This window comes from Ostrea edulis, chromosome 4, assembly GCF_947568905.1.
Source record: "Ostrea edulis chromosome 4, xbOstEdul1.1, whole genome shotgun sequence".
Lineage (NCBI taxonomy): Eukaryota > Metazoa > Mollusca > Bivalvia > Ostreida > Ostreidae > Ostrea > Ostrea edulis.
The window spans coordinates 91,843,117-91,977,157 of record NC_079167.1 but is presented as its reverse complement, the minus strand read 5'-3'; the positions used below and the strand labels follow the sequence as shown (position 1 = coordinate 91,977,157).

The window sequence follows — 134,041 nt, the reverse complement described above, 5'->3', positions numbered from 1 at the left end:
GTGTTTGTAAGTTTGAGTCGTGTTTTTATGTCGTTCAACACACGCAGAGCATAAAAAGTCCCCACATGTTAAGCACTGGGAGACGACTTCAGCATTCTTTCCAATAAGAATACAGAAGGAACATGACTTTTCTTTTTCTTTGCACGTTGTGTGAAGATCCACATGATTTTTCAAAAAGAAATTGGTACTCCGTTTTTCTGCACATTCAATCGTTTCGCCGCAAACTGGACATGGTATTTGTTCATGTCTATCGCTGAAGCTATCGATACATTTCCTGCAGAAAGAATGGAGACAAGGCAGCGTTATGGGGTCCTCGTATGACCGGGAACACACTGAACAAATCAAGCTGTCGCTCCATTTGGAATCCATCACGTGTAATTCTGGAACAACCAATGATAAACAGATCGTTGAACGTGTAAGTAGTATGATCTATTTTAAGAACAATGACACGTAATTCAACAGAAATATATAGCGTTCATGTCGTAAAATTATACAGAGATAGCGTTCATGTTGTAAAATTATCAAAAACCTTTATCGATAATATCCAGATAAATTGTTTCTCTTCACACTTGAGTAAGGACGGTCATTGTTTAAGAGACACATGCAACACAAAATGGCGATCTTTTAACTACGAAAGTCCGAAAGGGGCATTTAAAACCAGAAAACGAAATACAAATTGCTCAGTCCTTCAAAATCCGAAATGCGATAGCAAAAATCCATTTGGCGAAATTCATATATTCATTTATTTTCAACATTGAAATTCCTGAATTTTAAAGGCATCATCGTAGTTTAAATGTTAAGACCAGAAATCACTAACTGACGTATTTGGAACATGATGACTGCGACTGTTTTAGAGATTTTTGTTTTTTGTTTATTGTTAAACGTCCTATTCGATAATATTTCACTCACGTTGAGAGTCAGTCATCAGCTTTTATGTTAACGGTCACAAATATTGACCTATTCCTGTCGCTTAAGGCCGTAGCAGTGATGATTAATCTAAGTTGAGAACCTCGTAAGTTGTAAGAACTTGTGTTCAAACCTGTTGTATATTATATATGCAATAAAATATGTTCAAACCAGCAGTGAAACAACACCTACATGTAATGTGACACGAGACCTCCGTTTGAATGTCCTATCCGAGAGTCCCCTGACTTTCACTACTAATACCGGGCGCTTGAAGAAGGCCAAACAGTCACTACTTCTGTATTAAACGTCTTAGGTTTGCCGCAGATAGACTGGTCGCAGTAGCTCAGTGCATGGTAGAGCGTTCGCTTCGTAGCCTGGAGGTCATGAGTTTGAGCCGCCTTAAACCTAAAACGTTAAAATAGGTGGTGATTGCTCCTTTGCCGAAAACTCGGCATTTAGAAGTGAGAATCAAGGGTCTTTCGGATATGACCTTAAAAACGGAGGTCTGGTGTCGCAGCAGGCGTTGGCACGATAAAGAATCCTTACTACTACGGCTTCTTAACCCTCACTGCTATGGCAAACCGTCGCGGTGGTCTCGAGGAAGAGTGTTTGCCCGGCATGCAAAATGTCGGGGTTCGAATCCCAGCCGCGAAAGACCTAAATCGTTAAAACAGGTAGTGACAGTTCCATCGCCAAACGCTCGGCATCAGGTTTGAATGTCACAAGTCATCGGATTTGTCACTGTAGGTGTGGCACGCTAAAGAACCCTCACTGCTCAATGGCCGTAATCTTCGGTTTCCCTGCCTGATAAATGATTGCACTTTTATCGGTCCATTTCTATATGGATGAACGAAGTGGTGACAGTCTAAGCTGTGATAAAGTCAAGGACTTCATGACATTGCAATAGCATATAATACTTCCAGTCAAAGGGTTACATTGTCCAGAAGTCTGTTGTCCAAATAGTGAAGGGTATAAAATATAAAATATTAATGCGTCGAAGCCTAACCTTTGGTTAAACATTGAGTATGAATACAACTGCTACATCAATCACTGGTAATTGTGTAAATTGTAAATGGAAGACTGATATTAAGCAAATCGTTCCAGAATACAATCGTGATAACTTTATATGACTTCCTAAAGAAATTTGGGCATATTGTTGTCATCCTCGTCCATCCGTCTGTCACGCTTTCTTCTTCCTGAAACTCCTATTTATTTTAACCACTTACCAGTTAATCTTTTAGAATGTGATAGATGGTGTCCAGTGGATGTACAGTAGGTTTCAGAGTTTTCAATTTTACCCTGTGAGCAAGATGGGGGTAAAAAAAACTATAAGTTTTTTTCTAAATGAAGGGTGAAGACACGAACAGTGATCAATCTCATAAATCCCACAAGCAATACAAAATAGATAGTTGGGCAAACACGTGACCCCATGACACATCAGAGGTGGGATTATGTGCCTAGGAGGAGTGAGCATTTCCTGTCGACCGGTCACACCCACCATGAGCCCTATATCTTCATAAGATAAACGGAGTTATTCGTAGTCAAAATCAATGTGTTACGAACGGTCTAACAATCGGTATGAAATACGTTAGACAGCATTTGACCCGATTATAGGTTGTATTGGCAAACTAGATCATAAAATTTGCAAAATGCTGCCTTTAAACGAGACTGATGAAACTCATCTACCATCAACTTCTCTGTCAGTAGCTTGCCTCGATTTGGAAATGTTCTTGCGTATCGGAATCAGTTGAGAGATATAAACTCCATATACATGTGATAATGGAATATTGCTACATAAATATGGAAAGTTGATGGAGAAGCTGAAATCATCCCGTTTTTCATAAAGTTCAGTTGTTAGTTTGCCGTTAATATCTACTTTCAATAAAATATCTAAGTATGAAGCAGAAGTGGACGACTCTTAATTTCGAGCTCGCAGGGATATATCGAATCGACATATGAATGAAAGTTATTATTGTAAAATAAATAAAATGTCGATATATCTAAATGTTATAAAAACAGGTCAGCTAACAAAGGAGCACAATTCGTGTCCATGGGAATTCCGACAGACTGTTGGAAGACCTGATCACCAAAGACCACGAAGATATTGTCAATGAGGAACTCTAGCATATTTTTTATTTCAACTTCAGAATATTTGTGCGTGGAATCAGTGTGGTGTTTAGCAAAGTAATTTTTAGGATGACTGATCACTAGATATTAATATTTCCGTTTTCCATTTTTGTTGAAGAAGCAACTGTCTATGATATCAAAAAATCTAGTCTTTAAGTTAACGTGAGGAATGGTTGTGTAAAGTGTTGAAAAGTCATAGATTTTGATGTTGTTGATGTGAGAATAGTTTTGCGATTTCAGGTTTACTAAAAGTTCTTTGGAAATTTTTAAAATCCACATTTGATTCAAACCACTTCTGGTATATGTAGTCGCACAATAAGTGAAGTTTCTCCTTCACAGCTGTCAATATTTCTGTGAGGAGCAACGATAGGGGCTTGGTAGAGCACTTACTGTATCCAGCGATGCATTTTTATTTATAAGGGTTTTTATGTAGTTTAGGAATCCAGTATAGGTACGGTAACTCATATTCATTCGACCCACAAAAATTCATGCTTTTTTCGAAGTCCAAGGGCTATAATTTTGTGAAAAATCAACGGACCAAAATCTAATTTGAACTTGATTTGTAACTTGTTATGGCAAAGCAGTGTACCAAATATTAAATGAATATCTGCAAGCACATAAAAAAAAGTCCGGAAAACTGATAATTCATGCTCTTTATGTAAGTCCAAGGACCATAACTTAGTGAAAAATCAACGAACCGAGAGGAAATTCGAACTTGATCTGTAACTTGTTATGGTAAAACGATGTACCAAATATCAAATGAATATCTTCAAGCACATAAAAAAGGTCCGAAAAACTTATTTGCAGCACTGACGGACAGACGGACGGACGGAGCGCAAACCTAAAATCTCCTTCGACGGCGTCGGTAGGGAATTAATTAACCAGCGCCTAAAGTACAGCATTTAAAATAAAGATGAAAAAAGTAACCTCTGGCTATGTAGCGGTAATGTATTCCTCCTTAAAGTCACCTGAGCATTTTATGCTTTTGATCATGTATATTCAAGTCAATTATAAAATACAGTAACTATTGAGGTTTCTTTGCTGGTTACACAAGTCTGACGGAGAGTGTATTTAAAGCCATGCAAACGCGTCCGTTCAGGTACTACTGTCTTGTAACAGCATCTAGTTTGGGTCTGTCCTTATTACTTAATTACCGCATCAAATGTATCAGCTCATTTTTTCATAAATCATAATGGTTTATACATGTACTTTTCAAATTGCGGGGGGGGGGGGTCCATATCCCTGGCAACCTCCTAAATTCGCGAGGAACTTAATAAAACATTAATGCTGACGAGAGATGTACATAATGAATTTTATACAGAAATTATGTCAACAGTACTGGCTTGTAGAAAATGACTGACTAGTGAAAAATCTTTTTCAAACTCTACGATAGAGTTTTTTCTGCATCGGAGTCGGGTTTGTGTTTGTCAATTATTTATAAAAATGTGTCAAGGGTTGATGATTTTGTAAAATGATTTCCTTGAGTTCGGTGAGATTCCGGGCAGATATAATGAATTTGAATTGTTACGGATATATACACGCGAGACAGCTTAGCAAATCCAGAAGATTTTTTAAATTATACCAAATCGCAAAATGAAGAAATGCTATGAAACAATGATGCTCACGTATGTCTCTAAAAGGTGTTGGGGTTTTTAATGGTAAAAACAGGTGAGTGATATGAAAGTTTACGCTGGATATGCGGACTCGCTCACTTAAGAAAAACCAGCTGAACACACCCCTACTCTCTGGGACACACGAATAATAACCACTCAAAGAGAGGTAACTCTCCCATGATGAATGAATGAACGCGAAAAATATCTATGAATATACCACATATCCCGTGATAAATTAATATTTCTGCAACTGCATTTTAAATTCATCAGGATGAATTAAGCATTTAATGTTTTATATGTTTATGCTTTATTTACGGGCTAGTAAAATTTTCCTTAAAATATTGGGTTTAATCGAATCAGTTGAGAGATATAAACACCATATGCAGGTGATAATGGAATATTGCTACATAAATATGGGAAGTTGACAATGATGTTATGAGTAAATTAACAAGAAAGACTCAACTATATGAAGAAGAAAAACTTCTACTATTGCATCCAAACTTTTAATTACGAACTAGATCGTTATAACGACCATAGAATTTGCGAAATGCAGTCTTCAATCGAGACTATTGACTTTGACTTTGTCAGTAGCTTGCCTCCATTTAAAGTCTGACCATACGCAGAACAAGCACTTGTGTATCGAATCAGTTGAAAGATATAAACACCATATGACGATGATGTTATGAGTAAATTAACAAGAAAGACTCAACTATATGAAGAAGAAAAACTTCTACTATTGCATCCAAACTTTTAATTACAAACAAACTTTGCAGTGCCTAGATATAGACCATCTTATACTTAATCCACCTACGTGTTCTTCTTCATCTTCTTTCAACTATAGTCCAGCTGGACATGTCATTACTGGTGATGTTGATATACATTGTAGTTGAAAATGAGGACCTCAAATCACTTATTTTAATTAAGAAATATGATATCATTTTTTGATTTGATCAAGTGACCAACTTCATGTCATATCCCAATAACACGCAAAGAAGATATTTTATTTCTTATATTTATATTTATATTTGATTTGTTTTCTTACCAAGCGTCCATGCTTATGTAGCAGTTGGCTGAAATAACGATCGTACAACACAAAATAAAGTTCGTCAGAGTTTTATCGAATGAATAATTAGGAACAATATGTAAGAGAATATAAGATATAAATATTTAATTTAGAAGATTAAAAAAGATGAAACAGGAGTTAAAAGAATAAGTAATTTAAAGCCTAAATTCAAGTGAACTGAAGACAAAGAAGAGCGGAGTAAACTACATCCATGATGTGATTTGGTTGCGATCAGCGATTGAGAAACTGTGGCGTTGGCCCACTTGAAGTTGAAACCACAATCGTTGAACACATATTTCGACAGAAATTCAGAGGATCTGAGAGAATTGACGGAGGATAGATGGTTCAAGTTAACCTTAAGCTCTTGACCAGGTTTTTGGAAGGGAACGACGACATGTTTATTGTTAGGACTCGTGGATGTAGCCATGTAGGACAGATTTAGACGAAGTGCAGGTAGGTTGTTTTTTTTCCCTCCAGTAAGAGAAACTAAATACGAACTGACAGATAGTTTTCGTTCACATGAGAGATTCCTGATGTACCTGATTTAAATGAAGACTCGCCAAGGCATGGCTGTTCACGAATGCTGTTGCGTGGAAACAACAGGTCATCATCATTATCATAACGTCCTATAGATATACCTCGTCTCCATTTCTTCGCTTCCAATATCGAAGTCATCGTATGAATTCGCCATGTTGCAGAAGTTGTAGTTTTAGGCCTAGTTCTAGTAGTTGCAGACAGTATTTAAAATGAAACAACTGAACGGTTTGTGTAATGTTTCTGTTTTATTAATTGATGAAATTTTTGTCTATTTAGAAAATGAACTCTGTATAAATATTCTAATGAGGGTTTTTTGTTTCAAATTTGTTTGTTATGATGCCATTGTAATGGCGGATCCAGGATTTCCGAAAGGAGGGGGACATGTGAAAGTAGAGTAATTTGCCAAAATATTCAGCCATTTGGAGTGCTAATCTGGACTTTTACACGCACTATTTAAAAAAAAAATTGTGGTGAAGGGGGGCGGGGGGCTCTAAATCCCCCACTGCATTGCATAAACCTATATAAGGTCCTAAATTCATAGAACCGCCGTCTTTCATTTGGCGACAGAACTTCATCTCTGTTATGAATTCTGTCCAAGATTATGTCAGACGATGGGCTAAATATGAAAAGAAGAATGGATTAAAAGTATAAGAGGAATATTAAAATCCCTTATTAGACACATCAAAACAAAAGTACGTACCATCTATCCTTCTGTGTTCAGTAAACCAGAAGTGATCAAAGAATTAGATAAGTTACATGAGAATTATGTTTTGGTTCCTGCTGACAAAGCTTGTAACAACATTGCCTTTATAATGCTCATTATTACAACTGTATTTTGAACGAACTTGGCATCAATTCCACATTTGGTAATCATACTTGTACTTAACTGCCCTTTCAAAAGATGAAATTCTTCAAAATCATGTTTCATATTTAGACACATTTAATATCCCAGTCGGACGGATGAATATGAATTAGTGTATCTATGCAAGTCCAGGGATCCGATCCGTATTTGCCCAGCTCTTTATTTTGTATTCCTTACAGGAGTTATGAGATTGATCACTGCTCATTATCTTCGCCTTTCATAAGGGAATGGAAGGAAATGTATAGTACTGAAAACTTCCAGAAAGAGTAGAAACGAACTACATCTTAGCCTGTCTAATTTACCTCTCCAAACACAAATTCGTAATTCAAAAATGTATTTGTGAAAAACCTCCTACTGCTGTCTACAAAACCTTGAAACAAGACTTGGCATGGGAAAACCTACACTGAAAATCTACAGTGAAAAATATTATAAAGTAACCATATAAAAACTGAAAAATTACATGGAATTAAATAACTTAAGTGTGTAAAAAAAAAAAATTCAATGCAATGATAAGCAAATTTATCTATCAGAACTATTATTTGAGGAAACTAGTATAAAATGACTACGAATAAAAATCAGATCATCCACAATTGTTTTTCATTGAAGCTTGAAAATGCAAAGAAACGGTCTATCCAAATCACGATGCTCTTGTACATGTCAGCCCCCGATTTACAGATATTTATCTCATAAAAGCTACATCAAGTTTTAGATCCATTGACGTAATTCTTGTCCGAGAGATTATTAAACAATGGAGAAAAAAATCGTTTAATGCGCCCATTAGGATCATTACTGATAGCTCCATCAACAGCATCGTCAGATTAAGTTCATGTTTGTAAGTCAATAGTTAACAACAAAGCTCCCAGGAAGTACCGACCAGGGGATGACGTTATTGAACAATATATTGAAACGGTCATTTATCAAAATATTTCTATATTATCTTCGTCAATGATGCATCAAATCCAGATATTTGTAAAGACAGTAGTTTGACCATACACGTTTCCGTACGATTCATGATATACAAAAAGGATCAATTTAGTGACTTGTTAAGTCTTTACAAAAAGTTCACCCATAGTTGTTCTAGATTATCACCGAAGGCTAAGTAAATGTGATTGATTGTTTGTCAATGCCTTTTTAAATATGTAGACATACATGTAGGCATGTTTGTGCTATTCAGAGACACAAGAATTGTGGAATTTCCATTTTAATGACCGTTTATAGCTGAGTAAATGTAATTCATTGTTTTTCGATGCCTTTGATATGTGAATATGGATATACAAATGCTATTCAGATACACAGGAATTGTAAAATTTCCAAAGTGACCATTTATAGTGTGTCCGTCCGTCTGTAAACTTTTCATAATTTCACCTTCTTCTCCAGAACCACAGGGCTAATTCAATAAAACTTGGCAAAACTTATCCTTGGGTCAAGGGAATTCACAATTGAACGGCCATGCCACTTTCAAAGGGGAGATCATCAAGAAAATACAAAAATAAAATGGAGTCAATTAAAAATCTGATCACTGGGCTATAGAAGTTGAAATTTTCATGATAGATTCCTAATATACATGTAGTGTAGATTCAAGTTTCTTCAAATCATTGCCCTGAGAATAAGATGGGGCAACAATAGGAGATAAAAGTTTTACCTGCGAATACATCGGGTCAAATCTTTAAAATCTTCTTCCCAAGAATCATATGGCCAGAAAGGTTAAAATATACATCAAAGCTTCTTGACATAGAGTAGATTTAAGTTTGTTCTGACCATGGCCCTAGGGTATAAGGTGGGGCCACAATAGGGGATAAAAGGTTTACATGCTGATATATAGGAAAAATCTTTTAAAATCTTCTCAAGAGTCACTGGGCCAAAAAAGTTGAAATTTGCATGAAAGTTCCTGACGTAGAGTAGATTCATGTTTGTTCAACTCATGGTCCCCGGGGATAGAGCAGGGCTATAATAAAGGTTCAAAGTTTTATATGGGAATACAAGGAAATAAATTAAAACATTTTCAAAGTAACAGGGCCACACTGTATCAAATTTAAATGCAAATGTTCCCAAGATGTTTGAATTCAAGTTTCTAAGCTATAATCGAGGACATATTTTGTCCTGTCTCTTACACTGCCTGGTTACCATTAACACTACCGTGTAGATATGCGTTAGTATCAAGTACAGACAAATTACCATGGCAAAACATTTATGGTAGTAGTTGAAAAAGCCTTTACTAACCACTAAAAGGTTTGGAACAATGAGAAATACACTTTCATTTTTGGTTTCTGACACGTTATCTACATGTAAACCGTGGTAATTGATTGATTGATTGAATATTGTTTAACGTCCCTCTCGAGAATATTTCACTCATATGGAGATGTCACCACTGCTGGTGAAGGGTGGCAAAATGTAGGCCTATGCTCGGCGCTTATGGCCATTAAGCAGGGAGGGATCTTTATCATGCCACACGTGCTATGACACGGGACCTCGGGATTTTGCGGTTTCATCCAAAGGATCGCCCCATCTAGTCGCCTCTTACAACAAGCAAGGGGTAGTGAGGACCTATTCATACCCGGATCGCCACGGGATTTAACCATAATAATAAATCTAGGGAGAGTGCATAACCTAATGTACATATCGTTCTATTTCTCAAATATGAATGCTGTCTACACTCTAACAAGAAACGTTTGGTACTTTCTACTGACCCACATGTATTAAATGGTGAGTTATTTATAAATTTGTGCAAAATACTAGTACAACTGTATATGTAGGTTCGGACTGCTATCTCACCAATATGAAAATTAGTTTGGTACGTCGGGGAGGTCATTATTTAAAAGAAAAGTTTTGAAAAACTAAGGATGAGTTGTCTTGTTTTGATTGTGGTTATTTATTCCAAAGTCGTATTGTGCTCGAGAAATAGAGCTATGGTTTGTGTTCTTTTAGCGAACTGGTTTGCCGAGTTATGTAACTGTGTTACGTGTTTTCGTGAATAATATTTGTTTCCTAACTGGGAGACTTGTGATAATTTTGCGTACTATATTAGTCGGTGCTTTTCTCAACACTCAACCACAGGGGCTAAGCCCGTTTTGGGCCCGAACTCTGTGATACCATAAATATAGAAAGGGGTCTAACTCTGACAGTTAAAAAACTAACCACTCGCTTCAAATGCCTAAAAGATCTTAAACTAGGTAAGCTATGCGTAGTTTGTCGTTTTCCTTGCATAGATTAATGTTTTAACTACTTGCATGCCAAATTTCAAGTCACTGGTTCTTAAAATAACAAAGATATACGTCATCGTTCTCCCGATTTCGCTTGTTTATTTTTACTAGGACATTTACCGGTCCAGGTCACGGAGTCGTTTCTCGCCTATGACAGCAGTGAAATTCAGACTAGTATGGAAGATTTCGGACCTGTCAATTAAAATTTCACATCAATTATACGCTACTTACTTCCTCATATTTTAATAATGTTCTTCGTGTAGACGTTACACGACTTATTATTCCTCAGCAGCATCAACTGTTGACAAGATCTACCATTTTAATGAATACACTAAATACCCGAAATGTCTAAAACTTTAAAGAAGGGGAAATGGGTAATAATAATCTAAATGAAATAGAATAAACAAAAACAAAAAATTAAAAAAGCCAAGAAATAATGTTCAATTTCCTTCTCTAAGTGCAATATCACAATAATAATGTTTTGATCAGTTTTAAGGTATTTGAGATATTAAGTCTATCGGGTATTTAGTGCGTTCATTAAAACGGCAGCTCTTGTCAACAGTTAAAAGCTGATGAGGAATAATAAGTCGTGTAACGTCAACATGAAGAACATTATTAAAATATGAGTAAGTAAGTAGCGTATAATTGATGTGAAATTTTAATTGACAGGTCCGAAATCTTCCACACTAGTCTGAATTTCACTGCTGTCATAGGCGAGAAACGACTCCGTGACCTGGACCGGTAAATGTCATAGTAAAATAAACAAGCGAAATCGAGAGAACGGTGACGTATATCTTTGTTATTTTAAGAACCAGTGACTTGAAATTTGGCATGCAAGTAGTTAAAACATTAATCTATGCAAGGAAAACGACAAACTACGCATAGCTTACCTAGTTTAAGATTTTTTAGGCATTTGAAGCGAGTGGTTAGTTTTTTAACTGTGTCAGAGTCAGACCCCTTTCTATATTTATGGTATCACAGAGTTCGGGCCCAAAACGGGCTTAGCCCCTGTGCACTCAGCAAGTGTCTTCTATCCTGTTAATAAGGATTTGGGGACCATTTTGTTGCCTATGGTAACTATCCTCACTGCTTCCAAATTTCCTCAGACATGTTATTAGATAAATTATCCCATTCAATATTAGCATTCTTATAGCGTGTCAAACGTTACAATATTTGATATGTTCCTTTTGTATACAAATGTAGTATGGTTTTTTCGTTTGTATTGTATATTTTCTCATTTGTATTATATAATTTTCCATTTATATAGTATAAAGTTTTATTTGTATTGTATGATTTTTCCATTTACTAAATCGTACAAACAATTTTTTAATCGTTAAACGATTATTTTAAAATTGTTTCTGCGATATACTAAATCGTAAATAGTACAAACGATTTACTAAATCGTACAAAAGACTTTTTTCAAATCGTACAATCGCCAAATCGTACAAACGACTTTTTAAATCGTTACTACAATTTAATTAATCGTATACAAACGATATCTTTTTATTTTGTCTGCAAGGTTAAAATGGCACGAATACGCCGTCATATTAAAATGCTTTTTGAAATGGTTTTAATATAATACAGAAATATATTCTAAATCAAAAGGTAGATGTCAAAAAACTCTGAGAGAGAAATATGCGTGTTTCTATTTTTCCACCTTTTCCGACTTTGGGGTTTGTTTTTGTTTTTTGTTTTTTTATTATTATTATTATTTTCTACCGCCTATAAAGACAAACAATTGGATTGCTGATAATGTAAAGAACAGAGAAGTAAGCACTGTGTTGATTTCCGTACAGACGCATGTATTAATGTTAAAGTTGTGCAAATAACTTGTCTATTACGCAAATTCAGGTATACTGGAGTCGAAATGTCAATCGAAGCGTAAACCCTCACCGATTCCGGTATTTATACATTTTCCAGAATGAAAATACGAAGGTTTGTGAAGAGAAGTGGATGTAGGCTATGTCTCTCCACCTCTCTATAGAGAATACTCACAAATGTAGCGCATTCATGAGAAAATGGCTATCATTACAATAGGTTTGTTTGTTATAAGGCCCCGTTAAGAATTTTTCCCTCTTATGGAGACGTCACCAACAGTAGGTAAAGTACCACGAATTTAGACCTATGCTTATCGCTCAGGGCTGTAGCAGTGAGCTTTCTTTTCACGAACAAAGGACTAAAACTTTCTTTCTGTCTGTCAGAAAATCTGCAAGAAATGACAGATAAAGAAATTACAGTGTTTCTAAATTTTCATTTTTATTCACAAAGGGAGGTAGGTCTAGATGAGTTTTTCACTTAAGCATACCAACCTACCATCTTCCGTTCTTGCTGTACAAGTAGACTATTCCACTCGTTTTCAAGAGTCCTTTACAACATGAAGAATGCAATTGTATTGTACATGTTATTTTAGATGCTTTCAATAAAAAACGAATCCTGGGGATGAGATTCGTGGATTACATGCATATACTTAAAAGTAGAATTTTCACCGGGATTCTAATTGAATTCGCGATGATTGATATCCTCAGCATAAGCCATCACTAAACATTTCTGTGATACATCGTACTTAGTTTTGAGTCTGCATTAATCACACCTTGCATTGTAAAGAATAGCATTTTTGATCAGTAAAACGTTATCGCCAAATAAACAAAAAGTACACAGCAGTGTCACTAACCAGGACGAGGAGACTAATCACAAACAAAGACTTGTCAACGGCACGACCAACGTCTTTCCATCCTAGGTGTTCGTAGGGAGGTGCGGGAGAGTCCTCAGTGACGTCACCATCGTGTTCGAATGGAAACACTTCATTAATTTTGGGAACGTCCGAAATCTCGATTTCCTTAACAGTTTTGAACTTTAAACGCAGCATCTTTCCGGCATAATATGCAAATACCTTCCAATGCAGTGGAACTGGTTTTGCCTTATCGTCATTATCATAAAGACTTAAGCTTACAATGGTACAGAAAACTATGAATGAGCTCATTGTCATTTGTATTGTTATGTATATATTCAAAAGACAAACCGGATCACCTATTGGAGGAAGTTCATCCGCCATGGCATTCATAAACACTACAAAAGTCAACAGAAGTGTAATGGCGTAGGAAATTCTCTCCCCAGACTGATATGGTAGAACAAAAACCAAGACGTTCAACACACTCAAGAATATAATCGGAAGAAGAACGTTTATCAGAAGAAATTCTGGTTTCCGAGAAAAGTGAATGATGAAAGAAATTTCAGTGATTTTCCCGTGCACAAACTTGGTGGTTACATTCGTTCCCGTGATTCTCCACTCCGGATGTTCCATGTAGTGATCGAGCTTAATGCTGTCCCGCAACGACTTCAAAACAATGTTTTCCTGATAGTGTGAATTAATGATCTGTATATCACATGAATGCTCGTCCATTGGGTAATGAAATATATTAGGTTTGCATACTGTTAGAATGCTCCCCGTAATAACGTAGTTCACCGTGCCATTAAAGAAATGTTGCGTCTTCTCGACCGAACTCGATTCCGTTGTTAGTTCAAATCCCTCCGCCGGATTATGAAGAATCATAGTCGGAGTCCAGACCTCACTTTTTGGTAGTTGAAACACAGTCATATCTTTGTCCAATGCGTCCCATTGAATGAATTCGTCTTTCCACATTAAATTGAGTGCGATGGACGTCTTTAATGTTCTCGTTTTAACGTTGAAGTTTTGGATTGAGTTCAGCATGAGGTCAGTATAAATGACCATGGTTTCATTTTGATGTTTAAGTGGCCTGAGATATTTGGTATAGTTTTTCAAGACTGAATCTTGAATTTCTCTCAAAACATTGTAGGAGTGACCATGACACGCCAAAAAGAAGCAACTCGAAGTAAGAAACCACCAGACCAACATCCTAAAAAAAATCTGAAACAGTTCTAAAGACGTAAAAAGTATCATCAATGCTGGAAATACCTGAATACGTTAACTCACCGAGAATTTATCAGGGTATCATGGGGAATTTCAAAAGACGACAATTATAACCCATTTTTGCAGAAAATTAAGTGCTGTTATTAATTAAGTCAACAGGATCCTTAACTAACGGAAATCCTAGTTACGCCATCGTGCAGTTCTTTAGAAAAGATATTTTAGTCACGTAGAAAATACATCAAAGGGATGGCACCACAGTTCCATTTTTGTTGTGTCTGTATGGTGATTTTATTGATAATGGATAACCATTAAATCTATTGTTCCTTTTCTCCATAAAAATATCTTAATAAATTGCTGACCTAACCATCTAAAGTATCATTATTTTGCTATAGTCTAGATTAAGATTTAATCAGTTTTTCATGTCATTCTAACATTACAGCTTTATGTACGCTAGATTAATACTCATCAACATAAATTACATTCTGAAAATCCAATATTGTTCATATTCATAGTTTTGAAAATGATTTAGAAAGAGGAATGCAGAAATATATCGGATTTGATCCCTGGTGACCCTGTCAAACGCAAGTTGTTAGAATTCGTAGAGACTGTGCTCGACATTGCATGCCTTTCAGATTGAAAGTCACCGGTGTAACGTGTCGCAGCAGGTATTGAAACTGTAAACAGCCTACAGGGCTGTGACCCCGAGTGTTTAAATTTGCGATATTTCACCAGCAGTTGCAATACGCAATATCTGAGTTGTCCGTTAGTTCTTTCCCTTTGTGGAACTCTTACACACAATGAGACACAAAACATACTTTCGTCTACACGCGGTGGGTACAAATGCTTATCGCTGCCTTCATATATTACCTAAAAGATGATTATCAAACATCATGCAACCACCCAAACTGCTAGGACACACTATTTCAGTAAGTTTATGGGTATTTCTAAAAAGAATAGCTCAAACAAAAATCGATTATCACCATCTCTCTTTGATTAAAGTATCACTCGTGCAGAAGAGGAGGTAAACAATAATTTCATGTTTTATTTAATGGTCTAGTGCAAACAAATTTTCGATATGGTCAGTTTAATATATACCAACGGCTGATATGAATACAATTTACTAGGGCTGTGCGGTGCACCGAAAATTTCGGTGCACCGCGATTCATACCATTCGATTCGATGCACCGATTACAAATTCCGGATTTCGGTTCGGTTTAGATTTTACTTACACCAAAACAACAAATATGGCGTCCGAGTGATGTTGAAAACAAGTGGTTTTTTATGCAACGGAGATTTAAATTACTACTGTGTTAAGAGTTAGCATTTTCACCACTCAGATACCAACAGAATATGGTCCGTAAGATCATTGCAGTTTATCTTTACATGACATATAGCATTTCTGTCAGTGGTGGAGTGAAATCAACATCGTAGGTAATGACACAGATTTGACAGTTAACATTACATGAGAGAAGTAAATCAATAAAGGAGAGTTTTTCAAAGACTCTCAATTGATAGAATTGTTGAATTTTTGCATATCAATGAAAACGATATCATATAGATTTTAGATTCACTATAGATTTGTTTAATAATCCAAAACTTATGCAGCACATTAATATAACAAATTTTGATAGACTGTCAGTGTTTTCTTTTTTCTATCAAAGTTATAAAATGCCATTATGAATAGATATGATGTTTACAAATGACAACATATAGTTATATAACTTGAATTAAATCAAATCAAATATGCTACTCACTAAAATTGTTAATTTTTGTGGTGTCATTAGATAAATTGGACCTAACATGAACCGAATCGAAAATAACCGAACCGTGGTGTTCTGAATCGAAACCGAACCGAATCGAGCTAACCCTGAATCGTCCCAGCCCTACAATTTACGCTTTCATAACTTTTAACTAGTCTATAATATATGTGTATATCTTGTACCCATCCAAGCGTTCGACAGAATACTGAACGTACCTCCATCACAGAAGAGCTGATATCTCGGAAGTTGCGTATTGTTGATGTCTCAAAATGAGTGAAAAGTTTTTCGAAGGGACACAAGGACATAAGACCAAAAACACATTTTGATTGGTTTACTTGGGGTTTTATTGCCATTTGAAATTGGGTGCTGGATTTGACACTGAAAACTGAAATCTATCTGGAGAAGAAACTTGTTGAGGTCTTTGTGTATATTTGCCTGTGGTTTATGAACCGCTGGACAGTGTATCGTGGTTCGCTGCCCATTACAGCGCAAGCATGTGTTCATAAGAAGAAGGAAATTTGCGACAAGATCCTTTAAAATTGAAATCATAACATTTCCCTGATGAGACTTGTTTCAGACTTTCAGGTAATTGCAAAGGAGATGGGCTCGTGTACAAAAAGCCAAAGTTCCGAGTCCACTTTCCTCAAGAGTTATTTGAGAAGGCGGTACTGAATGAAATCCTCATACCACCAACAACCCTACCCCCCCCCTTCTTACTGTTTGAACGTACTTAATCAATTCAAAGGTTTTAGCAGGATGTGCCTGGAAATAGTCAGCATGGCATCAGTCCAGTTCTCTAATTGATTCAATACATATAGATGTTGAGTCTTCCCTTCGTTGTTCATGATGGTTATTTTTCTCATTACTTCCAGGCTTTGGTGAACACACAGAAACTAGGTCAACATATCGGTCCTCAATGGATTGAACAGCGTGTGTGTACCAATATTTATCAATGGAGGTTGTTAGTGATGGAAAATTCACGGTCATTTAATTGGTTTATTTGGAGACTATAGGTGACAGTTGCCATGGTTGCATTAGCCGGGCTCAGGACTGACCTCTGCGGCGCTCTGCCGGGGGGGGGGGGGGGGGTGATACCGTCGCCGTTGAAATTGCAGGCCGATTAAGGCTGCGACCTCGATGTTATTTTTACATTCCAAATAGGTGACATACTCAAATGCAAGACTATTTATCCAATGTTTGTTTTGGACTAAATATTAAGTCATATTATGAAATGCGTTTGGTACAATTAAATTGATGGTTACTGTAAATTCTTTGAAATAACTGTTTTCTTATCCTAAATTTGGAACTACTTCGTATTATGCTTTTAGATTAGGACATTCACGTGGTGGAGATGTAATGTAAACATGGAATCAAAAGTAAGAAAGCTGTAAAAAATACGATAAAACTTGTAAAATAAGAGAAAACTGCTAAATGGTAAAAATGTACTTTAAAAAGTGCCAGTAGGCCACGAAAAGAGCCTGACGTATCGACTGATGCCAGAACTTTTAAAGGAAAAGGAAACGAGAATGACTGTTTATATCATGTGATTATATTGTCACGTGATTCCAAGCAAGTGATGCTTGCGTAACGCGCCCTCTGGTGAGAGAATGATTTTTTTTTCATGCTTTATTTTTAGACATTTACAATTACATCTACATAGATGATCTCACACACAAAATCACACACATGCATACAATATCTTCCATACAAAAACTTTCTACATGAACTAGTATTTGACAGCTAGGCATAATTTAAAGGTATTGAAAATATACATATCAACAAAATGATACTAAAAGTAATGATAACAAATATAACCTATAAAGCTTTGGTTTTTCATCACTTGTTATAAACAATATCATATATTGACCATTTAGTAAATATTTTGGATTTGCATCCAAACACATTTTCACAGTATTTTTCCATTTTTCTGTAGTACTTAAATAAATTCACTGCCTCAGAAAATTTTGGCCTGATTCCTTGTGATCTGGAATAATATATGAACTTTTTTGATACTAATAAAAGAAAATTTTCTAAACAGCTTCCTTCTGTATTACCAAGTAAGACTATTCTTCTTGAAATTTTATAACCATTTTCAATTGCATCGAACCATTGCTCAAAATCATTCCAAAATAAGTTGACATATACACAATCATAGAATATGTGAACTATTGTTTCTGCTTCACAATTACAAAATGTACACAAATTATTGTCTGGAATTTTAATTTTGTAAAGAAAGGAGTTGGTAGCAATGTAATTCATTAGTATTCGGTATTGAAAGTAAATTATTTTTGTCTCTTTTGTACATAAAGATGCATTTACAAAATAAAATTTCCAGTCTTTTCCTGAAATGGGTTCATCTAGTAAAGTTTCCCACTTATCCTGTTTAGAGATTGGGGCTATAAACTCCTTTCCTTTCAATATTTGATATAAAAATTTATCATTCCATGTTGACAAAAATTTTGTACAATACATATTTCAATATGTTCATTATCTTCATGAATTCTACCTTCTTTCAATGCAATGATATCTCTTTTGACTTTTGATGGTATTTTTTATATTACATGAAAATAGTCTAAAAAGTTATTAGTACAAAGCACTCCTTTTATTTCATTAAAACATCTAATGTTTCCATGTTCAGACACCAAGTCCTCTAGGTTTTTAATACCATTATCAACCCATTTTGTATAGAATGCCCACTTTTGTGCACAGCAAAAGTTTCTAATATCTAAGCACAAGTAGGTTGATACATGTTCAGGACTTTTCTTAACCTTTACTAATGCTTTAATAACATCTCTCCAAAAATCATTATCAATAAAAAACACAAACTCTTGGAGTTTTTCTTTTGTTAAATAAAAAATGAAATCTATATTCTTAAGGTTAAAAATGCAACGTAACAAATGCTGCCAAGCACCTTCATATTTTGTCAGGTACCTTTTAACCCATTTTAATTTGATATATGAAATGAAAGAGGGTAGGTGAACCATGTTTAACCCTCCATCATCATAACTACCAATGAGTGTATTTCTTTTTACCTTTTCTGTCTTATATCCCCAAATAAATTTGAAAAATATTTTATTTATTTCATCCAAAATATTCTTTGGAGGGTCTGGCAAGGCAGAAAATAAGTGTATCAGCTTAGGCAGTGCTAATGTTTTAATGATTGTAAAGGAAACGAGAATGACTGTTTATATCATGTGATTATATTGTCACGTGATTCCAAGCAAGTGATGCTTGCGTAACGCGCCCTCTGGTGAGAGAATGATAGAAACGTTCCAGTATTCGATTGGTCCCCTTAATGTAAAGACAATCAATTTCACAATATTGGTCGAGTCCTCCATGCTTGTTTGATGTCCAAGAGTCAATATTTTTAAAAAGAAATGGTGCATTTTCGTCATACGATCGGCAGACCTCCCCAAGTACCAGAAACTGACCCGGAGGATATCAATTTCATAATTTTGGAAGAGGCCTTTTGCTCATCATTAGAATACACAGTCTGTTCACTAGATGATAACGAAGTTTTAAAGATATCGATTTTCCTTACTTTATGAATACTGACTCTAAATTTTGTACAGAAAAATTAGTGCAATAACAACTGAAAAGGGGTTGAAAATGTTTTAATGTTAACGCACAGATAAAAAAAAAAAAAAAACACCAATGGCAACATATTACCTGAGGAAGGTAAAATTCAATACCTACATTGCACTTTAAATTAACCGAATTTACAAATGACGTTAGTTTTACACCATGGAACGAAACAAAGAAACATTTCATCGACAAAAAAGTCTGCGTATTCTAGATATTACATTGTACCATTTATGACTACCACCATCATACAAAAGTATAAAACCCAGTTCACTACAATCAAAAGTAAAAACACCCTCCAACAGGCCTTATTTGTTAGATTTCCCAACTCCTGCCAAGTGAACAAATCATGATTGTTTATTTGATCCTCCTGAGTATTTTCCTCTGGTTCTCCATTGGTGACTTCCTTATTTTTTTGTTCGAAGTTTCCCTCGAGTTGACGTTTTAACCTGTCACCTTTCAAATTATTTGAAACTTTGTTCTTACCCCTTTTGTTTGCAAAATATTTTAGAGTCAGTATTAGTTTCCGCCCTGTTTTTGGAATTGGTGTATTTTTTCCTGCTTTGTCAAAAATAATCATGGTCAAGATTGTAAAAATAAGAATCAAAAGACTGAATACGATCTGTGTCATTATAGAGATGTTCAGCATGCTTATTGGGTCACTGATTGGAGGCAAACGATCGGCAACCACATTGAGAAAGAAGACGACGGTCAGTAATATTGTGACAGCAAGTGATACCCTCTCACCAGACGATTCTGGTAGAACAAATACCACAGGGTTAATTAATCCGAGTCCTATGATTGGAGTCAAAATATTCAAAATCAGAAAAGTCGGTTTCCTTTTGAATTTTATTGTGAAAATAACACGGTCGTATTTGAGAGTATTTGCAATTCTTGTTGTTGCATTCTTCTTAGAAATCTCTACAATAATCCACTCTTTGTTAGAGTCTAATGGAAATTCATAACTGAAATCTCTAGCTCCCAACGTCATATATTCAACAATTAATTCACTGAAAACGTCCAGGTCACAGCTATGCTGATCAAAGGGATAGTAGAATATATCGGCATCACATCTCGTCGTTGCGAGTCCACTTTCTACATACAGAACATTTCCATTGGCAAAATGTAATGTTTTTCGCTCTGTCGGATCTCCCATTTTTATTGCAACATCTTCTGTGGCAGAATTTTGTAGATAAAGTTTGGGTATCCATACAGAATCCACCGCGAAATACAGATAAGGAAACGGAATTTCAGTAGTATTCCATCGCAAAATTTCATCTATCCACATTAATCCTAAAGCGACATTTATTTTCAAAACACCTTCTCTTTCATTAAAAGACAGAATGTTTCTCACTCTTAGATCAGCGTACAAATGAATGGGTTTGCTTTGGTTAAGTACGGGACGTATTGTCTTTTTGTATTCTTTCAGTAATTCCATTTTCACGTCATACATATCTTTGTATGAAAAACTCGCGGATTGATGGATGGAATGTATCAGCCAAAAAACTACTAAAACTTTCATCGTGATTTTAGACCCAAATGCGAGATTGTTCTTACAAATGAGTCGTTTAAACTGCTTCTGGTAATCAATTCGTACACACCAGGCATTTGTCTGTGTTTATACCTGTGTTCAAATTTCGCGATCGATGTGCGGAAAGTATTTTTGACATAATCGGCATGCCATAAGTATCATTCATATATCCGAAAAGTTGTCAACTGAAGCAATGTCTATTAATTTTCGTCATACCGAACTTTGTTGATTAAAGAATGAATGGATGGGGTCTTATATCATTCTTATTAGCTAGCATAATTTTGAAATGTCGTGCTATTTATATAAAAAAAATATATTGACTTATACAAAGAGATTCTTTTATTGCACTGTAATCAAATCAATGAAGCAGAAATGCAAATACAACATTTCAAAGAGAATCATAATGATGAACGATATTGTCCCGGTAAAGGCTTTACATAGGAGATAGTCCGTTTAGTTTGCCAACAACAAAAATCAGAATTATATCATGGGTCTTTTTCAATACCGGTTCTCCTAATTAACATAGAATTACATAGGGAATGTATAAAGTTGTCCATTTCATCACGAACTGAATTTTTTTCAAACATACAACTTTTCTAATCATAGCATTGGTTTTATTACTCTTTAATTAGTATCAATCATATGTCATACAAATGACAAGGACTGATTTTGGTGTCCCGATATGCCATCAATTTTCATACATCACTCTTACTATAAAACAAATTCAGTTTTTATGTACTTTGACGGAAAATACCCATAAATTTCAAATTTATCTGGAACACCTGAGTGTTTGCATTAAATACGATATGATTAGTTCGGGGTAACACACACGGCAAGGGGTGATTTTGATATCTCAATGTCATCCATCTTCAGATATCGCGCTCAAGGAAAATCGGCTACTTGTATATATCAAGGAAATAGTCTTTATATTTGATGCTTCCCTTCAAAATTTTAAGTTTGCCGAACAGATATAAAACTTTGATTGATGCATAAAAAATTGATATGAAGTGCCGCTTGTCTTACTTATTACTTACCAATGCTTTTTATGACAGTCATGAATGACGTGTACTCGCAATTAAACTGCATATGCATGAGTAACCTTTCGATTTTTTGCATCTCATGTCTATAAACGAAACTACTGGTGTTTAAAGGGGAATCATGCTTCCGTGAATTTAATTTTTAAAATCCTTCATGAATGACCATTTCTTTCTGACAGGAGTGCTTTTGAAGAGTGCATGCAGAATACCGTAAATTTATTCTATTTACATGTAGTTCCTATTCAGTCAAGGAAAGAATATTTATTTCCAGTTAATTTCAAAACTCCTCTCACAATGTTTAAATACCTTATCGACAAAGCACTTGTTGTTCGCCATGCTACTGTCTACTACTCGGTTTTTTCTCCCTATTATAAAGTTATGAGACCTAATGGAATAGCAAGGAGTTTGGGGTACTATGTCTACATATAAGTTCTGGCAGGTCCAGAGCAGCTTTAGTGTGGTCCTGAGATGGGGAGCAATCTCTTGAGGAAAAATAAGACCTATTGTAAATACCACATCACCTAGCGGGCACATCGACAGATTCAACATAAATTTTCAACACTCAAATTTGTGTTGAATATGAAAATCCAAATAAATAAGTATTCTGGCCTCATTTTACATCATAAATCTACGGTGGTTTTTTTTTTGTTGTTTTTTTTTTTTTTTTTTTTTTTACAATTAATGAAAAATGTACTCCCTAACCATTTATTAAGCTGTGATTTAACTTATCTCGTAATAAGTATAATATCCTTTACTCATGGGTGCCAGTTTTTGTTCCTTATGGTCTATAAAAAGAAATTAAAATGTTCATATATAGTTCTTATGTAAATTATGACAATAATGGATATACAGGTACTACTTTTAGACACAAGTCGGCTCTAACGGAATGTCAAGGTCATTTGATTTGAAAAACAATGTGTGTGTTTGTGTGTGAAACAAAATGGAATGACAAAATGGAACTGTAAGACATTGTATTTTTTTTTTTCATTTTTTTGGTGGAAAATTTACAAACTAGGTCAATGGTAAAAAAATCTGGTATCGTTGGAAAGATCTCACAAAAATACACATCCTTAATATAAGACTAGTATCTCTTACGATTTGAAACTTCAAAGATATAGCTTATATTCGAATTTTTTAAAAGTAGGTCAGAGGTGAATGTATATGTAAAGGTCACCAGGTCAACGATTTTGGTGTCAATGGAAATATCTTGCCATAAGGAATACACATACCAAATATGGAAGATCTACCTCTTATGGAATAAACGACATGACCAAGGTTAAAGTTTTTTATGTCCAAAAACTTGGTCAAGGTAAACAAATCGGGTATCGTTAGAAATGTCTTCTCACAAAAATGCACGTACTGGATACAACAAGAATATCAGTCAAACTGATGGATGCTCCCCGAAATGCATCTAACCAATGAAACACTTGATATGAGGAATGACTCGCATGATTGATAGCTGTTGAAATATTGTTGAAATGAAGGTTTCTTTTTCATATATTAGGTATATGTTGAGACACGTTGACCTTTACGAAATGACCTTGAGTGATCTTTGTCTAAAAGACATTTCCCTATTATTTATTTGTGTGATAAATGATCAACACCTGTTCAAAAACTGTTAAATAAGGCACTTTTTTCCTTATATATGATATATGTTGAGTGATCTTGACCTTTCCAAAATGACCTTCAGGAGATCGTGGTTCAATAAAAGATCAATAACTGTTGAAATATTGTTGAAATGAAATATTTTTTCATAGATAAAGTACATATATGTTCTAAGTGACCTTTACCTTTACAAAATGATCTTAGTGATCTTTGTCTGAAGGTCATTTGCCTATTACTTATTTGTGTGATATATGATCAATACCTGTTCTAAAACTGTCGAAATAAAGAACTTTTTACTTCTATATGGTATGTTTTGGATGACCTTTCCAAAATGACCTTGTTCCAAAATTCCCTGTCTCAAGGAATATTTATGATCAATTTCTGATGAAAAATATTTAGGAGATGGGAATCTTTTGAAATTAGAACTTTTGTGTTCTTGGTGACCTTGACCTTTCCAAAATGATCTTGAAAGACCTTGGTCCAAAATTCCTTGTCTCAAGGAACATTTTTGATCAATAATATCCATTTCTGTATGAAAGGCTTGGGAGATGTGAGCTCAGACGGACAGACAGACATGACAGTGACTATATGCTCCCCTGAAAATTTTCGGGGAGCATAAAAGCAATACCTCATACGATTTGGAAGATGTAGCTTATATTCGAACTTTCTAAAATTAAATCAAAATATGACCAAATTTAAAGTTTTTGTCACAGACAAACAGACGGACGGGCCAATATACTATATGCCCCCGAATCTTCGATTCCGGAGACATAAAAAGTTACCTTAAAGAACCATGGCACGAAATCTTGAACCGTAACGGCCACAAGTTAGATGTTTAAGTTTTGTTATATGTAAATCATCTCAAAATCATCTCATTTTATCTCGTCCAATATTAGAAAACGTCATCTTTAATGTGATTCTCTATAATATAGCTGTATTCTATCTATGGTGTTAAGAGATAAAATTGAAATAACCATTTTCTTAGGTTAAATATTTTTTATTTGTCATCCAATGATTTTCCCTGAATCTTTGCATGGAGTGGCACTATGGCATACAAAAATCCTAGAAATATGATGGATCCACCGGCGGCGAAAAAAGTGTTGTCATAGGAACCGGAGACATCATATAACCAACCTAGAAGAAATTAAGCTAAATTATCTACAAAGAATGACAATGAGAGAGAGAGAGAGAGAGAGAGAGAGAGAGAGAGAGAGAGAGAGAGAAGTGAATGTGTTTAACCTGCAAATGGTGGTCCTACTAAATTAGCTATTCCCTGAAGAAACATCAGTATCCCGTAGCCGTCCGATACTTTCGATATGCCTAATATATCAGCAACTAAAACGCAAGATAAGGCTTCGGAAGCTGCAACAAAGAAACCGTAGATTGCGTCAAATGCCGCAAATGATAAATAATCCCTGGACAATGGCACCATTGCTAAACCAAGGCCGGTAACCCACATTGAGGCGCTGTACAGACTGGAACGATTAACCCTTTTCAAATCACCGAGAAATCCAAACACTATATTGCCAATCGTATGAATAATGCCGACAATAGACACGATAAGAGTACCCCGAGATTCCGACTCGCCGATTTCCAAGGCACGGTCCACGGTGAACACGTAGGGAACATCATACCAAAAATAAAGGATGAAATTTGAAATGAGAAATATTACAAAACGCCATTCAAGGAGTACTTTGATGTCAACAATTCTCCATTTTCGATGCTTTGTTTTATTCTCAGGTCGTTTTGGGTCTTTTTCTGGGGAATGTTCATTAGGTTTGGTTGATTTTGATAAAAAGTTCGAACTCTTGCCCAAATTTGGGTGAGCCTCATCCTGAATTCCGATATGTAGGTTTCCTGTTTTGTTATATTCAACTCTAGTTAAGTTTTTTACTATAACACAATCACATATTTCTTCATCTTTCGTATCAATTTGTAATGCAGGTGTTGTTTCGAGATCTGAGATTTCCATGCCATCCTGTTGGGATTCTGTCATGTATTTTCCTTTCGCACTACATTTTGGAAGTGGTCTGAATAAAGCACCACAGAGTACAATATTTGACACAATAGCACTTAAAATCAACAAGGCTCCTCTCCAGCCATATTCTGATATCAGAAGCTGTAGAAGAGGTGCGAATATCAGTGTTCCAACTCCAGCTCCACATTCAGCCAAGCCCGTCGCTAAAGATCGTCTTCTCTTGAAGTACATCATTACCACGACGGTGGATGCTAAGTATGGAAGAGAAATTCCAAATCCTGAGATGCAACCGTAAGTAACACACAAAATGCTCAAGGAATCCACAAAACTACTTAAAAACATTCCAAATGCCGCTATCAAACCTCCAACGACGGTAGCTTTCCGGAATCCAAAACGTTTGGCAAAGATGCTGGCAATAGGACCAAACAGAAGTGGAGATGCATTAAATACGGAACCTACCCATGCAGTGGAGCTACGATTCGCATGGAAATAGTCGACCAAATGTGTAAACAAAACCCCGAACGAGTAAGAACACCCGTCCGTGATGACGTTAATAACAAAAGCGCCAAACACTACCATCCATCCCCAGCCGCCATCTAAAGCTATGTCGTCTGCATCTGAAGAATCACTGTCAGAATCATTGGTTTCTTCATTTTCCATTAAAACGTTTGTCTACAAATCAACAGTATATATAGCATCACTCTATATGATATCAAAAATACAATAATTCGTTTGACTTAATGCATTTTGTTTGACATTTAAGCTTCTGTAGTGATTTTCTGTTGGCTACATAGGGGTCCACCAATCGGAACACCTCGCCCTTTCCTCCGTTCCTATTATGACGTAAAGGGCGAAGGGTACCGATTGAGGGATCCACTACACTTTGGATCCAAGATAGCAGTTACTTTTTTCAAATTCGCAAAAAATTCAAAGAGTTAGCCCTACATGTCGAGCGTATTATATTAAAGTAAAGTAAAATAACGAACAAGGGTAAAAGAAAACGGGTAACTAAATAGTTATGGTTGCGGTAGCTTTCTCTCCCTTTAAGCCGATTTTCTAATTCAGACCGTTACTGCAGGGTTGAAGGTCACAGTAAAAGAACACAGCGACATGTGCGATAACATGAAAATCACTGTAAAAGTGGTTATTTACGCGGTGGGAAAAGTCACACTAAATAAAGCAGTCACGAAATATAAGGGATATTGCTCTTACATTTAGCATGTGCTTTTATATGAGAAGACCTTTCCAACAATACCATGATTTGTTGATCTTGTGACCCTGATCTAGTTTTTGAACCCCCTCCCCCAATACAATGTCTTCCATTTTCACTTTTTTTGTAATCCGGGGGTATCAGTGTTTCACAAATACATCTTGTCCGAACTTCGTTTCTTTAGAATTCATGCGATAATTCACTGAAAAAATGGTGTAGAAAATTTACAGCTAGCTTATATTTTTGTTTACATGTTTTGCTTCAAACAACAAATAATACAGATCAAGGAAAATTGGCATATGCCGAGTACAAAGTTCCGGCAGTCGACATGTGGTCCATCTGGACATCGGTCCAAGTAACTCGAAACTCTACAAAAGAGTTAATAAAGTGGCCTATTGAATGTAGGGGTAGGAAAGAGTTGTCTTTCAACCCTAACCAATCCGAATTTACAAAAGGCGATTCAGCTAACATTATTGTACCTATCAGACGAAATTGTCCGAGCCCTAGATGCAGGAAAAGAAATTAGAACCGTCTTTTTCGATCTTAGCAAGGCCTTTGATAAAGTTGGCACCAGGGTCTACTTTACAAAATTTACAATTTTTGATATTCAAGGAAATATCTTTTCCACTAATCTAAGACTACCTTTCGGGCAGTAAACAAAAAATACGTATTGAATGGAAAATCTCGAAATGTCGTGCATATATATTTCGGAGTTCCTCAATTATCTATATATATAATTGGGATCTTTATTTCTCCTAATCTTCATTAGTAACATTGTCATTGAAGTATATTGTTCTGTTAAACTTTTTGCAGGCGACACTCCTACATATAAAACAACAACAGAAAATCCCATCACAGTTGCTGACACCCTATTTAAATCTAATTTTACAAAAATTCATGAATGGTCCCAAAAATGGATGATCAAGTTTAATCCCAACAAAACCGAAAGTCTGCTTACATCTAGAAAACAAAATCCCATCAACCACCCACCATTAGTAATGAACTCTACACTCATCCTTGAAGTACAAAAATATAAACATTTAGGTCTAATTCTATCTTCCAACGGAAATTTCAATAAATATACCGACACGATCATTAAAAAAGTCGCTAAGAAATTAAATTCATTAAGACATCTTAAAAGATTAAAAACCACACGCTTCAAATAATGTACTTGTCTTTCGTCCGACCACTCATTAAATATGCAGATATTATATGGGACAACTGCCTAATCTCGTATTCAAAGAATAACCAAGAAGCCTAGGCCCATGAGCCACATCGCTCACCAGAATCACCTTGGTCCTTCCGTTGTTCAGCTGTTGTGATTTTTAAGATTATTTATCAATCTTTATTCTCATGAAACATTTTTACCCCATATTGTGATCCCAACCTAGCCTCAGAGGATCACATCATAACTGAAAATGAATTCACAAAAAGATCTGCCTAAACACCAATATACCCATGATATTGCTGTTCTGTATAAAACCAAGGTTATAGATGGAAGACCTCGCCACAAAAAAAATCTATATACAAAACATGAAAGCACTAAAATAGATCGGGAGGTATTGAATAGGTCAGATTTTTATTACAAGTAGGTCAAACTTCCAGGTCATGGTCAAAAGGTCGAATACCAAAGCATAACAAGGTCTTGCCATAAAGAATTTATAAACAAAATGTCAAAGCCCTGCCTCAACTAGTTCAATAAATATTTAATTGGTCATTTTTTTTTAAAAAGTACGTCAAACTCCAAGGTCAAACACCATTGTGTCACAAGGTCTTGTCATAAAGAATCTCTATACAAAATATGAAAGCCCTACCTTAAATAGTTCTGGATATGCATGTACTTAATAGCTAATAATTTCTTAGAAGTAGGTCACAGTTCAAGGTCACAAGATCAAAGGACATGATAGGAAATGAAAGCTCTTGCCATAGCAAATTCATACACAAAATATGAAAGATCTGCCTTAGATATATACGTACATATTGTATAGGTAGGACTTTTATCAAAAGTAGTTTAAACTTCCAGGTCAAGGTCACAAGAGCATACACCATTGCATCACACTAAATGTCTTACCGTAAAAAATGTGTAAACAAAATATGAAAGCCCTACCTTAAATATTTTTAAAGATTTTCCCTATATATAATTATATGTAAAACTTTGATCCCCTATTGTGGCCCCACCCAACCCTCGGGAACAATGATTTTTACAAACTTGAATCTGCACTATGTCAGAAAACTGTCCTGTAAATTTGAACTTTTCTGACCCAGTGGTTCTAGAGAAGAAAATTTTTAAAGACTTTCCTATATATTCGCACGTAAACTTTGATCCATTATTTTAACCCCCGGGGGCAATGATTTAAACAAACGTCAATCTGCACTATATCAGGAAACTTCCCCGTAAATTTCAATTTTTCTGGCTCAGTGGTTGTTGTGAAGAGTTCCAAAGATTTTCCTATATATTTGCATGTAAAACTTTGATCCCTTATTGCGACCCTATCCTACCTCCGGGGGAAATAACCCCTATGTTTGCATTTCCGTGATTATCTCCCCTTTGAACGGGGCATGACCCTTCATTTGAACAAACTTTAATCCCCTTCACCCAAAGATGCTTTATAACAAGATTGATTGAAATTAACCCATCGGTTATGGAGAAAAATATGAAATTGTGAAAAGTTTATGGACGGACAGACAGACGGACGACGAACAAAATGTGATCATAAAAGCTCACTTGAGCCTTCGACTTAATCTTGAAGCAGACCGCATAATAATAGGCGCAACAAGATATTGCTGTTCACATTAATTAAATTTACAATGAAACAAAATTAAAAACTTTAGAAAAACGACGACAAATACGTAAGTTAATACAGATGTATAAAATGATAAATGGATTTACGCCGAGATACTTAACAATCTATTATTCCCCCACAAAATCAAGACCTGCATACGTACAATGCTAGAAATCCACTCATTATTAAAAAAAAAACCAAAATGTAATAATTAGATATTATTGCATATGATCCAGACGAGCCCAAGTCCACACATGTTTGGGAAAGAATTGCAGGTCTTTAAAATAACATTTAGTCCTTTGTAATCTAGAACCCGATCCTTATTGTTAATGCGGAGCAGTAGAATCTAATAGTATTACCTACTTCGTTATAAAAACAGAATATAAACGCGTATCACAAATCAAATATATGTAAATAGATGTCACCAATCCAGTCAATTGCTGTCGAACCTTCCTATTGCGAAGCGAAAACCCTAACAACAATCGTCGGAACCCACGGGTTTTCTCTCCGTTACACACAACAGGGTTGAATGTAGTGTAATGAATAGAAAACCTGTGGGTTCCGACGATGCCTAACAACCACTACTGCGACCGGTCACTAGCTCGTCTGATGATCATAAAGAACAAAACTGTAAATCTGGTCTTTATTACCGGTATTACAGTCTGAGAGAAGATAACAAACATTGAGCAATTCTCATAACTCCTATAAGGAATATAAAATAGAGAGTCGAGCAAACACGGACCCCTGGATATACCAGAGGTGGGATCAGGTGCCTAGGAGGAGTAAGCATCCTCTGTCGACCAGTCACACCCGTGTTGAGCCCTACATCTTGATCAGGTAAACGGGGCTCGAACTCGTTACCTCCCAGTTACGAAGCGAACTCTCTACCACTGCGCTACCGCGACAATTATAATTATTCAAGCATCCTCATGTCGTGTAAAATTCAGGGTTGTTGATTTACACCATAACCCTGGGGCTAGGGTGCGAACACAATGAGCGTTTGCATAAGTACGGTACACACAGTCATTCAAAACTTCTTCAAAGGTACAGAACAAATATTTGTATTTCCAGTGTTCCTGCCTTTCATTTCTTCACCATTTGTAATGATAGACATTTCCTCATAAATGCGATGCAGTTTTGATCTATGCGCGTATGAATCTTGATAAATATAGTACGTCTATTTTAACGACTGCAACTTTTAACAGAAATGAAAGTAAAATATAAATATATGAAATAAATTTCATTTTTGAAAATACATGAGGGTAAACTGCGATGTTCACACGCTTCATGACGTGTCTCGGTTCATACCTTCATGTATTTTTAAATCTTTGAAAATCCTCTAGTTTTTATACCATGACATCTCGCGGACCAGGTTTGAACAATAATTGGTTTTTGATATTTTAAAAGCAAATTCGCGATTTTCATGTGAGTGTTATGGCACATAAGCATTTTGTTTGATACATTCGTCCGCACTCATACCGGATGTTTTTATCTCGTGCCGGAATTGTTATAAAAGAAGCCGATGATTATGTACGTTGAGTCCTTTCTGTATCGCGCAACCGCGTACAAATGCGTTTACAAGCGAAACAATTCGAGAATGAATAAAACAAGAGGCCCAAGGGCCACATCGCTCATCTGAGTCAACTTGGCTCATATTTAAAGATTTTCCCTATATATTTGTATGCAAAACTTTGACCCCCTCCCCCCTCCCTTGTGACCATCCTACCCGTGGGGGCCATGATTTTAACAAACTGAAATATGTCAGAAAGCTTTCATGTAATATCAGCTTTTCTGGCTCAGTGGTTCTTGAGAAAAAGATTTTCCCTATATATTTGCATGTAAAACTTTGATCCCCTATTGTGGTCCCATCCAACCCCCGGGGGCCATGATTTGAACAAACTTGAATCTGCACTATGTCAGGAAGCTTTCGTGTAAATTTCAGCTTTTCTGGCCCAGTGGTTATTGAGAAGAAATTTTTTAAAATTACAACACCCTATTTTTGCATTTTTGTGATTATCTCCCCTTTGAAAGGGACATGACCCTTCATATGAACAAACTTGAAAGCCCTTCACCCAAGGATGCTTTGTGGCAAGTTTGGTTGAAATTGGCCCAGCGGTTCTTGAGAAGAAGTCGAAAATGTGAAAAGTTTACGACGCCGACAACGACAGACAACGGACAAATTTTGATCAGAAAAGCTCACTTGAGAAAAGTACATAAATGATTCAAAAGAAATGTCACTTATGTCTGAATAAAAATAAAACCATTCAATGTCGCCCCGCTCGGTTGCACTACACACTCATCTTTTTTAAAAATCCGAAAAACATTATCAAATAGGAGTTATATATTCAGAAAATCAATGATTAAAAGCATTTAAGATGAGGATCTCAGTGCTTATGAAAATACGAAGACAACAAACACATTTTAAACCGGAAAAGACGGCGTTACCAGTACCGGTACACTTGTGTACATGCACAGTTGTGCATGTGCGCTCGCGCTGTTGGTTGACACAGTGTGTATCCTGAACTATAAATACACAGCTGTGTATGTAAATGAAATGTACGACAATCTCCGTGTCTGTGTAGCTGCGTTATACCGGCAAGTCGATTTGTATTTCAAACATCGATATCTTTTTTTTCCTGTTTCCTACTAGAAAATCTATTTCCCTGTTAACAGATAGTGTAAACCGTTTCCAAGCCGTATATCGAGGTATTGTGTGAAAGGCTTCGCTGTAATCGTATGCACATTTCACAAGTTAACGACAAAGTGTTCCACGTCTCACTGATTTCACACAAAAACAACTAAGGATGCTTCCTGCAAATATTGTAGCCTACATTGAAATTTCAACCAATCAAATAAAAAAAATTACTTACCTAAAAACGATGTGATGCAGTACACAATTTCAATTTAGTAATGTCGATATATTGAGTAAACGTCTGAAACAGGACCTAATAAATTACAGAGGCCACAATTGGGGCATGGCGAGAGAGAAATATAAACTATCGGTAATCCGAAATTCCCCTGACTCTTAGGTGTATACCTTGCTTTTATACCCGCAGAGTTGCACTTTGTACTTTCATTTTTGCTTAAGTCAGACAGCCATGTTTTAGTCACGACCACTGGTCTGACCTAAGCACGAGTGGGATGAGAGTCGGGGATATTACGAATTTAGTCTGCTAATTTCCATAACAAGAGACCCAAAGGCCATATGAATATTAGTTAAAATAGCATCACTAGTCGGAAGGGCTATGAAATATGTATCTGCATATCTAAGCTAAATTCCAACATTCACCAGCGGTTTAAAACAAGATAAGTTCTTTAAAAAAAAACCACACAAATGTCCCCGAAAGTGTTCATATTGATGAAAGATGCGCTACCACGGTAATTGTAAAGATATAAGAAATTCCTCGTCCAATATTCTCCAATAAATACCGCTAAATCAACAGATTATCAGAACAGTGATATTTAATAAACTTCCACAAGAACAATAAACATATGAGTTTAAAATGTAATACTTGTTGAGATCAAATACCCGGCGGGTTTCACGTTTTCGACACGATTAGATATTGTGTAAAACAGCGGTTATCTTATAGCTACGACTGTTTTTACAAAATCGATAACTGATAATTTTATTTCACTATCCTAAAAAGTTTATTAAAAAATTAAGCAAAATAGCAATTTCGTGATCTGCGTTCCGAGATCGATACACGAACATAGCGATACACGGACAAGTTGGACCTCTTCCCAAAATTCAGATCTTCTCTAACCGTTATATTGGAGAAGGATCTGACAGCATTATAGTTGAGGTCATGTTACTGACCCCAGTTTCATGAATAAGTCAATAATTATTCGACCAATAACAATGACGTGACAACGAATCAATGACAAATCAGGAATCGTTTTACTGAAGCGTATTCTGATTGTAAGTTCACAAAAATGGCGTCGATCCATGAAAAGTTTAAACGAATTTCAAATATTAGCGATAAAGGAAAGGCAACGGAAGATCTTAGATATTATACATCCATTATCGTTAAAATATATTTTCTATGGCATCCAACATCGCTCATGGCCGCTTCAATCTTCTTTGATTATTCTACCGTGCTTTTCGATCGGTAACCATTGACACGAGTATGATAAATAGCAAGTATATGTTCCGATATAACAGCAAAACTTCCATGTTAGCGAAAGCCGTCATTTAATTGGTTAAGTGTGAAAGGTGATGTAACATTACCTCAAACACAATGCTGTCAGATCCCTCTCTAGTCTTATTTTTTCAAATCTCCTATATATTCTCATGTAAAACTTACATTCTCTATTGAAGCCAACTCTAAGCAAATATGAGTCTGCCCTACATTGGAATTCTTGTATATCAATATATCTAATCAGTTGTCATTGAATAGACAATCTTCAAAGATTACATGAAAGGTGGAGACAACGAACAGTGATCAATCTCATAGCTCTTATAAGCAATACAAAATAGATAGTTGGGCAAACACGGACCCCTAGACACACCACAAGTGGGATCAGGTGCCTAAGAGGAGTGTGCATCCCCTGTCGACCGGTCACATCCGCCATGAGCCCTATATCCTGATCGTGTAAACGGAGTTATCCGTAATCAAAATCAGTGTGCCAAGAACGGCTTAACAATCGGTATGAAACACGTCATACAGCATTTGACCCAATGATCAGTTGTATTGACGAACTAGATCGTTATAACGACCATAGAATTTGCGAAATGCTGACATTCAATCGAGACTGTTGAAACCCCTGTACCATCAACTTGTTTGTCAGTAGCTTGCCTCGATTTAATAATGGACTATACACAGAACAAGCTCTTGTGTATCGAATCAGTTGAGAGCTATAAACACTATAATTATGCAGGTGATAATGGAATATTGCAACACAAATATGGGAAGTTGACGATGGAGTAGCTGAAATCATCCCGTCTGTCATGCAGCTGAGTTGTCAGTTTACCGTTAATGTCTACTTCCAATAAAATATCTAAGTATGAAGCAGAAGTGAACGACTCTGTGGTGTTATTTAGAACTCACAGGGATATATTGAATCGAAATATGAATGAAAGTTATTATCATTAATAGACAAAACGTCGTCGATATATATCTAAATGTCGAACTGAAGGCCACAGCAAGAGATTTTTCTTCTCACGTAGAAGTTTTTGAATAAATTCTGCTTCATATATATATCTATCATATACATACATTTCAATGTAAAACTTTTGAGTAAATTGAATCTCCAGTACCCGAGGATGCTTGCTGGGATTTTTTAAATCAACAAAAACAAGGTAGACTATGACGTAGTTACATTCATTCCTCCTTCTCCATCAATATCGTGTAGTCTAGAACTCTATGTTTTATGTATTTGACAATATGTGATCACTTGAGAAATGCATCTTACTTTGTCTTATAATTAGGAATTTCTACACTATCAATTGGAATAGGTTCGCTTATCTATAATTGAGAAGGGTCCTTTTATCGGACTCAATTTGTTATAGTTACATGATGTCACGAGATGATGTATACAAAATATTGTTGAGTTATTGCACACGAGAAGGCGAAGCCTCCCGAATTAATCAAGTTAGAATTTCAAGGATTTTTTCACAAGACAAATAAAATAAAATCACAATTTCCATACCTCTTCTGTGAAACGGTGGGATATTAGTAGTTGGACATCGCGCATACGTGATATTAGGATTATCGCCACACTTTTGATAAGATGTAATATATACACCTTTCTAAAGATCAAAGAAATAATGGCCGCCTTCCCCCAGGAGGGTATTATTTGAATAAACTGAAATTTGCACTGAGAATGGTTGCATATTGATGTCACTAATCATGGCCCTGTAATAGTCTTGAGAAGATTTTCCTCTATAGATTCCCACACAAACTTTGTTTCCCTATAGTGTCCCCCCGCGGTCATGATTTGAACGAACTTGAATCTGCGTTGCCTTTGGATGATTTCTTATCAATAGGACTAATCACGACCCTATATGCGTCCTTATATATACCCGGGCCATCATTAAAAATATTTTTGTTTGATGTACTCCGACCCACATTTTTCAAGTCGGGTAGGTAGGTCGGTATTTTTTTCGGATGATGACCTCTACAGATGTTAATAAATATATAAATTATTAAACGCCCATTTTTATTACCACTGGTCGATTCCGACATTCATAATAGCAATCAACTTGAACACTTTAATGTGATCCATGAATATCCAAGTGAATTGCATGATGAGAGCAATTTACAATAAGTTTTAATATTACCCAATATAATTTTACTGCCGATTTCCCCGCATCGTTCAAATTGTTGTGACGATCGTGTTCCATTCGTGTGTTTCAGTTTAAGAGCAAAGTAAAAGTGCTGTTCACCTATTAAATCACCATAACATTTAAATAATCCCATATCAAAATAATATGCGTGCCTTTTCAGAAATATAGACCAACATAAACGCCGACTCGTGGTCCGCCATAATTTTGGTGCGCTATCCCACGTGATTTTTTATTTAAATAACATGACTTTCAAACTTATGTACATAAATACGATCAGGCCTCGACGGGGGAGTTCGTAGCTCCTTGTTCTATCTTGTTGGTAGATAATGTGGTAATTTGGAGCTGTGATGCGGTATATTTGATCGTTCACATACAAAAGTGTTTGAAAAGTTCCCGGATTAACAAATGGTCATTATCAAAGTGAAAGTAGAACCGAAAGACGCCCTAAGGACATTTTGATACAAGAATTCTGTAAAGTTTAATACTAATTCGAAGAATGTTTATTTTCCAGGGAGCAAAAAAAACAAAACTAAAATTTCCAAGTGCGGAAAAAATGATCGGGTCGGGGCAAATTTCACGGGTCGGTCGGAGTACATCAAACAAATCAATTTTTATTTTAAGCCCCATGTAAAACTTTAATACCCGATATCTTGTGGCTCCATCGTACTCACGGGTCATTGATTCCAACATCTGATTCTGCACTATCTGAGGACGATTGCCTATCAAAATTATTATTCATGGCCTATCTGTTCACAAGAAGAACTTTTAAGGGATCTTTACTACATATTACCATGTAAATATTTGATTCTCTTTTGTGGTCCCACCCTGCACCGGGGACCACAAATTTAATAAACTCAAATCTGCACTTTCTGAGGATGCTTGCAAATCAATAGGACTAATCGAGGCATTGCTGTCCCTGAGGAGATTTTGAAATATTTTTTCTTATATCCCCATGTAAAAATTTGATCCCCTACCTTATACTCAGGGACCATGATTTGAACAATTTTGAACGTGAAACCTTCACATAAGTTTCGTGTTTTCTGGTCCAGTGGTTCTTGAGAAGAATTTTTTTAAATGATGCAACCATATCTCCCCTTGAAAAGAGTGTGACCCTTCATTTGAATAGATTCGAATCCCCTTTAACCAAGGATGTTTCATGGCAAGTTTGGTTGAAATTGGCGCTGTGGTTCTGGAGAAGTCGAAATGCGTTATGTACAAAAAAAAAAAACACAAAAAAAAACGGAAAGACGGACGGATAACTCTCAGGTGAGCTACAAAGTTAAAATTGTTAAAATGTTAGCGCACGACGATGAATGCAACCAGTAGTTCACCTGTGTAAATCAGGGGACCTAAAAAGGCTTTATAAATAGCTCACCTGTGCCGGAAGATCAATTAGTGAGCTCTTTTTATTGTTTTATTATTATTTACCCTGTTAATATATTGTGGTACATGTTTTCAACTTTCTATTCAAAACCAGAGAGGCAGTTTCAACCAACTTGTCACAAAACATCCAATAATGGCAATTAGGTTAAATAGTTCAAGTTTATCCTAACAAAGGGGGAATAATCAAGAAATAGTGAAAGTGGGTTTAAAACTACTGAACTATAAAAAGCAAGGTTCCTTATATCATGAAAATCCAAGTTTGTTTAAACCAGAAACCCCAAGGCCACAGGATGGGGCTGCAGTAAGAGTCCCTGAAACGTTCCATTTTCTCACTTTCAAGTTTGTGATAGGAATATACAGTCCCTGAAACGTTCCATTTTCTCACTTTCAAGTTTGTGATAGGAATATACAGTCCCTGAAACGTTCCATTTTCTCACTTTCAAGTTTGTGATAGGAATATACAGTCCCTGAAACGTTCCATTTTCTCACTTTCAAGTTTGTGATAGGAATATACAGTCCCTGAAACGTTCCATTTTCTCACTTTCAAGTTTGTGATAGGAATATACAGTCCCTGAAACGTTCCATTTTCTCACTTTCAAGTTTGTGATAGGAATATACAGTCCCTGAAACGTTCCATTTTCTCACTTTCAAGTTTGTGATAGGAATATACAGTCCCTGAAACGTTCCATTTTCTCACTTTCAAGTTTGTGATAGGAATATACAGTCCCTGAAACGTTCCATTTTCTCACTTTCAAGTTTGTGATAGGAATATACAGTCCCTGAAACGTTCCATTTTCTCACTTTCAAGTTTGTGATAGGAATATACAGTCCCTGAAACGTTCCATTTTCTCACTTTCAAGTTTGTGATAGGAATATACAGTCCCTGAAACGTTCCATTTTCTCACTTTCAAGTTTGTGATAGGAATATACAGTCCCTGAAACGTTCCATTTTCTCACTTTCAAGTTTGTGATAGGAATATACAGTCCCTGAAACGTTCCATTTTCTCACTTTCAAGTTTGTGATAGGAATATACAGTCCCTGAAACGTTCCATTTTCTCACTTTCAAGTTTGTGATAGGAATATACAGTCCCTGAAACGTTCCATTTTCTCACTTTCAAGTTTGTGATAGGAATATACAGTCCCTGAAACGTTCCATTTTCTCACTTTCAAGTTTGTGATAGGAATATACAGTCCCTGAAACGTTCCATTTTCTCACTTTCAAGTTTGTGATAGGAATATACAGTCCCTGAAACGTTCCATTTTCTCACTTTCAAGTTTGTGATAGGAATATACAGTCCCTGAAACGTTCCATTTTCTCACTTTCAAGTTTGTGATAGGAATATACAGTCCCTGAAACGTTCCATTTTCTCACTTTCAAGTTTGTGATAGGAATATACAGTCCCTGAAACGTTCCATTTTCTCACTTTCAAGTTTGTGATAAGTGAACGCTGAACGTAACTTGGTGAGTGGAAAGCGACCATAGACCGCATGGTGAATGATCGATGAGCGCAAGATGAACGAAAGAGGAATTATTTATTCGAAATGTTTCAGGTGTTTTCCTCGCATTATACTTAATCCATAACCGAGTAAGAATTAAGATACATAAACTTAATCGAATAAATGTTACAGCGTACACCACCAGACAAGAACCAGTATAGCTTTTTATTGTCAACACTTCTTGAGAAGGTAAGAGCCCATGCAACAAATGTGCAATATCATGAGAAAAGATTATGCCGGTATAAGTATTCATATACACTATGTTTATTTAATTAAACGCTGCTGTGAACAAGATATTCAAGAATATTTCCTGCATGAACAAAAAATAGCTTACATGAATGATTACTCATTCATTATGAAAATAAGAGGCCTATGGGCCACATCGCTCACCTTGACCCATATTTAAAGATTTTCCCTATATATTCGCATGTAAAACTTTGATCTCTATTGTGGCCCTAACTTACCCCCCGGCGCCATGATTTCTACATACTTGAATCTCCACTATGCCAGGAAGATTTCATGCAACTGTAAATTTTTCTGGCCAAATGTTCTTCAGAAGAATATTTTCAAAGATTTTCTCTATATATTTGCATGTAAAACTTTGATCCCCTATCGTGGCCCCATCCTACCCCTAGGGTCAAGATTTAAAAAGGATGTCAGTAAGCATTCATGTAAACGTTAACTTTATTCTGGCCCGGTGGTTCTTGAGAAGATTTTCCCTATATATTTGTATGTAAAAGTTTGATGCCCTATTGTGGCCCCATCCTACCCCCGGCGGCCATGATTTTAACAAACTTGAACCTGCATCATATCAGGAAGCTGTCATGTAAACTTGTACTTTCCTTGCCCAGTGGTTCTTGAAAAGATTTTTAAAGATTTTCGTATATTTTTGTATGTAAAACTTTGACACCCCTATTGTCGCCCCATCCTACCCTTGGGGGTCATGATTTTAACAAACTTGAATCTACACTATGTCAGAAAGCTTTCATGTAAATTTGTACTTTCCTGGCCCAGTGGTTCTTGAGAATAAGATTTTTAAAGATGTTCCCTATATATTTGCATGTAAAACTTTTGATTCCCTATTGTGGCCCCATTCAACCTCCGGGGACATGATTTTAACAAACTTGAATCTGCATTACGTCAAGAAGCTCTTCTGGCCCGGTGGTTCTTGAGAAGAATTTTAAATAACCCCATCCTATTTTTACATTTTTGGTGATTATCTCCCCTTTGAAGAGGGCATGGCCCTTTATTTGAATAAACTTGAAAACCCTTCACCCAGGGATGTTTTTTGCCAAGTTTGGTTGAAATTGGCCCAGTGGTTCTGGTGAAGAAGTCGAAAATTAAAAAAAAAATTACAGACAGGACACAAGCAATCAGAAAAGTTCACATGAGCTTTCAGCTCAGGTGAGCTAAAAAAAAAAAATTAAGAATTCAAGAAGTTGGTTAACATGTTCATAAACACTTTAATTTCATTTGTAAAACGCAATTTGATTGTTTCATTTGACTCAACAACATTCCTTATATCGAAACGAATTAGCTGTAAAGTCGCATCATTTGAGGATTAGAACATCACAATTGCATTTGGCTCCTCATTTCTCCGCGTCATAAAAAAAATCTTATTTTCTTCATGATTGTTTATCAAATTACTTAAAATCCGTTTTTCTAAATTAAATTATATGGGGGGAAAGTACTTTTATTCATTTCATACGATAGAAATTGGGACATCTTGGTTTATAATGTATACACTGTCCAAATTTACTTTGTATCGAATAAAAGGAGTAGAAATTACTTTTGTGACGCGTAGTCACACCCTGTTGACTTATTATAAAATCTATACATACAGATATTAAACTGTATCAGTTAAAATTATTTCAAAACGTATTCCTAACCATTAAAATGATACATTTACACTCGTGTAGTTTAGATTTACATCATGACATAAGGACAAGGCGGGGTAACAGTTTACACAGGGATGTCTTTGAAATGTCTTTAAAACTATTCTTTTAAAGAAAATAATCCAAAAGATGCTACTTGTCATATCAATATACAAGCATCCTCATACAGCGTACATTCAATACAGTCCAAACCCCTGCCTGGGCGGGGCTGCGATAGAAGTTCTGTTTTACATAGAAATACACGTGTTGGGAGATGCTGTAAAAATCGATGTCTTGTGGTATAGTGAAAAGTACGCGTGTCCTAATCAACACAGGTGATATTAAGCTGGAGTACCCGGTGTCTAGAATCTTCTTTAGCCAAGGCTTCCGGTTCATTACGCTCATCTTCACCCTTGACGAATTTTTGTAATTGCCACGCAACGCAACGTTCATTCTCGGAAAATCGATTCGCGTTCATTGACAAGGCATCGCCATTAACTAATAAGAACACGGTGCATATACTGGAAACTGTGTAATGGTTGTACACTGACTGCGATTACACTTAAACAATAAAATCTTTTCTTTGGTGTGTTAAACAAGATATGAGGGTCGTAAACATTGCAGAAAAATTCATAACCCGCGCGCGTCAACAACCTTCATCCCAAAGACATAGTTATCTAAAAATATAATACTTTCAAATACGCAAAATAATTAGATATTGGCCTATAAATTGTTTTACGTAACAGCTGAAAATCACCTGACCTGGACTTGTCTCCATATTTGGCAATGATGTCCATATTTGGACGATGGTAAAGGGGAAATAGTTCAAGGACAAACTATAAGCCCATAAAATGAACCATCGTATAATATAGGTACATGCGTTCTTTATTACTCTAAATTCAAATAAAATGCAAAATACAGGCCTACACCAGAAAACATTTCCTACGATTTCAACCATGCCGCAAAATAGGTCGCGAAGTTCGACGAATGTACTTGTTCACACGCGGATAGACAGCGCAAAAAACCAAATCAAACTACATTGAAACAGAATGTGCCTTCATAGTTGCAAATAGAAATTAAGCAGAATACACACACACTGGAAAACTGTCTTTGGGAATTGGGAGTTTTAATCATTTTCCTACTGATCCTGTGGAGAATGAGAGTATTTCCTTTTAAAACACTATACACGTGCCGGGGTCCCTTACGTTGGTCGTTTGTGTCTCCTACTCGAGAGATTTCTTGTTCAAAATGGAAATCCTTCCTCCTCGTTTTGATGTGTTTAAATGTGTGATTATTAAAAGACCGATGTGAAGTGGAGCTGAAGAAGTACAATCTAAATCCGAGGAGGCTTACGAAAATATTGTGTTTGCATCATTGCAAATAGAGGAAATCTTTGGCAGTATAATCTTGTTCGTCATATAATTCAGTGAATCATTTTAATAGATAGAAATTCTGGAGATTGTATATTTTACACACCATTTGTGCCCCATCGTTATAACAACAAGTACATGTACACAACTTCTTGAGGTTGAGCAATAAAATAAGCATTTCACGAATTCTCTCCACTTTTCGCCTGACCAACACTGATCCCATCCCAGTAGGGATAAAGCAGCAGTTACAGATTTGTAACCTACATGTAACTCGTTAGTTCTTTACAGTAAAATGAAAAATCCGCTATCCGAGGTTCAAATACTTGCAAGAGATCAGACAATATCTTTTCCTTGAACCCAATCAAAATATAGTCCCGAGTATACTGTAGCATGTTTTGTTTGTACTATTGTGTCGACAAGATGCTGCTCATTTTGATCATTTCAGAAAATCCTTTCTTCATGAACTTTTTGCGGATAATCTTCACGTTGTCAAGTTTAACACTTCTACATGTATCTTTTAATGAGGAAATTTGCCGTCTTGTTCGCTGAACTGCAAATCTTACAGGGTAATCTATCGGTAGTTGAGGTCACCCTGGGAACCATAGTTGACTCATACTGAATGGGGCTATTACGGTGATTATGTAGCTTTTGGAAGGATCTTTGGAACACGAATCATGGTTGGATAACCTATTATTCCCGCCAACTGAACTGAGACTCTGAGCATCTGTTAACAATGCTAATTCGTCTGGGAACGGAGACACACAAGTCTGAATTTGACGATTCCATCTAGTGGCTAGACCATATTGCTCTGTGCTGAGCAATTAAACATATCCTTTACAGACCACTGGGTCATGTTCCAGCTAAAACGTATTTTAATACACATTGTAATTTAACAAGATGTGTTTGTGAAACACTATGCCTCTGGTAGCAACAAAGAGAAAACAAGTTATGATTATAATCTACCAATTATAAAGTCTTCAAAACGAAGTACTGCCTGTATAAAAGTAGGGGTTTTTTTTCTGAGTACTACTATTTTCCTCCCTTGCACAAAATTCATACTAATTTTAACTTCATTTAAAACATCTAAATTACAAAGACCTTGATTTTGAATTTTTTTAAATCCCTTTTTCCTTCAGTAAAACTGGTGTCACTAGACCTTGATCCTAGTTTGTAGATCCCAACATCCTCTTATCATTTTTGATGTTCTCATATCTCTATCAATCCTCATTCTAAAGTTGTACATGTTTTTATAATCAAGGTCAAAATCACTGGAGATACTAGTTTGTAGGTCACATTCTTTTATCACATCTAAAGATTTCATATCTCTATCAGGCCCTGTTCTAAAGTATACAGCTTTCTTTGATCAAGGTTAAAGGTCAATGTTACTGGAGACACTAGTGTGTATGTCACAACATCATTTTTGTCATTTCTAAAGATTCCATGTCTCTATCAGTCCCAGTTCTAAAGTTATATCAGTTCATATGTTCAAGACCAGAGGTCAAGGTCAATGGACTTTGATACCAATAGGTCCCATCATCCCTTTATCATTTCTGAAGATCCCATCTCCATCAGACCTAGTTCTTAAGTAACACCAATTTTATGATCCAAGGTAAAAAGCCAAGGTCACTGAAGTCACTTGCCCTCATATGATATTTTGAAGATCTTATCATTCTCTTATAATTTTTGAAGATCCAATGTCTCGATCAATTCCAGTTCTAAAATTACATGAGTTTGTATGTTCAAGGTCAATGGAGTCACTTGCCCTTAAAACTAATTTGTAGGTCTCATCATTCTTTCATTATTTCTGAAGTCCCATCTCTCTATCAGACCTGTTTTATTTTTAAGTAATACCAATTTTAAGGTCAAGGTCACTGGAGTCATTTGACCTTTATATTAGGTTGTAGATCTTATCATCCTCTTATCATTTCAGAAGATTCCATGACGATCAATTCCAGTTTTAAACTTCTACTAGTTTTCAATTCACTGGAGTCACTTGACCTTGATACCAAGTTGTAGATTCCATCATCCTTTTCATCATTTCTGAAGATCTCATCTCTCTATCAGACCTATTTTTTATGTAATACCAAGTTTATGATCTAAGGTTAGAGGCCAAGGTCACTGGAGTCACTTGACCTTGATACTAGTTTGTAGATCTTGTCATCCTCAGACCATTTCTGAAGATCCTATGTGGCTATTAGTCCAAATTTTAAAGCAATACCAGTTTTAATGTTCATGTTCATGGTCAGAGGTCAAGGTCACTGAAGCACTCGACTTTGTTACTAAATTGTAGGCCTTGTCCTTCTCTTCTCATTTACGAAGACCCCAAGATTCTATCATACTTGTCAAGTTATATCTGTTGAATTTTGGAATTAATTTCCCCCCCCATAGAGTTCTATGTTAAACCCCACCATCTCATCCCCTAAAATGTAAAGTGAATTATCAATTCTACATATATGTATATATCGAATATTTCATCAATATACAGAAAATTTTAACCACACATTTATTCACTATACATGTATTTTATTAGGAAATAGAATGTGTGTAATATGACAGAACAGATTGTGAAGTTGGAATGATATGACTCTTTCAAATTATGTCCATTGAAATATTGTTGTATTTTCAAGTCTGCATGAGTCCATGAAGCTAGATGATTGTAGAGCATATGTAGTCTGGTCACCGTCTTCTATACATCATGTTCTGATGGTGAGCTGCCTACAAAAAATATGCCCATCATAAATTTTGTTTGTGAATATAAAATATGTGTACCACATGCATGTATATTAACGAGCTACATACGAAATAATATGTGTACTGGTTAAATGATGAAAGTGTATGATAACACTGTTTTAGGGCCCTGAATAACTAAACATTTGAAAACTGTAAAAGAAGAGTAAATCTTTTTTTCTTTCATAAAAGAGATAATGTTCGATACAATTTCACACAATATGTCTCAAATATTTACAGTCATTCAGATTATATATAGCAGCTAAAGTGATGCAATTTCTTAATTTTAATCAAATTCAGTTAAAACGCAAAATTTTGTAAACACTTTTCTTTCAGAAAACAGAGCAAAACTTAGGACATACAAAAGTTGCCCATCATATATGTGCATGCACTGGAAAGATAAAACTCAGTAACATTGTGAATGTAAAGTTCATCCCAGACTGTGCATGCTCAATCTATATTTTAGAAGAAAAATAGCTCAAAAATAGTCATGTCAAAATAGCAGCAAAATGTCATGTTTGTGATTGATCAAATTCAGAACAACTGAATTACATCATTATTTTTTAACAAAATACACTCAATTTTGAATCTAAAGCACACATAGATCTTGGTGGGCAAATAGAGCCCTTATCAATTATAGAATTTCACAGCAAAATTTCTTCCAGATTTGGCATAGAAAGATTTTGTTTTCTCCCGTTATCTTTTGTGGTAAAACAGCCGCTATAGATATTAACATTTACCTCAAATTTGGTGATGAAATCTGCAAAAATTCCGAATATTTCTGTTGTAGTAGTTTTCTTAGGGTCTTCTCCAAAATATTGCACCATGCTTTGAAATTCATCCATTGTGTTGGCTTGAAGACGAAACAAACCCTGAATTTCATCAGATGCTTGCGAGATAAAATGCTTCAACTATTAAGGAAAAGAATTTCTACTTCCATAGCCAAATGCACTCTAAAAAGACCATATTCGGTGTGCCCCTATAATATGGCCACACATTAAGGGTGTATACATGTGTGCTTGATGTTCAAAAATGTTTAAAATTTACAAAAGGTTCTGCTATTTAAATATGAAAAAAATTTGTTTATAATGGAGAATTCGGAGAGGCAAAAATTTGAAACATTATTTATTCTATGATGGTTAACATTAAAGTTCTACAACTAACTTTAATGTTTCCTCAGCTCTGATGCAGGCATTAGTGGGTCATTAGTGTGGGATCAGGAAACCCCTATGTCTGAGCACCACACCCCTCTCACTGCTAATCACAAGGACTGAACTGGAGTTTCAGAGCAGGTGTTGTTAACCACTACCTTTGATCAAGACACCCAAAGGTCTACGTGCAACAAGAGCCATTTCTGGAATTTAAACATTCTCTTATCTTTCTTCACTTCAGTAATCTCCACATTAAAGAAAGATTAGAAATGTAAGATTTTATTTCCTTCAAACTAATTCTTAATTCATCACACATCACAAAGTCTTTTTTAAACACTTTCTTGGAATATTGCAAAATAAATCAACTTCTCAGGCAGCTTTTCGAACAGAAATCATAAGCCACATGTATGATGCATCAATGTATTTGCATTAAAGTTGCAAGTAAGAACATATTCTAATTTAATGGTTAATATGTGACCAATACTTTCTGAAATCAAATGCCCAACATAAATTATGATTATGGAAGAAAATGTTGGGAAAAGGATGTTTTAAGATGTCATACACAGTAAATTCATGATTCATTACTTCAAGCATAATTGGATTTAATTTTTTCCCTATATACAACTACCACAATGAAAACCCAACATTATGACAGTTAAATTTAGATTATTAAGTCTCAAATGTTTTCACTCCTGATCTGTTGACCAGGCCCTGGTCAACAATTTATGACCTACTGACCGTGATTGAGTTTTCGCTAATGCTCCTTTTTATTGCTACATGACACTTGACCCTCAAGTCTTCTGCTTGGGTTTGTTTACAAAATAATTATGAAAAGGTTTGACAATTTGACATGAAGAAATTCAAAATCGATCGGAGCAAACAGAGTTACATATAGAAACACTAAAATGTAATTGATTCGTTGCGAATAAAATCTTCGAACAGCATATCAACAAAATCCTTCAGACTAATAGCGATGAATTAAAGGATATTTCTGCAGAAGAATTCAGCCAGACAAAGAAATTTTTACGCAGTTACAATTTTTAAAGTCAAAATAGTGAGCATTATGCAAAGAAAATTAAGATTTTTATCCAATGAGGTTTACAGAAAACGAAATTGAAAACAAGAAATATTTTAGAAACATATATATGCCCCATATACATGTATGGGTTATCTACTACTCAGGAGCAACCACAATAAAATGTTGGATCTCCATCAGGAAAAGGGTTCTAAAACTCGATCACATGCTTAGTTACGGTTTTACACCATTTTGGCAATATTTCAGCCATTTTACGGCAGTTAAAGGGGCATGGACACGATTTCAGCTGAAAATTTTCAAATTTTATTTTTCCATTTTTATTGTTTACAATGCTTAACTAAAGTATTTCTAATGATCAATCAAAATTTGAATATCAGTTGTTGAGTTCTAAGTGAGATACAGCACTTGCAATTCTTTGTTATGTAAACAAGGCTCGTGCCATGTTTTTGTTTACATTAGACTGTTTAATAAAAAAAATAGCATGTTTAAAACAAAATGAGATGTGCTAAACACTACAAAATATTCAATTGTGTTAAGAATTCACTTATAAATTGAAAAAATCTGCTTTAAACGAAACTTTTACTAGCTTATTTAACCTGTGTAAACAAAAAACATGGCACGAGCCTTGTTTACATAACAAGGACTTGTGACCTCAGTATCTCCCATGTACCTTGACTACTGACATTCAAATTTTGGCTGATCATTAGTAATATCTTAGTTAAGCATTCTAAACATCAAAAATCAAAAAGTAAAATTTGAAAATTTTCAGCTCAAATCGTGTCCATGCCCCTTTAACTAACTAAAACATATTTCTGGTTTTGAGTGTTGGCGTTCCCCGGTGAGTATACTCTTTTTCAAAATTCGGGGAAACGGGATTTTTAGATCCTTTATATGGGGCACCCTTTAAAGTCCCATTCGATGGACATAAAAATAAAAAAATACATAAACAGGTAAAAATATAGATCATTTTGTGTTTATATAAACAGTTTTATTATAAAAGTATTCATCCATAAAAATCGCATTCTTGTAAATATTCTACAATAATATGATTGTCAATATCTGTAAAAAGTTCTTGCATTGATTGCACATTATTAAAAAGTCTATTTCATATGGGTGTACCACTGCATTCTAAAACAAGAGGCCCATGGGCCTAGAATCACTCTTCTGATACAGGCAAAAATTCTCACTAACCAAGATTCATCAATTAAAAAAGTTTGATGATGTTAAGTCAAATAGTACCTGAAAATTTAAATGTAACTGTCCAAAAGTAGCTCACGGTGACCTACTTTTGGTCGACACACTGAAGACTCAAGATGCATCAACTGACAAGTCAAATAGTATTCAAATATAGCCGTCAAATTCCACAAGAAGGCCACAGTGACCTACTTTTTGGTCGACACGCTCCAAAGACTCAAGATGCATCAGCCGACAAAGTTTGATAATTGAAGTCAAATAGTATCTGAAATATTCAGATATAAACGTCAAATTCCAAAAGTAGGTCACAGTGACCTACTTTTAGTCGACATACTCTGAAGACTCAAGACCCATCAACTGACAAAGTTTGATGATTGTAAGTCAAATAGTATCTGAAATATTCAAATATGGCCGTCAAAATCCAAAAATAGGTCACAGTGACTTACTTTTTAGTCAACACACTCTGAAGACTCAACATGCATCAACTGACAAAGTTTGATAATAGTAGGTCACAGTGACCTACTTTTTAGTCAACAAACTATGAAGACTCAAGATGCATCAACTGACTAAGTTTGATGATTCTAGCTTTCATAGTGTCCAAAATATGCATCTAATATTGAAAATGTGAAATTTGAATGTCTGCAAAATTCAAAAAGTAGGTCACTGTGACTACTTTTTTTTTATATAAATATGTTTTCAGGCCTCTAGACGCATCAACTTACAAAGTTTGATGATTCTAAACCTTTCGGTATCTGAAATAACAACCTAAAATATATTCATAAATGATTAGCCATAAAATTCAGAAAGTAGGTCATGGTGACATACTTTTTACATGACGCATTTCAAGGTCCCATGATCCATCAACTGACAACTTTTGATGATCATAGGCTCAAAAGTGTCCAAGATATGCATCAAAATCCATTTAATAATAATTACCTGCGAAATTCAAAAAGTAGGTCACCATGACCTACTTTTGAAACAACATGATATTAGGTCCTAAGATGCATCAATCCTAGTCCTTATACTAAGCAAAATATCAAAGTTTTAACAAAACAAAATTTAAGGTCAACTTTGAAGTGACCTTGAGACCACACCCTTTGCCCCAGGATAATGCCTTTAACAATTTTTTATCTACAACCTATCCTCATCCTTATGCATAAGTTTGGTGATAATTTGCCCAGTGGTTCTTGAGAAAAAGATTTTTAGCAACCACTACTTTTGTTTGCATTTTCCTAATTATCTCCCCTTGTTAAAGGGTCACAGCCCTAGGTTTAGTACAAATGAAAGCCCTTGGGCCAAGGATACCCTGTGACAAATTTGACAAAAATTGGCCAAGGGGTTCTTGAGATATAGCCCTTTTTCCAAAAAGTTGACGCACACTGCACACCAGACATATGGCCATATGATTAGCTCTTTGAGCCTTCGGCTCAGAAGAGCTAAAAATGTGACAGTCACAAGATATACATTCAGGCCGAAGTTCTCTGTTTAGTAGCAAGTTTGATGTATGTTATGCAAAGGGTATACAAGATATTGAGCAGACATTATTTTTTAAGATTCAGAGTAGTTTGAACCTTGACCTCAAAATCAATAGGAGTCATCTACTACTTAGGATTTATTAATGTACCAGTCTGATGTCTGTCAAGCAAAGGATTCTCCAGATATTAAGGACAATAACTCTGTATGTCCAGACCCTTGACCTTTGATCTCAAAATCAACAGGAGTCATCTACTATTTAGGTAGAACCAGTGTACTATGTTTGAATGAAGGGTGCTCAGGATATTGAGCAGACAATATCTTACTATGTCCAGTTTGACCCTCGCCCTTTGGATCAACACTCTGGGAACATCCACTTCTTGGGGGGAGCCAATTTACCAATTCTGATGTCTATCAAACAAAGGGTTCTCAGATACTGATCGAGAGTGGACGAATATATCTTTCTTTGTCCAAAGTAGATTGACCCCTAACCTTTGACTTTGTGTCCTCAAATTCGATAGGGTTCATATAACTCCATTAGAAATTAAGAATCAATCTACCAAGTTTGATGTCGGATTGTCCGTCAAGCAAAGGGTTAGAAATTGTGCAGACAATATCTTACTAATATCTTACTATGACCAGTAAGATAGCACAAACCAATAAAACAAGTTACCGTATAACATTTTTGTTCGCGATAATCCAATTTTCGCTTTCTTTGTGAGTATTTTTGAATCACAAACAATTAAATTCGCAAAATTTACACCGTATATGTACCAAATCTTACAAGATAAGAATAGCTCAGTGAGTAGAAACTTAAACAGTGGTCAGGCATTATCACTCAGATGTACACGTACCTGTTTAACTTGTTGAGTGACAACAAGCATAACAGTAATGTCTGTTCTGTACAAAATTGAAACCTGTCAAGTGTCAATTAATTTGTGACTTGGAGAATCACAAAGGACTATGTAAATAAAAAATAACATTGTTTTGGGGTATTTTCACAAAATTTGCGATACGAAAAAATAACTCGTTGTATGGTATATGTCTGTCAAGCAAACGGTCCTCAAAATATCAAGCAGACAACATTTGGTCTACCAACTGACTGAGATACTGACAGACAAGTGAAAACCAATAGGTACTCTTTTTGTCAAACAGCTGTTGTCCTCGAACTCTGTCAATAACTCTGTGTTGACATTTCACATACTTAAGAACATAGAAGTAGGCAGCAGAGTAGCATTATCTGGCCCCATAAATCTTCAGTATATCCTTCCCATCAGCCACTAGTTTCTTATTATGGCTAAGAGTACTCCTATAAACTTTATATTTTGACCTCATTTTGAAGGGGGAAAAATCATATGTACATGTTTCTTGGTTACAAGATCATTCATGAGCAATTTATATTCAATGAAAATTTATTGGATCATCGTTGTGGGCAATATAAATATTGGATGTTAAATATTTGTAAATACGCTTGTTTTGGGGTTTTTTAAACAAAAGGCCCATGGGCCACATCACTCACCTGAGTCACATGTAAAACTTTTATTCTTATTGTGGCCCCAACCTACCCCTGGGGGGGAGGGGGCATGATTTTTACAAAATTGAATCTGCACTATATCATGAAGCTTCCATGTAAATGTAAACTTCCCTGGACAGTGATTTTTAAGAAGATTTTTAATGATTTTCCCTATATATTTGTATGTAAAATTTTGATCCCCTACTGTGGCCCCATCTTACCTCCTGGAACCATGATTTTTACTAACTTCAATCTGCACTGTCAGGAAGCTTTTGTGCAAACGTAAATTTCTTTAGCCTAATGGTTCTTAAGGAGAAAATCTTTTAAAGAATTTTTCTATTCATTAGTCATGTAAAATTTTGATCCCATATTCTGGCCCCATCCTAACCCCAGGGGTCATGAGTTTCACAAACTTGAATCAGTACTAGTCAGGAAGCTTTCATGTAAATCTCAGCTTTTCTTGCTCAGTGGTTCTTGAGAAGAAGATTTTTCAAGATTTTCCCTATATATTTTTATGTAAAACTTTGATCCCCGATTATTGCCTCATCTTACTCCCATGGGTCATGATTTTAACAAAAATGAATCTGCACTATGTCAGAAAGCTTTCATGTCATGTAATTTCCACTTTCCTGGCCCAGTGGTTCTTGAGAAGAAGATTTTTAAAGATTTTCCCTATATATTTGTAGGTAAAACTTTGATCTCCTATTGTCGCCTCATCTTACCCCGGGGGCCATGATTTTAACAAACTTGAATTTGCACTATGTCAAAAAGCTTTCATGTCATGTAATTTCCACTTTCCTGGCCCAGTAGTTTTTGAAAAGAAAATTTTTAAATATTTTCTCTATATATTTGTATCTAAAACTTTGATCCCCTATTGTGGCCCCATCCAACCCCTTGGGGCCATGATTTGAACAAACTTGAATCTGCACTATGTCAGGAAGCTTTCATGTAAATTTTATCTCTTCTGGCCCATTGGTTCTTGAGAAGATTTTTAAATGACCCCACCCTATTTTTGCATTTTTGTGATTATCTCCCCTTTGAAGGGGGCATGGTCCTTCATTTGAAGAAACTTGAAAGCCCTTCACCCAAGGATGCTTTTGGCCAAGTTTGGTTATAATTGGCCTAGTAATTCTGGAAAAGAAGTCGAAAATGTAAAAAGTTTACAGACAGACGGACGGACAACAGACGATCAGAAAAGCTCACTTGAGCTTTCAGCTCAGGTGAGCTAAAACAAAATCACAAACTTTACACAGTTTAGATGCCTTTTACATCTAGAAATTAACTTGGAATGCATGGATAGATTAAGGTCACATTTATATAATTACGTAGAAAATTCCAAACAACAAAAATGTTCCTAAAATTTCAAATCAGCAGGGCAAACTTTTTCAATTCGTGAACCAACACTTTTGTTATGTGGTGTTAAATTTTAATCAGTATATTGGAGTACTTATGACCCTTATAGTTCTTTAATGATTATATCTATAATATTAAGGAAAACGAATCCTTGGTTATAAGGAACTTAAATTCACTCCTTACAATTAATTATCTTGAAAACAAAGATTGAGGTGTGTTATTGTTTTCAAAATAAATGGATGTCTATCATATATATCACATCTCAAGTAACTTGTATATATACTTTAGGTAAAATGTGTCATTTAAAAGTTGAAATTATTGATTGTACAAAATGAAGATGCTTTAAATTACAAAATTAAAGTTTCACTGGTTTGTTTGTTCACATAAAAAGACTCAAGTCTTTGTTCACATAACACAGAATGAAAGCTAAAATAATGCTCTTATCCTTGCATTCAGATGGTCCAAATTTTGGTTGTCAACATTATTAAAATGACTTATATTTTAAATTTTTAACATCAAAAATGAAAAATATTTCTTTCAAAAAAAGTGAACCAGACCCTTTAAAGCTAAGTTTCTTTTTTAAAACATTATGATAACCCGTTATTAATCTTGTTATTGTTCAATAATCTCGTTATTGTTCAATAATCCCATTATTGTTCATGTCTGACATTAGGATACGCCCATCACGTCTTGGAATCGGTCGTTCACACTCCTGGTTTTCTGAGAACCGAATTTGTCCAGTGTGTTGGAGATTTCCTGTGAAAATGATTACCTCTCGTTAAGTAAAAAAAATTAACATGATTAATAAAGTTGCTGTTCTCAAAGAATCCACCAAAAAATATCTACTTGTCATGAACAGTATATCATTTTGGTTTTGTATGACATGTAGTTTATTTTGATGTATCCCATAAGGAAATTGTACAATTTTGATCAAATTGCGATACCGGTAAATGTTTATTGTTAAACAAGAGATGTTTGTAAAACACATATGCCCCCCATGGTGCAAAATTGAAAAGGGTTATACACACACACATCATTTGATTGAGAGTAGTATCATCAATTCAAAATATTGAGCAGACAATATCTTCCTATGTCAAGAGTATATTGACCATGTGACCTAAAAATCAATAGGGGTCATCAACTCCTGAAAATGTACCAGTGTACCAAGTTTGATGTCTGTCAAGCAAAGGGTTCTCAAGATATTGAACGGACAGTATATTCCTATGTCCAATTTGACCCTTGACTTTTGACCATGTGACCTTAAAATAATTAGTAGTCATCTTCTCCTGAAGATGTACCAGTGTACCAAGTTTGATGTCTGTCAAGCGAAGGGTTCTCAAGATATTGAGCGGACAGTATATTCCTATGTACAGTTTAACCCTTGACCTTTGACCACGCAACCTCAAAATCAATAGGTGTCATCTTCTCCTGAAGATGTACCAGTGTACCAAGTTTAATGTCTCCAATGTCCAGTTTGACCCTTGACCTTTGACCATGTGATCTGAAAATCAATAGGGGTCGTCTTCTCCTGAAGACGTACCAGTGTACCACGTTTGATGTCTGTCAAGCAAAGGGTTCTCATGATATTGAACGGACAGTATATTCCTATGTCCAGTTTGACCCTTGACCTTTGACCATGTGATCTGAAAATCAATAGGGGTCGTCTTCTCCTGAAGACGTACCAGTGTACCACGTTTGATGTCTGTCAAGAAAAGGGTTCTCAAGATACTGAGCAGACAGTATATTCCCATGTCAAGTTTGACCCTTGACCTTTGACCATGTGACCTCAAAATCAATAGGGGTCATCTTCTCTTGAAGATGTACCAGTGTATCAAGTTTGATGTCTGTCAAGCAAAGGGTTCTCGAGATATTTAACGGACAGTATATTCCTATGTCCAGTTTGACCCTTGACCATGTGACCTCAAAATCAATGGGGGTCATCTTCTTCTGAAGATGTACTAGCGTACCAAGTTTGATGTCTGTCAAGCAAAGGGTTCTCTAGACATTGAATAGTCAGTATATTCCTATGCCCAGTTTGACCCTTGATCTTTGACCATATGACCTCAAAATCAATAGGGGTCATTTACTCCTTAGGATGTACCAGTGTGCCAAGTTTGATGTCTTTCAAGCAAAAGGTTCTCAAGATATTGAGCGGACATTATATTCCTATGTCCAGAGTAGATTGACCCTTGACCTTTTGACCTGAAAAACAATAGGGATCCTCTTCTACTCATAACTAACCCACATATGAAATATCATTATCATCAAGTGAATGGTTCTCAAGATATTGAGCGGACAACACATGGTCTACAGACCGACCGACAGATCGACAGGTGCAAAACAATATGCCCCCTCTTTTTCAAAGGGGGGCATAATAATGAAGAAAATGAAATAGATCAAATTCACATGACTGGTAAATGACTATATGTTTGAAACTTTTAATGGAAGAGTTATCTGCTGTAGATATAATTTGAAAAAATCTTATTTTTAAAAATACATGCAGTAAATGATTAATCTTATTTCCTATTTCTATAGAAAGTGTATGCAACTTTTCCCAAAGAGATTTGTTTGAAAATACAATTCCTTTTAAAAAATATTTTTAATAAAACCGGCTCCTTCTATAGACTTCAAACATAAAATTCAAGGTAGAATAAATCAAGCAATAATCAAAATTTTGTAAATTGCTACGGTGGGTTATTTTTATTTGATAAACCCTTCAAAATGATACAATGAAAGCGTTCATGTAAGAGGTGAATGATACAATGAATTATATCGAATACCTTAAGACATACCTGTAATACTTTTCTGAGTTCTTGAAGTTCCTGATTTAACATTATATTGGACACTGAAAAGGTACATTCAAAGTATACACATTTTTATGTGTGTGGGGGGTGCTTCATTTTTTAAAACAATTTAATATGATTTACATCAATTTAATTAAAATCACTGTATATTTCCTTGTGTTTGATCTTAACTAGAAATTATGGGTATTTATCTCCATACAAAACAATTCATACACTCACATAGAAAACTCGATCTCTGGGACATTAAAAAATCTTTTGCTTTAAAATTTATTACACATTTCTTTTAATTCATTCTACGTACAGGACTGTAATAAATTGTGCATTTACTACAATCAAACCATTATTTAAGACACTGGATGCACTTTCATCTATAAATTGTAAATTTTACTTCTCTTAAATTCAATTAATATCTAATGTGATAATGACAGTTAACTAGTACGACAATGAATAAGACAGGATTTTTATAAGACATAAATAAGCAGTGTTTTAGTTTTTTTCTCTGTACTCACTACAAGCCAGCTTTCCTTTCCCTACTGCCATCACCGTGCTGAGATCCTCCCCCACAGTCAGGACATCAGGGAACCTAGTGACCACGGCATCGGCCAGGACATGGATAAAGGTGGACTTGTTGTCCTTGGTCTTCGTGATATCAAGCTACAACAGGTCAATAATCCTCATATCAAGCTACAACAGGTCAATTATCCTCATATCAAGCTACAACAGGTCAATAATCCTGATATCAAGCTACAACAGATTAATGATCGTGATGTCAAGCTACAACAGGTCAATAATGATGATGTCCAGATACAACAGGTCAAAAATTGTGACATTAAGCTACAATAGGTCAATGATTGTGACATCAAGCTACAACAGGTTAATGATCATGATATCAAGCTACAACAGGTCAATAATCCTGATATCAACCTACAACAGATCAATTATCATGATATCAAGCTACAACAGGTCAATTATTGTGATATCATGCTACAACAGCTCAATAATCCTAATATCAAGCTACAACAGGTCAGTGATTGTGACATCAAGCTACAACAGGTCAATAATCCTGATATCAAGCTACAACAGATCAATGAACATGATAACAAGCTACAACAGGTTAATGATCATGATATCAAGCTACAACAGGTCAATGATTGTGATATCAAGCTAAAACAGGTCAATAATGATGATACCAGTTTTACCTTGTGTACATTAAAAACTATACCAATCTGAACAATGTAAACTATCCCATCAGAGATGTATAACCATCAAAATCACAATTTTTTAAACAAGAGGCCCATGGTCCTCACCAGTCACCTGAGTATCATACAATGAAAAACTTTCAATTAGAAATATATATTTTTATTTCCCATGTATTTGCCTTTAATATCTTTACCAATTGAAATGATAGCCATTTCCTCGTGAATGTGAACTATGAGTGTATGAATCATGATAAATATAATATGACTTATTCTAATGGCTGGGAATTCTCTGACAGAAATGAAAACAGAATATAGATACGAAATCAATTTCAGTTTTCCAAATACATACAAGGGCATGAACAGCAGCACTTCATGCCGGTATACGTTTCATTCATGGAGCATGTTAGCACTTCATGCCGGTATACGTTTCATTCATGGAGCGTGTTAGCATTTCATGCCGGTATACGTTTCATTTATGAAGTGTATTAGCGCTTCATGAAGTAAGCAGACGTAAAGTGTCGCAGTTCATACCCTACTGTATTTTATTCACTTTTATATTTAACAAATAAAATCTATTTCTTAAGCGTTGCATGTTGATGGTGCAACAAGTACAGCTATCAATCTCTAAACCAATCCATGTACAGGCTCGGACTAACATTTCTAACTTTTAATGAATGACCATTATTTTAAGGATCACAACAAACTTTGTGCCAAGGATGAGCTCTAAATAAAAATTCTCTTCATTGCGAAGTTATGGCCTGGCCCAATCATTTCTTAACTTTTTCCACCAGTGACCATGATCTTTATCAAATACATTGGTCCATGGTCATGACAATTTTTTTGTTGGTATGTATGAGTCTCATTTACAAATTTAAAGCTGGGGAAATGTTTTTCATACATTTTTTTTTACCAGTGACCCTGACCTTTGTTCAGGGTGTGACCCTGACCTTCATCACTGACCTTTTTTAAAATTGTGACCATGACTTTGGACAAATGACCTAGGTTCATGGTCAGTTGCCTGAGTTTCTAATTTCTCTTCATTATGAGGTTATCACCTAGGATTAAATATTTCTATGGCCATGACTTATGGCAAATGATCTTTATTCACAGTTGCAACAAATCGCCAGGTCATAGTCAACCTTTTCCCCAGTTAAATGTGAGGTCCCCATGTTAAACATTTTTAAATACCACCCACAATTTGTTTGCAGTGTATGTAAGTAAATATATTCAATATATTATCTATTAGCCCTATCCTGAAGCCTTAAATCCCTGGCCCAGGGCCCATGAATTTCAACAAATTTAGAAGATGGCTTCATACTCATTCTAACTAACAATCCAGTTTCTTTGCTAGATGTTCATAAAAAATTCAAAATGTTCAAAAGTTCATGATAGACAGGAACAGATAAGACTCAGGTGACCAAAACACTTCTAACATAAAGAAAACAATTCATTCACCAGTATATATGATATTCTTTTCAAATAAGTTGGTATTCTCTTTTCATTTGTACATATCAAAAGTTGTTAGCACATAAGTACCTGTGATAAAAATGATATTTTAAATCCAAATGCCTCTCCGACTCTTTGATTCCCCTTGTTCATGTAATTTCCCATGGCAAGTATCAGCTGAAGGTAAAATGTGAACATGTATTTCGTATCATTTCCATGTACAAGGTCTATAAACGTCTACAATGTACATGTTACAACATTCCTACCTCCAGTAACTTGGCTAATTTTCTGCTGTGCCTCAGTTCCTTGGATGCTTTTCTAATGTATTGAAGGTTCTGTGACAATAGGAAGAATGACCAGTTCAATTTTTCAAATTTCTGACCCCAAATTTAAACTTAAATCGTTATGCCATGCTCGAAATTTATAAAACTTAACATATCTCAATTTGATTGTGGCTAAAACATGGTGCTTAATAATACCTTCTGAAGACAATAGGAAAATAGTGATATTTTACCTGCAAACAGGAAATGGCAGGAAATTCAAATTTAAATCGTGACATCATTCTAAATAGTACTTTTGAATTTGCTATTGTCATTAGAATTCTATATTTCATTCCACAATAAATTCATCTGTTATCAATGTAGTTTGAAATTTTCATGAAAATCAGGTCAAATTAAAGTATTTGTGAATCTATAAGTTCTTTCTTTCTCACGAGCAAGTTGAGTGGTATAAGTACCTCCTTCATTTCAGTGATTTTCTCATTGAAATTCCCTTTGAAGAGTAATGCCTTTAGTCTCTGTTCATATCCTGGCACTCTGCTCATCTTCAAGTACAAAGTGCATGTCATTAACAGTGAAACATTCTATATACTCTCTCTCTCTCTCTCTCTCTCTCTCTCTCTCTCTCTCTCTCTCTCTCTCTCTGTCTGTCAAATACAATAACTATAAAAAGCACTAAAATGACCAAGAATTGACTGTCAAATTTTTCAGAGGACCTGTCCCTTTCTCGGGACATGAATAAGTTTTTAAAAAGATGGCTACAGATAGTAAAAGATGTACAAAAAGCTAGCATAAAACTGGGATAATATTGTCATCATGAAGAAAAGGCAAAGATTCTACTGTTGTTGATATGAACAAAGACAAGTACTTAAGGTAACTCCATACTCGCATCATTATCTGATAAAAGTTTAAAATGTGTATTTATTTCAATTTATTTGAGTTAAAACGAATAAATTATCAAATAAAATATATAGGTCATCCATCACACTTTTTAAGATGTGAGACATACATATACAAAATCATATATCAACGTCAGAAAATTACAATTTTTCTTCAACAGTATCATCAAAATTTCACAAAAACTAGTTAAAACGATATATTAGTATTCATGATTATTTATCGAAACTGTTCCTTTAGAAAACTATTTAAAATTTTAGTAAAAAATAAAGAAAATATATCACATAATGAACTTGATTAAGGATTCAATGAAAACAGAGTTATTGCCCTTGGATTCAATATCTAGAAAATTTATATATAACTTATACTTTTGATTTATGCATGTTTAGCAAGATTTTTTTTTTTACAATAACCACTGGTAAAGACTCCAACAAAACTTTTGGTAATATCATGCATAAATCTAAATAAAGCATTGATTTTGCAAAATCTTATGACATCACAGGAGGGTGGAACCACAGGCACCTGAAGTATGGATATTACTACCCCCCTCCCCCCTTTTCATAATTTTTTTTTTGGTGGCTATAATTTCTCTGAAATGTTTGAATTCCCAGTCTATTTCATCCCTCTTTCGATTCATGTAATCATTTCATGCTTTTTGTAAGCTTTAGAGATTGGCCTTCTACCGGTATAATAAAATACACATTTGTTGTATGCGCCGTGTGATTGGTTCGCAAAGACATTGCTTAGTCTCGGGATCATCTGAAGGGTCTCGGGATTATTCGCGGACCAATCACATGACACATCATATATTCGTACTCTGTGACCTCCTTTTTGGCTGCCAGTGGAAGAGATGAAGCCATGTCCAATCAATGCACGCAAGATTGTGTCAAATAAAAGAGATGAGATGGGTTTTGAGTTGAAGAGACTTGTAGTATGACATCTCCCTGACTTGCCGCTCGCCAAAATTCCTTAGGTAACGCTGTAATTACTTGGAAAATGTGCCCCGAAACGGGGACTCCCTGTTTGTTTACAAATTTTTGTTTCTTACCTTGTGTATTTTATTATACCGGTAGAAGGCCAATCTCTAAAGCTTACAAAAAGCGCGAAATGATTACATGAATCGAAAGAGGGATGAGATAGACTGGGAATTCATACATTTCTGAGAAATTATTGCCACCAAAAAAAAAATTATGAAAAGGGGGGGGTGGGGGGTTAGTAATATCCATACTTCAGGTGCCTGTGGGTGGAACTACTTTAACAGACGCTCATCAACATGCACCTCTTACATGAACGCTTTTTGTAAAAAGTTACGGTCTGACTCCACCAAGGAGTTCTCTGCCAAGAAAATATGCCAAGCCCTCCAATAGACATTCCCATCAGGTATTGTGAAAAGGTCTGAATTTATTGATTTACATCTCCATCAGCATGTAGAGGATTTACCGTCATACCTGAAGGACACGTCTGATTACCTAAATAAAATCCCTTCATCGGGCTAGCCAGATTACATCCTCCTTACGACCATGGATGTTACTTCAATCTACACTAACATTTCACATGATGAGGGCATTGAGGCGTGTAGAGAGGGTTGGAATCATTCAATGTCCTTCAACTGAATTACTCATTCAGCTTCTTGAAGCTTATGTTCATTCAATGGTGAACACTACCTGCAAATCAGTGGCATGTCCATGGAAACTAAAATGTAGCTTCCAAAAGAATTCACCAATAAAATCTTAGTTGGCTGCGTTTCAAAGATGGCATCGAGATGAACTGAGTTGGGCTGATGGTGGTGAAAGCGCAAAGGACTTTATCACATTTGCAAACTCTTTCCACTATTCCATTAAGGTAACTGTGGAAATTTCCACCTCCAAGAATACTTTCTTGGATACCACAGCCACATCGATAAATAGGAAAATTGAGTTCTATCTCCACACTAAGTTCACTGACTCGTATTCCATACTTTCAAATGTGTGCCTAAGAGTTTAGCCACTTGAATCTGCTCTACTCTGACTACTTTCCATCCTCCAGACACATCTGACAAACAGAGGATATGATGCTTGCAAGGTACAGTCTGAAATTGATGAGATTTCATGACAAGATCAACAGTGCCTACTCCAGTACAAAATGACAGGGCTCCACTATAGTCACTACCTACCATTCCATCCTCAAGAACCTCAAAGGTATTCTGAGAAAACATCTGCTTAATCTGTATACCAAGAAACGAATGGCTGATGTTTTCAAAGAACCTCCTATAGCAACCTTTGGATGCCCCAGAAATCTGAAGGGCATGGTAGTAAGGGCTAGACTAGATACTCTTTCCTTAATGGAGGGTTCAAAACATGCTCAGACCTCAGGTATCAATTATACAAATATAGTTCAGACACTTGAAAGTTTTAGCAGTTCTGTTACGTGTCAGTTATGAAACATCGGGAAAAATATTTCTGCAATGCTAATATCTGCATTTATCTTATCAGTAGCGATGTCTGCCAGAAACAATACAGAGGAAACAACAGACTTCCGCTAACAAGTCAACAAACGCCATTCCTCTGTAAAAACCAAGAAAAATTTGCCAGTAATGCATTCCAGGAGACTAATGACAGTAATCACTGATTGGAGGACATGACAATACATGACCCAAGTTGGTTAGATAAGGGAGAAATTGCAATGGACCAGACCGGGATTCCAACCTGGACCCCCTGAATCACTAGTCAGGTGCTCTACCAACTGAGCTAACTGGCCACCAGCGATCGAATCCGGCTGACCACTACATTCCTTTCTCCTTAAATGTCTTCACACTTGAAGACATCAACCCAGGATCTTTATCCCCCGGGCAGGCATTTTCACCTGTCAGTTCCAGGGGTGGTATACGGCACCAAATAAAGCAGGAAGTGAGAAAATGCAACAGACCAGACCGGGATTCAAACCCGGGTCCCCTGAATCACTAGTCAGGTGCTCTACCAAATGAGCTAACTGTCCAGCGGCGATCGAATCTGAATGACTGCTACATACCAAAAGAAAGCAAAAAGGAAATATTGTCGTTGAACAGACTGAGGATTCTGTGTTCCATCTACCCGGTTGATCATGTTCACAATACTACAGCCATATTTTCCATTTCATTTTTAGCTTATAACCCTCTTGACTAGTTTTACATGCTAGTTTACTAGATTACGTACTGGTTTACAGGACTGCGAGCTAGTCTAGTTTTTCAATGCTTTGCATGCGCGTCTTTCATGACAGAATAATCCATTGGTTGACTTGAGCAATTATCAGACAAAACCAAACTCTTCATCAGGTTTTTTTGCAATTCAATAATAGTCTATTTTATCATAATCTCTACGGGGATGTCCGATGACTATTTGACTTTCTAGGCTGTTTCATGAGTTGCTCTACTTTGATGACTTTCTTTCGTCTTTTTGAATTGATGTGAATTTTTTAAACTTATTCACAGTGTATAATAAGGAATCTCACTGGGTATAAGTTAATTTTTGCACTGATTATCATCATTAATTAACTTGTCCTACTTGAGAATTAAGTCCCCCCATATCACTGTGCATTGTGGATCAGTCCTAATGCGCTTCCTAGAAAACATGGATTAGTATATTGCCAAATCAAAATAAACAAATATGTTTGTAGATTTAGTGCTTGCTTATTTGTACAGTTTTACTATTTTTAGCCATCTTATGTAAAACTTTTTTCATTTGTCCTGAAAATTTGAGAATCTCTCTCTCTCTCTTTCTCTCTGATCTAGAATTTAACAGCATTTGCAAGAAAAATGATAACGAGAGGCCCATGAGCCACATCACTCACCTGAGGAGCAGTTCCTAGCAATAAACAAACTTGAGCAAAACTATCAATATACAAGTAGCTTCAAAACTTTTCAAAGGTAATGACTAAAATTTCATTAATTATCAAACTTAATTATTAAACTTGACTACAAATTCATTAATTATCATATGCCTTATAGACGGGTATGACATTTCATATTAACAAATTTCATTTAAGGATGCTTTATGCCAAGTTTGGTTTCCTATACATTCGCATGTAAAACTTTGATCCCCTATTGTGGCCCCACCCTAGCCCCAGGGGTCATGATTCTTACAAACTTGAATCTTCACTTTGTCAGGAAGCTTTCATGTAAATTTAAGCTCTTCTGGCCCAGTGGTTCTTGAGAAGATTTTTAAATGACCCCACCCCATATTTGCATTTTTAAGATTATCTCCCCTTTGAAGGGACACGACTCTTCATTTGAACAAACTTGAATCACCTTCACCTAAGGATGATTTGTATCAAGTTTGACTGAAATTGGCCCAGTGCTTCTTGAGAAGAATAGTTTCCTATATATCAGCATGTAAAACTTAGATCCCCTATTGTGGTCCCATCCTACCCTCAGGGGCCATGATCTGAACAAATTTGAATCTACTCTATATCAGCTTTCAGGTAAATCTCCACTCTTCTGGCCCAGTGGTTCTTAAGAAGATTTTTTAAGATTTTCTTTATATATTCGCATTTAAAACATTGATCCCCTATTGTTACCCCGGCATACCTCCAGGGTATTTGAACACACTTGAATCTGCACTATGTCAGGAAGCTTTCAAGTAAATTTAAGCTTTTCTGGCCCAGTGGTTCTTGAGAAGATTTTTAAATAACCCCACCCTATTTTTGCGATTATCTCCCCTTTGAAAGGGGCATCCCCTTCATCCAAGGATGCTTTGTGTCAAGTTTGGTTGAAATTGGCCCAATGGTTCTAGAGGAGAAGAAGATGAAAATGTGGAAAGTTTCCGAAGCCGACAACAGACAAATTTCAATCAGAAAAGTTCAGGTGAGCTAAATAAAGGGCGAGATAAAACACAAGCAAAAACTAAAATTTATCAGGGAAATCAGCATGACATTTGGAGAAACATGCAAGAAACTTGAGCTAGGAGAAACATACACAGGACTAGTGAATCATCACATTTACACTAAATATTCATATCTGTACCTCGTATGCAAATATGTCTGGTTTACTAAGTTCATCCATCTCACCATCAAAAGCATTAAAGTGCTCCATCTGTCAAATCAACCAAATAACTCCTTGTTTAATGTAATCAGTAAAAGCATCCAACAAGATGTGTATATGGAACACTGATGCCCCCATATGGCAGCAAAGTATTTATGTTACCAAAAGATAGGTCTTGTCACAAGAAACATGAAAGCCCCATCACTAAACATTCGAATGTTATGACAAAGGTTAAACTTTTTCAAAAGTAGGTCAACCTTCCAGGTCATGAGGTAAAATAAATTTGCTAAACACACATGTGAAATATGAAAGCCCTATCACTATAAACATTCAAAACTCATGGCCATGCAAGGTTAAAGTTTTTCAAATTGAAAAGCAGGTAAAATGAAGGTCACAATGTCAAAATTTTTTGGTACCATAAGAAAGGTCTTGTCACAAGGAATGTGAAATAAGAATTTAGCCCCATCATCGCCCATTCAAAAGTTATGGCTAAGATAAAAGTTTTCGCAGACAAACAGACAGACAGACCACAAACTATATGCCCCTCAATCTCCAATCATGGGGGCATAAAAACTTACACAATTAAAATTGCATAATGCCTAGACTGATTGAGAACTCTTACCTCTGTTTTGCTGGGAGCAAATGCCACAAGCTGTCTAAGAAGTTCTGGGGTAAGGATTTCTTCATCCATTTCATACAGGGCTAGTTTCATGTCCTCCACAGACAGTCTAAGGTGTCCTAGTAATATGGCTGCAAACAAGAGTGTCACCAACCATACATATACTCCCCAACAGGTGTATAAAATCTTAAGTACACAGACTTTACCAACAAAAACTATGTAAATAGGATACAACTTCATACTGCATGCACTGAAAATGATACCAAAGCACCTAGAAAACAAACATTGGAGTAATTGTTTAAGTACATTAAAGGCAACAAGGACAATAGCAAAAGATGAGCAAATACATTGTTATAACCTTAATTTGGTATCAGATCTTCTGATAAATATTAAACACTGATATGTATTTATTTCTGAAAATATTTACTGTCTCAAAGATGCAATCACTTTCCATATAATACTCAGAAAGATCAAGTGACGGCGAGTGGTAGTCTTAAAAAATTAATGTCCATTGCCAAAATTGTTGGTTTAGGGTTGCTAACCTGAAACTGCTGGGACAGGCATAAATGCCAACTTTCCCGATTTGTGCGGGATTCTCCCGATTTGAAGCAGTTGAAAAGGCAAATCCCGATATCCCGATTTGGATTGCAAAACTACCCTGAAATCCCGATTTTCTAAAAATATCTCCCATTTTACGACAACAAACCCCCATTTCCAACCGGAATTTGAAATCCCGCGTCATTTCTGAACTGGCCAATCAGAAATCGGGACAATAGACAGACATTGCTGTTTACCTGTGTCGCATGGTATAAGGGGTGGTGTAATTTACCTCGTCTGCCTGTGTCGGGGTGCTTATTTCTATGAAATTTCTATGATCGCAAAGTGTCGAGTTTGATCTGATGATCCGCGCCTGTCAACGAGACGTGATCCAACTCTTCCGATCAAGTTACTGTAGTAATGATAAATTTATTATATACCCCCTTTGCGTTGATGCATTGTGACAACATCAGTTTCAGAGGATACTGATACGGAATCAGAAAACCAGAGTTGTGATCCGGAAAACCGGATCACACGCTGTGAAATCCACAGTATCAAAGAACGATACATTGATGGGTATATAATAATGTCATATACATGTCTAAAAATGTAAAAGTTTCAGTGGAAAATATTCTAGAAGAAACTGTAAAATTATAATTTTTTTCTCATACTGATTTGGCATTTCTAACATGTATTTAAATGTGAAATACTAAACACATTTGGTTTCATTTCATTAAAACACAACTCAGAAAATCCTATTTTGTTATATTTAAATGTGGATTGACAACATCAAATCAAGAATTATTTACGTGTAATTGTAATCTTAGCCATCTGGATGGAATATGTCAATTCAATTTTACACCAAAATTTATCAACTTTTTCATTTGCAACCTGTTTTGTCTAGTGAGTCCACGAGAACATCGTACTAAGTAAGGCCTATATCAAACTGGTATATTCTGTTTGACACGATACTTTTCCATTATTTGAGCAGAGTTAAACCATTGAACTATGCTTTAAATATGGCATGTCTGCCATGTTGTTTCATAATGTGAATGCTCGAAAAGGCATAGAAAATGCTTTGAATGAAGATTGCATGAATCTTAAAATGCACAGATGATTTGAACTAATGTTGCATAATATTCAAATGAAAATGTTTCAGAATTCCAGATTGATACATCGAAGAAAAAAATTATTGGGATAAAATGTCAATAAAATTTTCTCAGACATCACTTTTTGTGGATTGGACGCAAATGCCAAACAAATAAAATTTATTTTGGCCTTATGGCATAATACATTTGTTAGGTAACAAAATACTAAACTCTATAAAACAAGAAATGTTTGTGAAACATATATGTCCCCATGGTGCAAAATTGAAAAGGGTTAAACACATGAATCACTTAATTGATACATATGTAGTAGTGCCAAAAACAATTCAAGATATTAAGCAGACATTATCTTCCTATGTCCAGAGCGTATTGACTCTTAGCTTTTGACCATGTGACCTAAAAATCAAAAGGGGTCATCTAATCCTTAGGATATACCAGAATACCAAGTTTGGTGTTAATCAAGCAAATGATTCTTAAAATACAGGAGACAATATATTACTATGTCCAGTTTGACCTTGACCTTTGACCATGAGAACCCAAAATCAATAGGTGTCATCTACTCCTTATGATGTATGAGTGTACCAAGTTTGATGTCATTCAAGCAAAAGGTTCGCAAAATATTGAACGGACATTATTTTCCTATGTTCAGTTTGACCTTTGATCACATGACCTCAAAATCAATAGGGATCATCAACTCCTGAGGCTGTAAAAGTGTACCAAGTTTTATGTCTGTCAAGCACAGGGTTCTCAAGATATTGAGTGAACAGCATCTTCCTTTGTCCAGTTTGACCCTTGACCTTTGACCATGTGACCTCAGAATCAATAGGGGCTATGTACTCCTTAAGGTGTGCCAAGTTTAATGTCTGTCAAGCAAAGGGTTCTCAAAATATTGAGCAGACAGTATATTCCCATGTCCAATTTGACCCTTGACCTTTTACCGTGTGTCCTCAAAATCAATAGGGGTTATTTTCTCCTAAGAATGTACCAGTGTACCAAGTTTGATGTCTGTTATGCAAAGGATTTTCAAGATATTGAACTGACAGTATATTCTTATGTCCAGTTTGACCCTTGACCTTTGAGCATGTGACCTCAAAATCAATAGGGGTCATTTACTCCTTAGGATATACCAGTGTACCAAGTTTGGTGTCTGTCAAGGAAAGGGTTCTCGTGATAATGGGTGGACAATATCTTCCTGTTTAGAGTTAATTGACCCTTGACTTTTGACCTCAAAATCAATAGGGGTCCTCTTCCACACCTAAACAACCCACATATGAAATATCATTATGATCAAGTGAATGGTTCTTAAGATATTGAGGGTACAACATGTGGTCTACCGACCGACATACATAACAACAGACCAACCAACCGATAGGTGCAAAGCAACATAAATAAAAGTCAACAATAAATGAAAGGTTTCAAAAATCTACCATACATGGGATGAGCTACCAGTTCATATATCTGACTTTTTAGTATAAATACTACTCACAAATATTATAAGCCTTTTTGGGATTTAGTATATAAATTTCATTTCTTTTCTCAGGTACCCCTACAACACACAAAACAAAAACTTTGATGTACATTACATCTGCCAACATATGCATTTAGACACAAATGACAGCCATCACTATCACAATTGAATGATTCACATTATTTTAAAATCAATAAGCCATAGGTACTTGTAAGCATTTACATGTATAAATGTAGAGCACAAGTATTCTCCCTTGAAATTTCTGCATCTAACATTGCAAAAGCACACAAAAAAATCAAAAGCCACTCACTGGTTCTTTTGTTTTGGGTGCTGAAGTGATTTTCTAATTCCAGGTACTTAATGACATCATCCAAGTCATCATTTCCCAGCTGTATAGATAAATTGTAATATTGTGTATAGGAGATTAAACTCAAGAAAATACATCAGGTAACAGGCTATTCAATTCTTCAGAGCTAATTTAAACTCCTTTTTCCTCTCTAGGTTTCCAGTTTGGTTCATTTAGATTTCATAGACTCTGAAAATATTTTGTTCATTTATGTACTTGCAATGTTATCAGAAGCAGATCTTGAGATCTTTTTCATATTGTTTGTTACTATGTGTCATAGTGGATCTAAAGATCTGATTTTAAACCAATCTATGTACCTGTTCCCAGACAGTATTTTCCACTTTATCTGGGTCAATCTTTTCCCAGTTGATCCGTTTAACATTGACCTGATGAGCCGACACGCCCACATCTGTGACGAGAGAAGGGGGAGGGGGAGGAGGTGGAGGAGGAGGAGCTATAAGATAGAGGTCATCTAACATCAGCATTCAATGCCAACAAATAGTCCATAGCAGATACAGAATTCATACACACTACATGTAGTGTTACATTTGTGCAGAACAGTAAGTTTGATGCTCAATTTATGACTGCTTTCATATTGGATTTCTTTTCAATTTCAAATATCAACATGTTAAAGTATTTTTAAATATAAGATAGACATTCAAAACAATATTACACTATAAAATGGTGTGAAAATGAACAAGATCTACAACAAGCATGTAATATCAAAACTACTGATCTGAAAGCATTGTGTATAGAATCATGAGCTCTTGTACTGAACTTTTTACAGACCTGGGGGTGGTGGTATGGCCACTAGATCTGTATCGGGGTCAGTATCTTCATTTGTGGAGGATTGTGACTGAGATGATGTTGGCAATGCATTCCCTCCCATCCTCTTCATTCCGAGGGGACCTAACTCTAGATCAGATGCTTCTGCTGCCATGGCTGCATCCAGTTCCTTTAAGGCAGTCAGTGCCCTGGTGTTAAACGAATCCTTGGAATTCAGAGAAAACAGGGATTTGGTCATGCTTGGGTGAATGTCTACTTCGCTGTCTGACTCACTGGTGAAAATGATTTCAGGGGGTTCATTCAATCCATTTGGAAGGCTGTTGGAGTGGGTGTGTCCATTCAGTAAGGGGCTATCATGATGACTGAGAGGGGTGTGTTCAAACTGAGGAATAGGGATTACTGTCACATATTTAGTGGCTGAATGGATATCTTCTTCTGATTCTGTGAAGAATAAAACACAGATAGAAATATTGGAACTTAAGTCTTGATTATTATAACTGACTGAAAAAAAAATTTGCACGATAATATATTTATGGTCTTAGAGATTGAAATCATATCTCATAATGACATTAAATTTGTTCATTCATCTTTACTAGAGTATCTTTGAATGACATTAAAGTAAACATATTCAATCTTTACTACGATATCAATGAATGAAATTAAAGTTAACAGATTTTATCTTAACTACAAATTAGAAGTCTATTTTCTATGTCCCAGTATTGTAACTGTACCTGATCCTCTGTTACTTTGGAATGCTTTCTTCGCTTCTTGGACAGCCTTTCTAGTTTCTTCTAATTCCTTCATCAAAGCAACATCATAACCCTTCCCAGAACCACCTCTGCTTCTCTCAAAATCTAGAAAAGAAAGAAATTTCTGCATACTTTATTCTGGATGGAAATTAAAAAACTAAAATCCAAAGCACAACTTAATTCTGATGATGATCTGGATCTAATCCTTGGCTGAATAAATTTTATTTATACAGACAAAAACATGAATACATAATTTTTAGCATTGCTATAACTAACCATATCCATGTTTGCCAATAAGATCAATGTCATCTGACGAGTAGGTGTACCCAGGATGCATCTTCTTCCACAAACGACCTCTAGCCTTTCTCACCCCTGACCTTATACTTCTATCCCGGATATCCTCATCTGATGAGTAGGTGGACTGAAGGGGAAAAAAACAATAGACTATCTTAGAAAATTTCGAAATGATCCAAGTATGCAAACTGCAGAATTTCATGGCTTTTCATGTCAGAAAGGACTAAAATAAAAATGATCTTACCCAATGGGATCTGCCTTTACACCTGACTAAAATAAAAATGATCTTACCCAGTGGGATCTGCCTTTACCCCTGACTAAAATAAAAATAATCTTACCCAGTGGGATCTGCCTTTACCCTTGACTAAAATAAAAATAATCTTACCCAGTGGGATCTGCCTTTACCCTTGACTAAAATAAAAATAATCTTACCCTGTGGGATCTGCCTTTACTCCTTTTTAGAGCACTTGCAGCTGCTCCTACTACAGAAAAAGATCAATTAGTATTAAACAATTCTACGACCCCAAAAGCTTGATTAAATCTTCGTTTTGTGAAACAATATACACCTAGTTCAAATCAAAGCCCTCTCCCAGTTCAAAAGTTATATGCAAAGTTTAAGTGTTTTGTCACACACATATGAACATACAAAACTTATATGCCCCTGAATCAGGGAATAAAAATAACCAGTAAATGTGTACCATATTTGAAATCCTCATCATTGTTTCCATATGTAGTGCTCTTTGTTGATCCAAAATGACTTCTAGAGATTCCCGACTTGAAAGAATCTGAAATTATAGAACATGTACATGAAATATAATTCCAACAGACCAAAAAAAAGTAAAGATCTACACAAATTTCCCATAAAAGCCGCTTGATTATAAACTTCTATCATCGTAATCTCTTGCTGAAGTCCTAGTACTTGTTTACTGGGATTGTCCTTGATATATTACAGTACTACACCGGGAGACCAGGAGGTCCCAGAATAGGAATACCTTCCAACATAAACAGATTACATGTAATTAACGGATGAATTTTGATAATTTTATCTTCAGAAACAGGAAATTTGTGCTATATATACGTACTTCTGTTTGTGGTTGGAATGTTGAGCCTCTCTCTGGTGTATTTCTGGTGTTCTGTGATCAGTAGAGGTATTATATACATCCAGAGGGTGTGTTTGGAGGGGGTGTCTAGAATCAGCTCTAGGGACTGAATTAAACTCTCCACATTCCTGTGCAAAAATGACACAAAGACTACAGTTTGCACCGTTTCCATGGTATTGCTACACGTACTTACAAATTCCAATCACCCCCACACACATAAGGTCATCTAACATAAGGATAGTATCCGGAGACACTCTGAGTTTTCTGACACAATATTTTACTTCGCGACAATAAAAGATAAAAACAAAAAACAAAAACAAGGCGTAAATCTTTCCTCTCACCACAAAAATTTGACCCCATGAAAATGGGTAATTTTACAGTGTATGAAAAAGAAACAAGAAGTTGGGTTACAACTTTCATGTTTCAAAGTCTTATTAAATGGATGAATTATGTTGGAATCTGTTTATAATTTATAAATACCCTTCAGCATGTCTTGCACAGTTATACTGTTCAATAGTGCAGGTACCTGTTATGTGCATACGTTCTCAGAGATCTCTTTAGAAGTGTTCTCTCTCTGGAAGTTAACAAATAATCACACTGCTGCTGGAATGATGCCAACTGTGGTTTTGATTTAGGTGTCAAGGTTCTAGAATTTTCTGAAAATCCACAAAATATCTTTAATAAATTACCTACAATGAATTAATCAATTGACTTCATCCTATAAAAAATAGTTCAGTCAGTGTTTGCATGTGTTATGTATAGTATTTAGAAATTAAGATTTTGATACATGGTGCAACAGTCATTATGTTCCATGTTTCATATCCCTGACAATTCTTTCGGCCATAGGATCCTGGGATCAATCCCATATAGAGACACTAGCAGGAAGCATTATAATCACTAAATGATTGTTTGTTTGTTTTACATCCCATCAAGAATTTTCCACTCATATTGAGACATTGCCAGCTGTAGATGAAGAAACACAAATTCAGACCTATGCTTAGCGCTCAGGGCCGTAGCAGTGAGGGTTCTTTAACAAGCCAACGCCTGTCGGAACACGGGACCTCCGTTTTTAAGGTCACATCTGAAAGACCCATGATTCTTACTTCTATATGCCGAGCGTTTGGCAATGGAGCAATCACTACCTATGTTAAAATGTCTTAGGTTTGACATGGTCATGGCACGAGTGGGGCCCGCACTCACGATCTCCTGGTTATGAAGGAAATATAATAAGTAATAGGTGTGCTAAATTTGGGAAGACTAATCAAATTGCTAACATTCACCATTAAATTCATTAACAGAAAGCTAATTTATCTCAGATTTCTATCAGTATTCAAGTCTATACCAAGTGTAGGGCTGAAACCATTCACCGAAATATCGATACTGTTCAATATAAATGTTTGATTCAATGTTCGATTCATTGCTTTGATTTTTGGTTTGATACATTAATTACAAATGCATTCAGTAAAATACATTAGGCTCAGCCAGTACTTATTTTTACCTGCATGAGGGACAAAATAGCATCAAAAAACGTTCAGACTATTGTTTACCTTGAGTCTGATGTATCGTGAAGTATCATATCATTTCAGTCCTAACCAAGTGTGATCATTATTATTCCAGAAGACTACTTTTTGTGCATCTTTTCACAAAATAACCCTCAAAATATTACCTAGGATACTAGCATTCATGGGATAAATTCAATGGGCCAAAGGCGAGATCTTGCTCATTTAAGGGTGAGGTTTGGGTGTCTTGGGTGAGATTTTCATTGGCATTACAACAACCCATATTTTGACACATTTCCCATACAATACTCATGTATGTACAAGTATCATGGTTTTGAAACATGAACAGACTGTGTAAATTCCGCCCAAACTAATTACTTTGAAAACATTTATGAATCAATTTCATAATTAAAAATTTATCACTATGTGTCAAGTCCACTGAAAATAACGAATAAGCATTATTTTTGTTTAATTTTCAACTGATAGTTCATTGCATCAATTCACGTTCATGTCATCATTTGCAACCACAATTTTATTTCGTACACTGAAGAAAGGTACCTAGGTATAATGATTTATTCTTTCATGTTTCCTCAATTCACTAACCCTATAAACCTATTGGGCTCATGATTATATCACTTGGAGGCATGGTGAAGAATAGTAATGTGTTTTGTTGAGCACTATCACCAAAGAAACAAATATATATGAAATAAGCCGTGAATCATCATTGAATTAGACTCGGGTAATAACAATAATTGAAGATATTGGCAATAATATTCGTGTAGAAGATTACCTAGGGATGACAGGTAAGTGTTTATGTTTTTTTACTAATATGAGACACAACAATTTTAAACACTCGGTGACAGTCTAATTATGACTTATTTTTTTAATGAAATTTGGGAAAGTGTGAGAATTTGTTGCCCACAAGTGAAAGTGTGAAAATTTGTTACCCACGCGTGAAAGCGCGACTTAAAAAGTGTGAAATCAGATTATGTGACCTACTCTTCCCGTCTGCTTTTTCGATGTGTCTCGGAAGTGCTGCTACCTCTGAAAGAGAGAGAGAGAGAGCACTTCATCAGCTTTGCAATAGATTTGAAAAAGATTTTTTTTTTTAAATATTACCTATATTCAATGAAAAAATGTATTGAAATGTCTCGACAGTAATACCTAGTAAGACTTCCTCAGAGAGGTTGATTTTGTTCAGACAGTACTCCTGGTGAGGAGGGGTCAGCTTGAGGAGGATAAATTTCCACAGAGTCTTCTTGGACTGTGTGTCCAGTATCAAGGATATCTTGTTATAAAAATCCACAATGTTTCTAAAATGTGAAAAGTTCAACATTTAGTGGTTGGTCCTCTTTGTGATCTAAAGAAGGTCTGGTTTTGACAGAATATTTCTATCTCCAAGTAACTTTCATTGTAAGAGATTATCCGCAATGGTCCATATCAATCATGATTCAGTTAAAACCAATCAAACTTCCATACATATTAATGAAGTTTATGATAATACAATATATCTGTACTGTTTGGAATACTTCACCATCATTTTAAAGAAGCATTGCTCTACTTCACCTTCATTTTAAAGAAGCATTGCTTTACTTCACCTTCATCTTAAAGAAGCATTGCTCTACTTCACCTTCATCTTAAAGAAGCATTGCTCTACTTCACCTTCATTTTAAAGAAGCATTGCTCTACTTCACCTTCATTTTAAAGAAGCATTGCTCTACTTCACCTTCATTTTAAAGAAGCATTGCTCTACTTCACCTTCATCTTATAGAAACATTGCTCTACTTCACCTTCATCTTAAAGAAGCATTGCTCTACTTCACCTTCATTTTAAAGAAGCATTGCTCTACTTCACCTTCATTTTAAAGAAGCATTGCTCTACTTCACCTTCATCTTAAAGAAGCATTGCTCTACTTCACTTTCATCTTATAGAAACATTGCTCTACTTCACCTTCATTTTAAAGAAGCATTGCTCTACTTCACCTTCATCTTAAAGAAGCATTGCTCTACTTCACCATCATTTTAAAGAAGCATTGCTCTACTTCACCTTCATCTTAAAGAAGCATTGCTCTACTTCACCATCATTTTAAAGAAGCATTGCTCTACTTCACCTTCATTTTTAAAGAAGCATTGCTCTGGATACTGACTATATATTGCATCACCACAAAATATTGATGCCAAACAATGAAATTCATACATTAGGTAACCTAAACATACATGTAATATATAATCATACATGGGTTGACTTTGTACAGTGTGTATCTTCTAAGGAATTTAGATATACATGTATAAGTAATTGTAGTTAATATACAAAGTATATATACACTCTACTCTGGATATATTGAAATCTAGGGGACCAACCTGCATTGTTCATTATATCCAAAGTTCAAGATAACTGATGTAGAACTATACTCAATTTAATGTCATTGGGGATTTATTCAATATAACAGATAGTTCAATGTAAGCAATTTCAATATAAGTGGAGTACACTGTACATTGTACAGTGTGTAGTACACCGGTATCTTAGTAATTCTACAAACCTGGATGTATCGTACTGTATCATGGCTTTCCTCATGTGAGATCTCTCTTTTGATGTCAACAAATACTCAGCCTACATGTAGACATTTTCAATAATTAGTCAAGAAAAAAGAAATCAAATATGGCTGTGCAAAATATGGCATCCCCTTTCAACATGACATTTTTCAATGTACACTAAAATGGCATACTCTAAGACCTTGTCTTTGATCTTTTAAGATAAAAGAATCCCCAGGTCTCTGTGTAAGAGAACATCCCTAGATTTGTAAATGAAATTAAGCAGCAAATACACTCAGATTCATGCATCAGAGGAATGCAAGGGACCTTGACCTTTCACATGATGTTTGTGTAAGGTACAGTTACCATTCCACAGTTTTTGAAATTGGTCCTAAAGTTTTGACTGTTTTTTATACCAGACAGTTAACAGTTTGTTTGTTGGAATTGGTAAAATTATCAACATGATAGGTATGCCAAAAATGGATTTCAAAATGTAGCACAAAGTTTTTTATTTCCCTCTAAATGATCTTGATCTTTAACATTTGACCTTGAAACATATTATGCAAGCTACTGCTAAAACTTCAAAAAGAAAGAAATAACAAAATAAAATTTTAAAATAAACAAGAATTGTTTCCTTCTGGTGACCTTGATGTTTCACACTGACTAAGAAAACCAATAATCACCAAGACCTTTATGCAAAAATGTTATAAAACTCAGACTGGAAATACAGTTTTACATCTTATACACAATGAATTCCATAATTTCCCTTCAATGACCTTGACCTTTTCCACTTCACTTTAATATGAATATCTTTAAGCAAGGAGCAATTTCTAGAAATCTCATGGACACTAAAAGAGAGATGTGGATTACATGCTGTACAAAAGGAATTCTGGAAATTATCTACCCATCATCTTTGCTTTTTACATTGAACTTGAAAAGCAGTAGGAACCAAGATCTATTCCTAAATGTGTGATAAAATCCATTTAATGTAGCTTATATTTTGTATACAAGGAGTTCCTAGAGTTGTTCCCTCAATGACATCAACAAGACGTAAGCTCTTTCTTTCTGAAAGTTTTAATTTAATGAAAATTAGATTAAAAACAGGTTGCTTAATTTTTGTTCTTACTGAATTTCAAAATTTCACTTACTGCTGTAACTTTGACAACCCAAAAGAACTTCAAACTTCAGACAAAAATCAGATTTAATCTAGCTTCAAACATACAAAGAAATAATTAAGTTGCTACATTTATTTACATTTCAGTTGAAAGAAAATTTCAAATAAAGTATATATATAGAGACACACAAAAGAAATGCAACCCGAATCCAGCATCAATAACTGTTGATATTAATAATTCATTGCTATCAAATTTGAATTGCAGGATAACATACACATTTCCAAGCAATTCATGGTTGATTCCATCATACTATGCTATGTGTTCTCATGTCAATACTTTCCCCTATCAGCATAACCACAGATGCACGGCAAAGCATTTTTAGAATATGTTGTTATCCATCAGGTATCTGGCAAGAACGTACCTACAGTCTGATAATGAAATTCCTGTCTCATATTGCGGAAAGGATGCCTAGGATAAGAATGCACACAACATGACAATGCAATTACTGTTGGCTGGAAACACTCAAATCACTGAGGCAAGAGCTCTGAATCTCAAACAAAAGCAATTTCTGTCAATATCTTGTCTCTACAAATTCCTTTTAGACTGACTCAAACAACTGCCAGCCACCTTCAAATTGGTTGACTAAAGGTCACTTCTTATCAGGATTTTCATGAGGTTGCAGCACTTTCACTACTGGTTTAAAACTGGAAAAAAAACTGCAAACAAAACATTAGGGACACATAATCCAAGAATATAAGCTGAGGCATATATTCCCTACAGCATCCGCTGTGTCACATTGCAGTGGGCATGCCTCTTAATCGTCAACAATGTAACATCAGACTCCAATGGTTTTGATGACAACATCTAAATGTGTTTCCTATCCAAAGTTGGTGCCGAGTACTTTTCTCTGACAAGTCAAGACTCATTCTTTACCAGATAGGGATCTGTGTGTTTTTTAACGTTGCAATGAATGTTATATCAGTAACTGCATGCTGGAATGTACAGGTTTGGTGGTGGTAGCGTTATGGTGTTGGAGGGGATCTGTAGTGGCCGCAAACCCACTTATGGTCATCAATGAAAGTAATTCGACAGTGCAACGGCACATTTACACTGTTCAGCAACCTGCCATTGTGCCGTTGTCCCCAGCACAACTTTATCTTTTAACAAGACAATTCCTGGTTTTATGTGGCATTATGTGCAGTGGACTGCCTTCACCAAAACAAAGTTGACACGTTACTTTGGCCCCCATGCAGCACCAATCTCTTGCCAGTAGAGCATGTGTGGGACGTTAGATTGACACACTCAAATGCAACCAAATCCATTAGAGGTTCTACACACATCACATACACTTCTGAAGAGTGGCAGATCATCCCTTGCTACGGCACAAATAAACCGTGAAACATCTGCATCACAGAATTTGAGCAACTACAAATGCTAGTGGGTTGCATTTTCGTTATTTCAAAAGTAGGAAAATTTCAATGACTACCACTTTAATTTTTTGGCAAAATTATGATAGCTAATTGTAAGGCCAATTAAAATTAATTGATAGATTATCATCCCCGCCCGCCCCTCAAAAAAGGACCAACCCCGGTTTTTTTTTATTTTCGCAAAAATTACGATTTCAAACAAACTTGCTTCCCAGTGATATATGAGTGAATGATTTAAGTCACAGAATGTTAGTTTTATATCTTCTACCAAGGATTCTTTGAGTGTTAATTTGATTAACACTTTGTGTGATGCCTTTTGTCATGAATTTATTTTTCGCGGGAAATAAAAATTAAAATCCTCCCACCCGTCCCATATTTTTTTGTGACCCCGAATGATAATCTACTAATTAAGTTCAATTTTAACTGTGTTATCCAATAGATGTATCATTGATTAGTTGTAAAAATTAAACGATATTGAACAAAATAATAAAAATATTACCGAATATTGAGGTTGTATACCCAATAAATGGAATTTTTAGCGATATTTCCATTACCCCGGTAAAATGGGTATCAATATATATTTAGCAAGAGCAATTTTAGCAACTTTATAATTCCCACAAAAATAGCTATAGCCTTCGATATGGAATAAATATTAGTGATATTTAATTTCAGCGATCTCATCACTAGCTCTCACTAATGATACCAAAATTAAATCCTTGCTAAAAACTCTGCTCATACGGTAGTTCTTACACATGTCAGTAAATATAAAATTCCAATTTAAAATGGAAGATCAGAGACTTTCAACTTACATGGCTTTTAAAGGAATTTCCACTGCTGTCAATCATTTCTTTGCCATCAGCCTTCATCCACTCTGAGGAGGCATGGCTTGATATTGAGGAAAGAGACATTGTGGACATGCTAAAAGAACTCATTCCCCCTGTCAAAAACAAAAGCTGATATATAATTATACAATAGGTCCACAGGCCTTATCGGTCACCTGAGTATTAGTTAAAAGTATCACTAGCCCAAAGGGATATATGAATGAAATTGATACTAATTTTCCTGTTCTGAATATCTAAGCTAAATTCTAATATTCAGCAGGAGTATAAAACAAGATGCGTTCTAAAACAAAAATGCCCATATTGATGAAAAACTTGATTTATGTTATATTAAGACTTATATGACTATTTCGGACCCACCCTCAGGTCAGATGGTACACTCCTAAATATGCATTTCGTTTTTATACAGTATCAGCAAAATTAAAGATGATTTTCAAATAATAAACACAATAATCACTATAATACTTTTGGCCCACCCTGGACCAAAACCCCTACCCCTGAGATCAAGAAATTTACAACTTTGGTTATAACTAAAGGGCTACCTGCTCCTTCTAAATATCCATTTAGTTCAATTTAGTATCAATAGCAATAAAGGAATCGTTATTTAAATGTTTTACACATAAACACTATGTATCAAGTTTGGCCCCACCCTGGGGGTCAGAACCCCTACCCCTGATACCATGAGATTTATGATTTTGGTAGAGACCTTCCTGCTATACATCACTATGCATTTAGTTTTTCTTACAGATGTGTGGTTGTAGAGAAGTAATTTTTAAAAATTGGTCAATTTTTGACAGTTTATGGATGTGTGGTTGTAGGGTAGATTTTTGAAAATCTGTCAATTTTGGACCCCTAAGACCCCTGAATTGCAAGAAACCTGAAATTTACAATTTATGTCCCCTTTATCCCAAAGATTGCTTCATGCCAAATTTGAAAAGAATTGGAATGGTAGTTATTAAGAAGTTAAAAATGTCCAATTGTTTACACATTTAATCAAACACTATGAGCATTATGACCCCCACCTGATACCAAAACCCCTACTCCTGGTATCATGAAATTTACAATTTTGGTAAAGGACTATTTACTCCTTCTCAATATCTATCTATTTTTCAATCGTGTATCAATAGCATTAAAGAAGACGTTATCTAAATATTTTATACATATACACAATATATACTAAGTTTCTCCCTACCCCAGAGATCATGAAATTTACAATTTTGGTAGAAGCCTTCCTTCTTTACATAACTACGCATTTAGTTTTTCTTGCTGTTGTAGTAGAGAAGATTTATGAAAATTGGCCAATATTTGGCAGTTTTTGTCCTGTCCCTAAAGCCCCTGGGGTGCAGAAGTCCTGAAATTAACAATTTATATCCCCCTTGACTCAAAGACGCTTCATACCAAATTGAGAAGTTAAAAAAAAAAAGTTCAATAAATGTTAACACACAACGCTCCATGACAGACGCTGATCATATTGTAATTAGTGACCTAATAAGAGAAATTCTGGGGGTGATATGATCCATTCTGTTATTCAACACTTTTCATATTATTCAAAATAAGATCTAAAATTATGAAATATAAAAACCTTTATTAAAGGTATCAATCAAACTGTATGCTTTAATTTAAATGATTTTATGCAAGTTCCTGATGATTGAACTGCACTTCCATAATCCAAGTACATTACCATCTCGATGAGTTCTCAGAACCTCAATCTCTGGGGATGACCCACTGTCCTGAAGTAACTGAACCAAGTGTGCATGTGTACACCTCCTACAAAATCAATACTTAATCATCCGATGGAAACAACTGGGGTATTCAATATTCAATAAAACAAATGAAAATCATAATCTGAAAAAAGTTCATAAATCAAGATCTGGAAATAATATTGGCATACCAACTAGCCCTCTATCACTGCCCTCTAGTGAGAATCAATGTCACTGCTTGACGATACCAGTCGAAAGTGCATTTGTAGACATAATATGTGTTCAAATACTATTTTACCTGACAACCAAGTTGTCCAAGTTCAAATGATCACAGGGGTTTATCACAATTTCTTTCTTATTAAAATTTGACAACATTTGTTCTGTTTACACATAAGGAGAATCCAGAATTCCAAAAATCACTACCTCAAATTTCCATTTGTCTCCATTTCATATTTTACAAATGTTGAATTTTACAATCCAGGTCTCAATCGATCAGGGAGAAATCATTTGTTTAATGTCTGTAAAATATAAAACGGAGACGAATGGAAATTTCAGGTAGCAATTTTGGGATTCAAGATTCCCCCTATTGTAAATATTAGAATACAGAGGGTCATTTCGTAATGAGCCCTGTGGTTAATGAATATAGAATAGACAACTGCTAAAGATACTTGTTACAAACTGGATATATTGATTGATACACAATTCATGTTACATTTCAGTTGTAAGCAATGTGAATATACATGCATCTTTTTTAGTGATCTCGGGAAAGTTTTCTTGATAAAATTCATATACCAGAGAACAATTTATAACCCTTTATTTTCATTCAGCATAAGATATTTTGAGCATATATTTACCCTTTATCTCATTTTTGAACTCAAGTTTTCTACAATTTTTAGGCATCAAAATCAAAACTCCAGCAAATCATAAATTCTCCCCCATTTAGGAAATCCCAAGTAGAGACAAACCTTGTTATTTCAAAGTTGATGGCACCGACAAAAAAAACCTCGAGATATCAGAGGATTCGAGATAACGAGGGTCAAATACTTAAAGAAGTGGTGGGACTTCCCAATCACTTCGACATATCCATGGTATTCAAGATATCGGTGTTCGAGATATTGAGGTTTAACTGTATTTGCACTCCCTTGAAAAATCTTGGTTATGGGTGTTGAGTTTTTTTGCAGTGTTCTTGAAACTTGCGTTTTTGCCTTTACCTGACATCGATGTTATTCAGCTTCAGTATGACATCCCCAGCCTGAAGTCCTCCTTTATCAGCTGCTCCCATAGGGTCAACAGACTCAATACACACAGGGTTGTTGCCCTTGATCACAAAACCAAAACTACCACCTTCCCGAAATACTTGGATCACTCTGTGAAAATCAAGAAAATCAGTAAAACTGTTCACTGCAACTTTCTCCAAGTTAAAAGGCTGCAACCCTTCTAAGAGAAAAAAATCAATATATGCACCCAGGGGTGCATGAGCTGAGTTGCATGGGATACATTGTAAAGTCAGGAATGATGTGGCATATTTATAATTGTCAATATTCGGATTTAAACTTTTAGAGTTATGCAGATCCAGATATTTCTAAAATGTTCAATCTTTTTTCAGGACTGTGACCTTGACCTTTTTTCTCCAAAATCAATAGGGGTCTTCCTAACCTGCTATCCAACAATATAACCAAGTTTCATTTGATTCAGTTTTAAACTTTTCGAGTTACTGTCCAGAAACCATATTTGTCTGAAGTTTTCAATCTATTTTCGGTCACTGTGACCTTGACCTTTGACCTTTTCTCTCCAAAATCAATAGGGGCCTTGCTTTGCTAGTATCCAACAATATATCCAAATTTCATTTGATTCAAATTAAAAAATTTCAAGTTATCCTCCTGAAACCAAATTTTTTTGGAATTTTGAATCTATTTTCGGTCACTGTGACCTTGACCTTTGACCTATTTTCTCCAAAAATCAAAAGGGGTCTTCCTTACCTGGTACATAACAATATCTTAAAGTATCATTTGCTTCGGATTTAAACTTTCTGAGTTGTCATCTGGAAACAAAAATTTTCTGAAATTTTCATTCTATTTTTGGTCACTGTGACCTTGACCTTTGACCTATTTTCTCCAAAATCAATAGGGGTCTTCCTTACCTGGTAAATAACAATATCTTTAAGTATCATTTGATTCGGATTTAAACTTTTAAATTATTATCCGGAAACCAAATGTTTCTGAAATTTTCATTCTATTTTCGGTCACTGTGACCTTGACCTTTGACTTATTTTCTCCAAAATCAATAGGGGTCTTCCTTATCTGGTACATAACAATATCTTTAAGTATCATTTGATTCGAATTTAAAATTTCTGAGTTATCATCCGGAAACCAATTTTTTTTTTAATTTTCATTCTGTTTTCGGTCACTGTGACCTTGACCTTTGACCATTTTTCTCCAAAATTAATAGGGGTCTTTCTTACCTTGTACCCAATAATATATCAAAGTTTCATTTGATTAGATTGTAAACTTTTTGAGTTATCATCTGGAAACCAATTGTTGACACCCACCCGCATCACCAAACCAATAGCCGAGTTCAACTTCGTTGCAATTCGGCTAATAATTTGGCACACATTATCATAACCTGAGTTAAAGATCACCTCAGACATACTGAATGACTGTTTTATTTGGTGTCTCTGGAACTCTGCGTTAAAATGTCTGCTAAATCACAGGAAGAGGATTGAAGGGCAAAGACATTTAAGGAGGGAAGAATGTAGATTCAGGGTCACAGGTTCAAATCCCGGTCCATCCTATGACATTACCTCCTCTCCCATTACAGAGTGGTCAATCTAAAATATTGTAGCGGTCAGACGGGTTTGATCACCGATAGCTCAGCTGGTAGAGCACCTGACTGGAGATTCATAACTTAAGTTAAGGATTGCCGGTTACCCCTGTAGATATTTAAAGATTTGCTCAAATACCATTAAGTCAAGGGTTGAACAAATTTGAATCTATATTACACAAGTTTGTATGCATATTATTCTTAACACTGCAGAAGAATTTTAAAGATACTGAAAGATTTTTTTCCTTTGCAAGATATAGAACCCCTATTGTGGCTTCATCCCAACCCTGAGATCTGTAAGTGAACAAATAGACTTTATACGTCATAACAATGCTTGCATATTGTTCTTACAAATATTTTAGGTATTTTTCCATTTCCTATGTAAAAATTGAAGTAATATAGTTTTTCTTGCTGCTGAGGTGATTTAAGGTACAAAACTCTGGTCCATGGAAATCTTAAGGTCCAGAACTTAACAAGAGGCCCATGGGCCACATCGCTCACCTGAGTCACTTTGGTCCATATCAGAAGACTTTCCATATATATTTGCATGTAAAACCGTAGTCCCTATTATGGCCCCAACCTACCCCTGGAGGCCATGATTTTTGCAAACTTGAATCTACACTATGTCAGGAAGCTTTCATGTAAATCTCAGCTTTTCTGGCTCAGTGGTTCTTGAGAAGAAGATTTTAAAAGATTTTTCATATATATTTCTATGTAAAACTTTGATCCCCCCTTGTGGCCCCATCCTACCCCCAGGGGCCATGATTTGAACAAACTTGAATCTGCACTATGTCAAAAAGCTTTCATGTAAATATCAGCTTTTCTGGCTCAGTGGTTCTTAAGAATAAGATTTTTAAAGATTTTCCCTATATATTTGTATGTAAAACTTTGATTCCCCCTTGTGGCCCCATCCTACCCCCAGGGGCCATAATTTGAACAAACTTGAATCTGTACTATGTCAGAAAGCTTTCATGTAAATATCAGCTTTTCTGGCTCAGTGGTTCTTAAGAATAAGATTTTAAAAGATTTTCCCTATATATTTGTATGTAAAACTTTGATCCCCTATTGTGGCCCCATCCAACCCCCGGGGGCCATGATTTGAACAAACTTGAATTTGCACTATGTCAGAAAACTTTCATGTAAATATCAGCTTTTCTGGCTCATTGATTCTTGAGAAGATTTTTAAAGATTTGCCCTATATATTTGTATGTAAAACTTTGATCCCCTATTGTGGCCCCATCCAACCCCGGGGGACCATGATTTTAACAAACTTGAATCTGCACTATTATCAGGAGGCTTTCATAAAAATCTCAGCTTTTCTGGCTCAGTGGTTCTTGAGAAGAAGATTTTTAAAGATTTTTCCTATATATTCACATGTAAAACTTTGACCCCCCCCCCCCTATTTGTGGCCCCATCCAACCCCCGGGGGCCATGATTTGAACAAACATGAATCTGCACTATATCGGAAGCTTTCATATAAATCTCAGCTTCTTTGGCTAAGTGGTTTTTGAGAAGAAGTTTTATAGATTTTCCCTATATATTTGTATGTAAAACTTTGATCCCCTATTGTGGCCCCATCCAACCCCCGGGGGCCATGATTTGAACAAACTTGAATCTGCACTATGTCAGGAAGCTTTCATGTAAATTTCAGCTCTTCTGGCCCAGTGGTTCTTGAGAAGATTTTGAAATGACCCCACCCTATTTTTGCATTTTTGCGATTATCTCCCCTTTGAAAGGGACATGGCCCTTCATTTGTACAAACTTGAAAGCCCTTTACCCAAGGATGTTTTTGGCCAAGTTTGGTTATAATTGGCCCAGTGGTTCTTGAGAAGAAGATAAAAATGTGAAAAGCTTACGACGTTCCCCGCCGCCAACAACAACGACGCCGACAGACAATTAACGGACAAATTTTTATCAGAAAAGCTCACTTGAGCCTTCTGCTCAGGTGAGCTAAAAATGTGGAAATTTTTAAACAAACACATGACAAACAGATAGAAAATAAACTTTGAACAGGAAAGCTCACTAGAAACTTCCTGATCAGGTAGACTAAAATATTCTAGCAGAAATCAGATTTACCTTCTCTCCGTATGAGCATGATCAAATTTGGATGCCTCTTCATCAAAATTGATCATATTTGTTCTTTGATATTTATGAAACTCATCAAATCTTGATCTCTGCTTTGGAGGAATAAACTGCCTGCAAGACAACAAAGAAATTGTGCAGAAAAGCAAGACAGAGGCGTTAATTATTCTCTCCTCCCAGGAGAGGCATGCATATCTTTCTCAGTGATTATTTGTGTCTAGTAAAAGAATGTAATAACAAGATATGTTTTACCCCAAACTCGTTTTTGTTGTGACATTTAAGTTAAATTCCTGATACATTCCACATCAACAATGGCTCTCTATCATTAATGTCATTAGCTTCACAATAAGTATTGCACTGTATTTCATTGAAACAAAGACTTTATATTTGAACAAGAGGCCCACAGGCCTTAACGGTCACCTGAGTATCAGGTAAAAGTATCAGTAACCCCCAAAGGCTATGAAATCTATGAAAATTTTTCTGTTCGGCATATCTATAAGCTAAAATCTAATATTCAGCAGCAGTATAATAAAAGATGTGTTCTTAAAATACAAATGCCCCTGAAAGTGCCCATATTGAAGAAAGATTCTACATAAGATATATTATATTGAGATAAAATGTTCCTAAATAATCTAGAGAATTTTAGTGTGAATTTTAATGAAATTGCTAACTTTTCGTGAAATAATAGGATTCGCACGAAAACGTTCCTAGAAAGATCGCGATCAAGTTAACATTTATATTGCACGCTATCTTAAATTGTAAACAAGGATCAAATTAGCATTTGGTAGCCGGTTTCAATATCTTATCTATCACATGTAAGTACCAATTAATTCTTGTAATATGTTAATTTACCATCATTTACAGTTAAATACCAATAAATATTATTATTCACAATCTAAAACATTTCACAAAGCATTTACAAACATGGATGAACATAATGTGTGTAAATGTAACACTGTATTCTGGGAAATATTCATCCCATTTTATTTTCGCCCCATTCGCCCTCATTGTCACTGGGCGAATTTAAGAGTATGCGAAACTGTTTTCCCTCATATTTCTCTTTTAACACAACTACATATGTATGTCTGGGTGAATTTAAAATGGAGCAAATCTGTTTGCAAGAGTAGAAAGGCAAAAATAACCTTACATACAGTATTGCACGCGTTCATATCAGTGCCGATAATGCTTCAGTTTCTAACTAAACCTGACAAGAGTATAATGATTAAATTATCAACATAAACAATGGAAATATAGTTTAATAGCTATACATGTATAACAAATGAGTTATTGACCTTATATTGGTGAAAATTGGCATCTGTTGGGTTTAAATTTGAAAAATTTACTCACAAGAGTTCAGTATGTTAGCACGTCGACTGCTGTTCTATAGATCGTGGGTTCAAGTCCAGCAGGGATTTAAAAAAATTTCAGCTTACTTTCTACTAAAACAGCATTTTTTGAATAAATAAAGTAAATTAAAAAGTTTTCAATTTCAAAATATTGTTGTACATATCCTCCACTTTTTATCCATATCAAATTTCTCTGGTGTAGCATACCTCCTTGATCACTATGACCATTTTGAATGTTCAGTTATTACAGGTAGAATGGTTGTTACAGGTATAATGGTTATTACAGGTAGAATGATTGTTACAGGTAGAATGGATGTTACAGGTAGAATGGTTATTACAGGTAGAATAGATATTACAGGTAGAATTGTTATACAGGTAGAATGGTTATTACAGGTAGAATGAATGTTACAGGTAGAATGAATGTTACAGGTAGAATGGATGTTACAGGTAGAATGAATGTTACAGGTAGAATGGATGTTACAGGTAGAATGGATGTTACAGGTAGAATGGTTATTACAGGTAGAATGGTTATTACAGGTAGAATTGTTATACAGGTAGAATGGTTATTACAGGTAGAATGGATGTTACAGGCAGAATGATTGTTATAGGTAGAATGGTTATTACAGGTAGAATAGTTATTACAGGTAGAATGGTTATTACAGGTAGAATGGATGTTACAGGTAGAATGGTTATTACAGGTAGAATGATTGTTACAGGTAGAATGGATGTTACAGGTAGAATGGTTATTACAGGTAGAATGGTTGTTACAGGTAGAATGGTTGTTACAGGTAGAATAGTTATTACAGGTAGAATTGTTATACAGGTAGAATGGTTATTACAGGTAGAATGGATGTTACAGGCAGAATGATTGTTACAGGTAGAATGGTTATTACAGGTAGAATGGTTATTACAGGTAGAATGGTTGTTACAGGTAGAATGGTTGTTACGGGTAGAATGTTTATTACGGGTAGAATGGTTTTTACAGGTAGAATGGTTATTACAGGTAGAATGGTTATTACAGGTAGAATGGTTGTTACGGGTAGAATGTTTATTACGGGTAGAATGGTTTTTACAGGTAGAATGGTTATACAGGTAGAATGGTTGTTACAGGTAGAATGAATGTTACAGGTAGAATGGTTGTTACAGGTAGAATGAATGTTACAGGTAGAATGGTTTTTACAGGTAGAATGGTTATTACAGGTAGAATGGTTATACAGGTAGAATGGTTGTTACAGGTAGAATGAATGTTACAGGTAGAATGGTTGTTACAGGTAGAATGAATGTTACAGGTAGAATGGATGTTACAGGTAGAATGGTTGTTACAGGTAGAATGGTTATTACAGGTAGAATGGTTGTTTCAGGTAGAATGGATGTTACAGGTAGAATGGTTGTTACAGGTAGAATGAATGTTACAGGTAGAATGGTTTTTACAGGTAGAATGGTTATACAGGTAGAATGAATGTTACAGGTAGAATGAATGTTACAGGTAGAATGGATGTTACAGGTAGAATGGTTGTTACAGGTAGAATGATTGTTACAGGTAGAATAGTTATACAGGCAGAATGGATGTTACAAGTAGAATGATTGTTACAGGCAGAATGGATGTTACAGGTAGAATGATTGTTACAGGTAGAATAGTTATTACAGGTAGAATGGATGTTACAGGTAGAATGGTTATTACAGGTAGAATGGATGTTACAGGTAGAATGATTGTTACAGGTAGAATAGTTATACAGGCAGAATGGATGTTACAGGTAGAATGATTGTTACAGGTAGAATGGATGTTACAGGTAGAATAGTTATTACAGGTAGAATGGTTATTACAGGTAGAATAGTTATTACAGGTAGAATGGTTATTACAGGTAGAATAGTTATTACAGGTAGAATGATTGTTACAGGTAGAATGGATGTTACAGGTAGAATGGATGTTACAGGTAGAATAGTTATTACAGGTAGAATTGTTATACAGGTAGAATGGTTATTACAGGTAGAATGGATGTTACAGGTAGAATGGATATTACAGGTAGAATGGATGTTACAGGTAGAATGATTGTTACAGGTAGAATGGATATTACAGGTAGAATGGTTATTACAGGCAGAATGGTTGTGTGTTACATTAGCATATCATTGTTACAGGTAGAGAAGCTATTACAGATAGAATTTTTGTTACTTAAGTACAAAGGTTGTTAATTACACTAGTAAAATAGTTGTTACTGCAGTAGAGTGGCAAGGTATATTTTTTGCTAGTGTAGTAGAATTGTTGTTACAAATGTACAACAGAATATGGTTAATACAGGTAGAATAGTTGTTCCAGGTAAATATGTTGTTACATGCAGGTAAAAATTTTGTTAATTATATGAACTGCAAGGTAGAATTGTTGTTAATTATATGCACTGCCAGGTAGAATTGTTGTTATTAATAATTACATGATCTGCCAAGTAGAATTGTTGTTAATTAAATGCACTGCCAGGTAGAAATGTTGTTAATTACATGCTCTGTAAGGTAGAATTGTTGTAAAAGGAATTAAGCATTAATTGTTACTGACTCCTAACAATCAGAGTATATACAATGTTGGGTAGAAGTATAGGATGAAATTCAGATATGTAACAAAAACTCTACAACATCTCCTTAGGATTTAATGCACTACCTGATTTGCTGAATAATCCTGGTCTGCTTGGGGGTCTTGAGAATTGCTGCCAAAGCCCTGGCCAGCATGTCCACGTCTCTGTCCTCAGCATACTGTTTCAACACACTGACCACTGCCATTTTTTTCTCGTAGTCACTCCCTAGGATCTCATTCATCTGAGTGAAGTGAGGACACAATGTATCAATATGCACAGTATAGATAGGGAGATAGATCTGCTTTCTTATGAATGGAATTAGCGCCATATCCCCTTTTAAGAATCACACCAAAGCACTCATAGATCCCGAAATTTAAAATCAGCGTGTGATCTTGTGAGGAAAATTCTGATTTCTCTTCAAACAACCTAAAAGCTGAGATGATTTTTTTTTTTGCAAAAGTTTAGTTTTCACTAGCAACTAATTTATCACCATAGTAACCATAACTTTTCAAAAAGCCCTTTATCTCGTGATATCACCGAGACATCAATGGAATATTGTTGTTTTAGCATTTCCTAGTTCTGTCTCTGGACAATATTCCATACAGAAATTGGATTAAATTACAACACAAGGACCTCCACTGCTAGTGGCACTAGATGAATCCTGAGTAGAGGTTTCACCATCATTATGAGTCCTGGGATGTGAAAATGTTTTTGTTCAAACAATGAATAAACAAGCCAATGGCTGATATAAAGTAATTTTGCTTTGTTGAATACTGGTACCAAATGCACATGAAATTGGGAAAAGCAATTAATTTGATTAATTTTCCTGGCTGGTATATTGTCGAGTTGTTAGACAACTGTTGAACTTAACAAAATCGACAGTAATAAAGAACACACATAGCTACTGTGATTAAAACAAGCCCGGCTTCAATAGTGAGCATGTCTATACACAGCTCATCAAGTTCATACTTATCTTATGAAAAAAAAAATTTCAATTACATCAAACAATGTGTGCTTTATTCTTTTAACTAGAAAACCAGATTTTCCCTTGTTACAGCAATCTTTAATCTCAGTCAGTTGGTAGAAGTAATTTAGCACATTCTGGAAATCTTTTAAATTCTAAAGCATCTAATTCTTACCCATGCATTCTCAACTTCCCTGTTACTAACATAAAATGCCAGTACCTACCGAAATAACTGGTAACAGTTGTTTCATAATTTGTGGTAATCAATATCATATAAAAACCACTATTATAAACACCTGCAATGCATTTTACACCTAATTTTTCTGTACAATAATCTGAACTGTTTTAATTGTAACCAGGTAATCAAAGATAGGGGTTTTTTTTCATCAAAAGCCCCTAACTTCATCAATAAAACTTTGCATGTTATCAAAATAAATAATTTATTCTTGATATTGTGTCTTAATAATGTTTTAGAAATAATTGAGCACCATGCATTTCATAACATATATTCTCACAACAACTATCTCCCCAATATATGTATGTTCGTGCATTAATTTAAGTTTTAAACACTTAAACCGGTCACTGAGAAAGTCCTGGAAGCCTAATTTTTAGGTCAGAGGTCAAGATCAAATTCAGACAAAAGTCTAGTGTTTGACCTCTCAAAGCTACATGTATAGAGGTTCTATTACAATGTCTGGATGGATGGGTCAAGAGTCAGGAAACAGAAAGTGTATACTATCATATAAAAAGATACATACTATCTAAAAGTCAATTGGAATTTTAAAAAGAATTTATAAATTATGTGCTTTATGTCAAATGATACAATATTCAAAACTATGACTTTCTACATTTTTAGCTCAGTGGTGTAATCTAAGAAATGTTTAAAGTGTATGTACATAAAATAAAATTGTCAGAATTTCAAACATGCATGTGCAGCAAGGATTATTCTGAACATTCGAGATGATCCAACACCATCACAATGTTATATGCAGAAAATTGAACTAGATGCCTCTCTCAGATTATTTTGTTTACAGAAAACTTATCTTACTTTTTAAAATTTTACATGGATTAATGCCAGATAATTTGAGGTAACTCCAAACTTGCACTATTAATGGGTTTAAACTAGAAAAACTGTATTAAATTCCTCTTAATAATTATATTAGTTTGATTTAATAATCAATAACCAAAAAAACTGAAATATATGTTCACAGTTGCCACATACATTAACTTCAAAGATGCCCCATACATGTACATAAACAGAGGTTATATATATCAACATCAGAAAATCGCAGTTTTGTTAAACAGCATAATAAAAATACATAAAAACTGGTTAATATGAGATTAATTTTAACAGTTTTAAAAAATATATATATATACTAGTCTTACTATGATGGCAAGCATCACAAAAGGGCCCTGCTTAATGTAGCATTATATATTTGCTAGCTAGGTTCAAAGTCTGCAACTCTTTCAAAAATAAGTCATCAAACTTCATTTGTAACCCACTGATTAAGTGCATGTCAACAGCTGCAATGATAACCAAAAAAGTCCAGAAAAGTGTTCATACCCACGTGCGAACACACACAAACACACACACAAAGGCTGATCACAATAGCTTCCCTAGAGCACCAGCCTATTGGCAGAGCCCTAATAAATTAATATTAGACATACTTTTAGAGAAAATACCAGCACAGGAGTTATTGCCCTTGACAACATTCTTTTGAATGATAAAAACAATTGATTATTTGCAGAAAATATAAAAATTAAAAGTATGAAATAATTTACCAGATTCTTATTGTACCCACTGAATAAAAAATGAAAAAAAGATTTTGCAAAAAAACCTCTGATGTCACATGAGGGTGGAGTTTCAACACCATGATGCATCACAATTAAGCCAAAGAGAAACACAAAATTCTATTACGAATATATCTTATATGTACTTATACAACTGAGACTGAATACTGCGGAATCATCATTGTTCATGGGGGATTGATGTTCGTGGATTTCGTGGGTCACTCTTACCCACAAATTTACGTGTCCTTGAACATTTTTTAAACCAAGTAGAGTTATTTCCCCTAGTGACATCGTATCGCTTATACCCATAAAATTACCTGCCCACAAACCAGCAAAATTAATTGCTTACCCATGAGCATTGGCCCCCACGAATTAAAATAATTCCACAGTATAATAAAATAATCTTTCAGAATATATCACATAGTCATCTATATGCGATGAGCTCAATGAATATTTGGGCTCTAACTCAGCGATACCAATTTATGGTATCACAGAGTTCGGGCCCAAACAGGCTTAGAACCCCTGTGCTATCACCCTGTTGCATTGTAACCTTTTTTAAAGCTGTATATCTAATTTGTGTCATACTGTCAGACCAATAAAATCTTGTTATTTTTTTTATACATGTATCTTTATCCTTTCAACTAATATAGTTTGGTTTTTTTCTCACTAATATGCACCTTCCAGCTGTTTTGATATGCATGAGTGCCACCATATTAAAAACTAGCTAAATGCGACACACTGGGTTAATATGAAAACCATTTATAACATAGCAGACGGACAATCAAACTCCATACTTCCCACAGAAATGTACAGACTACGCAGAGAAAGAATTTAAGGTGGGTCGATCCTCATGTGACTTATCAATATTAATGGTTAAAAATGGAAAAACTGTATTAATTTCCACTCAATATAGTTTAATCTAACCAATAACCAAAGAAAATGTGTATGTTGCCACCCTTTTAAAGATGTCAGACATACTAAAACAGAAGCATATATCAACATAAAAAAAACCGCACATTTTCGTTCAACAGAATGATGAAAATTAATACAAACTTGTTGAAATGACAGATTTTAAATGTCCACAGTTTAAGAAATCTGATAATTCATAGATATATAAAAATTAATTGTGGGTATTAGTAAAATCATTATGTCATAGATATGCAGTAGAGGAAATTCCAGCATAGAAGTTATTGCCCTTGACAACATTTTTAAAATTATTAATAATTGATTATCTATGGAAAATAAAAACTTTTTCAGCATCAAAAGTTTACCAGATTTTTTATTTTATTCAGTGAATAAAATTTCTGTGAAAGATATATTTCAATCATGCGCAAAATTTAATTAAATAAAGATTTTGCAAAAACCTATGACGTCATATGAAGATCGATCAACCTTAATTATCAAAGACTAAGGACCCTTATAACTCTAATTACAAGACTCAATGGCCATGCATATATTGCTCTGACATTGGAGTAGTTGTATTTTGAAACATATCAAATCTCATTATGACCTTCTTGTGGTCCCCTGCTAACCCCAGAGCTCATGCTGTGAAAAACTAAAATTTTCACTAAAATGAGAATACTTGCATATTCTATAAACAATTTAAGCCTTGTGGTTCTTGAAAAGTCCTCAATAAATGCATTTTATGGTGACAGCATACTTCATAAGAGGTGTTTTAACCAGCCATTAATAAAATTTTGGTTTAATGAGTAGTACCTTAAAACCAATTAAGGTTCATGCTGAAAATATGAGAAGAGAAAACTTATAATAACCATGAGGTCAGTGACTAACCAAGTGAATAAAACTGATCAAACACAGCCTTAAAGGTACCCTGAATTCTATTCACTAACTTAATTAGCCAACCAAAACCAAAGAAACTATCCTGACTTATCCAATCAGGAAACAGATAGTTTAATTACTCAATTAGGAAAGCATGGCAACAGGAATGACTGTAACTTCCTGTTTAATACAAAAAACCATATTTTGTTAATGATTACGAGGACAGTGGTAACTAAAAAACCAAACTGAACTAGTTTGCAACAAACATGTATTTATTGTCTATGGTGAAAGCTTAATATCAATTTCAAAAACAAAAAAAATATAAGAGAAAAGATTCAGTGAATATGTAAATATTTCTTGATGAAATACAAGCATAATTAGGTTCTAGTATGGATTTGACACCTATATAATTAACAAGTGTTTTCTGTATACAAAAATTCAATTTCACTTGAACTGCCAATGCTTGTAAATAAATAAAGAAATCTCACACACGGCTGGATTGAGATCAAGACAGGTGATTGGAGGTAGGTTTTCTTTATGGCTAACACTTCTTGTAAAATAAATGAAGTCTGTTCCTGTGGGTGTTGTTATTATTGATCTAGGATGCCCACATTATTGCTGTTCTTCCAAGATCAGGAAAAGAAAGCTCTCAACCAGGAATGCCTTCAGTTCTTACAGTGTGTCAAGGTGTAATGTTAGCAGATATATGAAAGATGTTTTGACAGGATTTCTAGGAATTTCTTATTGTGCTTATATATAGCCTGAAAGAAAATAAGTTAAATCTTTAGCCTTCTTTAGTTGTTGTATGACCTTTTAAATTAACATGTTTAAAACCAATATCATATTATTTCTTTATTAATTGTGGTATGTACACTTTCAGAAATTTCCTTCAAAAGTGACCATCTGTCGCACTTCTTTTCTGTAAACGAAGCACATAAACATCATCTGTTTGTCCTTAAGTGGAAATTGAGGAAAATGCATGGACAACATTTGGTGTGTAATTAAATATAAACCCATCAATTATTCATGGGGGGGGGGGGCACATCAGTCATTGTACACCATCTTCTTGAGTTTGATTTTACAACTTAGCTCATCTTCCACATACTTAGTAAAAATTCTTGTTTATTTAAGAAATGAACAGCACTTTTGAGCTGTTCATGGTCAGTATGAACGGATTTGGATTTGAGGCAAATTCTGTGAATCGCATTAGCATTTGCCTCAAATTCAAATCCGTTCATATTGACCATGAACAGCTCTAAAGTGCTGTTCATTTCTTATATTTATATTCATTTACTAGATCACCGTTTGTTTACATTGCTTCTATTTTGTTGCATAAAACGAACTCCTAGCCTCTGTCACAAAATATCTATGCTTTTATCAACATTGCAAGGTGTACTGTATTTTGGACGTAGGAGACAGCAAGGTTGGGATGATAATCCACGTAAGTTCACAGTCTTAATCCGAGGTGTGACTTGCGAGATCTTTGTAACACATGTTGTATTTTTTTCAAATCATTACGCTCTCTCAGTCGCGTGCTTTAAGCTAGTTTATAAACTGTTCATAGTCAATATGAACGGATTGTGTCGCGTGCTGAAATTGGTTGGTTCATAGAGGAAAATGTGATTTGTAATATAAATATATATATATGTAAAACATGTACAACACTAAATTCCAGCAACACCCAATACATAGATACTAAGAAAATGTCAGATCCAAGGATACAAGGTCAAAAATTATCAACAACACCCAATACAGAGATACTAAGAAAGTGTCAGATCCAAGGATACAAGGTCAAAAATTATCAACAACACCCAATACAGAGATACTAAGAAAGTGTCAGATCCAAGGATACAAGGTCAAAAATTATCAACAACACAAACTAAATAAATCCTAGAAACAACCTGAAGTTCCTTCCTCAGGACAAATGAAAAAGAGTTTTAACATTAAGAAAAATGCTTTCTTGTTTGTAAAATTTTTCATGTGTCCTGAGGAACAGGTTGTCCCTAGTAGGGTTTATCCACGATCATGTCATTTGGTCAGTTGTAGAGCTTTATATTATATTACACCACCTTCTTGAGCTTCATTTTACAAATTAGAAAGAGAGAGGGGAATTTTTCACGTTATATTGATCTAGAAATTAATTATGGCTCTTCATTTTGTTTCAACAATATTAATTCTATCTTGAAAAATACCTATGGCATTATGCCAAATAACTACAGTATAAATAGTTCAAAGTTTTACCATATATGTCCTTTCCACTTCCATTTAATCTATTTGAATTTGTTTTTTCAGTTACATTTATGGATGGATCATGTACATATTATACATTGTTTGCATTACAGTACGTATGTTACATATTACATACCCAGAGATTTAAGTGAACAAACCCCAACCAATTCACACCGGTATTTCACTTCAAAACTGAAGGCATGTCCACATCTTACCCCTCGTGTAGCGACTTGGCCCTGATTTTTTTTTTAAATGTCCACCTGACGATTTGAAGTCTTACCTTCTCGTGTAGTGACTTGGCCCTGATTTTTTTTTAACATGTCCACCTGACGATTTGAAGTCTTACCCTCTCGTGTAGTGACTTGGCCCTGATTTTTTTATAACATGTCCACCTGACGATTTGAAGTCTTACCCTCTCGTGTAGTGACTTGGCCCTGATTTTTTTATAACATGTCCACCTGACGATTTGAAGTCTTACCCTCTCGTGTAGTGACTTGGCCCTGATTTTTTTTTAACATGTCCACCTGACGATTTGAAGTCTTACCCTCTCGTGTAGCGACTTGGCCCTTTTCACTCTCCCCCACTCCCCCGTTGGATTTTGAGCTTGGACATTCTTCTTCACCACCTGTTTGTACTCTTTCCGCTTCCCTGTGGGTATGACACTGATAGACAGCCTTCTTAACCTCCCATTTAAGAAGGGTCGAATGTCTTCTTGTTTTCTGACAGCAAAACCATTGATTTCCAAAAGAACATCACCTGTTAATATCATAGGTAAAATCAAATGTTAGTTTGGTGTTGTTTTTGTTTTCTCTCTACAGAATCAGTTCAAATATACTTGTGCCACACAGTGTTAATATTCAATTGAAAAACTGGAAAAACAAGTACATTTAAAGTCACTGATAGAAAAATCTCCAATTAATTTAACAGTATTACATCTTCATACAATAATAAAATAAATTGAAAGCTTTAATTCTCCCTGTGAAACTTCAAAGTTTTTATCTATTCTATCATCCTATTTAAAACTCACCTGGTTTAATTCCCACTTGATGAGCTGGACCCGATAATTCCACATTTTTTATTCGGACAGGTTTATTTCCCTGAACATCAAAGCCACATCCTGAAACTCGAGAAGACACTAACTCTATCAGCTGCACCCTAGTGATAACTCCCAAGGTAGGGGGTTGTGATCTACTATGTTTGGCCAAGGACTTCAGGGTGGTTGCTGATGCATTCGTGACATCTTCCCCATCGAGTTCGATAATTTCATCTCCTGGAGAAAGACCAGCACTGAATGCAATGCTGCCTTTGGCTACACTTAAAACATAAGATGGACCTTCACCAAAAATATCAAATCCACAAGATTTGGGCCATTTGTGTGACATTCTCAATGGCATGGTGATAATTGTCATCATGCATTTGCACCAAACAATGAGAAATTCAACTGTTTTACGTCTTTGTTGTCATGGGCTCTCGATCTCTACTTCGCAATACCTAAAAAGTGAAAGTTTATTTTACCATCAAAATCTAAACAAAAATGTAATTAATATGTACATATATATATTTCAACTGTGCCTATGAAAAAAATTCACTTTCATAACAATTACATATACACTGTACATCAAATATGAAAATGAACAAAACCGAAATTGTGCCCAAGTAAAGTCTTTCAGCAGCTAACTACACGTCATTTAGAACTGTAAACATCTGGGAAAGCTGATGTCATATCTAAAGAATTAAAAAACAAAAACATCAGTGGGTAAATGATTCGTAAGATACCTACATACACGGTACAACGCCCCCTGAAATACGCTGGACAGATCACCAATAAACCCGCCGCTTGTTTTTCTTGCGCCTCATCTCTGGCTTCTGAACACAGCCCAGTACAATAACCCAATATCGATTCAAGACCTTGTTTTACTATTGTTTATTGATTACTTTGTACACACCTTTGCTCATTACGATGTTTGCAGTTTCCCGCCATTATCATTTCCCCGATAATATCCCCTTTCCGATCCGTAGGCATCGCGTGAAACCCACGTGGGGTTTGCACAATGGTCCGTAGGCAGGGGTGTTGTTACGAACCTGTTTGCAAGTACGCACGTGCTTCCACATCATCAGGATCTTTTAAAATTGTCCAGTACTTACTCATTAAACTTCCATTAACCAGTGGCGTAGCTTCCATTGAGGCAACCGAGGCAGCTGCCTCGGTAAAAAAAAAAAACAACACCTTTTACGTTGTTAAAATGTCGATAGCTTCTGGGGGGCGCAGCCCCCCAGACCCCCTGCCTCGGTAATATTCGAACCCAAGCTACGCCTATGCATTAACCCCCATGACTTGAGTTCACGAAAAACAACTCATCCTTACTATTTGTTTAAATACAGAGATGCTTAGATAATGTAGGCCCCAAATTTATATTATAAACAGCATATTGTTATACTGTTTGTTATATATATGTGTGTGTATAATCATTTGTAGTGCGTATACGTGTAGTTTTCTCATAATGCATAGGTACATCATACCAGTCATTCATTTCCAATCAACCTTGAACGAATTTCAAATGTCATTCAGGAGCGTAGCCATAAAGAAAAAGAAGTGTATGCAAACTACGGCAAGGGGTCTGGGGGCCACCTTGAGGCCCCTAATGGATCCAGGGTTTTGCCCTGGAAGGGGCTCATTCGCCCCGGGGAAGATCCTGGGTTTTACCAATGAAATCACCTAGTTTCTGTGAATAGAAACAAAGTTTCTTGATAAAAACAAAAAGAATGCACAAAATTATTTTCTAGTGTTTTTAATGCTAACTCATGACTTTACATTTGTTTTACGAATTGTGTTGTCTATGGAGTAATGTGTAGTTATTTATGTTATTTATAATCTTGACAAATCTATAACAATTCAATTCTTAAAAATGAGTTTTGATAGTAGCGATTTCAGTCTAAATATATTGTGCATATATTTTCCAGACAAAGAATGAAAGATCCAATCCTTAATTAACTGATAAAAAATCTTCTCGACAGATATACATGTATATGCAAATCTTATCTCGGAGTGGATATCCGATGCATCTTCAAGTTAATAAAATATGATGTAGGTAAGATTTTAAAAGGGAAAATATATTCCCACCTTTGAATATTCTATGTTTACACTCATGCACGTGTAGGATGTTGCTTCTGTCCAAAGACAATATGTGAGATAAACCCTGGGGATGAGGGGTGGTATGTGTGTAATTTCCCACCATAAATTCAAAAAGAAAGTGACTAAAATCTTATACCGAGGTGTATATATAATGTAGGCATAATATTGCATTTTTAAAAGTTGTAATAACACCTGTTTTCGTGTTATAACGTCTTTCTATTTATTTTTTTCCTCATAGTTTGATCCTAATAGGCTTTCGTCATGGAGCACCAAATTAACATAAACTCAAATAATTGAAGATATCTTTTTTAGCACGTTTTTATACAGTCGAACTCCATAAAATTGTACTCATACTCAAAGGTGAAGGTTAATAACCTTTTTTAAAATCACTCTCGCACTGAAATGGAGTACATGCTCAAGATTTCTTGAGTATGCTTCGAAGCTTGCCCGGAGCTGTACTCAACAAACGTGGCTGATTTTGAGTATGAATACGGTAAAAGTGTAGTAACCTCTAGGCCTAATATATATATAACGCAGGGAAGACACCGATATCGGTGGCGGATTTAAATTTTCAAATTTAAGGTAAATCGTGGTCTCTTGTTTAGAAAAGTGTAAATGATAAAAGAAGCAATCATTTCGTCCACTCTCAGAGCAATAAATGGCAAAATCTTTTGATTTATTAAATTACGTTTATTGGGAGAACTTACTTTTTTTCCAAAAATCCTTAAAATTTGCGTCATTTTAATGATAGAAAATAGTAAAAGTTACTACATAATAGACTTTGAAGCCCTATAAAGTCTGTGAAATCCAGGAGCTTAATTCGGGAGGTTTCGTCCTGGACCCACTGGGGGTCTCAAGGCGGCCCCCAGACCCACTGCCTCATAAAGTTGCACCCCCCCCCCACACACACACACACACACTAACCGCAATTCCTGGATCCGACCCTGGATATGTAATTTAAAGTAAAACTTTACATGTGCTAGCTATAGCTATAGGGGGAAATGGTTTTGAGAGAGAATATTAGTGAGAACATGCCCCCATACCACTTGTCACCACTAATCTAATATTTTGTATTTACTTCTTTCACATACTGTGGATCACGTTTATGGGGACGTAGTTGTGAGGACAGAATTTTGTCCTCATAGTGTATTTTCTGTCCTCACAACTGTCAAGTGGTAAAAAATTGTCATCACTTTACACGACACGTTTCTCTCTCTCTCTCTCTCTCTCTCTCTCTCTCTCTCTCTCGCAAATGATGTGTACGCAGTTCCGTATGGCACACCGTTTTTACATTTATTCCTCTTTAAAGATATCTTATAAATTTTAAAAGTTATAAGATATCTTCTAAACTTTATTATATATATATGTTATATCGTTAATAAGATATCTTATGTGTTTTATACGATATCTCATAAGACATATCATAAATGACTTTTTATAAGAGATCTCATAAACTCTAGGAAATATCTTGTTTAATATACAAGATATCCTATAAAGTTTGTGATATATCTTATATAGTTTATAAGATGATTTATATGTTTTATAAGATATCTTATAAAAACAAATTCATAAAATATCTTCTATTTTCAATAAGATATCCCATAAACTTAATAAGATATCTTGTTTAATATATAAGATATATCTAATAAACCTTGTCATATAGCTTGTATATTTTATGAGAAACATGTTTCTTATAAACTGTAGATTGTATGATATATCTTATAAGATATATTAGATATCTCATAGAAAATATCTCATAAATCATCTAAGCTATCTTTAGAGAGGAATAAATTTGGTGTGTCATAGTTTTTACATGTATTCATAAATTTTATAAGATATCTTATAAAAGTTATAAGATATATTTTAAGTTTATGAGATATCTTTTATCCTTTATAAGATATATTATAAAAGATATATGAGATATCTTTTATATTTTTCTTTATGAGATATCTTATCAAACATATATGTTTTATAAGATATCTCATCAACATTATAAGATATCTTATATGTTTTGTAAGATATCTCATAAATGAATTTTTATAAAATATCTCATAAATGAATTTTTATAAAATATCTCATAAACTTTATAAGATATCTTTAAAACTGTAAATTATATGATGTATCTTATAACATTTATTAGATATCTTATTGAAAATAGAAGACATCTAAAAAATTATATAAGATATATCTTTATAGAGAAACAAATATAAATATGCCCATGGGTTACGCTGTTGATGACCATCCGGAACTTGATGACTTCAAGATGCGTTTTCGCCGGGACAGATTGACAACTTGACATTCTACGTGTGCAGTTCATGTGTATATTCGAAAGCTACTGGCCCACGATCAACTCTAGACTCATGAAATGTTTAAAGGTTTATATGTATACATCCTGCATTACATAGTAGACCCAAGAAGCATTAAAACAATTTGCCTATAGAGATTTAAGGATCGCGTATCTTGTAACCATCGTCTTTCTGTAGGGCTAGTGGTTTCTGAAGGATCTGTCAGACTGAATAATATTGAAAGAAGTTTAAGGACGTGTGTGATGTGTAGGGTGGTGCTTATTTGCACTATTGTGCATTCTTTATTGTTCTGTATGTAGCAAGTAACAACTTGAACCTTTAAGATTTATATGCCACGCAAAATATATTTCTTCTTCTGTGGTACTCGCATAATTTCTATTGTATAAAATGAGTTCATCCTTTGTTTACTTGTCAATTAAAAGGGGGGGGGGGGGTCTGTTAAGCAAACCATACCACAAAATGAATGTTGCAACTTTCCTCAGGCAACTTGAAAAGTTTTGACATGTTTTTTTGTTGTTGTTTGTTTTGTTTTTTTAAGCTGAAAACCGAACATGTTAAAGTCATGAACAATTTATCCAAAAGATTGGAAACTATTATAGTCACTTTGTAGATCTGCTTCTAAACATGACAATAGAACTTGTGGAGAGTTTGCGACGCTATGTAAAAGTGAATTCAAACCTCATATAAAAAATTTAAAACACACTTGTAAACGCTTACTTTGAGTAGATAAAAATGGAGAAAGATACTCAATTTTGATAAAGATTTATACATTTGCATGATACCCCCCCCCCCCCCCCCCCGCTAGAAAACCCCTCATATTCAGAGGATATTGATTGTGATATTTTCTACTGTATTGAGAAGGAAGTAGATCCAAGGTAAACATTTGATTACGTGGTGACTTCAATGCGAGTCTCAACAGAACCCGACTTTATATTATAATAACGATGATAATGAGTTTCTCCCTCTCCATTCATCATATACTATAGACAATCCAATTACAAATCGTCACAAAATGGATTCTAAACTAGACAATAGGGATAAAGACTTGTTAGATATGAACGTATACATTGCGAATCAACACAGAATATTGAATGGTCGTACTTTTGGTGATATGTTTGGCAATTAGTGCACTCGTTTACACCAAATGGCTGCAGCAGTCAATTCTGTGTTGACTGATTTCACAATTTTGGTGAAGGGCTTCATGGACATAACAACCATGCATTTCTTTTTTTTTTTTTTGCAGTTTAGGCCCCACCCATTCACAATCCCTTTATCCCCCAAGAAGCTTCACATCAGATATGGTAACGATGAATTGGCCATATAGTTTTCAAGAAGTTATTTAAAAATGTGAAATTGTTAACGGATGACCATGAGCGACTCGGGTGACCTAATAACCCAATCTAATTAAAACCAGACTTCTTAGATCCGCGCCGTATACTCTGCGTAAGTATTATAGCGATTAAGAGCGTATCCTTGGATTTGATTTTAATTAGATTGCCTAAAAACCTCTACTACAGATCTGTATTATTAAAGACATCAATACAGTTTATAAATATCAAAAACCCCATTGTAGAAATTTAATTGCTTGAAAGTGTTACGGAAAAATACAAATTTCGCTAGTACATTCCACCCTCTGTATTGGAGGTTGGCGTCACAAGATGTTCAAGACTATGTGAAAGACCTACACGTCCCGTGTTTCTGCTTCTTAGATCAATCTTGTGAGCTCCAAGTTCATTAATTTCCTGCCTTGTTCCGTGTTAGCAATATTTAACATCTAAAATAAAGTTTTTGAATTTTTTTTTCATAACAGGCAATCCATATAACACCACCGAGAGAAGAACACGTGTTAATTTAACAAATTGTTTTATTCATTTCAATTCTTCATAACTTTTTATCAAGATTTCCAATCACAAAAATAACTTTTCAGAATCATTAATGTTACCTTCTTCAGAAGGTAACAGCAGTACAAGAGAAGCAGTCTCATTGAACACAATGCCTTTCCCCATTTATACACTAATAAATAACATAAATAACTGCAAATCAGAAAATTAAGCTCTCAAAGACTACCTGCCTGATTCGCAAAATACACATCTTGCTAAACTACGTTCATATACTTTCTGTACAAACATTGTCCAGCTACATTTGATCTAAGGCACAGATTGTCGAACAACTACTGCAAAAGGAAGGGAATAATATTGATGTGTAAAAACTTCGAAAGTCTATAGTGCATCGGCAAAATCTGATCTCCAAATTCAATTCCTACGAAATAATTATTTAGCTATATACAAGAGATCTATAGCTAACTAGCATATTTACTAGTATGTACACAAGATTCTTTTTTTTAAACCAAAAATACAATTTTGCTATATTGGGACAAAGCAATCCAAACTGAATAAGTATTTGGAATACCCTTCCAAATGATGGGGGAAAAAAACAAACCAAACAAAAAAAAAACATCCATAAATATGACTAGTATCTAAAATTATACACAATGCCTGCAAAATTAAAAAGAAAAGACCTGTATATGTGTCTTTGTGCAACTCCCTGCTTTCACGTACATGCAACTTGAACAGCTTGCTACATCTGTCATGTAAAATTTCATGAAACAATGCAATACTCTAGCAGAAACCGATTGGGAGATAATACTGAATTTAAAACATTCAATGAGCAGTATTCAATCATGTACGACAAGAGACCAAGAATTTGAAAGGAAAAAAAAAATAAAAAGAATTTGAAACAGTATGCAATTACAAACAAATTCAAAAGATGAATGCATGGTAAACAAGAGCTTCACAAGGCAGGGCATATCCCCTCACGAGTGTCCACAAGCGCTTTTCTATGGACCCATAGGGGTCTTCCTTTCTTGATAATAAACCTATATGATAAGTATCAAATTGATCAGGAAATATGGTCTGCAGAGTTTTTACAAGAATTATGAATTCCAAGTGATGTTGAACTTTGACCTTTATACCCCGAAATCAGTAGTGTTCTCTCTCTCTCGAGAACAAAGCTACATATGAAGTATCAAATCAAAGAAGCAAAAAATATAGCCTGTAGAATGTTTACAAACTTTTACTAATAAGTTCCATAGTGACCTTGATCTTTGGACCTAAAAATCAATAGGGTTCTTCCTCTTTTGATAATAAAGCTACCTGTGAAGTATCAATCATGCAAAGAGTGTCTGCAACTTCACAGTCACACACACACACTCGCCCACAAACGAACTGTCCCGTTAATATATCCCCTATCACAATAAATTGTGAGGGAATAATGAATGCATTAAATTTTTATCATGTAATTGACATCAAAGTAACTTTTCAGAAGCAACACCATAAAATACAGTCAAAAATTACAGAAATATTCTATCTAATGTTTTATCACAACTGTGTCACTGCCATTTTCTAGTTGTCGTTTTACTGGCCTCTTTTCCAGATCCTTTTTTTGCATACATTGCAGTTCACCCACCTTTCAATGTCTATTGACCTTGAGACTGATCAATCAACACAATTAATTCTCAGTTTTAAGGGGAAAAGATTGCCATTTAACAAAGTGTTACGTTATCCATTGTACTTTGCTAAATCATTTTTCATTTCATCAACTGCTTGAACTCTTAACATGCATTTTTATACATGTACACTAAATACATAAAAACATATGTACAAAACAGGATGGAATTACAACTTCAAGAAGGGGTGAATTATCATCATAAAATAACACAATTTGTTCATCCTTGTATGTACTGTAGTAAATCCTATTCCACTTTTAATCTCTTGGCACTTTGTGCATCCCCTGAGCCCACTGCATTAGATACTGGCATCACAACAATGGTTTTGGTTCCAGGGATAGTATTTCCTGTACTGGCTGCCCTTACAGTAACAGTGGTAGGGTTTGAACCTGGAGCTGCTGTCACAATGACATTCCCATTGACATTTCCAGTAGTGCCAGAATTGGACAAGACCATAAGTGTGGTGGTATTGGGCTGTCCAGTCTCACTTTTGTTCAGCAATGTTTGAGCAGAGGTTGTCGTAGCATTTGTTGCAGGCTTATTAATCACTACAGGCTTTGTTTCAGCTTCAAGATTACTCATCAGTACAGCACTGCTAATGTCAATAAACTGTATAAAAAAAGAAAAGGAAATCATAAGACTCTTTAATACAAATCATGTAAGAAATTGAGACTATTTTTAAGTTTTGCACGTTACCAAAAAAAAAATTAATTAAAAAATTCAGATTGAACCCTTAGTTCTTACATTGCTCATATCAAACTTAAATCACACTAATACATTGTCTTTACTTCAATTAATCAAAGTATCGTATATATACTTGTACAAAAGGTAGTTCATTTTTTTTTTTAAAGCTCGTTACCATTTTTCTGTTGTTTTGAAGGAATTTACACCCAACCCCACCCTCAGGTTGAATAAAATTTCAACTAGAATTGACAGTCAATTTCAGATCAAGATTTTGTCAAATATTTTGTCTCAATTCAAACAATTTACATTTGACGGTGTTCATGGGGATGTCATTCCACATTATCAAAAGATAAACTACACATCTTATAATAAATTGTTTTTACTTATATTTATTCCTTCTCATGTCAATCTAATGAAAAGAAGATTTTAGATCTGCTCATGTACTTGCATACATATTTTACATGTATTCACACAACATAATCATTATCCACTGTCTCTGAAACTGGCACTATCCTTAGATGTGTGAACCAGTTGGGTTATTTTTATCGTATATTTCTTTTTGTTAATTTAAATCTTGTCTGCAATCAGTATTTCATATATACTTAGATGTGTGCAGTGTAGAAATGTGAACTCTGACAGTGTTAGTACTTCTGAATGATTGTTATTTATTTCCATTGTTATAATTAATTGCTTGTTAACCTGTACATGCCCCACCGACGACCCTTGATTGGTGAATAAACAATATATATACATAACCTTTTCTTACGTATTCGAGTGGATCTAATTTTAACATCCAATTTTAATTAGATTGTTCTCACATACATGTATATATTCCCCTGTTTTATATTTCTAGAACATCGGCCTCAATCCAATTAACTCTGACCCATTTAAATTCCATTGGTAATAGGACTTGGATGTTGAACATACAGTTTTAAGCAAGTATATACAGTATAGACAATGTACATGTTGTAGGAAGTACAACACATGCCTGTCTGACCTCCCCCATGACAGCTATGGGAGTCTCTCCTGTAGCAGCTGCCACTTTGTGTTCCACCAGGTAGAACATGTACTCATCATACAGAAGACGAATCAGGTGAAAAGAACCAAAACTAGCTGCACTTCTCAAAGTCAAATCCCTTATCACCATTGAGCTGTAAATATAATATATACAACCTCAGTTCTTCCACAAATCAAATATAAACAGAAGACTATATTGGACATCATGAACACTTAATTAATTTTCAAAGAGATAGACCATTTGAAACTTTTTATCCATAATACTTGCAGAATATTTTTATACCTGTAAAATGACCATTTCAGCAAAAATTGCCTGGCTGCTTTAGGAAAGTTGTCGCTCCCTTCATGAGGTTTAAGGACTTGGTTGACCACCCCCTCAAGCCAGACAGCCCACTGTTCCAACGAGTTCTGGAGCTCCAAGGTCTTTTTAAAGTCATCCTGTAACTGCTGAACCACATCATCATCACATTGACAGACCCAGGATGCTTGCTCCTATTAAATGAGAAAATTTTAATTTTTTTTTGTTAATTTCAATGCCTTACTAGCAATCAAAAATATATTTTGAAGAAAACAGTTGACGTAACGTTTCGCACTGTAATACAAAGCCAAATTTCCTAGTCTATACTTAAATACACATTTCAGTCCAATGACAAGAGTGTCTCTTTAAAATATTTAGAAATGACATATCCCTATTCCCAAATTTTAACATCAAATGAGCATAGAATTCTAATCAATTATTTGGGGAACCCCAAGAATTCAATGTGCTTTTTCTGCCTGATTTTCCATGGACAGCCTCTTCAGAAAATCAATGATAATATCAAAGAAAAAAAGAAAGGTCACAGTGAAGAAAACATTGGTAATTCATATAACATTTTTTGTCTGTATTTCATACCCTAGTTCACATTAAGAGAACATGAAATATTTCCCAGGACAAAGTAACCTGATAATTGTGTTCATTTTCTAAATTAGAAAAAGATTAACTGTAAAATGTATTGATCAAAATATCTTGAAAAATATCAGACTGTGAAAATAACGAATTATGGATATAGTGTTAAATCTAGGATCTAGAGAGGACACATATATCATTTGTTCAAAAGGGCACTTTTCGTCGCGGCAAGACAATTTCGGGGCACTTTCATTGTGTCATACTATGATAGTAATAGCATAATCATTTAGCCTCTTTAAAAGTTAATACCTGCTGTGTTGATTTTAAACTTTTCAATTAACATTGTGAAATAAAGAACAATTGTTTATATTCACAAATATTTTTTAAAACTTTATAGCGAAAAAAGGGCATGGTGCCAGCCAAAAGGGGCATGGCGCGGCACCATGCTAGTTTGCTTTAGATTTAACACTATGGATATCATACTATTGTTTTTCATGTCCAATGAATCCCAGTGCATAAAGTGAAGTCCACTGTACAATGTACATGCATTTACAAATCAGGTTTTACCCATTTACATTTAATATGAAGACTTGTTTTTGGATACCGATTTCACATATATGGTACATGCATGAGGTTTAAATACTGAGGAGATGAAGAAACGCCCATTGCAACTTAATATTTATTAAAGAAGGATTCCTTATTTTACTGATGCTCCCTGACTACAACAAAGTGGAACCAGATTAAAGGTCAATGTTAAGACCACAAGGTCAAGATTTTGGTATCAATAGAATGGTCTTTCCACAAGAAATACACATACCAAATATGAAAGCTTATCTCTCATGGAGTAAAAGATATGCCCAAGATTGAAGTTTTTTGCCATAGACAGACAGGCCAAAACCTATATAAATGCCACGGAATCTTTGATTCCAGGAGCAAAATAAAAATGTTTTCAATTGTGCTCCAGCTACAAAATGGTTGAAACCTGCCACTGAAATGACATCTAAACGACACCATACAATACGCAGACTGCCACTGAAATGACATCTAAACGACACCATACAATACACAGACTGTCACTGAAATGGCATCTAAATGACACCATACAATACACAGACTGCCACTGAAATGACATCTAAATGACACCATACAATACACAGTCTGCCACTGAAATGACATTTAAATGACACCATACAATACACAGTCTGCCACTGAAATGACATCTAAACGACACCATACAATACACAAGACTTTTACTGATTTGCAGTTCGTACTTACTTGTACATTTGCGAAGTCCACTCGGTTGAGATCAGTTAACATCTGATTGATCTGGGAAGTGTTCTGTAGAACTGCCCTTGCTGCCTGAGCTAAGTGGTTCAGTGAGGTGTACCGACGCAGAGTCTGAGCGAAGGCACTGACAGCACTCACCTGTAAACAAAAGAAAATAACATTCAAAGGGAACTAACTCCTTCATTTTCTCTTCCTATAATTATTGCATGCTTAGGAGATGCACATTTCTTGTGATTTTACCTTTGTCTTAACCATTTCCTCTGGGACCCCAGTCATGGCACCTTTCAACCAGTTTTCTAAACTTTTGGCAAAATTCCTTATGGCTTGTGTAAGTGAACCTGTGCAAAACATTTTGAAATACATGTACTTTTAAATTACAAGTATTACCCTGATTTTCTGAAGCTGTTTATCTGCTTAAATGTTAAGAACCCGCTTCTCTATTACTTACTAGGTATAGGTCGTAAAACATCTGGAATCAGAACTTCTACTAGTGCTTGATAAAATGTGTAATCTGCTTTCCTGACCCATTGCTGAAGAGGCTCATATGAACTGACCATATATAACTTATCCTTTGGTAACCGCTTCTCATAATCATTGTCAGCCCTACAATAAAAGCATAATTCAGGCAATGAAAAACTTCCTTATAACCTTTTAATCATGAATTTACTTTGTATTCTCCAGTGAAGGAACTTATATTACATTATTCCTAAACAAGGAACATCATACTTAAACAAATAATTGAAAACCAATTTTTATTTCCTTTTGAGCAATATCTAAAAGATTCGTGAACACCATTTTCTTTGTTTACTGCCAACCACTCACTTCATTTTGTTTATTCATACAGGGTATATGAAGAATCAATTCTGGGATATTACTCCTTGATAACATGTTTCCCATATATGCTCTTTGTGAATCAATATTAGTTTGCAGTATACTTACGTTAACTGATCTGGGGGTTGATTTCTCCAGAAGCCCTGCCATAAGGCTTCAATGAGAGAGAATTGTAGATTGACCACTACATCAACAATAGCTTCGGCATGTTCTCTATACATTTTTTCAAACGATTTGATATGCTCAATAGTAACTCCATCAGGGAAAGGCACAGATGTGTCAATATCACCAAAATTAGGAAGGGCTGCTGAGGCATCCCCTAGAAACTGTTGATGTTGTTCTTGTTGAGCCTTGGCGGGATCATGTGGTCCATGTGAACCCTGATTACTGTCTGAGCCATCTGTTTCTCCTTTCCTGTAACAAATTGTTTTATGTCAATCATTTGGATAGAAAGACATTATCATAATATGTCCTGTTTACAGACAAGCATATATAAAATAGACAATCAAATGATGGTTGCCAACAGGATCCCAGAGCTCTTTGCTAAGGAAATACCACTCAAATCACAGATGTTTACTAGTGTACTTACCCTTTACCATGATACATTGGTTGTTGTCTGATTGCCATGGTTTCATTGTCTGTGAACTGATTTAATGGAGAATTGGCTTTTATTCTTATCCCATAATAATGATATTTAGAGTTCCCCCTGAAACAAAAGTCATACATTCTTCATTTCTATATTCAATACGTTCACACTAAAATAACACGAACAAGGGTGTGATTAACATCAGTAAATGTACAACAATAAAAAGAAGAAATAACAAGACTTTGAATTTTCTTTAAACCATAAGTTATAGTTAATAGTTAATAGGACATGGTCATTACATAAATTGAGTATTTATTAACTATCAATATTACTAATAACACTTAAATTTTGTACTGTCCACATGAACATTTCAACTTCTAAATTATTTTTAAAAAATTTTTATTGGAAGGGGGAGGAGGAAGGGGGCTTAGCCTTTTCAAAAACAGGACCTGTCTTGAAAAAACTCAAGACAACCCTAAATAAACTTAAAATTATGATTGCTTTAATCAGAGAAACTTGTTTGTAAATGTTAATCTTACCTTGTACCCAATCGTCTAGTTCTTAGTCCCAAGAACACAGATCTGATAAGTTTCCCAAAAGAAGCTGGATTCATGGGATCTAAGTTCTGCTCCTGACAATGTCGAAGGTAGTGATTATACAGGGTACTCCGAGGTAAACTCACGCCCTCAGCTGTCTCGTAATTGTCTATCAACCACTGGACCTAAAATGTCATTTACTGCCATCAATATCAGTTCTACAAATAATATATTTCATTTTATCAACTAAGCGAACATTATAAAATGAAAACATTCATTAACTATGCCCAGTGTAAACCTGTAACGTCACATTCACAGTAAAGTTCTTATCATTGGACCTCTAGTGCTAGTGGACAATTTTTCATAGGGACTGCCAAAAATCTTATTATTATTAAAGTCCACCAAAATTAAATATTTTTAAAAAGAATTTCTTTGGGGAATTCTTATTTCATCATAATATATTCCATATAAGTTTATCACAAACTACTTCTAGTTTGCATATGTATGATTAGCTTTCAAGTGTGAAGTCTAACTGGCTGATTAAATAGCTCACTAATCCTGACAAAAAAGGACCCCAATAATGGAAATGCCAAATGGGAAAAAGACAGGCAATTGAAAAAAAAAAAATAGCGACCCAAGCATACTTTTCAGCAGCAGTGGAGAAAGGGTTGATCTTGACTGATTTTTTAAAGAGAAAATGTATAATAACAATGAATATGTAAACTGAAGTAAATCAGCAGTTATTCTAATGTACTTCATATAAATTATAATGGGGTTTTCGTAGGTCCTGCTAGAAAAGTATAGATTCTGCAAACTTTTTCCACGGCAGGACCTATTGTCCTGTTTCTTTGTTAAAGTTTTCAAGAACTCTAACGCAAGAAAAATTTCCATTTTACAGAATTCAAGGATTTTCATCACTTATATGTTACTTTAAGGTAACTCCATACTCTCATTAATATCTGATAAAAGTATATCTATTTTCATTTATTAGAGTTAAAATTAATAAATCATCAAATAAAATATATCTAGGTCATCATACTTTTTAAGATGTGAGACATACACAAACAGAATCATCTATCAATGTCAGAAATTTGCAATTTTCCTTGAACAGCATTATCAAAATTTCACAAAAACTGATTATAACGATATACTAGTATTCATAACAATTTCATGAAACTTTTTCTTCACAAAATGTCCATGAAAAATAAAGGAAATCTATTGTATAATGAACTTGATAAAAAAAAAAATCAATGAAAACAGAGTTATAACCCTTGGATTCAATATTTTGAAACACATCATTGCTAATTCATATATATCTCTACAAATATTTCATGGTTAACAAGATTTTTTATAGTAACTATCGGAAAAGACTCAACAAAATTTATGTTCCTATCATACACAAATCAAAATAAATCATTGATTTTGCTACGTTTTATGTCACATGAAGGTGGAGTGACTTAAATTAAAGCAATTCTTTTTACTTGAGCAATTCATAAACTAACCGTGGCAGGCGAGGCTCTGGTGGTGTGGGTTAGGGGGGTGCCTTCCCCGTCCATGGTGCCTCCCTGGATTAGATATGTTCCACCCTGGTGCTGCAATATCTGTCCCTGAACAGTCTGTACCGTCCCTAACTATTTATAAATATATAATTCTATGTTAAAAAAGACATTTTCAAAGAGCAAGACAATCATGTATCAAGACTTCAATATGGTCAACACATAAAACATTTTTTCAACATAGCAATGTAATGCATACATAAAATATAATTTGTTTTGGTTAAAAACAAATGTCTCCCCAGCTCCCCAAATTACAACCCCTTTCCCTTTATGATCTGCACTTTGTGTATTGAGGAAAGAGATAGAGAAAAGATTCAAAATTGATGTGAACAATGTCATTGTTGTATATGATATAAAAATAATGACTGCTATGCTGAAGTACCAGAACATTTAGGAAAGTGATCCATTTTTTTTATCCATTGTAATATGGTGAATTGTAGGAAAATATTAGATCCCTGGTCAGAAAATCTGAACATCATTAAATGATAATGAACAATTGTACAAAATTTCAAGACTATCCAATAAGCCATATATAGGAGATGTTTTCACATGTTACTTTACATCCTCCATCCCTCTTAGACCCACTATACTATAACTTATAGGAAAATAATTGGATCCTCGGCACATCTACAAATGGCAATAAAGCATTATACAAAGGTTCAACACTATCCAATAAGCCATATAGACGGAGAAGTGTTCATAAACTATATTACATCATCCACCCCTCTTAGATCCACTATAACTTTTAGGAAAATAATTGGATCCCCCTGTACAGACAATACGCACATCTAAAAATAGCAATGAAGCATTGTAAGAAGTTTCAAGTATATCCGATACACCATATAGGAGGAGAAGCATTCACAATATTTTGTAACACACAGATCTATAGTGCAAAAACAATATGTAAAGGCTCACCTGCTGCCCTGTACTCTGATAGTATGTGCTAGATACTGGGGTATACATTGTCTGTCCGTACTCATTCTGGTAAGTACCTTGCCTAAAAAACAAGAAACAACTGTTACACATTCTAGCTCTTGATCTTAAAATAATTTGTTGAAAATACACATGGTGTCAGAATTTAAAGTACATAAACGAAAATTTTGTTGTTGAAATAAAGACACTAGATTCCTTTGTAAATTTAAAAACGATAAATATCATTCAATACAAAATTGTGAAAAGTTTTTACTCTTAATAAAAATTACTTCAACAATATATCATTTCAAATTGTGTGCACATCAGAATGTTTGGTTAATGTGGCATTAATATACAATGAATATGGTAAGTGTCAACACATCATAAAGCAAAAAAAAAAAAAAATACCAACTGGAAAAAGGATATCTTTCCTTTAAAGATGTAAAAATGTAACAACAAAGTTAAGAAAAATTTACCATTGGCCATTAATATGCCTAAGCTGTACTCTGCTTTAAGAAAAAACAGTGTTTCAAAATTATTTCGTACTTATTCTAACAGTAATACAAGTCAAAATGGTCAAGTGTGTGCCGATGAATAACAACATATTTACAATACATATGAAATTTGTTCTTCTTTTGCACTTGAGATACCTCACAGTATTATCTCATTCAGGGTGCATGCAAAGCAATGTCCTTACTCCCATAGGCACTGATGATATAGCACTGACAGTAAAAATCAGACTTTCAATCTTTACAAGAAATTTGACCATATGCAGTAGCTGCGTAATAAGAATTTCAACCCCCCGCCCCCCCCCCCCATTTTCTCTGAGAAGAACATTGCCAAGCTGATACAATATTCAGAATGTTTGTGCATAACAACCAAGCATTACTGCCACTCAAACCAGTGTGAAGTCCACAGCAGACTGACGCACATCTAATTATATATATCTCGTACATTTGCCCATTTGCGTAGATACCAGGATCAGAGCCATCTACGTACTGTACATGTGTAGGGTAAACTGTTTGTCCTCCCTGTTGAATAGTCACAGTGTCAGCATTCTGTCCCTGATCTCCTAGCTGATCTGGAACTTAAATCGAGAAAATTATTGCACAAACTATGCATGACACATACAAAACAGTAATTGACTTACCCAATGTCCATGGTTAACAGATTTCTTGTTCAGATAGTAAAACTGCCCTAAACAAAATTTATCAAAATTTAACTGGCTAGTGCCCCCCCCCCCCCCCAACCAAAAAATAAAAATAAATGGACTACTGCTTTTAAAACAATTGCTGCAAAGACTGTGCACATTTAGAACACTAGAAAATTTGAAAAATTCAGTCTACTGTCCTTACTTACCAATAGTATGATTTAAAATATTTACCAAATATACTACACGTAAAACTTTTACTTACTTGTAACAATGAACTGCTGTCCTGAATGTGTTTGGGAGGGCTGTATGATAGTAGTCTTCTGTCCATTCTGTGATTGAGAGGTAGATGGGGACTTGGAGGAACCCTGATTGGTGAATTATTTTTTTTGAAAATTAATCAAGAAACTTTGCAATGCATTGGTACACATTTTTTTTGCTAAATGCAAGAAAAATACATCAACTTCAAAACTGATCAATACAAATATTTTGGTGATAGGTGGAAGTCCACAATATTCATATGCAAGAAAAATATCTACTTTCCACCTATCAAAATTATTCTGATAAGGAAAAATAACACTGCAGTGAATTGAATATTATATATACGCTGAATACTAAAAATAAAAATATTAAGTAGCTCAGCATAGTACATGTACTCTACCTGAACTTGTACTACAGTTGGGTTCATTGCTTGCAAATCTGTTACGAATGTCTGTGTAGCCATCTGGACATTTGGATGATCTGTAATGCAATACCGATGAATGTTAATAAATCATTGGGGTCCTATTTTCCTATATAACAACTATCATAAATACTGTTTTTTCTTACACAGACCAACTAAAATGCTAGTAAAGATATTTGTGAAGTAATGTCTTCAACATTAATTCTCTCATTACCAATTTCGATATATGTTTACCCACCACCAAACCAAGGGCTCAACACCAACTTAAAAGAACTACACCAGTCGGACCAGTAGCTCAAACTTGTACTAGACATAACCTCCACTTCACCTCTTTCATATTACATGTATAAATTTCTCTATCTCTCAGTATCATAAATAACATACTTTGTATTAAAATCATTCTGTCACCAGAATGATGACAGGGATCAAAATTAATTTTTTTCACAACTAGAAAATTTTAGCTAGTGGATTATTTTCCAACTAACAAGATTGAGCTTTTACTGGCTTGCAGCAGTGACACTAACATTTGTGTAAACATGGACAAGATCACCATGTTGTTAATGTTATCAAAATCAGATGACTCTGTGACGCCAGAAGTACGCTTGAAGTAAATTGACATCACTGAGATGACCATGGCCTTAGTTATTTATTCTATCTACGTTTACTTTTTCAATATATGTATAACCATTCTGTAAAGCGTTTCTATGCACAAGACGAAATTACTGTAAACTGCAAAGTACAGTCAATAAACCGTGGAAATTGCAACCACTTAATTTAGCAACTATCACCGTGACAGTAGGATTTTCAACCTCCTAAAAATCTTATAGAGCTGATCCAGAGGTTCAGAAGAGGGTAAACATAGACTAAGAATCTGGTGGGCATATGGAATAATGTCAACTTTCAATAGAACTAAGTAAGTCAGTAATTTCTATACTTAAAGACCTGCTACATTTCTTAAGACTTCATGAGATACATGTACTGAAAGCATCAAGCAATACACTGTTTTATGCCTTTAAAAAACATAATACTATAGTATATATAACAATGCTTTTGTTCTGAAAAATTTGCTTAATCCATATTGCGGTGCTGAAAATCATTATTACTTATATATATACTGATAATCATTTTGGGAGATCTAATAAGTGTTAATTAGGCTAATAGGTAAATTCCACATTTCCTATATATATATTAATATTTAAAGAGCACAAAACATTCTTTAATATATATTTTTTCCGAATATATCCTACTTTGGTTTAAATTATCACAATAAATAAGAAAATAAACTATGTAAATTTTTCTTTCTGGATTTTTTCATTTCTAAAATCTGCATTGATCAGTTGAATTATATTATCCGTTTTAAAATTTTTACATTAAGATCTTTTAATTTTGATTAGGCTTAAATACCAATTTTATTTTATGCTATATATATATATATATATATATACATTGTAATATCAATTATTTTGAGTCATTTGACCAGTGATTTATAAAGAACTTTTCTCTCAATAATCATATTTAGTTGTTACATATTTTTTCCTCCCATAAATTAACTTGTCACCTTTAGCAAGTCTGAACAAGCCAATATCACTTCAAATCATACATATCAATTCATTATTTGATGTTTATTTCTTTCTTTAAATAATCTAAATGGTATGAACATTCTAAACACGGTTGACTATGTGTCTTCGACGTTATCTTTCAAAACTTTCCGGTTTCCTAGCAACTCAACATTCCACCCGAAGTTCAACCAACTCCCACGGAATTTCATTTCCTATACTGTTAGAAAATACTTGAAATCACGAGAATTAAACAGACGGTCTTGAATATTTTATTTTAGATAACAAAATCATTGTTACCATGGAAACATTTATAGTCATTGCTAGGATACAAAACCGTTGCTGACCAAAAAACAATTCACCTCTCGAGTTGGACGCCATTTTCTTTACGAAAACGGTATCCAACCCAGCGTGCGTGCCAAATATCGCGAATTAGTCAAAAATGCCATTACTATTTATTGCAAAAAACATCCCCAAAGAGACATTGATTTACATCTACTACTTTGATCATGATGTAAATGAAAAATCACCTTTTACGTGTTGTTGGGTAACAGTCGTCAACAGCTACGGTGTCTATGGCGTTTATTCCTACGGCAACTGTTGCCAGTCTCCCCGCGTCAGCAAAGACACGAGATTCCTACGCACGCAAAACCGGATGTAGTAATTATTATGTGAATATGATAAGTTTTACGACTGAATATACTCTTTAAGAATGTAATGTGTACTAATCATGTCTATTTATTTACATTTTTCTCCTAATTATTTGTAAAAGAATCTAAATACGCATATTTTCATTGGACTATATAATGCAGAGCTCCATTTCCGGAACAATGCAATTCGGTTCGAGGAAGGCAGACAATATGGCGTACAACGCCTCGAAGTAAATAAACAGTTTCAGTGTATATACACAAATGTTTTATTTTTGTCTCTGCGATATACACTTAGTTATGAAAGCCATGCGAAAATGAATGCTAATAAAACATGTCTTTGTTGGGAATTGAAGTGAAATTAATATTCTGTAAAGTGTGTCACAAGACGAGGTTATGGGTTAAACGCCATGCTGTATGCAAATTAGAATCGAGTACATAGGGGTGGATCAAAGGAGTGAAGATTTTTTGATACACGGTTAAGCAAGTTGGAAAAGTATGCAGTTTTCAAGAATTTAATATCACAAGATAAAATTGTATGTTCAGAAATTCTGAATTTACTCTTTGCAGGGATATATCGCTGTAGTTCTGATGAAATCAACCTTTTTATTTTGTTGCGATAAACATAAAGGAGAACATTTACTGGAATGTATTTCAAAATCATGTACTAACTTCTTTAAGCTGAACCTTCAAGAGAAACTTGTATCATGGTTGATAAACTGTGAGGACACTGACATGGATAGTTTCGGGATAAATTGGGTAAATTCTTACTGCATGAAACTGTATCTAATACTGTGCAAACATTGACACATGGTTTATATCTATAAATTGATTGAATTTGCTTAATTTTCGCACTAGACACAGGGAGAATCCATGGTCATGCTTAATCTTATAAGATTCTTTTAAATTAAGCACCTTTCCCTGACCAATGTCTTAATTTACACGTTTGATACCAGATATAAATTAATATACATTAATTGAAAATCACAATACTGCATTGGATACAGGGAGAACCCTGTGAAATATAATTTTAAGAGAATTATTCTTAAGGTTGTGATCAACTTTTAAAATTGTTACATATATGTATAATATGCTATGACAATGGTATGCATGTATTGCACTATACAGTCATGGAATCTAGCTTATCTCCTTTTCTTGTTGCTTGTTGCCCTCCACTTACAATCTGAATTGTATTGTGTGAACAAAACTTTGTTATATGTCGATCCTTAGTATAATGTCTCTTATCATTAATGCTCTTTCATGTTATTGCCCCTTGTGGGTCCATAATTGCATGGTCAATCAAATCATATGGTAGATCAGGTAGATCAAGGGGTCCGTGTTTGCTCGACTCTCCATTTTGTAGGAGTTATGAGATTATGATCACCGTTTCTTATCTTCAGATTTACATGGTAAACATGAGGAAGATCTATGTACAGAGGAGGAGTGACCTATTGCTGTTATATCAAATATTGTTTTGTGACAGGATGGAGAAAATGCAACAGACCAGAGCGGGATTGGAACCCAGGTCTCCCACGATCAAACCCAGCTGGCTGCTACATTCCTCCCTCCTTAAATTTCTTCACACTTGAAGACATCAACCCACTGCAGATATTTTTTGCCCCTGGGAGGATTTTCACCTGCAAATCCAGAAGTGGTGTATGAAAAAAATAACAGGAAGAGAAAATGCAACAGATCAGACTGGCATTCGAACCCAGGCCCCCTGAACCTCTAGTCAGGTGCTCTACCAAATGATCGAGTTTAAACTGGCCACCTGGGTTTGAATCCTGGTCAGGTCTGTTGCATTTTCTCCCTTCCTGTTACATTTGGTGCCATTGACCACCCCTGGACTTGCAGGTGAAAGTCCTGCATGCCTTGCGCAAAAGAATCTGGGTTATGTGTCTTTAAAAGAGAAGAAAATTTATGGAGATGAATGTAGCGGTCAAATGGGTTCGATTGCCAGTGGCCAGTCCATAGAGCACCTGACTAGAGATTTGGGGTTGGGTTAAAACCATATATCCCGGCCTGTCCTTCTCCCACGGGTCTTGCTTGGAACAAAATTATTCACCAGAATGCATAATTTGAGAAAGAAAAAAAAAATCCTATAGTTGTTCCTAAGCAAACTTCCAAAGACTAAATCTATAATAGCCAAGGCCTAGTCACAGAGGTCATCATAAGAATGTGTGCATATCACTTTGTGCCTTGTGGACCTTGAAAAGATAACTTTTCCTTTCAATTTATAGTATGTAAAATTTCAAACAAAATTTTTATCTGACCCCACTCTGACATTGTGTCATAGACACAAATCTTTACTAATTATATTAAGTATACTTCAATACTAAATTGTAGACATCTGGATCTTGAGAAGAAATATTATTTTTACTATATGTAAAACTTTGAACCTCTTTTGTGGTCCTTCCCTGATGGGGATCATGATGAGAACATTTTAATTCAACAAACTGTAGAATTCCCTATGTAAACCCTTACTGCAGCCCAATCCTGACTTCTGGGGTCGTGCTTTGAATAAATTTGAATCTTCAGTATATACATGGAATCAGTCCTTCAGGATTGGTGGTTCTTAAATTTCTAAACACCTGAACTCATTTTCAAATTATCTCCCCATGAAAAGAAGCATAGCTCTTCATTTTGACGAACAAACAAAAACTATACACATGCTAGAAATATTCTATTTAATCGAGTATGCTTGATTTGCTAAACATAAATACAGCCCTGCTATTATGGGGTTCTTTCATTACAAACCAGTTTCAGTATTTTTGCTACTGTTCATAATTTGATAATGAATCATGTAGATTTGAGTAATGCGTCATTTAATATTGTTCCACTTGTATAATTACAACTTGCAATTATTTGTTTTTGAATCCAATCACCAACGATGGAATCCAATATGCATCGACATATTGTACGATTAAGGAGAGACACTATAGTAATATAAGAAGAAAGAACTTGTTTCTAATCCATTAAATTATAAATATGTTCAAAACGGTATCAGAACTCGTACCCAGGAGAACCCGTACCCAGAAATTTGGGTACGAGTTCTCCAAGAGAAGTCGTACCCATCAATATCTGGGTACGAGTTCTCCTGGAGAAAAACTTTGTCATTTTAAGAAATAGAAATGTGGGTAGGAGTTCTCTTAGAGTAAGACTTGTCAATTGTATCATAAAAATCTGGGTACGAGTTCTCCCAGAGAAAAACTTTGTCATTTCTGTTATAAAAATCTAGGTACGAGTTCTCCCGGAGAAAAAAAAACTTTGTCATTTTATCTGATAAATCTGGGTACGAGTTCTCCTGGAGAAAAACTTTTGTCATTTCTATCATAAAAATCTGGGTATGAGTTCTCCTGGAGAAATTTTTTATGAAAATCTAGTTACGGAGGGAAAAAAATTAGCACTTTATTAAATGGATTCTCCTGGAGAAAAACTGTCTTTTTTGTCATAGAAATTCTGGTAAGAGTTCTCCTGGAGAAAAAGTTTGTCATTATATAGTAATCAAAATTTTGATACGAGTTTATCTCATTAAGAATTGTACCATTTTAGGTATTGGAATCTGGGTACAATTTCTCCTTGAAAAAATCGAGGATTTCATACATTATACATAATTTACTATGACTTTCAATTGAATAAAAAAAGTAAATACAATTATCATACTTGTTCTGTTTTTTCATTTGAATTGCTGTTTGGCTTGAGACGATAATTAGTATAATTATTGCAATTAAACACCAATTTTAAACCTGCGATATTGTATTTTATAGCGTACCTCTATTCTCCGGCACATGGAGGAAAACTCATACCCTGATTTATTTGAAAAAATGACGAAGTTTTTCACCAGAAGAACTCGTACCCAGATTTTTATGACAGAAATGACAAAGTTTTTTTCTGCAAGAGAACTCGTACCCAGATTTATCCGATAAAATGACAAAGTTTTTTCTCCGAGAGAACTCATACCCAGATTTTTATAATACAATTGACAAGTTTTTTCTTTAGGAGAACTCGTACCCACATTTCTATTTGATAAAATGACAAAGTTTTTCTCCAGGAGAACTCGTACCCAGATATTGATGGGTACGACTTCTCATACCCAAATTTCTGGGTACGGGTTCTCCTGGGTACGAGTTTTCCAGAAGTCTTCAAAACAACAAACTGAACCCCTTTCAATCTAAGAAACCTTATGAGAAGTTTAGTTAAAAATGGCCAATTAGTTCTCAAAAAGTCTAAAATGTGAAATGTTAACAGATGACAATAAAACAAACGATAGACTGATTTCAATCAGGAAATCTTGCTAAGCTTTCAATGCAGGTGAGCTAGCAAATCACGAATAAAGGATGCATTCTGGAATTATAATTTTTGGAATTTATATTATAACCTGTCGGAAAGAGTCTACATGTTAGTCACAACTTACAATAATAACATAAATTAAAAAATAATCTGATATTATTGATAATTAGGTAGTTATGACTGATTACCCTTTTCCAACAGTTTTGTAAATTCCCAAGAATTAAAATAATTTCAAAATTATTAATGTGCTATCCATAGTATAATGAATCATATTAACATAAAGATCAAGTTTAAGGTGGGTCCTTAGTCCTGGATTTTTGGGGTTTAGGTAGCATTTTTTTGTTTGGAATCAATTAATTAACATTCAGAGTAATGAAAAAAGGCAAAACAGTTAAGGATTTCCATATTAATTTTCATTACATACACCACTAAAGGCATGTACCCCGATGCAGATTTTTGTGAAATTCATTGGAAAGTTATTTGTTGTTATTTTAATATAAAAACAACAAAATATTTTTTTAATTACATTTCTTTATTAGAAAACATGCCAATAACTAAAACACATGTCATTTTCAGTGTGTTCATCAAGTTTTAGAATAATATGTGCAAAATTATTGAATAAGCGTTATTCTCCAAAATGTTAAAAAACAAACGAATGTGGACGCATTTTCCTTATAGCATGGTTTACATATCATTTTTTCTGTTTATATTAGTAGAGTTACATCTGTGATTGTTATTTATGGGGGGAAATTCATACCTTTCCTTAATAATTTCAAATCTATAACTCCCAGATGATGTATACCCCCATAAAAAAAACTGAAGTCTGGCACCATACAGCTGAGCTATTTAAAATCACTCGGGATTAAAATTTTATGTAATTTCATGAAAAGACATAGATAATGATTCCTTATCACCTTGGTAAAATGTTTGTCAAAAATAAAGGAAATCTATCGCATTATGGACTTTATAAATAATTTAATGAAAACAGAGTTATTGTCCTTGGATTCAATATTTTGAAACATATCATTGACAATTCAAATATAACTAAGACTTTTGAAATATTTTATGGCTAACAAGATTTTTTACAATAACTATTGAAAAAGATTCCCACAAAATTTATGTTCCTGTCATTAAATCATTGACTTTGCAAAATCCTATGACGTCACAGGAGTGTGGAACTACGTTAAAAACTCCTGCTCACATTAATTACACAATCTTTAAGCTGGAATTTGCTTTCTAATTTTATATCTGCAGACATACAGAGGAAAAATTTCACAGTTTACGGGTATGTTATAAACACTCGTGTATAAACTGTATAAATGTTGTACTGCAAGTCTCCAGAAAAAACAATATCATTCATGTCATTTTATTGAACCGAGAAATAAAAATCTTCAAGTTGCACAAATTCAAAATGTCATAATTATGAACATTGACTAATGTGCATGTATTTTGAACTACAACCCACAATATACAAAATTCCGTTATTATGCACTTTACTGTAATACAGAACATGTATTGTATATAGATGTCATATTTATATACTTCATGTAATTGTACAAGTCTATGCACTACATTTTTTACTTGTAAATTGTCTTAGGATATATGAGCCACAAATTTGAAGAATAGCAAACTTTCTTAAAAAGATAGATGTGAGTGATTTGCAGCATATTGATATACAAAGCATTTGCCTGAAACCCTAAAAATATGGGGTCTGTAGACTTATTGGAATTTAAAGTTATGGTGGAGTTCAGCTTTTCCCCTCTGGCTGACTGCTGAAAGACATTTGGTGTGTCGTTTTTCTGTTCACATAAAATCATCCGAGTCATTACCATCATCCTGAAATGAAGATTATTTTTAGTATATACTCATATCATTGAATACCAAATCTCTTTTTACAATGGAAAACAATTCGATCTTGCAACTTTAAACTTTTGAAGCTTATTAAAATAATCCATACTACATTGTATTTCAAGATTTGCCTCTCTGCCAGGATACAAATACCATTTAGTACACATATATCATACTCGCAGACATTATTCAGAGGGCTGTGGTCTTCATACATGTATGTGTATCGCATGGGACAATGATTGTTTTTGAAGATTTGGGTCCCGTCCCTTACACCCATGAAATTTACAATTCTTCGTTTCCTTACCCCAAGTGATGCTTCACACCAATTTTAGTTAACATTGGTCTTGTACATGTAGTTTAGGCAAAGTGGTTGAAAGTGTTCAGAAGCTTATAATCAACATGGTGACAGATAGCAATAGATCATAATATGTGACCTGATGTAAATCAACAAGAGGCCCAAGGACCTTATCTGAGTATTAGTTAAAAATATCACTAGCCACAAGGGCTATGAAATCTATAATAGTTTTCCTGTTCCCAAAAGTGTACATAATATGATATATGTTATATTCTTTTAAATGATAAAGAGATTTAATTACTATGACCATTTTAGCTCCACTCTGGTACCAAAACCTCTACCCCTGGGATTAGATTTCGTAAAAGGGCTACCTGCCCCTTCTAAATATCCATTTAGTTTCAATAGAATTAAAGAAGATGTTATCTAAATGTCTTGCACTTAAACATTATATACCAAGTTTAGCCCCACCCTGCAGTGAGAACCTCTACCCTGGAGGTCATGAAATTTACAATTTTGGTAGAGGCCTTCCAGCTCTACATCATTATGCATTTAGTATTTCTTCCAGATGTGTGGTTGTAGAGAAGATTTTTGAAAATGATAATTTTTTTTTTTACAGTTTTTGCCCTGTCCCTAAGACCCAGTGGGTGCAGGAGTCCTGAAATTTATAAATCTATGGCCCCCTTGTCTCAAATATGCTTCATATCAAATTTGGAAAGAATTTGAATGGTAGTTATCAAGAAGAAGTTAAAAATGTTTAATTGTTAATGTACAATGGATGGTGATGGACACAGACCAATAGCAGTAGGTCACCTGAGTGACTTAGGCGACCTAAAAACTGGTGAATTTACAGATCAGTCTTTTATACTTACTTGATTTGAACTCATATTTTCTGGTCTCATTAAACTTGCATAAGATCTACAAAAGAAAAATAAGGGAACAGAATTAAAGCATCATAAAACCTCACTTTCATGTCAGCATGACAAATATTGCACGTCGTGTTTTAAATATATCCATGGAAAATTATTGAACTTCTATAAATGCAAGCCCAAGGGTCAAAAATGTTCCATGACATAAGATGTTTATTTCCAGTCTAAACCCACTGCTTGGCAATATTACATACCGGTAGCAATAACTCAAACAACAAAACATAAGAACATTATATACATGTATTGATAAAACATAAGAACATTATATACATGTATTGATAAAACATAAGAACATTATATACATGTATTGATAAAACATGAAATCCTTTTCAGAATATATGTAATATCAAAGTTAGTACAAATAGGCATCCCTTAAAATAATATTTCTAAAAAGAAAATAATGAGCATGAAATTGAATAATACTGTGGTTTCATTGTATTTCATTGAATACTAATTATCTTTCTTTCCGTGGTTGTGCCAGACCACAAAATCGAGTGATCACCCAAGTGCAATTTTTTTCTGATGAGAGAACTTAGAGAGTAGCTTTCCATGAAATTAAACATTAACAAAACTGTATTTTTAAAAAAACTAATCTGCAAAATGTTACGCTCCAAAAAATTATGAAACCAGAGGATCAGCAACTTCTGAAATCCTTAATTAGCCACACTTGCTACATGTACACAAACTGATCGAAGCATGACTTAGACTCTGTGAACCTGCCATTGATTTCCTGTTTCAGTACCAATACAATTATTTCAAGTTTTGGCTGTAAAGTTCTCCAATTTATTTTGTAAGGTTACACTACCTTGTTTCCGAGTCTTTCTTTTTCTGCTCCTCTGCTTCCCTCTCTCTCTTCCTTTGCTCCGCCATCTTCTTTTTTTGATTATCTCGTTCCTCCCGATCTCGATCTTCCCTTAGCTTACGGAAATCTGGGTGATCCTCAGTTTTCGTTTTATTTATCCTGTTAACTATTTCATTTATTCTTTTCTCTACTTTCACTTTTCTGACCTTTAAAAAAGAAGAAAGAGCACATGTAAATAGTACACACAATGAATTTGGGTTCTACGACCCTGACATGACTAGAATGACAAAATCAAACATGGCAACATTTCTACACTGAAATGATTATCAAACATGGCAACATTCCTAAACTGACTTTTTGTTACCTCTTTATCCTTAAAGAATCCAACCTGTCCGACGTCCATGCCCTGAGTTTTCTTTAAGTTAGCCCACATCGTGTACACAACTTCTATGTTATTCATTTTGTTACCTGTTGAGTAAACATTCACAATCTAATTCAATTCATACATTAAAGAATTTTTTATGTTATTCTTACACAATGTTATAAATCAGAGTTATACCCCTTGTTAAGCTATATGGAGCATGGCATGAATTTCTCTTTAAGGACATACGCAACATCTCTGACATTTTCCCTAAAATTATTTTTTCATCTCCTCTGTATGAAGAGTTCTTGCACGATTTCTGAAATAGGTTTAAATTTTATCTTGTAGTAATATTACCACACTTCATATATCAACCTAAGTAGCTCAGTGGTTAGATCACCTAACTAGTAATGCAAGGGTCTCGGGTTCAATCCCTGATTGTTGAAAAGATTTTTCCACCTTTTTTGGCTACCTCAACTTTGAAATGTCTTTACATAATTTTTTTTTTTTGGTAATACACAAGAGCTGAATTTTTACTTTGCAACAACCAGGAACTAACTATCAAAATATGCTAACTCTAAACAGACATGGTAATATTCCCCAGAATTTTTTGTAGAAACAAGATACATGTAGAATACATATGAATTGTCATGAAAAATATATCACTGAGAAATGTTGCTTATGTTCTCAATTTTCTATAAAAAAAATTCTTTTCAGCAACATAGAGAATACTTAGTAACATCTTATATTTGTTCAATATTGCACTTTGTTTATCCTATTATATTTTGTGACCAAAATGTATTTGTGAAATACAATGCCCATCCTCCCAACATCTCAACATTTCGAGATCCTGTTGAGGCAAATATGACCTTGAATCTTTATTCCATATACATATATAGCTTTACTCTGACATTTCAATTCACCAAATATGAATGTTAAATCTACAGCAGCTCAAAAGTTAGGAACAAAGGTAGAGTTGTGGATGGACAGACCAAACAACATGCCCCTGATTGTTAATATGAAGGGCATAGTGGCATATATCTTTTTCTTGTAATGATATATGAAATAGCAATCTGAATAGAATAAGCTGCTCTAATATATGCTGCCACTGTCAAAACAAAGTAGCACCTAGTGATCAAAGACAAACAAGTAGCTGAATTAGCTTGACTTGACAGTTGATGTAATGTCCCCTTTTTGGAATTTTAACATTTGCACACAAGTAACATAAGAAACAGTGTTTTTTTCATGGTTTCTTTATTTGTTAGTTTATAAAGTTCTGTGAAACAAGGAAACCAGAAATAAAAGTGATGAGGTTTCCTTTTCTATTTCAGGCTTAAATTACCTTAGAGATGCAAGCATAGTTTGGTATATGATGTATTATACTTATTGAGCACTTATAAATCTACATGCACTTCACCTGAGATACTGTTTGCCTATAAATCTGCATGCACTTCACCTGAGATACTGTTTATAAATCTACATGTACTTCACCTGAGATACTGTTTATAAATCTACATGTACTTCACCTGAGATACTGTTTGTCTATAAATCTACATGTACCTCACCTGAGATACTGTTTGTCTATAAATCTACATGCACTTCACCTGAGATACTGTTTATAAATCTACATGTACTTCACCTGAGATACTGTTTATAAATCTACATGTACTTCACCTGAGATATTGTTTATAAATCTACATGTACTTCACCTGAGATACTGTTTGCCTATAAATCTACATGTACTTCACCTGAGATACTGTTTGCCTATAAATATACATGCACTTCACCTGAGATACTGTTTGCCTATAAATCTACATGTACTTCACCTGAGATACTGTTTGCCTATAAATCTACATGTACTTCACCTGAGATATTGTTTATAAATCTACATGCACTTCACCTGAGATACTGTTTATAAATCTACATGTACTTCACCTGAGGTACTGTTTATAAATCTACATGTACTTCACCTGAGATACTGTTTGCCTATAAATCTACATGTACTTCACCTAAGATACTGTTTGCCTATAAATCTACATGTACTTCACCTGAGATACTGTTTGCCTATAAATCTACATGTACTTCACCTGAGATATTGTTTATAAATCTACATGTACTTCACCTGAGATACTGTTTGCCTTTACAAGTTGTGCACAGTCATCTATCACGGACTGTGGAACATCATCTAAAGTTTCATTCTGATAATAAAAGAGAAAAGAAATAAATAATGAATTCTGCTTCATTATTTTCTTGGCTTCTGAAAATAAATCTGTAAGCCAAACAAGAGGCCCATGGGCCACATCGCTCACCTGAGTCACCTAGGCCCATAACTAAAGACTTTCCATATACATTTGCATGTAAAACCTTAGTCCCTATTATGGCCCCAACCTACCCCTGGAGGCCATGATTTTTAAAAACTTGAACCTACACTATATCAGAAAGTTTTCATGTAAATGTCAACTTCTTTGGCCCAATGGTTCTTGAGAAGAAGATTTTTAAAGATTTTCCCTATATTTGTATGTAAAACTTTGATCCCCTATTGTGGCCCCATCCTACCCCTGGGGGCCATGATTTGAACAAAATTGAATCTGCACTATGTCAAAAAGCTTTCATGTAAATATCAGCTTTTCTGGTTCAGAAATTCTTGAGAAGAAGATTTTTAAAGATTTTCCCTATATATTTGTATGTAAAACTTTGATCCCCTATTGTGGCCCCATCCTACCCCTGGGGGCCATGATTTGAACAAAATTGAATCTGCACTATGTCAAAAAGCTTTCATGTAAATATCAGCTTTTCTGGTTCAGAAGTTCTTGAGAAGAAGATTTTTAAAGATTTTCCCTATATATTTGTATGTAAAACTTTGATCCCCCCTTGTGGCCCCATCCTACCTCCGGGGGCCATGATATTAAAAAACTTGAATCTGCACAATGTTAGGAAGCTTTCATGTAAATATCAGCTTTTCTGGCTCAGTGGTTCTTGAGAAGAAGATTTTTAAAGATTTTTCCTATATATTTGTATGTAAAACTTTGATCCTCTATTGTGGCCCCATCCAACCCCGGGGGCCATGAGTTGAACAATTTAGAATCTGCACTATGTCAGGAAGCTTTCATGTAAATTTCAGCTCTTCTGGTCTAGTGGTTCTTCATCAGAAGATTTTTAAATGACCCTAATTTTACCTTTTCTTGATTATCTCCCCTTGGAAGGTGGCCTGGCCCTTCATTTTGACAATTTAGAATTCCCTTTACCTAAGGATGCTTTGTGCCAACTTTGGTTGAAATTGGCCCAATGGTTTTTGAGAAGAAGTCAAAAATGTTAAAAGTTTACAGACGGATGGACGGACGCCGGACTACAGGTGATCAGAAAAGCTCACTTGAGCTTTCAGCTCAGGTGACCTAAAAAAAAAAAAAAAAAGCAAAAAAACACCCAAATTACAGCACCCTGGACTTTTTTCAGGATAGACATAGGTTATTCCATGTTCAAAATATAAGAAGAGGTTGTCCATGGAAAATCTGAAATTTCAGACTTGCAATATTTTCAATCAATTTAGAATAATTCATACATCTGATGATGAAAAATAATACAGATTTAAAATTTCTAATGTATCAACTGTAGAATTGCGTGTCATGAAAAGGTTTACGACAAAGGGCAAATAACTCTCAGCACTGGAAATTTACAAGAATATGTACGGAGATTCTGATTTGCATCATAATCAATACATTTGACAGGGAAGAATCATTACTATTTTTTTGAAGTATGATAATCCAACAAAACCGGGGAACAAATAACTGATAGGGACCAAGATGCCTTGTGTCACCTATATTACAGATATGTCTTGATAGAAGATCTCTTCCTTAAAAACACTAAAATGATAATGTTAATATACATGGCATTTTTCATCTTGTAAAACAAATTCTGTAGAATTAGAAGCTGACTTACTATATGCAACCTTAGATACACATGTGCAGAGGAGACTTTGTCAACATGGAACCTGCAATGTAAAAAAAATAAATAATAAAGTGATCCATCAAATTCAAGAATTTAGGAATTAAACTACAGTCTTTGTAGTAGCACGAGGAACTATAAAAAAAAATTACAATGCACCAAAAATCAGTACAACAGAACAAGACACAAAAGTGGGGGTAATAAGGTAGTTATTTTGTCTAAAACATTGAAAGTCATCATTATGAAATTTATCTTTACCATTGCTTTAAAGGGACTGATTCACGATTTTCCCCAAAATTTTATTTTTCACTTTTAATGATCAAAATCTACTGTCTGATATGTTTAAAGAAATTCACATAAAAATTAAGGTTATACATTATCACAGAAGCTCATTTTAGAGAGTTCATTATTTGTTGTGTAAACAAAGATTGTGGTATGTTATTGTTTACGAAATTTTCAAAAGAAATGGACATCGATCTAGGTTTATAATAATTTTCACATTTCAAGCATTCTTTGGGTAAAATGTGTCATCTAAAAATTAAAATGTGTGACTATGCAAAATAAAGATGCTTTATACTACAAAATAATATTTCACTTGTTTGTTTACATAAAAAGACTCGAGTCTTTGTTTACATAACACATATTCAAGGCTAAAATATAGCTTTTATTCTTGCATTCAGAAGGTCAAAATTTTGGTTGTCAACATTAAATGAGTTATACTTTTAATATCTAACATCAAAAATAGAAAATATTTTGTTCAAAAATCGTGAACCAGTCCCTTTAAAATCCTAATACACATTCGAACTTATTAAATTTCAGCACCAAGAAATATGAAGTCATAAAATTTACCAGAACTCACAATTCATATTTAGTTTAAAATAGGCTAATTTATTTGCTGCAGTTTCTCGAAGATTTATATGTGAGAGACATCCAAACAGCAACACACAAATTGAACAGGATGTAGAAATTCTAAACAGCAGGAATGTGAAAAGTTTCAGCTTGTAATTTAAGGCTGCAGGATGATTGATTATATATTGTTTAACATTTTTTATGCATACAGTGTTCTTGGCTAGAATCAAGAAATAAATAGCATACAGTAAATCTCTTGTCACAAAGTAGGGCAGTCATATGATTAAATCAAGTGAGGCCCATAGGGCTTCTCAATAGATTTGATCATGTAACAACCCCACTTCATAGTCAAGGGAATCTTTTTAAATGGTTATTTATTACTGAATAATGTATTTGAAAATAACAAACCATTTTAGAATATGACACTCACTACCTGCCATATACCATGATGATTGATGAAGCATGACCCAGAAACAAAGTGAGAGTTCCTCAATCATCAAAATTTGTGTGATAGCATTAGATATTAAGTCAATGTTTTAGTTCATGTCTGAGGACTTCTGCCATCATTCTGGGGGGTGGGGGAGGTTGTACAGGTTGAGGAATTGCAAACAGGATGCAGATGTGCAGACTTTGTGTTTTACACCTAGACCTTGCTAATGTTGATGTTTTAAATTCTTGCTGCAAATATACCGAGCCATCTTTTCCTTTCTGAGCTACTGACATATTTGTGTCAAACTCTTTCCAAACATTTTTCATGATTGGTGCACGCTTCATACCAGCATCTATATGTATGACCTTTGACCCCCAAAAAACTTCATCGGAAATTGAACCTATTTAGCTTTGGTATGTTTACATAACAAATGAATACCACAAATGTAATACATTTTGATGTACCTATCAATGGAACCAATTTACTTTTTGGGTAGATCTAGGACTAAAATAGGGTTTATGTACTCTTACCAAACATCTTCAGGAAAACCCCATCTAATAAGTTCCTCATCTGTAAAGAAAAAAAGATTTCAATTCTGTTTTAAAAAAACAATTATATAATTCTTGAAATACATGTATCAATTACCTTTTAGCATCATTTGTAAATTATAAATATAGCTTTTATACTTTACAGTGAACTATTTTTCAGAAATAGTACATGAACTTATTGTGGTATATAAAAGGTTATGTGAGCAAATATGATTATTTATCACCATAGTTTGCTTTGCAGGTTAATTAATTTCACTTACTTTCATGCTTATCTTCACCCATATATATGGTGTAAGCTGGGGATACAACTGAAAAGAAACAAAAAGTGGTTTTTCATTAAAACAACAATATTGCGGTAGGTACTTTAACTATCTGTACTCATTTGGAGCAATTTCAAATTGGTACATTGTAGTAATTAGTATCAAAATCAATGTAGTGCATATCATAGTCTAAAACTAGGGCACCGATAAACCGGTACATGACACGCCCGCATACATTATTGACGAAGGACTAATGAACAAGAAGAAAGGATTATTCACAAAAGGATTTTGTCGGAGTTGCAATAACAATGTATTTTGCATTAAATAAATCTAAGTCCAAGAGCTGTAACTCCTTCAAAAATAGTGGTGCAGCATTCCCCTTGTAATATGCACATCTCCACATTGTGATCTTCCTTTGTACTAAGTTTTATTGAAATCCCCTTAAGGGTTTAAGAGGAGTTGCGAAGACAAGGTACTTGCATAAAATAAATCTAATTCCAAGGGCCCTAACTCCTTTAAAAATAGTGGTGCAGCATTCCCTTTGTCACATGCACATCTCCACATTGTGATCTTTCTTTGTAACAAGTTTCATCAAAATCCCCCAAAGGGCTTATGAGGAGTTGCGAAGACAATGTTAAAGGGACAGATGGACAACAGTAGTATAGCATAATATGCCCGCATTTTTATGTGGGCATATAAAAACTGGAGACATATACAAGATCAGAGTATATGATAAATGAAAATTTGACAGAATTATTCATATACAGATTAAAATTTGATAACAGTCGTGAATAAGATGTTAAACTATCATAATACATGTATTTTCATCGTTATAGTGAAAGACACAATGTCAATTGCCAAGACACTTTCAAATTAGTGTCATATAGAGTGGAGTACAATGAGGTACTTTTCTATATTAGAGCATGGTGAATTTTTTTCGCAGAATCATTTCTGTCCAAAATCTTGGAATTTTGAAAAGGTGAATTCATTTGATGTGAATTTCATAAATTGTTGTTGGTATTTTTTGCTATCAAATAACTATCATTAAATATGTACAAACAAGATAACAATACTGCTTTTTTCATTTGATAATGAGTAATTCAATCAAATATGAAGAGACACTCTTCATAATTTTTATGTAAAGTAACTGAAATGAAAATTATAGCAGGGTTTCCATAACAATATGTCATCAAAAGTAGTCTGCATCTATTCTATAGCAAATTAACCGGGATCCATTAGTAGTTTACAACATTTTTCTAACGTCTTCAGTGACTGTATTGAGAGAACAATGGAAATTAAAATATATAAATACAGATAACACTGCCATCTCCTGTAAACAGTAGTGTATGAGACGCGATATACCGATGGATTTTCAGAGGTCTACGCTTAACGCGCTTTGCAGCATCTAGTTGGCATGTTTTAACTCGAAAACTGTAAATATCATGTCCGAACCACTTTACCAAATTGTTTTAGTAACATTCTATTCTCACCATTGCTGGTGAAATAAAAAACCATGATGTATTTTGTACAACCAGATGGTGCTCCCGGATATGAGGTTTATTTTTGCCTCTTTTATTAGAGAACAAATTAAGTAAAAATTGGAGAAACTCGGTCCATATTCCGGTTTGCTACGCTCCGGTTATGAATATTTCCAGAAATGCTTGCTACCTTCGTCACCTAATAACACAACAAAGAAAGGCATTTTATAGTTTGTATTATGTTTTCATATTTTGAAAATATAAACTAGGCCTAGATTTTTAAAAGTACTAAAATAAATCGTTGACCCATTCGTTACTTACATGTAATTGATTGATTGATAGCATCCCTCTCGAGAATTTTTCACAAATAAGAAGGGCTTCAAATTTAGGTCTGTGCTCATCGCTTACGGCCATTGAGCAGTGAGGGTTCTTTAGCTGAGCGTGCCACACAGGTCTACTGTGACACGGGACATCCGTTTTTAAGGTCATCTCCGAGGACACGTGACATTCACACTGATGCCGAGCGTTTGGCGATGGAACTGTCACTACCTATTTTAACGACTTAGGTCTATGAGGTGCCGTTTTAATATTTTTGAGGTATTTTCTGATATCAAAAAAAGAATTATTGATATCAATAATTCCAATTCCTGATATCAAAAAATAATTCTTGATATCAAAAAATAATTCTTGATATCAAAAAATAGATGTTTTGATATCAAAAAATCATTTTCTAATATCAAGAATTCGAATTCCTGATATCAAAAAATGATTTTCTGATATCAAAAAATCGAATTCTTGATATCAGAAAATAAGGTTGATTTTCTGATATCAAAAAATCGAATTCTTGATATCAAAAAATCATTTTCTGATATCAAGAAATCGAATTTTTGAT

General features: G+C 34.8%; 4 protein-coding genes across 8 annotated transcripts; all 4 read right to left on the bottom strand.

The window, feature by feature from the left end:
• Window positions 1-12,937: 12,937 nt before the first annotated feature.
• Window positions 12,938-14,038, bottom strand: LOC125669238 (5-hydroxytryptamine receptor 3A-like). Its single transcript, XM_048903680.2, has one exon. It carries the CDS (start codon window positions 14,036-14,038, stop codon window positions 12,938-12,940), a length of 1,101 nt encoding a protein of 366 aa, XP_048759637.2.
• Window positions 14,039-24,688: 10,650 nt separating this feature from the next.
• On the bottom strand, window positions 24,689-32,817 carry LOC125668587 (monocarboxylate transporter 12-B-like). Its single transcript, XM_048902880.2, has 3 exons — window positions 32,554-32,817; window positions 24,952-26,362; window positions 24,689-24,846 (listed from the first exon to the last, which is right to left on the bottom strand). The coding sequence occupies exons 2-3, from the start codon at window positions 26,348-26,350 to the stop codon at window positions 24,710-24,712; spliced, it is 1,536 nt and encodes a 511-aa protein (XP_048758837.1). The 5' UTR covers window positions 26,351-26,362; window positions 32,554-32,817; the 3' UTR covers window positions 24,689-24,709.
• An 11,779-nt stretch (window positions 32,818-44,596) lies between these two features.
• Window positions 44,597-97,337, bottom strand: LOC125668583 (delphilin-like). Of its 5 annotated transcripts, none has more exons than XM_048902872.2 (30): window positions 96,874-97,337; window positions 96,391-96,602; window positions 89,170-89,324; window positions 85,171-85,290; window positions 81,486-81,641; window positions 80,256-80,341; window positions 78,545-78,672; window positions 75,202-75,272; window positions 73,827-73,975; window positions 73,662-73,706; window positions 71,690-71,819; window positions 71,146-71,291; window positions 70,762-70,848; window positions 70,496-70,545; window positions 70,046-70,190; window positions 69,752-69,874; window positions 69,024-69,461; window positions 68,552-68,688; window positions 68,199-68,277; window positions 67,907-67,966; window positions 64,781-64,908; window positions 64,141-64,209; window positions 58,727-58,813; window positions 58,257-58,325; window positions 58,081-58,167; window positions 55,855-55,999; window positions 55,334-55,386; window positions 53,220-53,297; window positions 45,562-45,726; window positions 44,597-44,809 (listed from the first exon to the last, which is right to left on the bottom strand). In XM_048902872.2, the coding sequence occupies exons 1-30, from the start codon at window positions 97,256-97,258 to the stop codon at window positions 44,771-44,773; spliced, it is 3,822 nt and encodes a 1,273-aa protein (XP_048758829.2). In that variant the 5' UTR covers window positions 97,259-97,337; the 3' UTR covers window positions 44,597-44,770. The 5 variants fall into 5 exon arrangements, with proteins under 5 accessions (XP_048758829.2, XP_056020284.1, XP_056020285.1 ...); XM_056164309.1 differs by having other exon boundaries at window positions 44,597-44,805; window positions 96,874-97,331; XM_056164310.1 differs by having other exon boundaries at window positions 68,552-68,643; window positions 96,874-97,331.
• Window positions 97,338-103,131: 5,794 nt separating this feature from the next.
• Window positions 103,132-133,302, bottom strand: LOC125669237 (DNA-binding protein RFX2-like). Its single transcript, XM_048903678.2, has 25 exons — window positions 133,162-133,302; window positions 131,672-131,719; window positions 131,394-131,433; window positions 129,579-129,630; window positions 127,765-127,840; window positions 125,646-125,749; window positions 125,285-125,487; window positions 124,423-124,468; window positions 123,218-123,246; window positions 120,665-120,698; window positions 117,011-117,110; window positions 114,897-114,976; window positions 114,501-114,603; window positions 114,040-114,172; window positions 113,089-113,170; window positions 112,120-112,248; window positions 110,621-110,802; window positions 110,085-110,201; window positions 109,604-109,909; window positions 109,113-109,267; window positions 108,905-109,002; window positions 108,653-108,802; window positions 106,775-106,983; window positions 106,472-106,625; window positions 103,132-105,399 (listed from the first exon to the last, which is right to left on the bottom strand). Exons 1-25 carry the CDS (start codon window positions 133,184-133,186, stop codon window positions 105,037-105,039), a joined length of 3,018 nt encoding a protein of 1,005 aa, XP_048759635.1. The 5' UTR covers window positions 133,187-133,302; the 3' UTR covers window positions 103,132-105,036.
• Between the last annotated feature and the right edge of the window lie 739 nt (window positions 133,303-134,041).

What these genes read in the sequence shown, in the direction of transcription:
- LOC125669238 (XM_048903680.2), bottom strand. Translation starts at nt 14,038, where the DNA reads ATGGTCATTTATACTGACCTCATGCTGAACTCAATCCAAAACTTCAAC.
- LOC125668587 (XM_048902880.2), bottom strand. Translation starts at nt 26,350, where the DNA reads ATGGAAAATGAAGAAACCAATGATTCTGACAGTGATTCTTCAGATGCA. An exon ending in AGTAGGACCACCATTTGCAG is followed by an intron (nt 24,847 to 24,951) that starts GTTAAACACATT and finishes AATTTCTTCTAG; the next exon opens with GTTGGTTATATGATGTCTCC.
- LOC125668583 (XM_048902872.2), bottom strand. Translation starts at nt 97,258, where the DNA reads ATGATGACAATTATCACCATGCCATTGAGAATGTCACACAAATGGCCC. An exon ending in GAAATTCCTTTAAAAGCCAT is followed by an intron (nt 75,273 to 78,544) that starts GTAAGTTGAAAG and finishes GTCTACATGTAG; the next exon opens with GCTGAGTATTTGTTGACATC. An exon ending in TATTGGCAAACATGGATATG is followed by an intron (nt 69,875 to 70,045) that starts GTTAGTTATAGC and finishes TTTCTTTTCTAG; the next exon opens with ATTTTGAGAGAAGCAGAGGT.
- LOC125669237 (XM_048903678.2), bottom strand. Translation starts at nt 133,186, where the DNA reads ATGGTTTTTTATTTCACCAGCAATG. An exon ending in GGTTTTCCTGAAGATGTTTG is followed by an intron (nt 129,631 to 131,393) that starts GTAAGAGTACAT and finishes TTTACATTGCAG; the next exon opens with GTTCCATGTTGACAAAGTCT. An exon ending in CTGAAATGGTCATTTTACAG is followed by an intron (nt 106,626 to 106,774) that starts GTATAAAAATAT and finishes TTATATTTACAG; the next exon opens with CTCAATGGTGATAAGGGATT.